Source organism: Halichoerus grypus, chromosome 8 (assembly GCF_964656455.1).
Source record: "Halichoerus grypus chromosome 8, mHalGry1.hap1.1, whole genome shotgun sequence".
Lineage (NCBI taxonomy): Eukaryota > Metazoa > Chordata > Mammalia > Carnivora > Phocidae > Halichoerus > Halichoerus grypus.
In genome coordinates this window covers 108859918-109004096 of record NC_135719.1, presented here as the reverse complement: position 1 = coordinate 109004096, position 144179 = coordinate 108859918, and the positions used below count along the sequence as shown (strand labels likewise).

Genomic DNA, 144179 nt, shown 5'->3' with positions numbered 1-144179 from the left:
CTGCGAGATCATGATCTGAGCTGAAACCAAGAGTCGGACGCTCAACCAACTGAGCCACCCAGGCACCCCCTCTTTTCCCTTTAAAATGCTAAGATTCTGTTGGAAGATCAAATGGAAACATTCCTTCTGTGTCTCTAGCTTTCACTTTCTTGGTTCAAACCTCAGCTCCCATACAAATTTTGCAGGGCTCCAGCTAGTATCATTGACTCCCCAGTATTGAGAAGTGCTAAGTAGGTTGTCTTTTTTTTTTTTTAAGATTTTATTTATTTATTTGAGAGACAGAATGAGATAGAGAGCGTGAGAGGGGGGAGGGTCAGAGGGAGAAGCAGACTCCCTGCTGAGCAGGGAGCCCAATGCAGGACTGGATCCCGGGACTCCAGGATCATGACCTGAGCCGAAGGCAGTTGCTTAACCAACTGAGCCACCCAGGTGCCCCAAGTAGGTTAAATCTTGACAGGCTTTCTGCAGTAAGAGTGACCTTACAGGAAGACCAGTCTACCCAGAGCAACCTCCATATACTTCAGAAGGGTAGCCTCTCCACTGTAACACATCATCCTGGTACCAGTAAGAGATTTCACATCTGCTGTTGTATGGGTCTTAACTCATTGCGGAATGGAATGGAGGGCGTTTTTCTGTGTGGTCCTGATTCACCCATTAAATGCAAAGATTAACATATATTGTGTTCCATTTCTCAGATTTCTTCTTTTTCTTATATCTGTTCTTAGCCATTGCTTTAATTTTGTCAGCTTCCTTTTAACTCTTGACTTCTTTTTTGAAGTCTCCTTAAGCCTTTCTAGGAGTCTCTCTACTTCTCTATGCTGAAGCCTGAAAGAGTTCTTAGCCCTATCCTCCTCCTCCTACATTTAGTAGTAAATATGAGTGAGTTACTATTTATAGGACCAAGTCCTAAATTTGTTTTTGTTTTTTGTTTTAGTAATCGCTATACACAACATGGGGCTTGCACTCATGACCCTGAGATCAAGAGTCCCATGCCCTTCCAATTGAGCCAGCCAGGCGCCCCACAAATCCTAAATTTTTAAGAGTTGGGATAGTTTAGTTTTCTTTACAGCACCTGTCCAGAGACAAATGATGGTGGTCTGGAAAACTACTTAGGTTCTAAAATTGTTCTCCTTAGCAGTTTATAAATGTGTACAAAATGTGCTCATATTGGGAAACTTGGAAATTTAGAAAATTTAGAAAACATGTTTATGTATTTTTATTGATAGACTTTTTTTTAACCAGCAAGATCTTAATACATTAAATGTGATGCCCTAAGTTACCTTAATTTTTAATAGCTTAGCATGACCTGCACTTGAAAAAATGTCATGACCAAAGATGAATTCTGTTCTTGACAGTCACAAGAAATTGCTTAGGGCACTCCAGACTATTTTTATTAAGATGGTCAAAAGGTTTTGGTAGAATAGCTTTAATACGCTGGGACTTGAATGTTATGGGAAAGTAGTTGAATAGTACTATTTTTAACTTTTTTTCCTTTTATATCTGAACAGTTATGAACCTGAACTGTTTCCTGGCCTTATTTACAGAATGGTAAAACCACGAATTGTGTTGCTTATCTTCGTTTCTGGGAAAGTTGTGTTGACAGGTAAGTTCTAAGATTATTTTCTGACTTTCATAGGCTTCAATAGCTATGTGTTGCTTTGCTTTTCCTTTCAAATAGCTTTGTTCACCATTATAAAGTAAGTCTTGATATTGTAGAACACCTGGAAAAAAATGAAAAGTAGGAAGGATTATAACCTCACTCATTGGTCTCAATACCCAAAACAATATAATTTTTTTCATGTTTTTATGTTATTTTGATATGTATATTTATCTTTACATCCTGCATTTTTATTAACCATTATAGCATGTAGCTTCGCTCATTGTCACAAGCTCCTCAAGAACACTTTTAACAGCTGCACGGTGTTCTAACAGGGGTCATCAAACCTTTTCTCTGTAAAGGGCCAAATCCTAAGTATTTTAGGCTTTGTGGCCATAGGGTCTCTGTTGCAACAATGGAACTTCGCCACAGTTGGTGCGAGAGTAGCTATAGACATTACAGAAAGGAAAGTACGCTGAAATGTACATTTAATATAATCCATATAATTTGCATGTGTCATGTAATATTCTTTGATTTTTTTTTTTTTTTGCCCCCAACCATTTAAACGATTGAATTTAAAACCATTTTTAGCTCACAGGCTCTACAAAAACAGGACTAGCCCTCTGCTGACTTCTGTTCTAACACATTATCATATCAAACTTATTTTTCCACTGTCAAGCATTTAAATGTTCCTTCTTTGTTCACTGCTTTATAAGGGCACAGACATTTGGCTATTTTTATGTGTGGAGAATTATTAGTGTGGATGCTCAGAAATGGAACTTTAAGGATATGACTATTCTTAAGGTTCTGAGTACAAATTACCAAGTTGTTTTTTAAAGGGATACACAATATAGTTCTCTCCAATTACATGTTCCTACCAGCAATGTACTTAAGTATCTTTTACAAACCCTCAGTAGCATCCAAAACAAAGATGGCATGAAAGAAAACTTTAACTTTATAAGTGAAAATGATCTCACTGCTTTACCTCACTGGTAATCAGAAATAGAAATTGATGACTTTTTTAAACCTATTCAAGAAATAGCATTTCATCTTTTGTAGATAGTGTGTACATAACTTTATCCTTTCTGTCTACTTACTTTTTATTATTTTCCCCCCTAAGGATTTGTATGAGTTTACCATAATATTAAAAGTAATTACTCTGTTATACTTATGGCTTTTTCCAGTTGGTTTATTTTTACATAAAGAAGGGTTTTTAAAACTCTTGAGGTAAATGGTTGAGACTCTTTTCCACACCATCTTACTGAAGTTTGCTATTTTTGTCTAATTTTGTCTGACTTTTTACACATTTTACTATTCTGTAGCAAGATGAATGCCAAATTTATATCTTAGGAGCCAAACTGATTATGCCCCACTCTCAGATAGCCAGCCAGCCTGCCCACCACGACCTATTACTCTCCTTATTATTAATTTGTGATGACTCCATTTGACCTTTATATTTATATATAAAGTTATCACTCAGCATCCAAAAACATGGAATTTCTGTTCTTAAGTCTTCTTTTAGAACTCCCAGTAAAGTTTCATAGTTTGAAGACACATTAGTTATTTATTACAGTAAAACAAAGTGGGGAAAGCCCGTTTGGAATTCAAGAACCTTTTGAATACAACAAAGCTATACTTTCTCAGATGCTGCCAATGTAGAGTCTAGAATAATTAAGACTGACTTAAAGTTTACTTCTATATGTCCTGAAGGAGAGGGGGGAAATGTCTGCCAAGTAAGTTGAATAGTTATAAATATTGGAGCAAACATATGCCCTAATTAAGGGAACAAACTTTTGAAGACCTTGGAAGGACACGTTCATATATTTGCTATGTATCATTATTAATCAGTCTTATTAAAAGTGCCAATTGACAAGTACAGGCTAAGTTTCTATTATAGATACACAAAAACAAGTCCCTTTAAATATCCTTAATTCAAACCAGCTTTCTCACTTACCCCAATTAAAAGGAAAAAGAAAAACAACTGGCGTGTACACATTTGCTACAAGTTTCAAGTGACAGAAGTAAAGAACTGTCTACACGTAATACCAAAGACCATGCAATACACTTATACACAACAAATAAAATTTGTTATGCATTCAGCATGTAGAACAAACAAAGCTAAATTTCTTCATTCTTGCAAGATGTAGATCATCACTTTTGTGAACGGGGGAATGAGTTGTATTAACTGAAGTCCAAATTTCTGCTTACAGTATGAAGTAAAAGCCAACCAATGTCTTAATACTGAAATATGAGTAATTATCTATTGGGATCTTTCCCTGCTTGTGCTGTATTGTCTTAAAGTACTTCACCTAGAATACATGGTTTAGGTTACTGTTGCTCCAAACGTCAAGACCTATGTTCCTTATTCTCTATCCTTACCTATCTAGACTCTCTTCATCTGCAAAGGGTTTAAAAACTCAAGGACCCAATTTTGGGTGTAAACCTGAGGAAGGGGACCAAGGAGGCCTCCTTTTAGCCTTGCTTCTAGAACTTTAGCTGAGGATGGTCACATGGAGTGTCCAGGGGACTCCTAGAGACACACACGGCAAGACTCTGCAGAGGTGTTTTGGAAGGTCCCACAAGGGTAAATAACTTTTGCCTAGAAAATGTTAGAGTACTGAAATTACAAATGCATTTGCATTTCACTCTAATTAAATAATGGATCCCAGCCCTTCCCTAGGTAGGAACTGTAGAACACCAGCACACCTACGGTAAGTGCAGTTCTAAACCACTGTATCACATGCCATTTTCAGGGCCCCTGAAAATCATTTATCTGTGTAAAATTGTCTTACTCCCCCGAGGTGCCAAGGCTGTGGCCACCATGTCCAAGGCTACATCTGAATGTTCTATTTATAGTTAAGTGAGCTGATGGCAAAGAAGCCCTGCCATCCTACTGTGTCGTGGTCCCTGACAGCAAAAAGCAACGGGACCTGAGCCAAGCCTTACACTGTTTTCCCAAGCCCATGCTGGGAAATGATGGCATGATATTTAGGACCTAGGATTTTTTTTTCTCAAGCCACAGTAAAACTAATATAGCTAGGGTCTGCTGGAATAATATACAACGAACAGCAATGATGTCGGCTTTCGTTTCTAAGATCAGACACCATAAAGTGAACACACGTTGGGCATGTCTGTGCCAGGCACTGTGATAAGAGCTTTCGTGTAGGTTCCAGTTAACTCTGAGGTTGTACTGAACATCTCCGTGTCCTCAGCTGTAAATGGGGACAGTGGAGAAGTTAAGCATCCTTAACGACGTCAGACAGCTGCACATGCAGAACTGGAGCAGCCTGTCTGCAGAGCCTCCACCCCCACAGACTCACCCTGTCCCCCAGCTCTTTAGATGTCTGTGCAGATGCCTGTGTGGTCTTTGGCGGCACCTTCTCGCTTATCCTCCTTGTCAGCTGAAGGACAGAGGTGAGAGGCAGCAGGTGTGGTGGCTGAGAGGCTGGGTTCTGGAAACCAACTATCCAGTTTGAATCCAGGCTTGACCATTTCTCGGCTGTATGATCTTGGGTGGATTTAAGTTATCCACCTTGATTTCCACACATGTAAAAAGCAGGTGGCCGTACAAACTACCTGCTAAACGTGAGGAGGCAGAAGAACAGTACCTGGTGGACGGTAAATGTGGTATAAATGTTAGCTCTTATTCCCTTGGTGGAAGCCCACTCATTTTCCCCCTAGTGTTGAAAGACTGGAGTCTTGCTGTGATGCCTTGCCCTGATGATGGAAATATGATGTCCAAAGAGGCTTTAGTCTAATGTCTAAAATGCTTCACGTTTCTTTCTTTCCCTCCAGCAGAATGGACTTCTTAAGAAGCTGGGTCCTTTTTACATAGGGTCCGTCAGCTAGACATCAGCAGTTCTTGGAAATGTTAGGTCAGAGGGCAGCATAAAAATGGCAAGACTTGGGGCCCCTGGGTGGCTCAGTCGGTTAAGTGTCTGCCTTCGGCTCAGGTCATGATCCCAGGGTCCCGGGATTGAGTCCCACATCGGGCTCCCTGCTCAGCCGGGAGCCTGCTTCTCTCTCTGCCCCTCTCCCCTGCTCGTTCTCTCTCTCTGTCTGAAATAAATGAATAAAATCTTAAAAAAAAAATGGCAAGACTTGTTAGTGAGTAGGCCAGAGAGATAATATCCCTGTCAGTCATGACCGGGAATCCCCCAATAATGGCAAGTGAGTATGTACTGTAAAATGTATACTTTGAAGGGTTTAATGCTGTTTTTTGCAATTTGTAAGATTTTTCTCTTGTGTGCATACACATATGGTATCACTTGGGAAAACAAGATGTGTACTTATGACTTGGCGTAGAAATAGAATTGGAAAATCCACGTATAATTGGAAATTGATGTTTGGGCTGGCTAAGGGGTAGGGATGAGCTTATAAACCTTATTGATAGACGGCAGATATTTCATCAACTTCGGGTGCCTATCAGGTACCCACCCTGTTTTAGGTGCTGAGGATGGAAAAGCAAATCTAATACAGTTGCCCCTCGCCCCCACCAGGAATCAGCCCTGGGGAAGGACACAGATTATGTGAGACTGGCTCTTACAGAACCGGATGGTAAACCAGGTGTGCTTGGACCAGCCATCTCAACATCCCTATCTTGAAGCACATTCTTCTAGGACAGTAAAAATGTGATGGTTTACAAAGGACTTTTTACAAACATTCACTCACATAACTCCTAGGCAGCCCTCTGAGAAGGCTATTGTCCTTATTTTACAGGAAAGGAAATGGAAACTCAGAAGTTAAACAGTTCGACTGTGATTTTTCAAACCTAGTTAATAGTAGAGCTGGTCTTCAAGCCCACACAGAGTGATTTCAAAGCCAGTCCTTTCTTCATTGCATCAGCCACAGAATTTTCACCTCAGTCACCCTGGCTAGGAATGGTGTTTATCCCCCAAAGTGGTGCTCATTGTTACCTAAAGGAAAAGACTGGTCAGGTTTTCTTAAAAGCAAGAGTCCTCTACCTGGAGCCTGGTGCTTCAAATTGGGATGTTTGATTATAGATTAATAGGACTACAGGACCAGTTTAGTTTCCCATAAAGTTGTGATACTTATTTTTGGTGAGGAAATATTTGACTAAAGGGACCAAATCCCCTCATTGTAATACCCAGTTACAAACTCTGGCCATATTTATTTGATGATGTTTAGAAGGGATACTGGATACGTGAGGGCTTCACCCACAGCTGCTATTCACGGTTCAGGGGAACTTCAACTTCTTGGGCCTTGTTTTCCCACGAAGGAAATGAAGGGAATTGGATTAGTTAATTCCCACAAAGTCCTTTTGTGTCTACAGGTCTTTTTCTGTGATATAAAATAATGATCACTCTCAGTGTGTTTCCTCCTGGGCGATGGGTGTTTTCTGTTCTCCAGCAGATGCCAGAATGCTAAACTCTTTGGGGCTTCAAAATCCTGTTAGGTATGATTTTTTAAAGTCTTATGAAAAACCGAAGTACATAGTTACCTGGAATGCTGGGCCTAGACCCTCTGTTTCTCAATTAAATATAAAAGGAACCTTGGTTTTGGTGGGTGGGGATGGAGGTTGAATGGGTGGGTATGTGTTTGTTAAATCTACTCACTGTCTCCTGATAAGAAAGCTGTCACATTCAAATGTACCTAAAAGCAGAAAAGGTCCATCAAATCAGAGGCAGGATTTTTTTGTAATGGTGTTTTACTTACTGCTTCCCCAACTCACTGTTGGGTTTCTACAAAACGATCACTTGAGAAACTAAAATGTTCACGCTGTAACAAAAATCTGGGGCTTACGGGGTTTTTCCTACCCCAAAGGTACAGAGTTTCTGTTACCCATGTCAGTAACTCACCCTCCTCCTCATCCTTTTCCCCACCCCACATCTTTGAGGGTGGAGACTCACACATAGTAAACTCCTTGGCAATGAATAAGTAACTTTTTGCCCTTGCCTCTTAGAGAAATTTAAGCTTATAAGGACTTAACTGATTCTTTAACATTTTTTAAAAACTTGAGGTGAAATTCACATAATATAAACCTAACCATTTTAAAGTGAATAATTCAGTGACCGTACACTCACAATTTCTGCAACCACCACCTATATCTAGTGCCAAAACATTTCGATTACTCCAAAATAAAATCCCGTATCATTAAGCAGTTTCTCTCCATTCCTTCCTCCCCTTAGCCCTTGGCAACCTCCAATCTGCATTCTGTCTCTGTGGAATTACCTATTCTGGATATTTCATATAAATGGAATCATACAATATGTGACCTTTTGTGTCTGGCTTCTTTCACTTAGCATAATGTTTTTGAGGTTTATCCATACTGTAGCAGTAACACAACCTCATTCCTTTTGTTGCTAAGTAATATTCCATTGTATGTGAATATCACAATGTGTTTATCCATTCATCTGTTGATAAACACTTGGGTTATTTCCACTTTTTGGCTACTGTGAATAGTGCTGTGATGAATACGTGTCTGCATTCATGTTGAGTACCTGTTTTCAATTTGGGGGTATATACCCAGGAGTAGAGTTGCTGGGTCATATGGTAATTCTTAACATTTTTGAGGAACTGCCAAACTGTTTTCCACGGTGGCTGAATCATTTTACCTTCCAACCACCAATGTATGAGAGTTCCAATTTCTCCACATCTTTGCCAATACTTTGCTATTTTCCATTTTTAAAATTATTATTGCGCATCCTTGATTCTGAATCCTGATTTCTACCTGATTCTCAAACCTGGTGATTCTCCTTTTGGTGATTTCCTCTCATTAGTCTTTTTTTTTTTTAAGGTTTTATTTATTATTAGAGAGAGAGTATGGGGGGGGGGGGTTGGGCAGAGGGAGAAGGAGAAGCAGACTCCCCACTAAGCAGGACTTCTCCCAGGACCTGGAGATCATGACCTGAGCAGAAGGCAGACGCTTAACTGAGCCACCCAGGTGCCCCCTCCTATTAGTCTTGTAATTAAACCAGATAACCACTTCTCACAAGTTATTTCTCTCTTACTGAGCCTTAGCTTTATGGCTCTCAAGGAAGAGTCTTTATCAACTTAAGCTATTTTCCATTTCTCTTCATGCTAACGGTTTTTATATTCTTTTCCTTAATCTCCTTGCCTCCTGCCAGTGGTATCTGATAATAGTTTCCTGATTAGCTGGGAGCTCCATATAAACATCAGTACTATCAGTCCATAACCCAGTACAGCCCCACTCAGTACAATGTGCCTGCATAGCTTGGAAGGTGGAAGTAATAGTGGTGGTGGGTGGTGGGGAGAGATGAACAACATCTGACTGATCACCTCTCAAGAGTAGGGACCATGTCTAATGCATGTTTGTATCCACTTTAATCCCTAGAGCAGTTCTAATGAAAGATCCCTTGAAACTTAAGTCTCTAAGGAGTGACAGTGGTACAGTTTCCCTCCTCTAATAATCTCTTCTCGTACAATGAAATGTAAAACTTTTGCTGCCGTTTGTCTCACTCTGTGAGTCAATATTAGGGAATCAAGATGTTAACTAGACCTGAGTGGATCAAAGGAAGTCCCTTTTGCTGGTAGCTAAGTGTCCACAGGTGCTGATGAAGGTCATGTTCTGTGGTCATGTTCATGGCATGCTGAGAGAGAACATTCCATAGTTCATACTGTGCCCTGTGAGGCAAAAGATGAACTTTCTGATACACCCACGTAGTGAAGTACTAGAAAACTCTGCTCTAGGGTATGTGTTTGTGGGAATATGGCTGTCACCACCAAATTCTTTTGTATTTACCAAAATATCACTTCTCAAGTAAACCTAAAGAGATGTCTTCCTATTAAAAGTACTTGGAAATGACAATGAAATTTTAGTCTTAAGAAAATTTGGGTATTGTCTTTATATTAAAGATTATATAAACTTGGATTTCTTTATAGGTGCCAAAGAACGTTCTGAGATCTATGAAGCATTTGAAAACATCTATCCTATTCTAAAGGGTTTTAAAAAAGCCTGAGTATGTCACTCAGCATCTCACATTATATTGGTTTGAGTGTGTGCATAAGCCCAGTGCACAAACCACTAGACTGTAGATTTTCTATGCAGACTTTGACTTTATTTGTTAAAAGATGATTCCATATGAGTATCCATGCCTAAGAACTGAAGAAACTTCTTTTTCAAAATGACACATGTTATTTTAAATACTGAAAAAGTAAACACTTCAGAATTTGATTTAGGACCTTGTTAGAATGATGTTTAATCATTAAAATTTAATGCTCTGCTCTTGTGAAAGATGTAGTCTGTTAACATGTGTTCTCTGAAAATACATAGGAATATACAGAAATTTCAGATAACTGCATAGAATAGATCATATCTGCAACAACATCATCTAGCAGGACAGAAATTTTTTTTGCCTTTTAAAATATTGAGTAGATGGTCCTGGCCACTAGGTACAGGCACTGTGAAGGATCCTGTCAGAATACAAATGAAACATGAAAGTCTGAAACCCTAAGACAAATTAAATATCCTTTTGTTTGAAATGATCAGAGGAAATTATTCCTTTTGCTTAAAAATAAACTTTCAGGAACCATTCAGGTTTAGTGTAAGCTCTATTTTGAAAACAGTTTAGGGACTTACTGCTTTTTTTGTGCCTTAATCTATGTCATGGTATTACAATAGACTAGATAAGACTAGGAGGATGGAGCAAAGGGTTCAGATGCGAGACCTAATTAGATTGTGGAATCCTCAGAATCTGATGGAGATGTGCAGGTTATGGGGGGGGGGGGATGGGGCTAACTAACATGACTCATGGCTCTTGTTCCCAAGTGGTTAGGGATTATGTCTTGCACCAAGATGAGGAAACAGATTTGTGAGGAGGGAGAGTTCAGTTTTGGATATGCCACGTTTGTGGTGGCCACCTTACATCACTTTATGCCTCCTAGGTAGTTGTGAATCTTTGGGTGTGGAACTTGGGAGTCACAGATAGAGAATTCAAGGCAGTGATCAGTTGACAGCCTACCAAAAGAATCCTTGAGGGCGCCTGGGTGGCTCAGTTGGTTAAGCGACTGCCTTCGGCTCAGGTCATGATCCTGGAGTCCCTGGATCGAGTCCCGCATCGGGCTCCCTGCTCAGCAGGGAGTCTGCTTCTCCCTCTGACCCTCCCCCCTCTCATGTGCGCGCTCTCTCTCTCTCTCTCTCATTCTGTCTCAAATAAATAAAATCTTAAAAAAAAAAAAAATCCTTGAGAATCACTGGTCTAGGTAAACTGACTTATAGGCACATTTTTCTTTTTTCCTTCTGTAGTTTGGAGGCATTTTCAAACACGAATTACTCTGACTTAATCCTCCCACGCACCCTATTTACCTCCACAGAAAGTGATTTGGAGTAATCGAGTTAGGTTAAATTCTGCCTAGTTCAAATTCTTTCTCAGAGCAAAGTCTAGAGTAGAAGAATGTTGGACATTAATTTAAAATTCAGTTTTCAGAAAGATAACTTTGATTTCCACGTTTAGCACGATTGTTTCCACTTGTTCGCTATTATCAATAAAGTACTATCAGATTCCTGTTAAAGGTATGGTTCACCTTCACGACGTTGGGTAGGTACTGTATCTCCATTTAACAGATAAGAACACAAGCACAGAGAGGTTAGGAATTTGACCCAAAACACAAACCTATAATGGAGGTGGGTGAGCCCAAATACAACCTTTCTCCGCGACCCAGCCCCCTCACCCGACTTTGCTGTACTTTTCAGCAAATTTAAAAGCACCCATAGCGAATTAAACAAATTCCCTTATTTTGTTCCCAATCCGTTTTCCCAGAATCCCTAGGGCATCGTATTACTATTTCTTGCACAAGCTTGAGGCGTTAACTTGTAGCCTTGGCATGATCAAGAGAATGATGACATCTTGGCTGACTCGCCCCTCTAACCTAATTCTCCACGCTTCGGGCTGGCTGCCCCTCTGCAGGCAGGAAAAGCAACAGCGCCGCCCGCCCGCCTGGCCAAGAGCCCGGAGAGGCTGGGCAAGAGGCTCGCCGGACCCCGCCCGCCCTCGCGGCGCCTCCCCAGGCCCCTCCTCCTCGCCCAGGATGCACCTGGTTGAAAACAAAATCCCACGTGACTGCCTCTGCTCTCAGGCCATCATGGCGTCTCCCAGTGGGAAGGGAGCCCGGGCGCCGGAGGCTCCTGGCTGCGGGCCCCGGCCGCTCGCCCGGGACTTAGTGGACTCCGTGGACGACGCGGAGGGGCTGTACGTGGCGGTCGAGCGGTGTCCGCTGTGCAACACCACCCGCCGGCGGCTGACCTGCGCCAAGTGCGTCCAGAACGGCGATTTCGTCTACTTCGACGGCCGCGACCGGGAGAGGTACGGCAGCCGCCGCGGCTGTATTGTTTCTTCCCCGGGTGTCTCCTACCGCTCCGCGAATGGAGGTTAGAGCCTGGGGCCCGGGTTCGGGGCCCGGAGCTCCGCGAGAGGAGGGGAATATGGAGAGGGTAGCAGCTTTGCGCCGGCGCTTTGCTCCCGGGGGTCGGGGGTGGGGACCAGAAAAGGGAGGGTCGCGGTTTCTCCACTAACCCACCCGAGAAGAGTCTGACCCCACGGTGCTCCTGGGTACTAAAGGTAAGAGATAGATGGTGACCCTGGATAAGTCTTCCCCTATTGCTGTCATAGAGTTGGATTCTCAGCACTTGGCTGGACTTCCATTCAAAAGCTTGGTTTAAGCTTTATCTTCGAAAGCACGTTCATTCTCTAGAGGAGAGACCAGGAGAGAATCAGATAACTAACTGGTTAAGGAGGATTCGGGCCATGGTGCCCTGTGTCACAGCTGGACCTTGTTAGGAGACATGTTTATTCTGATGTGTGAACTAGGACTAGCTAGTTGCTCCCTTTCCCCCTCTCTGCCTCCGAAGATTATTTTGGACATTAAGACATTTGGCGATGTGTTTCGGCTTTATTTAAAAATCCAGACTGGGAGGCGTAAGTAAGGCCGTAGTTAAGAGAATTGAATTTCGGAGCATGTTTTGGCCTTGTTTTGAAATCTAAACACAAAGCTACTAGTCTCTGGTTAAGATAATTGAAAAATTAGGGACACCTGGGTGGCTCAGTCGGTTGAGCGTCTGCCTTCGGCTCAGGTAGTGATCCCAGGGTGCTGGGATCGAGCCCCGCATCGGGCTCCTTGCTCAGCGGGGAGCCTGCTTCTCCTTCTGCCTGCGGCTCCCCGTGCTTGTGCACTCACACACACTCTCTCTCTGACAAATAAATAAAATTAAAAAGATAATTGAAAAATTAGTGTGATTAACTGCAGGATCTCAACTTTTGTTTCAGTGATTTAGTGTCATTGACAGTAAGGTAACTTTCTGAGAGTGAAAGTTCAGGTATTCATTTACAACAACCCAATACGTTTTTATCTCCAACTTACTGTTGAGGTAACTGCACAGTAAGTGCCTTGCCTTGGTCACACAGATAAGCAGAGGGACCAGAATTAAAATCCAGACAGCCTGAGTATATCATATATCATGCACTTAACCACAGGATTGTACAATCTCTATATTTGGAAACGTTTTGAATTCCTAGTATTTCTCTGATTATAAATGGAGTTTCTCTTTTGGGTTTTGTGTGATATCTTTTTAGTTCATTGCTGTGTCTCATTGATGCACTTGATGGCTTTAGAAATTGCTGGTGCAATAAGTGATAGCTTTCAAAATTAAACCAGTTGTTTTACTCTAACACTACTAGGCAGGAGATGGCAATGTCTAAGGATGGAGTTTATCAAGGGTGCAGTTCAGGCCCCTCTTCTCTGTCTCTCCTTTTTCCCAGATCCACTCCCATGATTTAAATAATGTTTGTGTGTTAAAGACTGCCTGTCAGACTTGTATCTCCAACCCAGACCTCTCTGAGATCCAGTAAGCAGCTGCCTACTCAACATGTTTCTAAATTTGTAATAAGTATCTCCATTTTAATGTGGCAAACTGAATTCATGGTTTTCCATGATAAATCTTTTCCTCCCATGCTCATCCCAACCAACCCAGTAAACGGTACCCTCATTCTTCTTTGATACAGGTCCAGAAAAACTGCCTGTCCTTCCTTGACTCTTCTCCTAATGCCACCATATCTAATCCCATCAAGAAATCCTATTTGCTCTTTAAAACCCGTCTAGGGGCGCTTGGGCGGCTCAGATGGTTAAGCGTCTGCCTTTGGCTCAGGTCACGATCCCACAGTCCTGGGGTCGAGCCCCACATCGGGCTCCTGGCTTAGCGGGGAGCCTACTTCTCCCTCTCCCTCTGCCTCTCCCCCTGCTCATGCTATCTCTCTGTCTCAAATGAATAAATAAAATCTTTTAAAAAAAAAACAAAACCTATCTAAATCTGACCCTTTCTCTATTTCCTGGTCTGATCCACCAGAGGATTATTGCTTCTTGAGTCTGCTTCCACCCTTGCTCCCTTATAGTGTAATTTCCATCTTGCAGCTGAAGTAACACCACTCCTCCACTCTTCAAATCTTCAGTCTTGCAAGGGTTTCCTGTTTTACCCAAAGTAAAAAAAGCGAAATCCTTAACAAAAGTTCCATATTGTCTCTTCCCCCGTGATCTCTTTTTTCCCTTACCTACTCTGCTATACCACCCTGGCCTCCCTGCCAGTCTTCGAACAGACGAAGAGCACTCCTGCCTCAGGGCCAATGCAGTCGTACTCAGACTGCCAGGAACTCTTTTCTCCCAGAAATCTTCAGGGCGGCTTCCCTTGTTTTCTTCAGGCCTTTGCTCAGATGTTAAAGAAGCTCTCTCTAACCATTTAATTAAAATAGTAACCTCCTTTCCCACTTAACCTGCTTTGTTGTCTTCCATAGCACTTAGCACTATCTTATGGTTTACATATCAATTTGTCTAACTGCCCCCCCCCCACTCCAGTGGTGGAAGCTCTGTGAAGACAAAACTTTATCAGTTTTGTACTCAGCTTTATCTTCATATATTAGAAGCTTAATAAAGATTTATCGAATGATTGAATGACACTATCCCTTTTTCCTAAACTTAGTCTGATCCTAAACCATTTCATGATTATCCATCATGATCTATTTGGTACTAAAGCCAGAAACCTGGGAGTTATTCTAGACTTTCCCTTTTTTCTTATTCCATGTCTCCAAATCATTGGCAAGGCTAATTTGATTTGCTCCAAAATAGATCTTGAATTGGTTTACTTCTAGTCCAGACAACCATCATTTCTCTCCCGACTATTTATTGGTTTCATTTCATTTACCATACAACTCCTCCACACAGCAGCCACAGAAATGTAAATCAGATAATGTCACTGTTTTGTTTAAACTTCTCAGTGGCTTTCCACTGCATTTAGAATAAAATTCAAGCTCCTTACTGTGGCTTTATATAAAGCTTCGTTTGATTTGTCTACTGCTTATCTTCTAACTTTGGCTGTAAGTTTGGATTCATGCTACATTGAATTGAATCCATACTCCACCACTTGCTATGTGATTTTGAACAAGTTTCTTAAGCTGTCCTATGCTTGTTCATGTCCTTTTGAAAATGGGGAGGGGGAATCTAACTTCATAGGTTTGGTAGTGATGACATAAGAGTGTGCACTGAAGTACTTAGCATGATGTCTAGAGTATATTAAGCACTCAGAAAATAAACTCATGCCATGTTCCTTCATACTTCTCCGTAGTCAGGAACCTTCCATCAAATCCTCAAACATATGAAACTTTTCCACCACTGGGCCTTTTCCCTTGCTATTCCTTGTGCCTGAACACTTTTCCTTCCAATTGCCACTTTGTCTTTCAAGTCTCAACTTAAATGTCACTTTCTCAGCGAGGCCTTCCCTGACCTTCACTAAGGTATGTTCCCACTTCATCTCCCCTCCGCCACGCCATCATTTTCTGTAGCAATACTCAGTTCTTTCATGGTACTGAGCATGATATGTAATGTTATTTATTCAAAGAAGATATCTGCATCCAGAATGTAGTTGCATGAAAGCATGAATTCTGGGTTTGTGCGGTCGGATTGCCGATGCTGAGTGTAGCAGCAGCGGGTGGTACAGGGGAGGCGTTTTGTTGAAAGAATGGCAAAGGTAATACCACCTGAAAAACGGAGATTGAAATTTTTTGCTAAATCTGAACATTAAAGTGAATTTTCAGAAGATGGGTGTGTAATCATGGATTTCTTTTTCCGACCAAGTGGAAAAATGAAGAGCAAATACCAGAACCATTCAAAATTTTTAGAGATAAAAAAAGAAACTTTAGGGTTCAGGGATGACAGGACTGCCACGGTGGTCTGCGCAGCCTGCTTCCCTTCATTCTCCATCTTTCCCTTTTCCCAACTGTGCATTCCTTAATAAGTGGAATGTTTTGTTTTGTTTTCCTTTGTTCCCCAGAACAGTGCCCAATATCTAGTAGGATGTAAGAATCTCTTAAGACCCAGGACCACTGTCCTAATGGTCAAATCATTTTTAATGAGCTCTCAGTGGGTACAGCTATCTGCATAAAATATCCTGGCAAGTTACAGAGGAGAAAGGTCTCTTGTTCTCAAGGAATTACACTTAATACTAATAAGCCTTAAATTGTGCTGGTCATAGCTTGATTGTGAGAGATTCTACTGTCTTCAGTATTTATGAAAAATTTTGTATTCTCTGCTTTGCTGCCTTCAGACTCTTTTTCCTTGTACTTTATGAAAAGCCCCTCACTAACTTCAGGAAAACACTTGGAAATAAAATATGGAGACAGCACAGTTTAAAAACCCTTGTTTTATTTTTATTTATTTTTTTTATTATTAACATATAATGTATTACTTCAAGGGTACAGGTCTGTGATTCATCAGTCTTACACAATACACAGCGCTCACCACAACACTTACCTTCCCCAGTGTCCCATCACCCAGCCACCCCATCCCCACCACCCCCCTCCACTCCAGCAACCCTCAGTAAAAACCCTTGTTTAACCTCTGATTTCTTTTTGGTAGATTAGCCAAATTAGCTGTGCCTACATGGATCTTGAATGTGATAACATATATCAAAGTTCTTGTAAATTTATTTTTTCAGGCTTCATTAATAACTAGCTGAATGTAAAGGTTTTAATAGTTGAGCAGTTCAAAGAAAATTAGGTATCAATGAACAATCTACCTCATAACAATTAGTTCCTTTGACTCCTAAGAAGGGAACACGGGTCTTCATATAATTTTGTGGACTAAATGAGTTTGGCAGATAGATTGATTGAAAAATATCTAAACGAATATTTTTTTGTTTTTCTGTGGGAAGATTTATAATCTTGGTATCTTCATCAGCACTGTCCTGTCCTCATTTCCCACCTTGGCTGCAATCCTAAAACAATACCCACTTTTTTCTCTGATTTTCATCTGCCTTTTAACTTGTGTACTTCTTTAAGGGATGAAGAGGAATGATATTAGGCAGTCCTCTCAACACAGTCTTATTTGGATTTTGGTTAACATTTTTAAAATTACAGGGCTTTTTACAGGAACATAATTTTCTGGATTTACATTTATTTAACACCAGAAATAATACTGTTACCCAATAGATAACTGACAAGTTAAACTTATCTTTCCACTCAAGACTGGAAAGAAATTGGTTACCAGTTTATGATAGGTATAGGAATGAGATGGGGAACATAATCTGAGGATAACCAGAGATTATAGCACCCCAGAAAATCTGGCTGCTGGTTTAGGAACCCGTTATTTTAACTTGTGGGTCAGAAAAGAAAGACATTTATAAGCATATGAATATTGCTTTTATAAGTAGGTTTTCAGGAACGATGCAGCATTATCTTCACTGATGAATTTTAAGAATATATGTTACACTTCTACCAGGAAACAAATACAGGTGCTAAATAAATTGAGTGGTGGGATACAGGACAAGCAGAAAATTTTAGATGTTACTGAAGATTTCAAGGGGAAGACACACCCAACATCCAAAAAATTATTCTTATTTTTTAAAAAGATTTATTTATTTTAGAGAGAGATCGTGTGCTCAGAGGGAGAGGGGGTGAGAATCTCAAGCTGACTCACCACTGAGTACAGAGCCAGACCCCAGGCTGGATCTCACCACTGTGAAATCATAACCTGAGCTGAGATCAAGAGTCGGACACTGAACCGACTGAGCCACCCAGGCACCCCCCAAAAATTATTCTTTAGATATTTCTGTTCTCCAGATCTTTTTGGTTGTCAGTCAGTGTAGCCTGTAAGAATCTACTGTCTTGAGAATTCAGTTCCAAACCTACATTTGAATACCCTACTCAGCAGAACAAAAGCTCCACAGGTGGCTAGATTCCCCATCTTAAACGAGTTTCTCAACCTTTCTTCTGTTTGTGTCCTTCAGGAAGAAACTCAACTCCCATCCCATGCAGCTTAATAATTGTATTTATACCACTTTTGCATGTCTGCTAAGAAAATACAGCTTCTGTTTTCAGTCAGTATCTATGGCTACTCTTATCATTATCCTTTTAGAATGTATAAAAGGCTTTCACATTTTTTATCTTATTTGTTCCCTTCCACAAACCCATGAGATATTAACCTATTTTTAACATGAGGAAATTCAGAGTATTTGTAACTTACTCCTGGGCTATGCTAATTCTTAAACTCACTTCCAGATCTGAACTATATTTTTATATATGGAGTTCGATTTAATGCATTAGTAAGATTAAGTACAAAATCACTCATTGCAATGAAGAAAAAGGGAAACTAGGATATATTATGTGCAAAGTTGCCTGCACCTTATGTTCGCATTTATCTTATTTAATCCTTGTAACCAAGTAGGATAAGCCTTATTCCTGTTTTATAAGTGAGGAAACTAAACAGTGCTTTGTTTCTATTTTCTTTTAATGACTTAACCTTCATTCCTGCCAGTAGAGTATATTTTTACCATATTTTCTCATATTCTAAGTATTCTAACATAAGATAAAAGAACCATCTTGATAAGGATCATTTTTTTCCCCTATGTTGCATTTGTCCATAAACATCATACCGTTGTATACCTAAAGAATTTAAGGAAGAAAAATTTAATGACTAGGAATTCTTACCATGTTAGTATCTTAATTGAAGAAATATTTAGTTCTGTAACCATCTCTGCTTATATAAGAGAGAGATCTGTGCTCTCACTTTTGCCTGGGAAACCCCACTGCCTTATTTCTAGAGCCAGAAATTATCATTAATTCTTCTAACAAACCTGTGCTCAAATCAGACATGGGAAATCTCCACCACAGACCTAAAAACTGTTAGTGTTCATTCCCCCTTTTAGATTTAAGGAACCCAAGGACTATAATCTGTTTCAGGATACCTATGAATTTAGGTACTTTTAAGGGATTATGATGGTGTATTTGATCCTCTGAGGAGAAGCATGAGAAATTTTGATTGATTGGGATCTTTTTTTTTCTGACTCCAGATGTACATACCATTATTGTAGAAAACTTCTAAAATACAGAAACACCTAAAGAAGGAGAATTTTACCCATATTCTCACAGCTCTGTTAATAATTTGTTATATTTCCTTCCAGCCTTGTTGCTCTGCATGTGTGTGTGTGTGTGTGCTTATAGATTTTTTCATTGGAATCGTACCATCTGTATATAGTGTATTGCACCTTTTTTTTTAACCCAGCATCTCATAAACACATGTTCATGTCTTCAAAAATATTATAATGTCCTGCATGGCAATATAGTATCATTTGATAAATTGTTCTATTGAACATTGTTTCCAATTTTTGCTATTATGACTGATTTCATGATTGGTGCCTTCAGATATAAATCTTCCTCATCTCTGATCTATTTCTTTGAACTGCAATAACTGGTTCAAAGGGTTTAATATTTTTAAGGCTCTCACCTCCACATTTGAAAGGTTATTATTTTTTTTTTGCCTTTCTAAAAATTCATTAGTGTTTCTAGAACTCTTAAGACTTTTCTGTTGCTATATTCTTAGGCACAGTGTAAACTTACATTCCTAGGATGAGGGCAAGGACTGGGCAGGCAGATGGAAGGATTAGAGTTATTTTAGGAAAGGACATGCTTAGGACATATTAAATTCTCAAGTTGTGGGTGTTATGAGGATGTTAATTATCACCTAGAATTAATAGCAGAATTAATAATATGGATCCCTGATAGAGTACACAGCCTGGTGCTGTCTTTCTGGCGGTATGGAGCAGATTTGTATGAATAGTCTGACCTGTGGGTAGATCTACTCAGTTGCCTGTGATTGTGGCCCTGGAACAGTGTGGAGAGACATGGCTCACAGTCCTAACTGATGCCTCAGCAGCAGCACACCCCTAACCCTGTTATCCTGCCTGCTGTGCTGAAATGCTTTCATGCAGGACAGATGAGCGCTTCGCCTTGTGAAACAGCAGAATTCCCTTTGCCTGTCATGCCTTCCTTCCATTCACAGAGCCGGCTCTAACCCATCCCCAGGTCAGCCCAGACAGGCGTGATGCCCTGAGCTGGGCTGTGTGCAGACGCTGGTACCACCCCAGCACTAAGGGACCAGGGCCCCTATTTTCATCAGTCTCCACTGCAGGGGGACTGTTTAAAAGTTAGTTGAAGGGAGTACTTTTTTTTTTTGAGATTTTATTTATTTGACAGAGAGAGAGAGAGAGAGCACAGGCAGGAGGAATGGCAGGCAGAAGGAGAGGGAGAAGCAGACTCCCAGCTGAACAGGGATCCTGATGTGGGGCTCGATCCCAGGACCCTGGGATCATGACCTGAGCCGAAGGCAGACGCTTAACCGACTGAGCCACCCAGGTGCGCCCAAGGGAGTACTTTTTTAATGGGGAACAAAAAATCATAGTTGCAAAGTATGGGAGAATTTAGGAAACAAAGTCCATTTAAGGAAGTACTTTTTTAGGGAAAAAAAACCCAACTCTAAGTATGTAGGATTTTGGTAAATACAATGCATTTTTAAATTGGGAGAGAAAATACAGTGTTGTAAAAGCCCCAGTGCCTGGTACAGGTTCACTGGCAGATTCCTTTCAGAAAACAATACAAAACTAGAGCCATTTGACGACAAGAATTGCTCAATGTATCTGCATAAAAGTTTGGAAAGTTCTGTAGAGCAGAAACACACGTTAGAAAGCAAAGTGAGAAAAAATAATTTCAAGATGTTGGAAAGAAAAATGGCTAATTTCCCTAATAATTCTTAAAAAAGCTATAGGAAAATGAACAAAAGACATAGGGGAACAACAAAAGAAAAGTAAGTAGCCAACAAGATAGGAAAAGGCGTTCAACATTTCTAATAGTGAAATAAAGAAAAGCAAATGAATGGATTATGATCTTTGGGAGGAAGTGGTGGGAGGCCGATCAGTTTAGCAAAGACTAAAAAGAAGTGTGCAGTTTGGAGAGAGTGAGATAAAACAGGTTCTGTTACTCAACTGTTGGTGGGGTTGTAAATTATATGAAATGATTCTGAGGAAATTTAAAGATAACTGCCAGAATTTTGCATGTGAATACTTGACCCAGCAGTTTATTTTATTTATAGGAATTTCTAGAGAAACCTAAAGGTTTTAAAGATTTGTGCACTAGGCTATTCACTTAAAACATTACTGATAATAGTGAAAATTTGGAAGTGATGCTACTGTTCATCAATAGGAGTTCAGATAAATAAATTATAGGATGTCCATTCACTGAAATTTCTGTGTATTTGTTAAAGAATGAAATTAGTTTGTATGTTCTGATATGGAAAAAGACAAGATATTTTGTGATAAACCCCACTTCTGAAAGATAGTACAAAAAATATTCCTTTCCTCCCTGCTTTTTTTTGTATCCTTAAACCTAGTTTGGGGGCACATGGGTGGCTCAGTTGGTTAAATGTCTGCTTTCCGGCTCAGGTCATGATCTCAGGGTCCTGGGATCAAGCCACGGGTCGGGCTCCCCTTCCTGCTCAGCGGGGAGTCTGCTTCTTCCTTTCTCTCTGCCCTCCGCTTGTGTTCTCTCTCTCTCTCAATGAATACAATCTTTAAAGAAAATCTAGTTTGAATATGATGAGTGCATTAATCTATTTCTTGGAAACCACATTGAGAAAGCACAGAATTGTGGAATGAATTTATCTTTCCATGAGTGGTGGGACAGAGAATGCAGAGAATGGATGAGTGTGCAGATGAGCAGTTGAAATGCTGACCCAGCCACATTCCTTGATCTCATCTGCTGTTTAGCTTTGTTAACACCACCTATTTTTAATTTCCTTCATGAAGAATAACATTACTCATGAAGTGTTTGATACAGTAGGAATTGTTGTCTTTTGTTTATTATTCCTGCTGGCAACTATATATTTACATTTTAAGTTTTTTAATGAAGCCCAAGAGAACCAGCTCAGTATAAAGCTGGACAAGGTTGTTTGTCATCCCAGTTTGTTTTAGTGCAAAGTGGCATTTCTACAACAGATCTGAAGGGAGAACTTTTATAGCCTCTAAAAGCAAGATTTTATCCTCCATTGTCAGTCTTTGTTTGCCTGGTTTGATGAATCTTGTGAGTTTGTCACCTCCTTCAGGTTATCAGAACATGAATCGCCATATTGCCTCAGTGAGGTAGAAGTAAATACCACATTAGTTTCTCATTTTTGATATGTGGAGATGGAAGCATATAACAATATGTCAGAGAGTACACAGCTGCAGAATATATAATTAGATTTATTATTCTGGAAGATGTTTTGTTGTAAGTTGCCTCATAAATTAATGGATGAGTCTATGAGTTTGTCTAAATCCCACACTGGTTTTTGAGTGTTTACTGTTTCATGCAGTTACTACCTTACTGGCCATTGCAGTGCTACTTGGTCTAACTTTCTGCACTGATGTTGTGTATCTACACTGTCCAGTAAGATAGCTACCAGCCGTAAGTGTCGTTAGTGCAACTGAGGAACTGAATTTAAAAAAAAAAATTTTTTTTTTTAAGATTTTATTTATTTATTTGACAGAAAGAGAGCACAAGCAGGGGGAGTGGCAGGCAGAGGGAGAGAGAGAAGCAGGCTCCCTGCTGAGCAGAGAGCTCCTGGGGCTCGATCCCAGGAGTTGGGATCATGACCTGAGCCGAAGGCAGACGCTTAACCGACTGAGCCACCCAGGAACTGAATTTTTAATCTAATTTGAATTTAGTCACACAAGTATATAATATCACTTGATTTGCTTTTTTTGTTTAACATACATTATACATTTTCAGTGACTGCCTATTAAATGATAGGGTCATAATTAGAATATTTTATCCCTCCCATTTTTTTCTCTTTTTAAAATTGAAGTATAATTAACTTACAATGTTAAATTTTTTAAATTATTTTTTAAATTTTATTTTATGTTGGGTGCCTGGGTGGCTCAGTTGGTTGGGCGACTGCCTTCAGCTCAGGTCATGATCCTGGAGTCCCGGGATCGAGTCCCGCATTGGGCTCCCTGCTCGGCGGGGAGTCTGCTTCTCCCTCTGACCCTCCTCCCTCTCATGCTCTCTATCATTCTCTCTCTCTCTCAATAAATAAATAAAAATCTTTAAAAAAAAAAAATTTATTTTATGTTAATCACCATACATTACATCATTAGTTTTTGATGTAGCGTTCCATGACTGTTAAAATAATTTCAGGTGTATTGTACAACACATTGATTTGACACTTCTTTTTTTTTTTTTTTTTTTTTTAGATTTTATTTATTTATTTGACAGACAGAGACATAGCGAGAGAGAGAACACAAGCAGGGAGAGTGGGAGAGGGAGAAGCAGGCTTCCCACAGAGCAGGGAGCCCGACACGGGGCTCGATCCCAGGACGCTGGGATCATGACCTGAGCCGAAGGCAGACGCTTAACGACCGAGCCACCCAGGCACCCCTGATTTGACACTTCTATACGTTACTCAGTGCTCACCACAGTAAGTGTGGTCACCATCTGTCACATACGCCATACAGTGTTACTACAATATTATTGACTATGTTCCCTGTGCTGTACTTTTCATCTCTGTGACTTATTTACTACATAACTGGAAGTTTGTCCCTCTTAATCCCCTTTATCTGTTTTGTTCTCCCCTCTCCCACCTCCCCTCTGGCAACCACCAATTATCTGTATTTAAGTATTTTCTTGTTTGTTTTGTTTTTTAGATTCTACATATAAGTGAAATCATATGGTATTTGTCTTTCTCTGACTGACTTATTTTACTTAGCATAATACCTTCTAGGTCTGTCCATGTTGCCGCACATGGCAAAGTCTCATTCTTTTTTCTTGGTAGTATTCTAGCATGTATATTTACCACGTTTTCTTTATCCATTCATCTGTTGATCCCTTCCATTTTGAAGTAGATATCTTTGGATATGTTTCAAACATGAGGTTTTAGAAATATTTTAGATTGCTATTAGTCTGGACCATTTTAAGGAAGCGATTTCTAGGGTTCTTACTATTCTGTTAGATTGTTTTCATTTAGGCTAGGAATTTGGGAGACAGCCAAAAACCTAATCTTGGACTCCATACTATGTTACTATAGCATATGGCATTATAGTGTTTTTTTAAAATAGCGAGCCACTGTTAGCTCATTTAAAAGTCAGTTGCATGATGTTAGTCATATAATTTTTTTTTTTTACCCAGATACTTATTAAGCAACAAGCCACATTTTAGGTACTCAGCACATGTGACTGGTGGCTATCTTAGTGAATAGCACAGATCTAGAAGATCTGAATGTCACTCTTCATCACCTTCAGCTGGTGACATTTCTAGAACACAGTACCCAAAGCCTGTAGAACACATATTTTTTCAGGTGCACAGGGAACTTTTCACCAGGGCAGACCAGATGCAAGGCCGTAAGATACTCTCAAATTAAAAGATTGAAATCTCATAGAGTATATTCTGTCAGGAAATGGAAAACAACGAGTTACCTAGAAAAACCCGTATATCTGGAAATTAAGCACTATACTTCTAAATAACTTGGAGATCAAGGAAGGAATTTGTGGAAAATTAGGAATTCCAAACTAAATGATGTGAAAATATACCCTATCAGACATTTTGGGGTTTAGCTAACACAATACTTGGGGGGAAATTTATAACTTTATATGGTTTTATTTTTTTATTTATTTATTTTTTAAAGATTTTATTTATTTGACAGAGAGAGACACAGCGAGAGAGGGAACACAAGCAGGGGGAGTGGGAGAAGGAGAAGCAGGCTTCCCACTGAGCAGGGAGCCCAATGTGGGGCTCGATCCGAGGACCCTGGGATCATGACCTGAGCCGAAGGCAGACACTTAACGACTGAGCCACCCAGGCGCCCCTATATGGTTATATTTAAAAGGGAGAGCCTTAAAATGGATGATCTAAGTTTCCATCTTAAACTGTGCAAAGAAAAAAAAAAGGCAGACTAAACCCTAAATAAGGTAACAGGAAGGAAAGGATAAGGGGAGAAGACTGTAGAGAAAATGAACTGCAATGTGATATCCCTTCCTTTTGATAACTTGTACTAAGTAACTTGTTAGCCCATAAGGACTAGCAATAAAATTAGTAAGGAAAAAACATTGTACTTTAAAAATGATAAGTAACCAATTTATAGGTGAGAGCAGGATTGAATTAAGCTAAATTAAAATCATGTTTATGTTAGAAGCCTCAATTTCCTTGAATTCAAATTCACTCTAGTGCTCTGATGTGCCTGTTTTGGAAGATAATTTAATTTGAGCGGGGTGGGGGGGGTGGCTTCTAGACATATTTTATAAACCCATGAAAGAATTTTAAAGCTGAGAATTTGAACTTAGTTTTAAAGTGAGCAAGTGGCGTAAGCAGCTGTGTGCGCACCACCTTGAGAAGATGTGTGTTTACTTTCAGGACCGGGACATCCCCAGATGAGTCTGCAGAAATGATTGGCTCTTAGGAATTTGCATAATCGCACTGAACTGAAAAGAATGAACATTTAAATAAAACATTACATTTTTTTCTTATAGGTTTATAGACAAGAAAGAAAGGTTAAGCCAACTTAAGAGCAAGCAAGAAGAATTTCAAAAAGAGTGAGTTTCCCTTTTGCTTTTCTGCGTGTGGAGGTTCTCTTGTCACTGTGTGGTTTAATTCAGTGCTGTGGTATGTAGGTACATGGATTGCTGACTTGTTGAATTTAGGATACAATCTCAAAGTGTGGAAGAGCAGTGCATGTGGGAGAAGCAAAACAGGAGAGGTTATCAGGTTCCTAGGAAACATTGGGATCAGATCCAGTGCCTTCGCAGCAGGCACTCAGTGACTAGACTGATGAGTCAGACCCCTGGCCCAGATAATTGATGTGCAGCAAATGGGTCCAGAACAGGCAAATAAGTGGTGGTTCCTGTAAGATGTCAAGTCTTCTATTTCTCTTTCTTCTTCTGGATCAGCATTTTGCAAAGTGTGGTCTTGCATGTCATCTACATCAGAATTCATTAGCTGAGATAAAGGTTAAAAATGCAGATTCTCAGAATCCTATCCTCAGATATTCTGACTCTAGGTCTGGGGTGGGGGGCAAGGCCCCGGAATCTGAGTTATTAACAAGCACCCCTGATGAATCTCACCCTCTGGATTTGAGAATTGTCCTGTAGAATCTTCTGTCCCAAACTGTGACCTAGTCACTGTTCTCCAGATGCACTCCAGGTCTATGAAAACATTTATGAGCAGATTAGATCTTCTGAGATGTCCTGCATTACAGAACCCTGCTTAGATTTATTTAAGTCATTTCTCTAACTTAATCACAGAAACTTTTATTTCTTCCGTAGAACACTTCATAGGACAGGTTTTTACAGGTGCCGGCTTGTGCCATTTCTTTGGGAACTGAGCATCACATTTTAGATTATGAATTCTCTTGTAAATGTTATTATTAATAATTATGACTGATAGAAATGATTGATTATGACTGAGGACAAAGGCTCTGGCTGTTACTGGAAATTGTGAATGTTTACAGAAAGCTTCTGGGCAGTATTAAAAGTGCAAAAAGAAGGAAATGGGAAAAAAAATTAGAGAATGGGGAATTTGGAAACATTTTTATTTTTTATTTTTTTAAAGATTTTATTTTTAAATAATCTCCACCCAGTGTGGGGCTCAAACTCACAACCCCAAGATCAAGAGTCACACGCTGCACTGACTGACCTGGCCAGGCACCCTTGGAAAACATTATTGAATGCTTGAGTCTCACTTTAGTATTTCCAGACATTTTTAAGAACTTACTTTAAAAAGATGTTGATTTTACATTTTTGAGTTTCACAAAATATAATTATGATTGTCTTTTCTCTGTGCAGAGTGTTAAAAGCTATGGAAGGAAAATGGATAACAGATCAGTTGGTAAGCTGTAAGAAGTATTTAAATAATATTCTTTATACTTGTGGTTACATGCTTTTCATTTGGTAGTGCTTAAAATATCACTTTGAATTTAAATTTATTTGAATCATTTTTTGGCAGCCCTCTATTTGAATATATTTGTAGGTGGGCCCTCAAATATTTTATCTAGATGCCAGAGTACTGGCAATTAATTATAGAGCCATTATAAAGGATAAATATGAAGTCTGGTATTGACATAGGAATACAAGAACGATGAACTATCCTTTTTGAAAAAAGTTACTCATTGTAAACACACACTGCCTACATGGATTGATGATTAAATGTGAAAAGTAAACTCATAAAAATATTAAAATATAGGAGAGTATTTATAAATGTAACCTACAGATGAGCAGACCTTTATAAGCCATAAAAGGAAAACATTTTCACTGACCATGTAAAAGTTTTAAAACTTCTGTATGTTGAAGACTCTGAGCAAAATGAACATAACTGGGAAAAAATGAGTACAGCATATGAAAATAAGGAGTTTGATAATACTTTTATTCAGTGTTGGTAGGAGTATACATTGATGTATTTGGTTGGAGGACAAGTTAGTGGTTTGTTGGGGTGTGTTTTTTTTTGTTTTTTTAATTGCACATGTGGTATATTCAGTTTTCCTCCTAAGAAAATACAGGAATGCAGAGATTTATGGATAAGAAGATGATTGACTAGAGCCTGGGTAGTGATCCATAAATATCTTAAATGCTCGTCAAACAGGATGAGATAAATAATTGATCCAGTATAGCTGTTCAAAAGAATGATCAGTCCGCATGTGTTGATACGGAATGATATCCAAGAGTTTTTTAATGACAGAGCAAACAAAAAGGCTAGGGTGAAGTATGATTCCATTTGTGTATGTGTTTTAAATATAAGTATACTCTAAAAAATCTGAAAAGATACATATTAAAGTTTAATTGAGATTACCCCTGAAGAATGGGAAGGAGTCAGGCTAATCACTGTATTTTTCTCTTCTGTGATGTTTAATTTTTTTTCACAATAAGCATCATTCATAATTTTTAAATACTTGAAGAATGTATGTGACATAAGTGAAACAAAATACACTGTATGGGAAAAGACCATTAAAGGCTATTTATAAAGAATCCCTTTGCCGTTTTTCTAAATTCCCTGTACTGTTTTCTAGTTTTTCTATAAAAGATTTCAATATTGCTTCTTAAAGACTAATACCCTTTAAAAGTGAAGACGTCTCATGGCCGTTTCATCTTTGAATCAATCCATTGGTCCCCGCGAGTCTGCTTTTAGGTGTCCCTCCGTCAGGGCGGTCAGCACTCTGCCGTCTGCAGCGTCTGCGCAGTCCGCTGTGCGGCTTGTACCGGCAGACCACGTAGGCCAGTGTTAAACACCATCAATACTTGAGTGCTGTTTTAGGCTTTTAATTATCCACAGTTATAGAGGCATTATAGAATAGGTAATCCTACTTTTTAACTGACTGCCAGGTTGCATTTTTACTGATCTTTTATTCATCTTGAGGGAGAAAACCTTCTGTTTTTATTGAAGTTTTTATTATTTTGCAAGTAATAATTGCGTATTGTATTAGTGAGATAATACAGTGATGTTAATGGTCTCAGTAAATAGCATGAAGAGTTTAGAGCAGTGCAATAGTAGGACTTTCTGTGATGACGCAGATGTTCTATGTCTAAACTCACCAATATGGTAGCCATTAGGCACATGTGTTGAACACTTGACATGTGGGTAGTGTTGAGTAGGGACTGAATTTTATGTAATTTCAGATGACTTTTAAATAGCCACATGTGATCATTAGCTGTATATTGGACAGAGCAGGTTAGGAGAATATACTTCACCATTTCTCTCTGTCCTCATTACACATGAAAGAAGTAAGTGAATTTCTTTCTGTCTTAATTTCCTACCAGCTTCTGCACTGAACCAGAATAACATTTTCTTCTTTTTGTAGTCCACCATAGTTAGTCACAAAAGTTATAATAAATATAATTATATTGGTCTTTTCTTCATTGTGTTTTCTAAGTTATGCCTCAAAATAATAGTGATCCTAGGTATATAATCATATTAATCATAAGAGACCAACATTTGTGATATTTATTGCATACTTTTTTTTTTTAAGAGATGGAAAATAATGTCCTGTAAGATGAGGATTGAACAGCTGAAACAAACCATCTGTAAAGGAAATGAAGAAATGAAAATAAGTAAGTAATGTGTCCCCCTTCTTCTAGACCTAATAAAGGGCTAGTGTGGAATTTCATTGGATTAATAAACTAGAGAGACGGGGAAAGAGAGAAGGGGTGGGAAGGCAACAGCAACCTGGAAAGGTTTCCTGCTTACCTTCCTCCTCTTGTAAAATATTTGTATAAGGATTTTAAGTAAATATTTTTCCAAATATATATATTTTATATATACATATACACACAAATATGATGACCTTTGAATAAACTACTTTTCTCAATTAAAAAAGTTAAGGAATTTATATTTCCCATTTGCCTTTGCTAACAAGAAGCTTGGTACTCAGTTATAATTATTAGTTCACTCCAGAAACACAGAATATTGGCTTTTTCTCTCTATTTGTGAGTCTCATACACCTTTTAATCGGTATTAATCTTACATTATATTTGTGTACCTCATCCTTCATCGTAAATGGTTATCAAATTTTAGGAGAGTCCTCTTAGAAATCCTGTATCCTTAGACATATTCCATGTATTTCTGAAGATCATTGTTTAAAATTCAGAGTGAGTCACCATCATACCTTATGAATCCCTTTCTTGTCTGCTCGTTGCTTTCAGAAGCAAGTATTTTATAGTGGTATGTAATAGAGCAAAAGCTTCCTTTGAAAATGTTTGTCCTAATAAAATGCTCCTGTGGAGTTTCACAGGCTTAGTAAGCTGGAGAGGAAAGCAGCATGGGGAAGAGGTGCTCAGAACCACAGACAGCTGGTTACCCACTGAGCTTTGCGTGCATCTCCAGAGGCTCTGGTTCAGCAGCAGCGTAGGGACTTGAGACTTACCCCCCTCTCCACATCCTCCCATGATGTTCACATGGGCGACTTGCTCCCAGGTGTCTGTGAACCTCCTAGAATTGCTGGATTTACTGAGTTTGTGCCTTGCCTGATGAGCAAGTTTAAAACTTTGATCAGCTGAATTTAACAGATTCCTAACTCCCCAAAACAAAACGACCACCACAGAAAAGATTTGGTACTAAAGCAGTGGACCTAGAAAATCCTCAGAGTCACCTGGTAACCCTTGTAGAATCTAGAGAGAGAATCCTGGGACCCACCTTGGACTTAGGAAATTCAAATCTCATGTGTGGGGACTGGGTCAGAGGTTCTTAAACTGTCTGTAGTAAGAGACCATTTTTCCCTCTCTGATTTCTAATGTCATAAGCTGATACCAATACTTTTATAAAGTACAACAAAATACTAGAAAAATGATTGCACACTTGGATGGCATGTCAAAGAAAAATGTTGCTAAACTTACTCTCTATTTCTGTACTTCTCTTGTCTGACTGGTAAAAGTTTACTGATGGGCCTAGATCCACGGGCCACACTTTGAGGAGCACTACTCTGGGTGGTACTGATGACCTACCAAGGGCTGGGAACCACTGCTCTTTAGAACATAAATGCAGTCTAGTTGCCACCCTTTAGACGAGACTCAAAAAATTTTGCAAACAATTTTAAGGGAGTTCATGGATTCCAGAAACCATGCATGGTCTCAAGTCCACAAGTGAAGAGCTTGTTACCCAGTAAATAGTATTTGTTTAAATTTTGTTGTTAAAATATCACATATATTTGGAAAAGGTTATATATTATAAACTGTAGAACCTGATGAATATTTCTCCAGAATCTTTTGATTTTATGTGTCATGATACAGAATAATACAGATATTTGGTATAGATAGGGAAGTTGGATTGCATGAACCTTTAAGGTTGAGTCGATCTGTGCTATAAAGTTACTTACCCAAATAAGCAACAGTAGATGACAGAAATAGCAACAGAGTGTTTTTATGTTTAGGGGGAGATGGCATGGAGAGGACAAATTAAACTCTTGAGTGCTGAGTCTGCACTAGTGCAGATTAGGTGACTGGTGGTGTCCTGCCACCTGTGAAGGGTGGCACCTAGAAGCCTCCTAAGTTACTTCTAGGAGTCTGTCTGAGATTTTGCAACTCATTTTTGCCACTCGAGAGAAGTTGAGTTACAGCCCTAACACCCTAACAGGTTTTGATCCAGTAGATATCAAGTTGGAAACTGTTCTTAAAAAATCTGACCATCATATGACTGGGGCCCATGGCCAGACATTCATTTGAGCACTTGCAAAGAGTTCAGTAGTGATCATGAAAATGAATGAGCTTGCTGGAAGATAAGTGTGATGGAACCAGCAACTTAAACATTAGAACATCCACACTGAGCAAGAATGGTAAAGAGAATGCATAAGTAAGGGGAAACTAAACCGCAAGAAACCTTATGCCTACAGTGAAATAGGTAGGTTCAGTGGTCCTCTGAGCGAGGATGTTTATCAGATGTTTGTTATATTCTAGTCAGGGGAGAACAAGGCTTTGGTTGGACCTGGTGTAAGGAACTCAGCTATAGGTGAGGTACACACATTGCATCAGGCTTCCGAGGAGCAGAAGGTCTGGGGAGCATTTATGGAAGGGGGCCTGGCTGAATGAGAAAAATTTGGACATTTGAAGAGTAGAAGCTAATAGCATTCCTAGAGACATTGATCTGAATAGGATCTGTAGAGGACATCCTGAAGGGAATGATGACTGGTTCAGTATCCATCCATGCATGCATGCACTGAAATAGTTCCACTTTGTGGAAAAGGTTTGGAGTGCCTAGTAACTGAATGAGGCTGGGGTGAAGGGGTGTAGAAGGGAACTGTGGGATATGTGCCAGTGTGGGAGTGGCCTCAAGGCCAAGGAGGTCGGTGTGTGTTGGGCAGTGGAGAACCGCCGGGCGCTGCTTACAGTTGATGAAGACTGGGCTGGTGAAGGCCTGGAGTGGAACTGAGCTGGAAGTGGGGTTTGGGGGGAGAGTTAGTAAGATTGTAACACTGGGAAGGAAGAGAAAGCCCTCTACGGAAGAATAGTAGGTCAGCCCATGGAATTGACCAGCAGGGGACTGACTTAGGCCGTGGACAGGTCAAAAAAAATCATTAAGTAGAGAACCTAGGTATCAAGATGAGGCTTTTGTGGAAAAATAATGAGCTTGATTTTGAACTTTTGTCTGAGCCTCCTAAGTTACTTCTAGGAGTCTGTCTGAGATTTTGCAACTCGTTTTTGCCACTTGAGAGAAGTTGAGTTACAGCCCTAACACCCTAACAGGTTTTGATCCAGAACCTGAAGGAGCTTCATGAAAAGGACACACATCAGACAGGATGAGCATCTGTCTCCATTCTTGGTTGTGTGGCCAGGCTTTGGTCGCCCCTGCAGTGCTTCAAATGCTGGCATATAATAAGGGCTCCCACCCTGCTGGGTGCCACCACACTCCACTGTAACTTTTCAGAGCCCTTGGTCTGTTTCTTTGCTGCATGACCACCTGTCGTGAGATTATCCCTGGGTCTCAGTGGAGCCCAAGGCATATGTAAGAGGTTTCTAAGGAAAATCAGATAGCCAGTAAGTTTTTCAAACTTGGATTAGATATCTTTTCTGCCCATCATGGTTATTCTTCAGTGCTTACCAATAAGTCAGGTATTTCCTGGCTTAAACTTAAACTTGATAGTTGTTGAGTGATTCTTACAAATGATGACTGCAGATGGAGACCCAGAGTCCTTTAGGTGATGGTCCACTTTTATTTATTTATTTACTTAAGCTAAACTCTCAATTTCCACTTAGTGGAACATTAACCTGATTGAGGTTTTGCTTTCGGTTTAAACTTCAGGAAGATGCTTACACTTGTGAGGTAGGTTCTGCAGGCCCCAGGAGCCATTTGTAGAGATAATTGTTGGTGTGATTTATTTCAGATTCTGAAGGCCTTCTCAAAACCAAGGAAAAGAATCAGAAGCTCTATACTCGAGCACAGCGGCATCAGGAGAAAAAGGAGAAGATTCAGAGGCACAATCGCAGACTTGGTGACCTGGTAGAAAAAAAAACCATTGACTTAAGAAGTCATTATGAGCGTCTGGCAGATCTTCGGCGATCTCATATATTAGAGCTCACCTCTGTCATTTTTCCAATCGAGGAAGTAAAGACTAGTGTGAGGTACAGTGAGTCTTTTGACTCTAGGAATAGATCAAGTTTCAAAGATCAGGTATTTTTCAAATATGGAAACGCCTCATTTATCAGGTTCATTCTGGGGTCATTGGCTTTCCTGGTAATGAAACTGAAGTCTTATCTGCTTCAGCAAACAGTACACGCTGCACGAAATAGGGGAGGCAGCCAAGGTGAAGGGCGGTGGCCCTCAGAGAAGTGGGGCCCTCACTTGTTGACTGACCTGTTGACGTAGCCTTTTCCTGGTAACTAGCCCCTGGCAAGCGCTGGAGACTGTGAGTTTATTTTTTTTAAGATTTTATTTATTTATTTGACAGGGATAGAGATAGCGAGGGAGAGAGAGCATAAGCAGGGGGAACGGCAGGCAGAGGGAGAAGCAGGCTCTCTGCTGAGCAAGGAGCCTGATGCGGGGCTCGATCCCAGGACCCCGGGATCACGACCCGAGCCGAAGGCAGACGCTTAACCTGCTGAGCCACCCAGGCGCCCCAGACTGTGAGTTTAGTCTTAGGCTCTAGTGCATGGATACCCTCAGGAGTCATCAGATGGACAAGACAGTGGTTCCCTACCTGGATGTTCATCAGAGTCAATTAGGAACTTTTGAAAAATACAGGTTCCAGAGGACACACCTTTAGCCCTCCAGCCCATCTCGTAATACTTTTTTTTTTTTTTTAACTTCCCCAGATGATAATTGGTGAGGTTTGAAAACTGCTACTGAGAAGTTCATTTGCTTTCTCACTAACCATCATGCTGTTCCAGTTGAGGATTTTCCTGTCCCTTAGTTGTCCTTACTTCCAAGCATCCTTCCCCGGCTAGTCCGTGCACTGTGACTAGTGAGGACTTAAATTACTCTGCTTTGCTCCCTCTACTTCACTGTGTCCTTTTGGCTGTTGCCATAGTTAACTTCCTAAAAGCCTCAAGGTCTGATTATTCTGGCTTGAAAACCTGCTCCCTGACTCTTACCAAGTAATTTTTCATTAGTAATAGTTGGCAAATATAAAAATAAAAAGGCAGATTCAAAATAGAACAGAATAGGAAGTTCAGAAATAGACTCTTGGATCAGTGGGGAGGAGTTGGGGTATCCAAAGACTGGTGTAAAAACAGGCAACCAGGCCTTTGGGGAGGAAAAAGCTAATAAAACGGAAACATTATGCTAAATCAGATTCTTTTTTTTTTTTTAAGTTTATTTTTTTCAGTTATCTCTGCACCCAGCGTAGGGCTTGAACTCCCGACCCCAAGATCAAGAGTTGGGCGTTCTTCTGGCTGAGCTAGCCAGGCAGCCCCAGTGCTAAATTAGATTCTGATGGACCAAGATATCAGTGTTAAAACACATTAAACAACAACACAGTCTTAAGTTGCTGTCCCAGATCTGAGGAGACCAAGGAGACTGACAACTGAATGCGAAGCTGCAGAAGAGAAAACATGGAGAAAAACTTACTCCTCTCTGCCTGTGCTGTTTAAATCTTTTATAGCAGTATATGATATTATATGCTGGTAATTTTTTAAAGCTGATAGTTTTGAAGTTATTCCTGTAATAAGATTTCTTGTTCATTCGCATTCCTCAAACTTGTTCCGTGGAAGAAGGAAGAAGCAGAGGTGCCGCTCAGACCTGGCCGTAGTGCCCTGCCCCACTTCCCCGTGACCGCCAGGGGCACTTACCCCACAGGCACGCGGTGGCAGGAGGACAAAGGATTGAGAACAGAACCTCAACCTAGTGCAGCGCAGAGGCCCTTCCCCAGTCTGCCAGTTCCCCACCTACTTGTCCAACACCATCTCCTAGCGCTTCCCTTGTGCGGCTGACGCCCCAAGTTCGGGGGTCGGATGGTCTCTGTGCCCCGCTTGCGTCCGCCCTGACTTCTCGTTCCTTCCCGCTCTCCCGGCCCGCGGTGCTCAGAGCTCAGAGTGCCGTCTGCGCTGTCGCAAGTATTTCTGTACATACGGTAACACTTCATTTCCCTTTTCACCGTGTGGACATTTGCACTGGCGGCTCAGAAGCTATCATGGGTAAAAACTGGTGCCTTGACAGATGTCTAAGCAGTGACACCAACTATGTTACTAGTCGTATTCTACCACGTACTTGCGTTTTTTGAGAAAAAAAGCAGTTCACAGCAAGGATGCTCTTGATGAAGCAGTAGAAATCATATTTTTATTTAAATTTTATTAAGTCTTGATCCTTGCGTACACATTGTTTTAATATACCACATGATGAAATGGGAAGTGTGCAGAAGGCTCTTTGGCTCCAGACTGAAGGGCTGCGGTGGGCTTAAGAAAAAGCACTTGAGTGGGTTGCAAGTGGAACTAGCTGGTTTTTGCATGGGACACTACTTTTACTTGAAAGAACAACTGCAAGACTTGGGTGTTAAAGAGATTTTCAAAATTCTTGACCAGTGCTGTGTTTTTCTGTGTGTTTCAGCTGGTCAACAAACAATGCCATTCTTCACTAATTTTCTTGTTTTGAAAAGTACAGGTTTTTTGTTTTCATAAAATATGCTATGTTAACATGTAATAGGTTTATTATTTCCAAATGAATGAATAATTTAAAATTTTTCAGATTTCTAATACAAGTAAATATCAGTAGCTCTAACCCACATACACAAAAGCTCTTTGTGGGGTCCTCAAAAAATTATAAGCATGTAAAGGGGTCTTGAGACCAAATACTTGAGGCCCCAGCTCATGGTGCCATCCTCTTCACATTGGTATGGCCTTCTGTGCCACAGCTGGTTTGAGCGTCATGTCTGATAGAATTACTTATCTTTGTATATCCTAGTTAAATTCCTGTCCTCGTGTGTGCATCTTTCAGTGTTCTACATATCAGGCAAGTATCTTGCATGCTCTTTAAAACCCATTCCCTTGAAATCCATATGTATGTTCTGATTTTTAGAGATCCCGCAGATGTGTCCTCAGAGAGCGACAGTGCCATGACCTCCAGCACCGTGAGCAAGCTTGCTGAAGCCCGGAGGACGACTTACCTCTCGGGAAGATGGGTCTGTGACGATCACAATGGGGACACCAGCATTAGCATTACAGGGCCTTGGATTAGCCTTCCCAACAACGGGGACTACTCTGCATACTACAATTGGGTGGAAGAGAAGAAAACCACGCAGGGGCCTGGTGAGAATCAAAATAGTCCTTGAAAACTTAGAAGTTAGGTATGTTTTTTAATTGAGGTAAAATTTACATAATGAGATGAACGGTTGTAAAGTGAACAATCCTGCAGCGTGAATACATTCACAGTGTTGTGTGGTTACCCCCTCTGTTGAGTTCCAGAGCGCTGGCATCACCCCAGACCAGAGCTCCAGGGCGCGAAGCTGTCATGCCCCTGTCGCCTCTCCTCCCAGCTCTGGGCAGCCCCTACAGATGATCTCAACTGATGATGGGTCAACTTAACAATTTTTTTTACTTTATGTTGGTGCAAAAGCGATACACGTTCAGTAGCAATCACGCTTTGAACTTTGAATTTGGATCGTTTCCTGGGCTAGCGCTGTGCCGTGCATATTCTCTCATGGTCCGGGCCCCGGCAGCCGCAACTCCCAGGCAGCTCCGTGGTCGTGAAGGTCCGCAGCCGGTAGATACACTGATAACTGTTCTGTGTTTCACTTTCAGTATAGGATACAATGCACTGCATGAGATACTCAACACTTTATTATAAATAGGCTTTGTGTTAGATGATTATGCCCAACTGTAGGCTCATGTCAGTGTTCCGGGCCTGTGTTAGGCAGGCCAGGCGAAGCTATGGCGTTCAGTAGTTTAGAGCATTAAATGTTATTTTCGACTTAGGATATTTCCAATTTATGAATTTATCGGGACATAACCCCATTGTAAGTCAAGGAAGATCTGTAATTTTGATTTCTGTAACTACAGATGTGTCTATTTTGGATATTTTATAGAAATGGGATCATACAATGGGTGGCCTTTTGTGTCTGGCTTTTTTTACATAGCATAATGTTTTCAGGGTTCATCCATATTGTGGCATGAATTAGCATTTCATTCTTTTTGTGACCGAGTAATACTCCATTGTATGTAAGGTGGATATACCACATTTTATATCCAGTCCATCAGTGAATGGACTGAAAACATTTTTTAGATATTTCACTTTTTGGGGGCCGATATTGCTTTATTTATATGAAAAGACCTCACTAGTTAGTATATTTAGCCGGTTGAGTCCTGTTTTTATAGTTTCTTTGTAAAGAGCTTGTTTTAGCAGCCCGAAATGGAGATAGAAATAGCCCAGTAGAAAAACCCTTGAAAACCTCTAGAGCTTTCTTTGGTGGAGAAAAGATTGTTCACTTAGTCATTTAGCAAGTACACGGTGAGTATGTGCTCTCTGTCATGCACGATGCTAGGTGCTGGCGAAACAAAGGTGGTGTCACCAAGACAGGCGTAGCCTAGGGGAGGCCTCTCTGAGGGGTGACAGTTAAGTTGGGCATTTACTGTTCTAATAAATAACACATTCGCAGGTCCAAGCAGTTCAGACTTTAATTTCATTTATGTTGGGTCTGCCTGGGCTCATTTGCTTAGGTTACATTCCGCTCCACAAAAACCATAAATGATGAAACATTAATGTGTGGCCATGAACCTTTTATTAGTATGTTAATAAGGAGCAAAACATAATCATCAACAATGTAATGATAAAATTATAAATCATAAAATCTAGGTTCATTGCTATTTTTTGTTGAAATTAAAGTTGTTTGTATATGGTTGTTTTTTTACTTCAGACATGGAGCATAGTAACCCTGCTTACACGATCAGTGCTGCATTGTGCTATGCGACTCAGCTGGTCAACATTTTGTCTCATATACTTGACATAAATCTCCCTAAAAAGCTGTGCAACAGGCAAGTAATCGAAGGTGGCAATGTCATCTTTATCGTAGATGTCGTTTTCCTATTGTGTACTTACTCTAATTGAACCAAAACCAGGAATTTAAGTAGTATTAAGCCAGAAAAATGACTGTGAAATATTGAGATTAATTTCAAAAGCCTAATGTGCAAATTTGTTTCATTATCTTATAATTGCACATGAAGTCTTTGAGAAGACCACAGAGAATTCTCCCATTTGGAAAAATAATTGAAGGACAAACTAGGATCTTCAGAGGGCATGCTCACATATAAGAACTGGGTAAATTATAACACTTGAATATTTTTTTTAACTTTTTAAAATAAAAACAGGTGGTTTAAAAATTCAAACAAAAATGTAGGAGTGCTTGGCTGGCTCAGTTGGTGGAGCATGCGACTCTTGATCTCAGGGTTAGAGCTTACTTAAAAATAAAATCTTTTTTTTTTTTCTTCTAAGATTTATTTGAGAGAGCATGTGGGGGTGAGGGGGGAGGCAGGCAGAGGGAGAGGGAGAGTCTTTTCGGACTCTGCACTGAGCAGGGAGCCTGACACAGGGCTTGATTTCACGACCCTGAGATCACGACCCAAGCCGAAACCAAGAGTCGGATCCTTAACTGACTGGGCCACCCAGGCGCCCCAAAATAAAATCTTTAAAAAAAAATGTAAAGGTTTACAGTGTACTCAGTTCTAAGTTCTACTCAGTTCTACTAAGACCTTCCTACCCCTGTCCAGTCATCCTTACATCTCAAGCCAAATAAATATGTATTATCATCGGTCTCCCCTTTTAAACACAAAAGATATACTAGGGTGTTTTACACCTTTTTGAGTATTTAACAAATATTGGAGCCCTTTTCTAGGCAGTGAGAGGCTACAGTGGTGGTGAAAACATAATCGTTGCCCTCTTGGCCCTTCATTCTAACAGAGGGACAGATAATAAATGAGCAGTGTGTCCAATGGTGATGAATCCTGTGGAGGACATGAAAGCAGAGTGAAAGCAAGGGAACGGGAACGTGGAGGCAGGGAAGGGGCTTGCGGTATGTGAGTGGGCGGGTGTATGATCACGTGTGACCCTGAGGGAAGAGGGGAGCAAGCCCTGGGGAGAGTGAGGGCAGCAAAGACGGCGGGGGTACAAATTGGGTGGGCCTCGTCAGGCCATTGTGAGCCTCCAGCTGTCATTCTCCACGGAGTGGACAGTTAACAGAGGCTTCTTTGTATAAGTGTGCCAGGGTCTCACCAGCCCCCTATTTATACTTCACAGAATAATCTTGTACATTGGTCATTTCATCGGTGTGCAAGTATTTGTGTTGGATAAATTTTCCGAAGTGGAGCTGCTTGGCTAGAGGGTCTCTGCGTTTGTAATTTCTTAGCTGCGGTGAAGTTGCTCGTCCTGAGGGCGGTGGTTCATTCTCAGAAAGTCTCTGTTGAGTCTAACTTACAAAGAGGCAAATGACATGGGGTTTGTTTTATACTGAGCTGTGGTGTACTTCCAGATAGACATTTTATCATAGAATTTCCTCAGAAAGATACAATTTTACAAATTGTATGTTTGTTTTCCAGTGAATTTTGTGGGGAAAATCTCAGTAGACAGAAATTTACTCGAGCAGTGAAGAAACTGAATGCAAATATTCTTTACCTATGCTTTTCTCAGGTATGGAAAATATACTGTGAGCTAATTTTTAATGTGTTACCTGGTTGAAAATATTAATCAGTGTTTTGCTTTTTCTAGCATGTAAACTTAGATCAGTTACAACCACTGCATACTCTCAGGAACCTAATGTACCTGGTCAGTCCGAACTCTGAACACCTGGGCAGGTAAGAACAGTGTTTGCTTTTTTCTAAGTGGTGGGGCTGTGAGTACTTCTAATAGAGTTGTCGTGTGCGTCGGCAGAGCGCAGGGGCCTGGTCCTCACCCCCAGAGTCTCCACAAAGGACAAAAATAATGCGGTCCTGTACAGAAGGAAAGAGTGGCTAATCGTATTTGAACCTTTATGGTCCTTACATAATCATTTCTCGGAAAATTAATAGCAAACATTTTTAACACCTAAAATGAAATAGAAGAACCCACATGTTCCCGGAGGGGCCACCTCGTGCTGTCCTTGAAGACCGGAAGCCGTGTCTTGGACTCCACGTGTTTTCCTTCTCAGCACTGTGTAGTGTCTGCCCCTTTTCCTGTGCCTTTCCCTTCATGCCTCCTCCCACTGTGACAGTTCTTCCCAGTCTTTTTGTCTCTCTGGCCACCATCTGTTGGAGATAAAGGGTATTTCAGGTTTATGGGGTGAACTAGTTTAAAATCCATTAGCTTAAAAACAGGAGTCAGTAACAAAAAAGATCAACCAGGGCTGGTCTATGGGATCTTCCTGGTCTCTCAGCCCAAAAAACGTGACACAGAGGAAGCTTTTCTTTAGTACCATTCAGGTAACCCTTCTCTGAGTACGTGTCCTTTTTCCACACTCTTAGCTATCTGTCCATACGCTTCTGAGATATGACTTGGTTTAGTGTATCTGCACTTGTGAAAGAGGACAAAGAAAATAAAACGTGGGAACGTTCTTTTGGGGAGTCCCCTTCCCATCGTTCATTTGCTTTTACGACTGGAACCAAGGCTCAGGGGAGGTCCCTTCCACCGGCGAGGGTGCTTGGCTTCCTCCACATTGCAGGGAACTTGCCGGGTAATCTGCTCTTAGCCACTGGCTTGTGTTTCTCCCCGCCACCGAAAACAGTGACTTTCCTGGGACATAGAACGCTTTGGAAAAAGCTGTGCACTCTCTCCAGGGAACTGCACACACACCTAGAATTTTGTGCCATTTTACAGGGAGTTCATGCTCCTCTCCTCAAGTTCCATTCATTAGTTCATAAACCACATGAACCTGTTGGAAATCCATCCCAGTTTTAGTGGTTGATTTCTGTGGGTTGTTTGTCATCCTCTTGGTACATTATTTATATAGGGCTCAACATTAGGAAATTAATCATTAATAATAACTAATATTTATTGAGCCAATATTTATCGACCCTGAGCCAACTACCAGACATGCCTTAAATCATAGGTGGACTTATTATTCTTATTTTACAGAGGGGGCTGGTAACAGAAGCTTAGCGTGGTCAAGTAATTCGTGCCCCTGATGACAGGGAGTCTGAGTAGTAGGGCCAGGGTCCCAGCACTTCCACTAAGTGGTAGATACTCATGCTTTTAACCAGTACACACCACTTCATTACATGAACAGATCAAAAAAGAAAAAAAACCCGTAAGATCAACCTGATAGATGCCAGAAAAGCAGTGAATAAAATTCCGTTCCTATGAATAAGTGAAGAAAACTAGTTGCAAGTTAAAAATAGTTTATTAATAAAGGATATCTACCATAAGCCTACAGAAAAGACTATATTTAATGACATGTTCCTTCCATGGATGTTTAATAAAAGCATTCCTCTGCAGTGAGGAAAACAAGAGGATGCCCGTGTCACTGCTGCGTTCACATGGCTCCGGAGCCTAGGCGAGGCGGGACAGTTTTACAGAGAAGTAAGGTCTATTTATGTTGGAAAGAAAGAAGCTAGGTTGGCGTTGTTGTGGAGGGTGTGATGGGTGAACTGGCCATCCAAGAGAGCGTGCTTGCTTACGTGCTGACAGCCAGTCAGAAGATGGAATGAGAAAAGGGTCCCCTTTACTGTAGCAACACAAACTATAAATTATCTAGGACTAATCTTTACAAAATATATGCAAACCATATAAAGAAAATATGAAACTTCAAAAAAAAATGATTCCACACCTATTTCTTGAATGTCTGCCAGGTACTGCACGAGGCGTGGACCTGAATGAAAGAAGGCCTGAGGCAGGGAACACCCTCAGGATTTTCTAGGAGAGGAAGGCTGAATATTACAAAAATGCTACTTCTCCCCAAAAGGAAACCTGATCAGAATTTCAACAGATATTTCATGGAACTTTGACAAGCTAATTCTGAAGTTGAACTAGAAGCACAGGCTGCAAGGAAATTTTGGAAAAGAATAGTAAAGGATGGGCTTGGCCCTCTTTAAAACATAGTATAAAAGTAATTAAAACAAGGTGCCGTTAGCATGCAAGTAGGTGGAGCAATTAGACGAAGAGAAGAGAGTCCAGAGACCCTGTGAGAGGCCCTGTCCCTGTGAGAAGCGTAACACAACAAGGGCCAGCATGTTGAACTGGATAATAATAGATCGATAGCGGCAGGCTAGTGGGGTATTCACACAAGAACAAAGCTCGACTCATACTACATTCTGTATATAAAAATAAATTCCAGATGATAGAAAAGACCTTATTTTATTGAAAAAACCCCTATAAAATAGGAGAAAGACAGTGTTTTATAATCATAGGATGGGGAGGGAATTCCCATGCAAGCCACAAAACCCTAAAACCATGAAGGAAAGGAGTTACATATTTTACTGTGTAAAAACTCTAAGTGCCTCTGGTAAAATACCAGATTCCAGAAAGTTACAAGATAAACAACAGATCTGTTTTGCAGCCTGTATATGAGACGACAGATTAAAATTTCAAATCTGTAAAAGAAAAGCAGACCTAATAGAAAAACAGCCAAAGGATTAATCCAGGCAGGTCACACAAAAGAAATGCAAGTAATCAGTATTCAAATGAAAGAAGTCTTCAGCCTCAATCAAGAATAAAGAAGTGCAATTCAAAACAGCTTTCCAGTTTTCACCCATCAGTTTGGCAAAAATGGAAAGGATTGACGATATCCAGTATTGGTGGTGGTTCCAAAAAACAGGCTCTCTTCTGCTAGGGGTGGACTTCTTTGGAGGGTCTGAAGTTTTCTCTGGGCTTGCCCTGGAGTCAGCTCTCCAGTTAGGGTAGGGGTTTGTGTGACAGAAGTACACATACTCAGCCAGGCTCATTGCCCCCGAGCTGGTGGTCTGTGGGCCAGAGGCCAGGAGCTGGAGCTTCAGAAGTCCCCTTCCACACCTGCCTCAGTCAGAGTCGCCTGGGTGGGACGTCCTGTTTCCATGGAGACCAGCTGAAGGAAGGATCCCATCCAGAATCCAACATAAACCTTTTTTCTTTGAAATAAATTCAAACTTGCAAAAATATTCAAAATTGCAAAAATAGAAGTAGTACAGACATATACCCTTTACCCAGACTCACCTTTGTTACCGTTTTACGCTGTTTGCCTTATCATTTGTGTAATCTATCTCCATAAAGACAGACGCATACACATTTTTTTTCCTGAACCCTGTGAGAGTAAGTGATATACATATATCATGGTTCTTGACTCCTAAATACTTCTATATGTATTTCCTAAAAATAGGGGTATTTTCCTGTTTAACTACAGTACAGTTACCAACATTAGCAAATTTCACATTGATACGATAGTTTAATCCACTGCCCATCTGCACGTTTTGTCTGTGGACCAGATTAATGTCCTGTACAGCATTTTCCCCTCCAGTATATGGTCCAACCTAGAGTCTGGTGCTGGATTTAGTTGCTATGTTTCTTTAACCTCTTTTAAATTTGGAATATTTCCATTGCCTACTTTGTCTTTAACGACATTAACATTTTTCCCTTTGTATTAATAGAACTTTCATTCTGAATTTGGTTCTTCCTTGGAGTGAGATTCCAGGAATTCTGTGCATTCGAGGCTGGAACACCGCCTGGGCCAGGAGTGTTTCCTGGACACTCTGGGGGCCACAGTGGCCATCTGTCCCTCATTGGTGATGTTAATTTGATCACCCAGTCACGATGCTTTCCACGTTCTCCACTGTATAATCCTAGCTTTTTCCTTCCTTGCAACTAAGAAGCAGTCTGTGGGGAGCTACTTTGAGACCATGCAGTTACCCTGCTCATCAGAATTTCCCCCTAGATTTAATATCTGTTGATTTTTCTTATCGGACTCAGTCTTTACCCTGATGGTGCCTACGTTAACATCATTATCATCCAGAGTGCGTAGTTTACATTAGAGTTCATTTTTGATGTTGTATATTCTGTCCAGTAATATTTTTGAAATAAGATATTTTGCAAAAGAGAGTTTTAAAAAACCAAAAAGGTCATTTTGTTGCCTTAATTGAGAAGAAGAATTCCCTGCAGCATCTTGAGAAAATTAGTAATTTTTATTCCCTGATGACATTAAGCCTAAAAGATTTAATTCTTTTGCTAATTTGGTGTGATGTGTGTGGCTCAGGGTATGCTGGGTAACAGAAATTGCTCCAGCTGGCCACTTTGGGAATCCTCCACTGGTTTTTCAGTCGCAGTACTTCACTGAGTACCTGTTCCGTGTCACTAGACTCTGCCCTGTGGGACTCCAGCAGAGCACTGGAGTCCCACGTGGCTTCCTGGGGAGCTCTGCTGGAGGAAGTATCACCCCTGTCTCCTGGGAAAACCTTTCGAGAGGGGGTCTGGGGACAATGGCAGTCCACGTAGATAAGGCGACATCAAAGAGGAACCGAAAACAGGCTATGCCTTGAGCTAGCAGGAAGGCTTCATCTGGCGCTAGTTGCGGAGGCCCCCGGACAACAAAGCTCAACAGGACAGAATGAGAGGGCCCTGTGTTTAGGAAAGGCGGGACCCCGCTGAGGTGCTACCTTATGAACAGTTTTCGGAGGCAGCCGCCGCGAGGAGAGAAAGAGGCAGGTCTCTGGCGCGCTGAGGCAGGTGGGGCTGACTGGAGGTAGAGGCTGGCTACAAGGGGTGGTGGTGCAGTGAGGACCTGAGCTGGGGGGGGCGGGGGATGTGTTGAGGCTCGAAAGGGGATTTATTCGGTGATCTCAGGCAGGAGCATGAGGGCGGAGGCCCAGCCGGCTTGTTTGGAGAAGGGCCGCCTGGCTCAGATAGGGCGAGATGAGCCGGAAAGGTTGGCGCTCCGGTGGAGAGCCCTGGCGGGCGGTGAAGCTGGGAGGAAGGAGAGGCATCAAAAACAAATCTTTGGAGTAGACCTGTTTACCAAGGGGAAAAAGGAAAAGAGAAAAGAAATGGATTGTAAGGAGAGCCTTTTAAGGAAACAGGAAAGGGATACTCAGCTAAGATGCCGGTTTCAGTGGTTGTTGGTTAGTTTGGAAAAGCTGCAGCGGGAGGTGGGGGGGTTCATGGGGAGAGTCTCCCAGTTCTTGCTGCCTTCACCCCTTGTGAAAAGTAAGGACTTCTGGGCTAGATGGAGGCCTTGTAAACTTGGGAGCCCCTGGTCAGAGGGGCTCTTTGATATGCAAAGGGAAACCCTATGGTGCATCTTCCAATTTAATGAATATTTGTAAAGCTCTAAAAACAGTGCCTGGGACAGAAGTGTTAGCTGTCACTGTTGCTGGTGCAGCCGGGAAGCAAGGTTGTCTTGGAGGAACAAAGGCTGCTTGACCCTGGAGAAAGTGAGTCGGAAGGTGCAGGCGTGGTCAGGTACATTATGGGAGGCCATCGCTAGGCTTCTGTCATTGTTAAGGCCATAAAGAATTTGGGGCCATAGACTAAAATGGCAGGCTGTACCTATTCGAGGATCTCCGTCATTTGATTTTTGCTAACCCCCATCATTTCCCCTAGTCATTATCGGAGGCATGTGTCCTTATCTTGGGGGCAGCACTGGAGAGGGGCTGCTGGGGGGCCTTGGCTGCCGGGAAGTCCTAGGAGAAGAGCAGGGGGCGGTGGGGTGACTGCCCACCCGGAGCCAGTGCAGCCGGGCTCTCGTGAGGCAGGGGCTGACAGGCACTGGGAAGGGGGCTTGGGTGGGGTTTGCTGACACCGCCCCACAGCGGCGCTCCGGAGCTGTCCCAGAGGGTGAGGCCTGAGGGAGGTTACTAGATTTGGAGACGATGATGTCATCAGGGACCTTTGGGGAATAGTTTTCTCCTAAAATACAGTGCAGAAATACAGATTATTCCAGAGGACTATGTTCTAAATAGTTATAGCTCTTCTGTTATAAATGGGCCCCTAGAAAATTGTGATCATATCTTAAAATGGGTGCCCGAGCCTGCTGCTGACACCAGTCCAAGGAAGTACTGCTAACATGCACGCACCCATACCAGTTGGCTCTTTTGAGTCATAGGAACGTACAAGTTGGGGGCTTCCATAAGGCAGAGAACATCTGTACGTTTTTTTCTCTATTGTTTATTACTTGTTCCACCGACAGCCCAGAGTATACATCCAGTGACTGTTTTTGTCAAAATTGTCCCATCGGAATGCATAGATATTGCAGTTGTTTAAAGAGGAAGTCGTACTTTGGACCAGCAGGGCTAGTCTCGGTGGATGGGTTTTTTTCCATCCAGGATCTTCACAAATCGGGTAGGTGGACTTGAACAGTGTGGTGGTGTGGTTTTAGTCCTTCCTTGGGTGGCAGTTATTTAGGTGAAGCAGGCCGCCATTACAGACCATCAGGGGGTCCGGTGCAGGCTTGGGAAGCAGGTGGACTCTAGCGGGTGGACCCGTGAGGCCCGCGTCACCGTGGTCACAGTGCCGGTTGTGTGTGCGCACAGGTCGGGACCCTTTGAAGTGCGAGCGGACCTGGAGGAGTCCATGGAGTTCGTGGAGCCCGGCGTCGCCGGGGAATCGGCTGAGAGTGGCGACGAGCGCGTCAGTGATGAGGAGACCGACCTGGGCACGGACTGGGAGAACTTGCCGAGCCCGCGGTTCTGTGATATCCCTTCGCAGCCCGTGGAAGGCTCCCAGAGCCAGAGCGGCCAGCTGTCCCCGCCCGGCGCGAGCAGCAGTGCCGGGGGGATGATCTCGTCCGCCGCGGCCTCGGTGACATCCTGGTTTAAGGCGTACACTGGACACCGCTAGTGCGCGCGGACCGAAACGCGCCAGGTTTGTGTCCAAGTGGCTCTTCCACTGTGCTCCGGTACACTTCGTGTGTTCAGTTAGGATAGTGCCTGGGACAAAAAGAGGTTAAACTGTTGGGGTTTTTTTTAAAGCAGGGAGACAAGCATTTCTGTGTATCAGATGGCTGATGGGGGTGACCCACATGCTTATAATAGAACAGCCGGGTCAGAGGTCCTTCTGCCCAGACCCGTGTTGGCGGAAGAAAGACGAGTGTGTGTTCCGTTCTGTTGAAGCAGAAAATTTCTTTGGGCTGCCTTCGGCCATGGGCCACAGGACCCGCAGAGGCGGGCTGACACATCGGTCCTTGTGATGCTGAGACTGTTCCTGAACACTTTACATTTTAGAATTTGAATCACAAGGAAGTGATTCTTGATGAGTAGGACTTGAAAGATAAAAACTGTTTCATATGAGTTTGTGCTTATGCCATCATTTTTTGTACAGAGAACCAGCAGGCAATTTGAAATACTTGATTTCTTTAGAATCTGGTCATGATTGGTTTTTAGGTCAAGGATGTTGGTTTTGTTTGGAAGGGAGGGGCTTTTTGTGGGGGGGGCGGGGAAGGGGTAGTTTAAAAATTATTTCCCTCATGCTGCTGCTGTCGTAGCTTGTCAGACATTCCGATTTTTCTTTCTCCCACACACCAAAGAAATGAAGGTCTCTTTTATTTTTGGACCCACATCCATGAACAGAGGAAATCCCAGCTGCGGGGATTGCCTGGAGATTTAAAAACTATTTTCTTATATTCTGAAAGGAATTAGTTCATTCTCACCTAGATTATTGAACTCCTACCATCTACACTATGTGCATTTTGAAATTGAACTTATTTTTTGAGTGGAAAGTCATTAAGGTAGTTCCCTTGTGTAAGTTAAATGCCTGCCTGCGCACAGGTTAAAAGCCACTTAACTAAATGGCCTCTGGTCATTCTTCCGGTGTCCCAGTTTTTTTCTAAGGGATTCAGTAGGTGGCAGGTTTTCCCAGGGAAAACCATCCTGCTTGTTTTCTTAGAGGTCTTTGTTGCTCTAGGGACACTCCCTTCACTTAGAAACGCAGAGCAAATCAGAGCTGATACTACTCTTCTCTGACAGAATTTTCCCTCACCAAGAGATCATTTTCAGCTAATGTGTTGTCTTGTCATTCTCTTAGTGACAATCTTATAAGAAAACTGTAGAGAGGCATTATGTACAAATATGTAAGTAGTTTTTTATTTTTAATAATTACAAAAAAGTCCTATGTAACAACTACAAAAAGAAATCCTATGAAAAATTCCTAACAGGCATTATTACCATATCTTGTTAAGTGTGATTAGCATGACAGTACCTCAGATAAATCAGAGACTTACCCTACCCTAGCTTCTTTTCTTCTTGTAATTATTATAGTTGATACTTTGCCTCCAAATCCGAGGTGCTATATAGCTTTTGCTATTGGTATATTTAATGTTTGGTAGAGTTGTAGAAGAAGGGTGTTTATTCCTATCCAGGAGTTCCAAGTTCCCTGACTCTCTGAATTTTCCACTTAGGGGAGGAAACAGGCTTTTCTCCATGTGGGTTCTCAGTAGCTGGTGTCAGGTATTTAGCTTCATGATTGCTGAGCGAGCATCGTACCATCCAGGTCTGAAGTTCATAGGGAACGGGTACTTGAACAAATACCAAATGAACTAATATAAGGGTTGTCTGGGCACTTCAAACCCTCAAAAAAAAAAAAAAGTTTCAAGCTAAGAGGGAAGACAGATTTGGCGCTTAGGGATAGAGATTGACTTCAGCTAAAAGATGCAGAGGTGTCCTGGTTTCTCTCAAGTAGGCCGCTTAAGAAACCATGAATTTGAGATTAAGCTAAAGAATAGAATCCAGAGATCACAACTCCTATCTAGAGAGTAAGTCAACAAAACTTAAAGGATACGGGAAATAGGGATTGATAGGGTATATTTTGTTTTTTATATCAACTAGAGGCACTTTATTTAGGGTTAAATGATCAAACCCTTTAGTGGTTTTGAACACCAACATACTGGCTTACACTGCTGAGATATTTTGGTTTTCATTATTTTGCACTGGATCCACTCTGTAAATATTAAATATACATTTCAACCACTGTTTTTTTCTACTCTCTTTGCTGCTCATTAAAATCTTTCATGTAGGTGCCAGAACCATATGTAAACAGCTTTTTAAAAAACTGAAGCTGGTATTTTTTTTTTTTTAAACAAAAGCCATAGAACTTGGTCATGTTTTCCATATAAAATGATTTGTTGAAACAAGGTAATACTAATAAAAACCTACAGGCACCAAATAGGCTGCTTAAAATGGTCTGTTAAAGACTTTTTGTAATGGAATATAACTAAGAATTTTTGCACATCTGTAAGTTAAGGGGAAAAACAGTATGTCAACACTGGATGTATGGACAGGATTCACTTAAGGATTCATGTATCGATAATTTGGGAAACATTTGGGGGCATGCTGTTTTTAGAAGAACTACATCTGAGAATCTCCTTGTGGTGTCATGTTGCAGGAATTTCCCTTTACTCGGCGACTTCCAAACCAGTTGGAGTCATAACAAATGTTTTCTAAACTTTTATTGTATTATTGCAATAAATCTTTTAACAGTACTTTGCTAATATGTGTGTCTTTTTCAAACTCTGATTACTTGTTTCTGTTGATACACTGAGGGTAGCAAAAATGAGATTTAACTCTGGAATAATTTATACAAACTAGGGTAATTTTTTTAAGAATTTTTTTGCTAGGTAAGGAAAAAGGTCTGGTAATCCTAAAAATTATAGCTTATGGTGGTATTAACAATAACGGTCCATCTCTGGTAAGCAAGCTGGGAAGAACTAGTTGCTTACCAGTTACATACTTTCTCTCTAAAGCTGCATTTTTCTTTTGTAGCCATCATATGATGCACGTGCCCTACAGTGACTTGGGTGTCTCACAGCACCTCCGTGGGGAGGTTGCCCATTTGGAACCTGCCCAGACTTTTCAGGACAAGAGAGAAAGCGAAGTATGGGAGGTTAGAGGGGATCTATTAAATTGAGATGAAAACCCAAGTAGTTTGGAAAATCACTCCCCCTTCTTCCCTCCACCCCCTTTCAGGTTAGATCATAGAGAGGGGTTACCTGCAGGTAGACGGGGATACCAGGAGTGATTACGGCGGAACTGCTGCCTGCAGAAAGCCACCCAGCAGCAGGAGGAACCCAGGCAAGGAAACGGAAGGGTTCCCAAATAAATAGGGCATGTGCTTCAGGGCTAGTGCCCTTCTACCTCCTTAGGTAACACTTAAAAACCATGCTCCTGTCGAGTGCCTACCCCAGAGTTACATCATGCCTGATGCAGGAATCAGGGTGAAGCCGACGGGAAGCACTAAGGATAGCTCTGTCCTTAATGGATGGGTGGTCATTAAAAGTCCCATCAACAAAATGGAGTGGGCTTTGGGCAAGTCCTCTAAACTTCAGCTGTGAAATGGTCAATGAGAGAAAGCCACCACCAGCCCACTCCAAGGATCTGGTGAGAAAATACCCTGAAAAAAAAGAAATAAATAATAGAGTAAATAATCCTAAAATTTGTATGGACCACAAAAGACCCCGAAGAGCCAAAGCAGTCTTTTTTTTTTTTTTTTTTTAAAGATTTATTTATTTATTTGAGAGAGCAAGAATGAGAGAGAGAGAGCACATGAGAGGGGGGAGGGTCAGAGGGAGAAGCAGGCTCCTCGCCGAGCAGGGAGCCCGATGCGGGACTCGATCCCGGGACTCCAGGATCATGACCGGAGCCGAAGGCAGTCGCTCAAGCGAGCCACCCAGGCGCCCAAGCCAAAGCAGTCTTGGGAAAGAACAACAAAGCTGAAGGTATCACAAACCCCAGATTTCAAGATACACTGCAGTGCTGTAGTACTCAAAACGTGATGGCGCTGGCACACACACAGATCAATGGACCCACATGTATATGCTCAATTAATCTACGTTATAAAGGAGGCAAGAATATACGATGTGGAAAAGACAGTTTCTAAATGGGAAAACTGGACAGCTACTGAAACTGGACCACTTTCTTATACCATACACACACAGAAAAACTCAAAATGGAGTTAAGACCTAAATGCAAGACTTGAAACCATAAAACTCAAAGAACACATACACAGTATGGGATTTGGGGACGACACCAAAATAAAAAGCTTTTGCATAGCAAAGGAAACCATTAACATAAAGGCAACCTATTGAATTGGAGAAGATATTTGCAAATGATATATCCAATAAGGGGTTAATATGCAAAATATATATATATTTTATACAACTCACACACACAAAAAAATCAATCCAAGTCCTAACCTGAATAGACTTTTTTTCTAAAGAAGGCAGAGGGGCTCCTGGCTGGCTCAGTCAGTGGAGCATGCAACTCTTTATCTCAGGGTTGTGAGTTTCCCACATTACGTGTAGAGATTACTTAAAATCTTAAGACAGATGACCAACAGACACATGAAAAAATTCTCAACGTGACTCATCTCAGGAAAATGCAAATCAAAAGCACAATGAGGTATTACCTTACACCTGTCAGAATGGCTAGTATCAAAAAGACAAGAAATAACAAATGTTGGTAAGGATGTGGAGAAAAAGGAACCCTTGTGCACTCACTGTTGGTGGGAATGTGAACTGGTGCAACCACTGTGGAAAATAGTATGGAGGTTTCTCAGAAAGTAAAAGAGTTACCATATGATCCAGTAATTCCACTACTGGGTATTTACCCAAAGAAAATGAAAACACTGGGGCGCCTGGGTGGCTCAGTCATTGAGCGTCTGCCTTTGGCTCAGGTCATGGTCCCAGGGTCCTGGGATTGAGCCCCGCATCGGGCTCCCTGCTCAGTGGGAAGCCTGCTTCTCCCTCTCCCACTCCCCCTGCTTGTGTTCCTTCTCTGTGTCTCTCTGTCAAATAAATAATTAAAAAAAAAAAAGAAAATGAAAACACTGATTTCAAAAAGATATATGTACCCCTATGTTTATGGCAGTGTTACTTACAAAGCCAACATATGGAAGCAATTCAAATGTCCATCAATAGATGAATAGAGAAGATATGGTGTATATACACAACGGAATATTACTCAGCCATAAAAAAAGAACAAGATCTTGCCTTTTGTGACGTGGATGGACCTAGAGGGTATTACGTTAAGTGAAATAATTCACACAGAGAAACATCATGATTTCATCTCAGAAAAATGCACACACTCATCAATAAGAGACACGGTGGTCGACAGGGGTAGAGGGGATGGAGGAGACAGGTGAAGGTGATTAAGAGGTACAAACTTGCAGTTACAAAGTCAGTCACAGGGGCGCCTGGCTGACTGAGTCAGTAGAGCATACAACTCACTCGGGGCATGAGTTCAAGCCCCACATTGGGCGTAGAGCTTACTAAAAAATAGTCACAGAAATGCAAAGTACAGCATAGGGAGGAATACTGCAACAACACTGTATGTGACAGATGGTAACTATACTTACCTGTGGTGAGCACTGAGTAATAATGTACAGAATTGCTGAATCACTATGTTGCACACCTGAAACTAATAGAACATTGTCAACTACACTCCAATAATCAATATTTTTTAAAAGATGGGATTATAAATGAGTCTGTGTATTAAAAAATGCAGGATTTGGGGCACTACTGAATCAGAATAAGCACTGTCCAGTGGAAATAATGGAATTTGCATATGTGACTAAATTTTGTTAGTCTCATTAAAAAGGTAATAGGTAAAAATTTTTATATTTTATTCAAAATACCCAAAAATATTATTTCAACATGTCATCAGTGTGAAAAAAAGTAAGAAGGGGGGGCCAAAGAAGAGGGGGCCAAAGAAGGGTCATACTTGTATCCTTGCCCTGAGCCACAAAAATACTGGGGAAGGCTTGCCCCTATACCTACACCCTTATAATAAATCCTCCTTGAATTCGCTCATTTGGGGTGTGCCCCCAGTTTCCTATTGAGACCCTGTGCAGTGAAGAACCAGAGCACAGACCAGAACAAATTGAGGGGCCTTAAGCCAAGACCACTGGCCATGGAAAAGAAACAGGTAACGGGAGAGGTCCCAGCTGCGTACTGGGGCAGCCTCATCACCATCTCTTGTTAGGAGTCCATCGGGGCTGAAATGAAAGTGGCAGGCGACATGCCCTGCAGGAGAATCCTGCTCAGCGGCCTACAGAAAGGGGACTTGATGAGGAAGAGCAGACTGAAGGCCAACAGCTAAGTCCCGGAATGGGGAAGGCTGCTGGGTCAGGCCTGGCAACACCCGAACTCCCACTGGACTGCAAACAGTTGTGCAAATGGGACATCTAACTAACCTCATACCAGACGGGGACTGACACAAATACAATCTCGCTCTCTACATTTTACTGATCGGCAACTCAGTTTGAATTTGGTTTTTGAAGAACTGCATCATTCTCTTCATACTGCTTAACTGACACCTGAAAATGCCAGTTTGGAAATCAACTGTCACGGGGGCGGGGAGGGGGGAAGGAAGTAAAGAGCACGGGTGATAGGCCGTGATTAACTGGGACAGGGAGTGTGCCCATTCCGCGAGCCTGTTTCTGCTGTGCACAGAAGAGCACCTCCTCTTTCACGCCTTCAACCTTTCTCACCACTACGTGTGGCACAGATCGTTCTCTACTGGGTGATGGACACAGAGGATTTCCAAGAGTAATTTCAGCTGTATGCCATTTCTCCCCTAAATGCCAACTTTAGAACCGAATTCCTACTGTGTTTCATTGTTCCAAAGAGAATTTGAGACAAAGGGTCCCCAACTAATTTATCCTGAGGCCTTTTCTCTGCTAACTGAAGAGTGGATGGGAGGGCCTGTCTGGGGGTGGGGGAAGTTCATTTTGCTTTTTAAAGGAACATCACCTCTCACAAGACTTGTTGCAGCTTAAGAGACTATCACCCCTCTGTTCCTGACTCCCCAGCTACCAACGTTAGTGGCTCCGCTCCTCTAAGATAACACCAAGGTCAAATGAGCCGCCTAGAATAGGGGTGCTGCCTGCCTGGTTTTGCTTAGGCAAAAATACACTGGAAGTCACCCAAGGGAGCATGACCGCGATGTTTGCTCTTCCCATGAGGTTGTGCAAACACTAGCTATGGCCACAAACTTAGGAACAGCATGAACGTCAATAGAAGGGATTGCACATTTCCCACCAGAATTACTTTTACCAACTCACAAAGATTGCAACACTAGCTTGTTTGAACCCAGAGGAAAAACGGGGATAGCAACGATCAGCTTCCCCAAATGCTAGGCGAGGTACACGGTAGAGAAGGCGTTTCAATGCAACATGGTCCCTGACAGGAAGAGCTATGTAAGCTCAGCTCCTATTAGTGAGGTCTGCAGTATACACAGCAGGAAGTTTGGGGCAGACTGGCTTCATCCCGGTTTTGAGGCAGGCTGTCTCTTTTTGTGGGACAAAGGAGAGGATGAATAGCCAGTCTGCTGAGTGAAGAATGAAGGCAGTGAAAGCTGTGGAAGATGCCTGGGAATACCCATGTAAGAAAAAATCTCCAAGGCCAGTCCACACAGGTAGGCAGGGACACCCTGACAAGTCCAAGTTAGAAGGGATATTTGGGCAGAGCCCGGAAAGGGAGCCCCTAGATCATGCATAACCGTCAGCCCACAGCCTTCTGCAGCCACAAGGCCCAAAGCAGCCTGTGGTCAGAAGAGCCCCCAGCAACAGAGCCCAGATCATACCAAATGCACAACTGACAGTTACCCAGCAAACTCAGAGGGCTGCTTTGGGAACATCTCTAACCAAGAATGGCCCCATGGAACCAGCTATAATCCTCCTAGATCCCTTTAATCCTCCCCACTTCAGGTTTCTCATACTTGGGATGGAAAATTACAGCACAGCTCAGGGCCACCAGAACGTGCCAGCACCCCTCACAGTAAGATGGTCACTAGCAGCATGTACTGTGTGTGAGGCACCGCGGGGATGGCATGACCAAGCTGCTCTCTCTGAAGCTAGAGTAGTGGGGGAGCACGATCGATCCATAAAATGGGAGAGCGGCAGGAGATGTAGATGGCAGCCAAATGAGGAGGGTGGGACAGGCCAGGGTGGTCCCCAAGGAGGTACCCCGAGCACAGAGCTAGCAGTATGCTCAGGCAGGGTACGCCATCAGTCTTGAATGGTCCTTTCACATGGCCATTTTAATGCCAGAGTCATTTTGATAAAGCCTGAAAACAAATTTTTTCTCTTTGCCCCTTTCCCATTTCCAATTCACCCCTGCCTTGGCTATCTGGTGTCCTCCGCTGAACAGGGGACAAAGCCAGACTGCCCCGGAGATGGGGGTAGAGGGCTCTCTGACTCCCAGATTTCTCTGATTTTTTTCTAACGGTGGGAGAGGAAAACTAGGCCGGGCACATCAAAGCCTCTGAACAGAAGCCGAAGGTGGAAGTCGTCTTTATTTGGGTCCCCATGGCCGGGAGGAGGCTAGGGTCCTGGTGTCCACACTGCTAGGCCCTCTCTGAGGAGCCCACAGTCCTACAGCAGCACAGCAAAGCAGGGACCGCAGGGACCGCCGCAGTGCTGCCAGAATTCGGCAGCTTGGCACTAGGGGGCTCTGACGCACAGCACCTTTCCCCTCAGCGGAAAGCTACACCCGTCTCAATCAGGAGCAGGGCAGAGGGCCCTCTGAGGCCACCTGCTAAAATCCTCCATCATTCACACAGCACTGGACAGGGCCCCGCCACAATGTTCAAAAGGGGTCGTCAGTGACTTCCAAGGCCCCCGAGGATCACATGCCAAGACGGGGTTGGGGCATTCTTACCTTGTCCTCTGCTCTCAGCCCGAGTCATGGCTTTGTGTCCCATGCAAAACCCAGATCCGGAATGGCTGACTTGGGAAAACCAACCAAAACGATTGTTTATCCTGTGCGTCCACCTGGGCAAACATAGAACCAACAGCTAGTGACGACGACAGCTAGGTTTCCCGGGCACTTACCACACGCCCATCTGTACTCTAAATCCTGTGTGCGCAGATCGGCTTGAATCCTAAATCCTGAGCCACTGACAAAGCTATCAGGAAGGCGTGCGGAGACTGCCAGTCTAGCAAACCGCAGGGGAGAAGGGCGAGCACTGGAAACCTCAGCCCAGGGCGCTCGAACTGAAAAGCATTTCCAACATACCTCCGCTGCGGCGAGCCATGAGGAAGGGCACAGATACCATGAAGGAAAGGTAAGCTCTTCTCAGCCTCTCCTCGTCCCATGTCACAGGCTCTGGCCTAGTGCGGTCAGAGGTATCCTATCATTGCCCGACAGGAACAGACTTGTTCGGCATTGAGAGACACTTTCCAGTTTTAGTACCCTGCCTTTTCAGGGAGGAAGAAGCAGCTTGCCTCCAGCTAAGGGGCAGGAGAGCCCAAGGCAGATTCCAGGGTGGAAGCCGCTCCCTGGCCACCAGCACCTCGCCACAGGTGACCCTGGCTCCACCTGGCTCCTGTCCTGTCCCACTCTGCCTGGCTGACCTAGCCGAAGCCTACGCAACCTCTACCTCTACGCTCCTTCAGGGCCATCCCGGCCTGCACTCATCACCTCCCTGCAACATTCATCACGCTCCTCCACAGCGTGAAGCGGACGGGCTTTGGTGGGTACCTGATTTCAAACCGACCTAGCTGCTAGGGCCTTCACAGCAGTTTTTGGGGGCCCAACACCTTCCAGCCCCACCCAGCACTACAGGACCACAGACCTGAGTATTTCCTCACCGACTTAACGATCACTAGACAAGCTGTGACACAGGCCTCCAACAGGGGATGTAGCAGTTATGGGAAGACAACAAATTCAAAATAAGCATAAAGTGTTGCAAAAATGTAAGCTCATAATGTTAACTGAAGATGGCCTCTTTTCCGTGGCAGAAAAACAATTTTCTCTCTCCCATCCCCTAACAACTCAAAAAATTTTTTAAATTCTTATGATTCAATTCACAACATAATCCTCCATTATTAACCTCAAAAAAGGAAGAAAAAGCGTCAGCAACGCAGGTCCCATTTAAGATGCATGTTTTTATTGAAGTTAAAAAAAAATTTGTAACCAGACAGAAAGAGTAGACAAGAATGTTATAATCTGACTATATAATATCTTCTCATTCTTGGAGGATCACTAAAATATAACAAAGGATTGTTCTCTATGCTAATTATAAGGTTGTCCAGTTAAACCATTATTTGGTATCTTCAACAGGTTAACCTCTTAACTATTTAGAGTTTCTTCTCAGAAACATTCATATATTATACAGGAAACATTCATAGTTTATTTGGGAAACATTCATATTTTATACAGGATGTACAAATTTAAGACGAGACGATTTAAAAAAAACACAAAAAACCACACAATTGTAGCCGCAACACTATCCTAGCTGCATTGTGGGGATTATGTTCAGTCTGTTGTCCACTATATACAACTGGATTTAATAGTGTTATTTACAGAGGGGCCAAAAGCACTCATCTAAGGTAAAGGCGCTCGGGTTTAATGTGCACTTTCACAGCCCTATGAAAACACAACCATTATATACACTGTAAACACCACAGGGCATGAAATCCATCGCCAACCACAAACTTCAATCGCACAGATCAAGCATACAAGGGCTAAGGTAAGGTGCCTGACTTTTCCTTTGTAAGCATACTTTTCATCCAAAGAGTGCTGCTCTTCTTTCCATAGGACACTATTCACTTATTTCAAATACGGTGCCAGTGCTTAAAACATTTCTGGAACCCCTTTTTGGGGATTGCCTGCATAGTCTGCGATGAACTCTTCTGAATGTCCTGGATGGTGGCAAGTCTTTGTCCTTTGAGGATGGATTTGATTTGGGAGAACAGGCATATTCACAGCCAAGTGAATCAAACTGTGGGATACCACCCTGGACCAAATGGGAGGCGCCACTCTAAAGCAACGAGACCAATTTCCTTGTATAGCTCATAAAGCAAGAGTTTAAAAAAAAAAAAAAAAAATGCCTGAGCAATGGCAGTCCTGATGGAATAAGTACAGATTCTCCTAGAGTGCGGGCTCGGAGAGGCAACCTTCACTTGAATGGTAGATCTAGGTGGTGGTTTGCAATTTTAAAAATCAGTCCTTTTGTCGCCTCTCACATAGACTTTAGTATTCCTCTTCAGTTTCGGTCCCCTTTGCTTTCTTATGGATTGCCCGATTAAAGGTGTGGCAAGCAGGGACCCAGTGATTGTCATGAAGCCCCAGCTTACAGCCGGGGAAGCCCTTCTGAGACCGGTGGCAGCACATCCAGTATCCTGGCCCGTAGGGCAATGCCTGGCAATAGGGCTTGGGGTGCCACCGGCACAGGGACACATCCCCTTTCACGTATTTCTTCTTGCACTGCTTGCAAGGGTCCTCTCTGTATCGTGGATCTCGCACCCAGCGGGAATCTGCCGGCCTGATGTTGTAGTATTCAATGATAAACTTGAAATAGCAGCAGGTACATTTGAGAGCCACTAAGCTCTTGGTGGGAAGTAACCTGAAGATTTTCACCATGAGGTGGTGGGGCAGAAACGCCATGTACTGCTGAGGCTCCAAAAGCTGCTGGATTTTAAACCTGGTCTCCAGAAAGTCATGAGACACTTGCTTCTTCCAACCGGCTGTCTCCAGCACCGGTAATGTACTTTCCACCGGAGATGCTGGCAGGACAAAGGCATCAGCGGGAACCCTTTCTTCCTCCGATGCATTGTCACCCTCCGCAGCATCGTGAAGCTGGCTGGCCTCAGAAGTCCCCCTTGTGCTTTCACTCAACTGGGAACAGTCTGACTGGTGCTGACCAGGTGGCAAAAAAAACAACATCCCCGGAAGTGGGTCTTCGCAGGGCTCTGAACTAGAAGGCTGGCCTTGCTCTACCTTGGACACAGTGATACTAATGCACAAAGATCCCCTTCTTCTCTGATCAGGACTCTGGCTAGTAAGCGGCACGAGCTCTCTACTCATACAATCAACAGCATCGGTGGGCAATTCAATGGCTTGAGAGCAGGTGTGAGGAGGAAAAGGCGACCCGGCAAGTTCCTCTGTCATTTCCACATCATATCTATCACCATTTTTCATAGCAGTGTGCTGATCTGGCTCAAATTTGGCACTGTCCGTGAGGAAATTCACACTTGCTGGCAATGGTGGACAGCCCCGAGGAGCACTGTCCCAGGCCTCATTTCCCTTAGGAGAACAACGGTCAGCTCTTGAGGGGCCACAGTCCACAGATACAGACCCCACAGGATTCACCTGAGTGTCTGGTGCCTCCAAGGCGCCTTTGTTTGTTTTGCCTTCATTAGCCTGAGTGCCATTTGCAAGCAACACCCGGCCCACATTCCGACGGAAGCTGTTATTCCTCGAGAGGCTCCCAGGCTCACGCTGGCTCTGCCGCTTCAGGCACTCAGACTCCAGCCTGGCTACCATGTCAAGGACACGGACTGGCTCACTCTGTGGTTCCCCAACCTCAGGATTTCCTCTTTCCGTGGATTCTTCACAAGCTCCGGGAGCAGAAAAGGGCTCGGAGGCTGGGAGCACACCTCGGGACTGCCCAGGAACCCTCACCACAGCAGGTGAGTTAGTGCAGTTTTTCGTGCAAGTAGCTAGCAGGGCACTGGCTCTCTGCTCAAGGAAGGCGACCATCTGTATGACCGACAGAGGCCTCCCGGCATAGATGCCGTCGCCACTGTCACTCACATAATGCACAGAACAGTGCTCGATGCCACACGCAAAGGGCTCAGGCTGGTAGCACCTGCTGTTGACTTCCCTCATCCTTTCTAACTGTATTTTGGCTTTTTTAAGATCCCCTGATTTTTTCCTTCTTTTAGTAGCTCTCCCATCAATATCCCAGGAGCTTTTTATTTTCATAGATCCTATCCTATTGCTACACTGGTGGGCTGCAAAGAATGCAATTTTCTCCTTGGTATTTCCCGGTTTCACAACAGCCCAGATATCAAGCGGCCCTTGCCCTTCTTCACCCTGGTGGATTGTTGCAGATGGTGCATTCTTCTTGGTTTTAACATTCAAGCTGCTCTCTATGGGACTCTTCCCACTCATGCTGCACAGAACATTTGGAGAAAGAATCCCAAAAGGCTTTCGAGATGATGCTTTACCAAGAGAGGGTGAAGGAAAGACACTTGGTTTCACGTAGCTAGCTTTGCATTTCTCATCATCTATAGCTTCTTGGTGGCTCATAGGAGTTCTCAGAGTTTCCTTGCTGATTTCCAGAGGTCGCACTTTCTTCTGGAGTTTCCAATATGGCTTTAGGTGCATAACAGAGGCTCTACAGGAAAGAAATACATATTTGATTAAAATAGTACTTTTGTTTTTAGAAAAGTTAACATATAATCTTCTGACCGTTCTAGCAAGTAATAGAAACATTTTGTCAGTTCATTAAATCTTTACCATACCAACTCTCATTTCAGCTAGTTTTTAATGTACAGATCAAGAATCACAAGAGCAAAACAACCACTTTCCGTGGTGTATAGGCCAGAAAATAAATTGGTAAATTTGAAGCTGAATAGACAGTGAATTTCAGAAACTGACATCAGTTAACATTCTACACATAAAATTAGTCCTTTAAATGTTAAAAAAAAAAATAACTTACTGAAAACCTCCAAATACAAGGTGAACTGGCCAGAATCCCTAGTAGACTGACTATTTCTAAGTCATCATGGCTAGCGTTTTATTGGCTGCAGTCTATCAAAACGTCGTACTGCTTTCTGTGCTATTCTCTTACTGTTGAATATTTTAGATGTTTATACTTTTTCACCTGTTTGCTTATGTACTGTGCCCATCTACTAGTCTTGATTTTTTTTTAAGATTTTATATATTTATTTGAGAGAGCAAGAGATCACGCGCACATGCGTAAGCAGGGGGAAGGGCGGGGGGGGGGAGAATTTCAAGCAGACTCACGCTGAGTGGGGAGCCCGACACAGTATTTGATCTCATGACCCTGAGATCATGACCTGAGCTGAAATCCAGAGTCGGACGTTTAACCAGCTGAGCCACCCAGCTAGGCGCCTCTAGTCTTGATTTTCTAAATCATCTATTTGTTTAAGCTCTTAACTATCAAATTTCCTCCAAATACCTTAAATCAAATACAGAACTATTCCATAATCCTTATTAAGTCTAAAAACCATTTGGCACTAGTTCAGAAAAACAATGCCCTGTTTTGTTCCCTGACCAAGCCTGGAGGAGATGGGAGCCGTCTTAGAAATTAGAAAGATGATTACATGCGATTACACACATTTACATGTGTGTTTTAGTCCTTGCTGTATCATTAATTAGCTAGATTTGGTGAGTTTAACTTGGACAAGTCACTTCCTCTCTGGGTCTGACTTGAAATGTTGACTGAGGAGCTGGAATACTAAATTATCTGATGATCTCATCAATTTTTACAGTAAAATAGCCATTGTTAGTAGAACACTGTGCACTGAGAAAAGTGTTTTGTAGGGATGCCTGGTCTCCTACAAAATAAACCTACAGACAAAAATAAACATCTGCAATCAGAGGTTGGTGGCAAGAGCCCCCACAAGTCTAGCAAGTAATAGAAACATTTCCCTACTCTCACTCATGGGGACACCAGTCTAGGACATACATATTCGGCAACTCAGCATATTCCTTTATCATTCACCTTATAGCATTTAGTGATTGCCTGCAACGTGTCAGGCTCTACGATAATTGTTTCAAATATTAATTTTAATTGTCAAGGATGAAAGTGATCATCCAGGACAAATTTGTTCACCTTTCAACTCTTACTTCCTTGAGTCTGGGCTTAGCTAAAAGAAGAAACAGGAATATGAATATTTTCTAGCTAGGTGATGAGAAATCTTGCATTTAAGACAAAGTATCTTTTTGGAACACTATATCTGAAACTAATGATGTAATGTATGGGGATTAACATAACAATAAAAAAATTAAAAAAAAAGACAAAGTATCTTTTCAAAGTTATCCTTGAAATAGATCAGATTGGTTTGTTGATGATCTTTGGTAATTTCTATCCTAAATCTGTGATGTTCCCCCCTTTCCTGCACTATATCATTTTTAATAGTTTTCTATCATTTATATAGTCTTACAAAAAGACCCACCGAGACTTCTTCAAGAATAAGATGAATATATATGAATAAAATAGATGAATGAATAAAAAGAGACACATCTAGCGCTCTCTGTGTCAACGATTTTCTGGTTTTTCATATTCCCTTCAACCATTCTCGAAGTGAAATCAAAGAAATGGGGGTTGTTGAAAAATTCAATAAGTTCTCACATAATGATCTCATTACAGAGTGTCTATGAATAAATTTAAACTTCAGCAATGTGTGTGCCATTCTGCATTGCACAATATGTTCTCTTCGCCTTCTTCCCCCACACATTATTTTAGGTGCTATTATTGATAGGCAGGGGCATTAAGAAGAAACTAATGTAATTATGGAAGGCTTTTGTTTGCATTTATTAACCTGTGAAGTCAGCTCAACTGACACATTGATAGTGGACAGGGTTTTAGCAGGATTAAAATAAGAGATGATCCTAGGGAACAGAAGTGAGGGAAGGTACAACTGGGAAGGAGAAAAGCCAGTGAGGTCATTTGATGCAAACAGGGTGACTGCTGGAGGGTAGGGGACGAGTCTGTGGGACCCCTGAAGGAAGCACAACGATTAGGCATGGGCTCTTGTCCCCTACTTAATTAAAGGTTGGCCAGGATATCAACCTCCCTCCTTCCTTTGCTGGGCTTGAAGGTCCTGAGGCAGAAAACAGAAAAGTGTTGGCAAGACTTAGAGTGAAGTGAGAAACTGGAAATCTGAGTTTGGGTTGAAATCAGTGGTAGACCACGAGGATATGATGCAGGGCACCAGGGGCATCTGCCACAAAATCTGTAAGATAGCAACTTTACATCTCTAACAGATTACACCAGATGGTGGGGCTTTGCCCACCCCCACCACACCCCCATAAACACAGACAGGCACTGTGGAAAGCTCCAGCCAGGTTTCCATGGTTGCCAATCTCTTCATCACAATTGTACTTTAAAGTGCACCATAATAAAGTCCTGCTTTCTTGCAATTAAATAAAATGAAGGGCTCTAGCACCTACCTACACATGAATGTTCCTTAGACAATCAGAAATATCCTTGTAAAAAATTAAGATCCCTGGGCCCAGTGAATCAGAATTTCTGGGATTGGATCCAGAATTTCTGCTGTTTTTAACCTTTAGATTTAACTTGGACGGGATTTAAGGTCATGTGTTAGATCTGCTGTAAGAATGCCAGTGGGGTTCTGGATTTGGGCTGAGGGGTGAGGTGGAGCTGCCCAACAGAAAGCCCTGCAGGTGGTCCAGACCCAAGCATCTATTCTAACAGCTGGTTAAAGACCCATTTTCTTACTTGTTTTTTTCTCTTTAAAGCACAAAAAAAGTCAATGGCCCCTTTATGGCCAAATTTCCTCTTTAACTCCAACTCCTCAGTTTGACACTGCTTTTTCCCAGCTATCTTCTCTTCTTCCCCAGCCTTAAACGTCCATGTTCCTCAGTTTCTTCTTTTTCTAGACCATTATTACTCAGGCTACATAGGTAAGTGCTGTCTTATAGTTCTAACAACCATATACTGATGACTCTCCAGTGGTGTGTTCTCCCAAACTTCATATCCTATTGCCTGCCTCGCAGACATAGCTGGATGTCAGAATCTCAAGAATCAACACAACTAGTTAATGAAAGCATCAAGCAGACCTAGCCAATCAAGCCAGAAAGTTGGGTCACTTAAAGATTCCTCCTCCCTGACCCATATCCAATCACTAGGTCACTAAAATGCTCCCTCTTCTTCATTTCTGGCTCCAATGCCCTAGTTTAAGCAGCCATCTTATCTCTGCTACATGATCGTTACCCTTAAGAAAGCCTAACCTCTTTATCAATGGCATGCGAAGTGGAGCCCACCCAGACACCTACCAGCTTCCTTCCTGCTTTGCCCTACTCTACTTCACACTTCGGGAGCTTATGCACAGAACCACTACCTGTAGGACCCAGTAGTAGATGAAAGCCAATCATAGCACTTAAGATGCAAATTTTAAAGCAACCAGAACCATAAAACTAACACAACAGCTTCAACACTGTTTTCATACTAACCACCACCCATTTCCTACTATCTATTTATTGTCAGAAATTTACTGAACACTCTGGGCTGGATATTACTGGTGCAATCATGAGTAAGACGTAGTCGCTGCCCTTAAGGAGACAGAAAAGTCAATAAGCAATTACAATAGAATGCGATGTGTGTTTATAAAGAGAATATGGGTGCTGGGAGAGCCCATGCAAGGAGGTGGGGGAGGACAACACACGGAAGGAAGGGGTGTAGGAAGGGACGAGAGGGAACCACCAGCACCAAGCTTAGTCTTGAGGGTATAGACATAAGTCAGAGAATCCCTGATTTTCTAAACTAAGCCCTAAAGGAAGATACACAAAGTCCTAAGAGGTTCAAAAGTAAATGATGCTTTTAGGAAACTGAGGTAAGTGAGAAACAGTCTGGCTAAGGTGCTGTGAGCAGAGAGACAATAAGTAAATGTATTAATAAGCAACAACAGACAGGAACTTTAGCTGATTTTAAGTGGAGGTTGAGGGAGAGGTGTCAAGGATGGGTCCTCAGCTTATGGCTTCAGCAACTGGATTAAGAGTGGTGAGATAGTGAAAAAGGTGGCTAAATACCTCTTTTAGTGGCTAAATACTTTTAGTGAGATAGTGAAAAAGGTGGCTAAATAGATTTGGAGCAGGGGAAGAGAGGTAAGTTTGGTTTTAAAAAGTGTTGCCTGACAGGTATCTAGTAGGCAGACTGACACAGGTCTGGCCAAGAAAAATTGAAGGAGATCCCTGGTGACCCCACTATAAGAACTACAGTGGGTGAGCAGGGCAGAGCCAGAAGTAATGGTGAAGGAGTGACTGGAAGGTGATAAAGTGAACCTTAGCAACCCATTCACAAAGCATGGCTGTGAAGGAGAAAGTCTTCATATGTACCTGTCACCTTAATCCTTTCCAGGAATAAGGTGAGATATAACAATGAATCAATTAAAACTTGAACAACTTTCCTCCACTGAAGGCCAAAATTGTTTTCAAATAATTCCACTATGCCTTTTAGACTCTTTAACTTCTGTTTTCAGCTTTAAAAAGCTGGGAAGAACTCTCACCTTTAAACAAAGTATACAATCCCAAAATGGAGCCATGGAAGAGAATTTAACTTTGCTTAGGAAAAAAAAGTGCTCGGATAAATCCCAAAGTTGAAAGAATCATACTAATTTTGGTCTATGGGGGGGATAAACCTGATCAATGACAATGGCAACACGGGGTCAGAATAGGAGAAAGGATGAGATTTCTCCTAGTGCTAATAATAGGCTTAGTGCTAACAGGAAGCCTAAAAATCAAAAGCAGATGCCTGTTTTCTAACTTGTCACTCTTAGTCGATAGCCTTGCCTATCAAAACAGGTTAGAAGATAAATTATTTCCTTTTTCTTTCTGCTTCATTAAAGGTACAGGAATGCACTCCAAAAAAGAGTCAACTTTTATTAGAATAGTAAGGGGGATGCCTGGGTGGCTCAGTCCATTAAGCGTTTGGTTCAGGTCATGATCTCAGGGTTGTGAGATTGAGCCCCATGTCACGCTCCATGCTCAGCAGAGTCTGCTTGAGATTCTCTCCCTTTCCTTCTCCCTCCCCCTCTGCCCCTCTCTCCATGCACCCACATTCTCTCTCTCCCTCTCAAATAAATAAAATCTTAAAAAAAAGAATAGTAAGAGCCACTCTTCCTTTACAAAAGGCCAGAGGAGGGGCGCCTGGCTGACTCAGTCGGTAGAGCATACAACTCTTGATCTCAGGGTCGCGAGTTCAAGCCCCACATTACGCGTGGAGCCTATTTAAAAAGGCCAGAAGAATTAAAACAGACTAGTCCTTGAAGACCATTCCCATGATACCTTTAGAGGGGATAAAAGTATACAGTAAATAAATTCACTGTTTCTTTAAAAATGTAAAAGCTTTGAGAGGGGCACCTGGGTGGCTCAGACAGTTAAGCATCTGCCTTTGGCTCAGGTCATGATCTCCAGGTCCTAGGATAGAGCCCTAGGATCGAGCCCAGGATCCAGCCCCACATCTGGCTCCCTGCTCAGCAGGGAGTCTGCTTCTCCTCTCCCTCTGCTTCTCCCCCTGCTCTTGCTCTCTCTCTCAAATGAATAGTCTTAAAAAAAAAAAAAAAGCTTCAGAGAACATCTTAAAACCAATTTCTTTTTATGATTAGCAACTCCAGCAGAATACTGCATGTATACATAATGAAATCTTTGTTTTTGCAAATGAAGCAATAAAGCTATTATAATGACTTTTGAAGCCCCACAGCTAGATAGTGGTAGAATTAGGTTAAGAGTCTCCTGGATCTATTTTCCTTGCTACAAAACAAACAAAAAATATAAAAAACCTAGGTCCAATTATGACACAAATAAAATTAAATAATCCTGACAGCATCTATTCAAAGAGCTTTTCATCTTTCAAATTGGGTCAGTTTTTCTTCAGTGACACATAAAACCTCTACACAGAACTGTGATGAATTAAAGCAGACATACCATATCACATAAGATGCCATATAATCTAAAAGCATGTAGAAACTACTTCCATGGCTGTTAAAGTAGAAAAAGTGCCAAGACCAGGAGGATGGGAATACAGGTGGAGACAAAAGAAAGGACTTCCCTTCATAAGCCTCTAAACACTGACAGAATGCATCCAACTCCCACTGAGTGCCTTAACAACAACAAAAAAACCTGAACTAAGCCGGAAAAGACAGTGATTCTCAAACTGAGCTCCAAGCTCCAAAATAGGGGGGTGGGGGGGGGTGGGGGGGTGGCTAACATTCTGGAGGGAGGGAGTTCACTCCTTTTTTTTCAAAGAACATTCTCTAAAGCCATTTCGTGGGACCTTTGACCTTTGCCTCCGGAGGGCTGGATGGTTAATAGTGCACAATTTAATGGAAAAATTCTTTACTGTCTGTTAAAAGATACTGAGTAATACAGAGATTAGCCTTTGGAAGCACATGCATAGTTTTCCAGAACTCACTGCTCACAGCTTTCATCATTCTTAGAATTCACAATAATTCCCCCCACCCTTGGAAGCCAGTTGAATTTCTGATGGAGTTTCCTTACAATAGGGTGGCTGGGGGTGCCTGGGTGGCTCAGTTGGTTAAGCGACTGCCTTCGGCTCAGGTCATGATCCCGGAGTCCTGGGATCGAGTCCCACATCGAGCTTCCAGCTCAGTGGGAAGTCTGCTTCTCCCTCTGACCCTCTCCCCTCTCATGCTGTTTATCTCTCTCTCTCTCTCAAATAAATAAATAAAATCTTTATGATAGGGTGGCTCGGCAGGGGGTAGCCAGACCCTCCCCATGCTGTCTGGGGCTCCGGGGTAGGAGCAGAAACAAAGTTTAAGGCTGAGGTTGCCACTATGTCCTGCATGCAACAACCTGAAAATCATGTTAATCAAGAAAACAAAAATCCCTCTAGGGGCGCCTGGGTGGCTCAGTCGTTAAGCGTCTGCCTTCGGCTCAGGTCATGATTCCAGGTCCTGGGATCGAGCCCCGCATTGGGCTCCCTGCTCCGCGGGAGGCCTGCTTCTCCCTCTCCCACTCCCCTGCTTGTGTTCCCTCTCTCGCTGTGTCTCTCTCTCTGTCAAATAAATAAATAAAATCTTTAAAAAAAAAAAAAAACAAAACAAAAATCCCTCTAAACTCTGATACTGCACTCAAAAAAAAAAAAAAAAAAATCAAATGAACAAAAAATAAAATGCCTAAGCCACAGCTCTAAGGATGATGGACCTTTGTCCATTCCACAATGTTGTTGCGGTCATCAGGAGTCCTCGATCAACCCTGGACTCAGTCATCACCTGGGGTCACGAGGGAACAGGACCTCTTGCCAGGTCTCCCCACCCCTGCTTGATGTGGGCTCCAGTGATGTCCCTGGGGAGGGGCTGAAGCACTCAGTGAGAAGGAGTGGGAAATACAGAACATACATGCTTCATGGTTGTCTAATACAGGATGTGTATCATGATTAAAGACCAAACAAAGCTAACTTCCCAAGGGGGCGCCTGGGTGGCTCAGTCAGTTAAGTGGCTGCCTTCAGCTCAGGTCATGATCTCAGGGTCCTGGGATGGAGTATTAACAAGTTGGGAAGGGTAGCCACCACTTTGCTCTTCTATTGTGATCACAATAGAAGCAACACCTAACAGTTTTACAATATTGCAAAATACCGAATTAGTGATCAGTTTACACGGATCCTCCTCTCCCCCTTTTCTTGGAGTAGGGAGAAAGAGGGAGAGGAAGCTAGAGAAAAGAACACTTGCTCAGGCTATTCGGATTTATTAAGCAACTGTTGCGGATAGAGACAAACTGGAAGTATTATGTTTTTGTTAAACTTACCATGTTTACATTAATCCAGTCAACAGTTTACAAAGTTATTTCCTATTGTTCCTCTGACATAATGCCAAACACCTAATTCTGGAATATCACAATTCATTGTTACCTGAACCGATGAGAAATCTACAATTTGGTAGCTCCCACTAGAATGAACATCAAAATCCAATGAAACCCAATAAAAAGTTTAGTCCCCCCAAAATCAGTGATATATACTGAAAAGTACATTGAGCATTACCAAGAAAATTTCACCTCCACAGATTTTCAGATATTTAGCTTTCCTGTTAAAACCCTTATTTTTCCTATTCTAATATTTCTTAAAGAAAACAAAGGAAAAGAAAATCTCTACCCTCCCACATAGCAAAATTTTATTCCTTGAGTGACCTGATGCTTTTATTTTACTTTGAAACCAGTCATTCTTCCATATATACATTTTATATAAATTTTAACACATTTTTAAGGTAATACTTTCTTTGAAAGTAATGTAGTACTTTCAAAGAACTGATCAGAGCTTTAACATGCTTTGACCAAATATAACTTGGACATAAAGATGTCATTTCTCCTAGGAAATAAATGTTAAAGATTCTAAGGCCAGCCACAAACACAGTTCAAAAATCCATTAGGTGCCAAATAACATTTGATATGAAAAATCAAAGAGGACAGCACAAAATCTGGGGGTATATGCAACACCACGCCACAAGTCGGCCAACAGACATAGACCCCGTGTTGGGCCTTGATCTTGAGCAAAGTACCGTAACAGCCAGCTGGGCACAGCCTAGCCCATTATGGGTAATGAATTAAAAAATGGCTTATCCCAGGCGCCTGGGTGGCTCAGTCGTCGTTAAGCGTCTGCCTTCGGCTCTGGTCATGATCCCAGGGTCCTGGGATCGAGTCCCACATCGGGCTCCCTGCTTGCGGGAAGCCTGCTTCTCCCTCTCCCCCTGCCTGTATTCCTGCTCTCGCTATCTCTCTGTCAAATAAATAAATAAAATCTTTAAAAAAAAATGGCTTATCCCTCAGGATAGAAAAAAAGGGGCAAAAAAGTAAAAATTCAGGGTAACAAGTATTAATTCATCAAGCAAAACTGTTTGCGGTAACAATGCAGACAAAAGATCTGGCAAGTGAAGACTTCTGTCATCAGTCATGGATCGGGAGTGGAGGGGCGGGGGAATTACTTCAGAAACAGGACCCAGGGCATTTACCAAAGAAATAAAGCCCAAGCCACAGTCCTGGGCCCAGCTGTTTAGTAATTACTCTTCTTTCTAGCACATTCCCCTAGGATCTGTTGAACCAACAATGAAGTAGCAGTCTATGCACTGGCTGTTCAAAGTACACTTTGTTAAGAATTACCACTTGCAAAGAAATGAGGCTTATGGTCAAAAGAAAACTGAAAAAGTTGCTGTTCTAGGGCCTGTTTTTTGACCTTACCAAAGCCAAGTTAAATCCTGGTGTTAAAAATGAGTATTCCCAAGGAGTAAATGTGAGAAATCTACACTATACTACACACACACACCCCCCACAAACACACATGCACAAATCATCAGGCACCAAGGAGCCCAAACGGTCTTATTATTGGACAAAAATCACATACTGGGGTTTATATACTTGTCTTAAATCTCATATAAAACTATTCCTTGAGTACACTAGAGGGTCTGTCTTCATCTTTATATCCTCATGGCCATCCAATTCTGCAGAATTTGACTAAGCCTAGAATTGCTAAAGCCAAAGAGGAAAGATGATGGATTACAAACAAGGTACATAGAACTCTCAATTACAGGGTACACTTTGGGCCTTCAGGACCAGCTTTACATAAATCCAGAATCTGACAAGTCGAGGGTTAAAAGAGCTCTTATAAGTCCTATCCTCTGAAATTCCTGGAAGTATGTATTTACTTAACATGCCTGTAATCATATTATACATAAAATGTTGTACTTTTCATCACAAGTATTTTCCATGTTATTACATGGTCTTGAAACCCATCAATTGTAAATGTGTAAGTGCCAGAATTTAATAAACTATTCCGTCCAACCCTGGAGGTTATAATGTAAACTTCATGGATGCACTCTTACGCATAGAAGATTCCCAGAAGTGGAATTCCTAAGTCAGAGTGTGAGTATTTTTATGACTGGGTATACCTTGCCCAACCACTCTCCAAAGGGTAGAGCTAATTTACACTGCCACTACCAAGAAAATCATGCCAATTTTATGGGCAAAAGTTTTGTTGTTTAAAGTGAAAGGAAGAAAGCAATGTAGACCTAGAGATAAAAGATACAAATAAGTGAGATGAGAATAATGTTTTCACTTCTAGAATAATAATAGCTCTAACAGCTCTAAAATGTTTACTATGTGCCACTGTTCAAAGCTCACAATCCCCCTAAAAACCTAAGAAGTGCATACTCTTATTATCTCTAATTGTAGATGAAAAAACTAAAGCAGAGGGAGGTTAAGAAACTTGCCGCAGCAAGCACATCAAGGAGTCTGGATGTTCACAGTCAGGAGTCAAAGGCTATGCTCTTACCCACCACATTATGAAACGAGGAGGGAGAGCAAATGAGGAACACATGGATGGGGTACTCCATCAGCAAGCTTATTCTCAATGTCATAAATGGAGACTGAGAAGTCTAACTGTGAGAGGAAAAAGAATTTGGGTTATGGGTTCGGTTTTGGATGTCTGAATCTGATAACCTACTTAAAATCTATTCGTTTATTAAAATATTTAACTTCCCTTTAAGTGTTAGACTATACCTTGGGGTTTCAGCATGAAAAAAACTGACAGAATTCTTGACCTCCTGGCAAACTTGAGAAACATACATGGATCCTTTTCATTAATTTGCCAATTTAAAAATTTGCAGAATAAAGGCAGGCATCACTATGAGCACTCAAATTTTATTTTTGGCAAAGAGAAACTTCAAAAAGTGAATGCAAATATGATAGTCTGGAACAGAGGCCTGAGTCCAGATGATATTATCAGAGAATAAGGCTGGGTTGGAATGACTGTATAGAAAACACACAGGAGAATACACACAGACTCTACTCTGGTACTGATTTATAATAGACTTATTTATAAAAATTAGTTCCAAGGGCACCTGGGTGGCTCAGTCGTTAAGCGTCTGCCTTTGGCTCAGGTTGTGATCCTGGGATCAAGCCCCGCCATCAGGCTCCCTGCTCAGCGGGAGGCCTGCTTCTCCCTCTCCCACTCCCCCTGCTTGTATTCCCTCTCTTGCTGTGTCTCTGTCAAATAAATAAATAAAATCTTAAGAAAAAAAAATTAGTTCCAAAGAATGAAAAATGGTAGAGAATAGAAGAGATGACATTAAAATATAACCATAGGCAAATGGGAAACTATACAATGATCAAGAATAAGGCCCAATATGAATAGGAATATTAATATCTATTATATTTGTATTTCATAGATCCTACCATCTCTTTCCAGTACTAGATTATGTGAAGCTATACACAACACTTCATCATTGTCCTAAAAATGCATTGGGGCAAAGAGGAAAAAGTGACCTTGCTATACTTTTTATTGACACTCAACTACTACCTCATCATGAGTGTGTCAGTTTGCTTGAGGTGTGATACAAAATACCACAGGCTGCATGGCTTAAACAACAGAAAAGTTACTTTTCATAGTTCTGGAGGCTAAAAGTCCAAGATCAAAGTGACAGTGGGTTTTGGGTTTTTTTTCCCCAAGGCCTTTCTCCTTGGCTTTTAGATGGCTGGCTGCCTTTTCACTGTGTCCTCAGTCTTTCCTCTGGGTACACGCGCCTTTCATGTCTTTGCCTTGTGTTCAAAATTCCTCTTTCTTCTAAAGACACCAGTTAGATTAGATTAGGGCCCAACCTGTCTACCTTCTTTTAACTTAATCACTTAAAAAAAAAAAGTAGGCTCCACACGCAGCTCTACATGCACCTGAACTCACAACCCCGAGATCAAGACCTGAGCTGAGATCAAGAATCAGACATTTAACCGACTGAGCCACCTAGGTGCCCCCTTAAATGACCTCTTTAAAAACCCTCTCTCCTGGAGCACCTGGGCGGCTCAGTCAGTTAAGCTTCTGCCTTCATTCAGCTCAGGACATGATCCCAGGGTCCTGGGATCAAACCCTGCATTGCATCAGGGTTCCCTGCTTGGTGGGGAGCCTGCTTCTCCTTCTGCCCCTTCCCCTGCTCATGCTTTTTTTCTCTCTCTCTCAAATAAGATTAAAAAAAAACAAAAACATAAATAAATAAATAATAAAAGCCCTCTCCCCAAATTCAGTCACATTCCTAGGTACTGGGGATTAGCACTTCAACATGTGAAAAGGTGCAGAGCACCTTGCAATTCAGCCTGTAACAATGGGGTAAATATAAGAAACTCAGGAGTTAAGGCTTGATGTTTTAAGATCACATAAAAGAAAAATAACAAACTATACTGATCAGATCTCCATACAATCCAAGTTTTTTAAGAGAACACTTCAAATCATTCAAGAACTCACTGCTCCAAAAATTAACACCCGGACAATCATCTTTCTGCAATATATGTCTGGAAGGGAAAAAATGTTACCACTCCTATTAATCTCATTTGTACAAAATACAGTGGTTATTACTCTTTTTTGCAGGCACTATAAGCCCTTTAAAATTCTGATGAAAGCAAATGGATCCTCCCAGAGGAAAGGGCACATATCCACAAAGTCTGACATGATTGCTGTTTCAGGAGATTCACAAACCACCTCCCTAAAGCTCAGCAGGGTCCACGGACTCAAAGTTAAAGAGCACTGACCTAAAAGACGATTTATTATTTAAGTTAAAAACTAAGTCTGGGGCACGTAGGTGGCTCAGCTGGTTAAGCATCTGCCTTTGGCTCAGGTCCTGATCTTAGGGTCCTGGCATTGAGCCCCCTGTCGGGCTCTCTGCTCAGTGGGGAGTCTGCTTCTCCCTCTCCCTCTGCCTGCCGCTCCCCCTGCTTGTGCTCTCTCTCTCACCTTCTTTTTTCTCTCTCTCAAATAAACTAAGTCTATCCAAAAATGGACCAAAATACTTGAAACTGAGATTATCTTGAAAAATACAGGATAGACAGTAACCATGTTTATATTTAACTACTTACCAAAGGGCTGAAAATAACTAATGATCAATCAAATAATACCAGAATAAATTTTAATCCTATTAGCCAACACTACAGGTAGGCAGAAGGGAGAAGAAAGAAACATTACTTCAGAAAATTTAATTTAAAAAACCTACTGCAACTCAGCACAAAATCTTAAAATAAAAAAGAAAATAACAATAGGTAGCAATCACTAGCAAGTTTCTTGTTTATTGAAAGAAGATCCATTATTTTCTACATCCCAAACTCAAAGTCAAAGATATCATGTTGTGAAATTTCAAAACCTGGCTTGTCTTCTACTCTCTCTGGGCAAAGGTACTCTCTGACTTCCCTCAGACAGCAGCTTTGGATATGTTCAGACAATTGAGCAAAAGAGAAACTTACATAGAATTAACTATTCCACCTGGGGAAATAATTTTATTTAATTATTTTACTAAGATGTAAACTCCCAAGGACAGGGACCCCTGTCTGCCTGATTTACCACTGTTGCCTCTGGAGCCTCAAAAATTGTTTGTTGAATTTGAATGGATGCTGTATTCTAGAGGAGACGGCCTGAATCTGGAAAATGGGGTGAGAATTTAACATCCATCTCTATTGTACAAGCACCTCAACGGGATCACTATAGCTTTGTGTTGGATTCAACATGGTATTAGTGGCAAGATGGAGCCCCAGAAAACAAAACTGCTATCCATTAAAGAGATTTATTGTACCATTATTTTCTAAAGAGATACCCAAAAAATAACTTGCTGAAGCTCCAGCTGGCAAACTGCTGAAAAACTTAAATTTTATTTCCTGGTCTATTACTTAATTTCCCTTCTATGTCCATTTACTTGATCAAAAGCCCAAGCTCATCTGTAAAGTGAGCTCACAAAATCCCCCAAGGAAAAGTTAAAATCAAGTTTATTCCACTGTAGATGTATCTGAAGAATAAATTCAACAACTTCTTAGCTCTGGGTAGTAAGAGGTAAGTCAGTTCACCTCAAGAGCACTGAGCTTGAGCAAGATCTGAAGAGAATAAAGAAGAAAGGCAGTAAAATGTATGAGGGGAAGAAGTTAATTATCCGGTCACTTTCTGATTTATTGAAGAAAACCTCTTCTATTAACCTTGCCAGATATTCTTATGAGCTTCATTGACCTGGCAAAACCACTAGGCCTTCGACTACTTTCTAGTCCAGGAGCTTTAGATGCTTGCTTTAAATGAAATACCAATGAAGTGACTGGTTTTTTTCTAAACAAATTCTTCCCAGAAACAAAAATATTGTCATATTATAAATATTAATAGAGCACTATTTGAAAGGTCCTCAAAGACACCAAGTGGGCCCTAGACCCTTTGATAACATTCAAATGTAAAATGTAACCGTTATGAAATGAGAAAACTGATCTACAATTATATAAAAGAAAACTGCACAATTCAAAAACCAAGATCTTTAATGAGTAATACCAAAGTTAACTGTACTAACCAGACATATTTTAGACTTTATTGCTCCTGATTCCAAATCAAGCCTAAAAATGATTTTTAGAAAATTAAGCACTTAAGCTCATTGAAAAGAAAAACTTACACAAGCAGGTAAGACTTTAAAACAGCAATTTATAGTATTAGACAGTAGGGAAGTACACTCTAACTAGAATGCATATTTATCCCTCATAATTATCTCTAGCTGGGAAAAACTACCAGTGAGCAGTGTAAGACAACGTCCTAACTAGATGAAACACATGGGTCTGAAGTCATTCTGCGGTAGTCAGACACCCAATATAGTATATTGCATATCTCAACACCAAATCATGTACTATATTTTAATCACTGCTACAAAGTCAGGAAAAATACTAAATCAAAATAAATACACTTAAAGCCATTAATGCCTTAAATTAAAATTTTATTTCCTCATAGGTTTTGATTCAAAATAAATGGAAGGAATGACAGAAACATATGTTACCATTTTCCAACTTTTACTGAATTAATGGATCTAGGCATTGATCATCAGTAGCTGTTAACATCACAAACCTGGAACACAGCACATGCTCCTGATGGAGGAAAAGAAGACATTAAAAAAAAAAAAAAATTCTAATCTGGTCCCTTAGAGTCAGCTACCAATTTATAGGAAACACAGGAGACACAAATATGTTAAAAATCTGAGGGATACAAAACAGTAAAACAGAACAAAATAAGGCTGGTTTATTCAGGCAAATTCCGAGTTAGAAAGACTGAAAGATGGAGGGGGTGGGGAACTCTATGCATTAAAAGAAGTTAACAAGGGGCACCTGGCTAACTGAGTCAGTAGAACATGCAACTCTTGATCTCGGGGTCATGAGTTCAAGCCCTGTGTTGGGTGTGAAGCCTACAAAAACAAAAACAAAAAAACCACAAAACAAAACAAAACAAACCTGCTAAAGAAACTTAAGAAACCAACTAAATACTTGGATGCTGAGCCAAATAGACATATTATAAAAATTAATATGTATGTGTGTATGTATGTATTTTTAAGTCTTCATCTCTTAGATATACATCTTAAAATCTTTTTAGATAAAGTGATAGGATAGTTGAGATTTCCTTCAAAACAATATGGGAGAGAAGAAATGGCTGTGAGTATAGACCAAACAAGACTGGTCATGAGATGATAATTGTAGAAGCTGGGTATAGCTAAGTGCAGGTTTATGACTCTACTATTTCTGTATTTTTGTACATAACTGAGTTTTCCCATAATTACTGGTTTTTAAAAAGGATAAATAATTGGAAGCATTTGGAAAAATATGGATGAATGAGCCCAGAAATGTTCATTATGCACAAACAGGGTGAAGCTGCATAGAGTCCGATTTGGAGGAAACTGTGGAGTTCCTTCAGTGGTTCCTGGGTGAAACAGCTCCACAGGACTCATTTTAAGTCCCTCTCCACTAAGCCCCATGTTATCTGATGTATCACTCCTTCCTGGTTCAGACACGGGCCAATATAAATTCTACTCCACACCAGTTACTGAAAACTGAACAGGAAATAAATCAGAAAGCAACAAAAAAGATAAAAAGAAAAGCAGACAAAGAGTCAAATTAAAAAGAACTGAAAGACAACAATGATCAAGACCAATCAATCCCCCCTAAAAAAGACCAATCAATCCATTTCTTTTTTTTTTTAAAGATTTTATTTATTTATTTGACAGAGAGAGACACAGCGAGAGAGGGAACACAAGCAGGGGGAGTGGGAGAGGGAGAAGCAGGCTTCCCGCGGAGCAGGGAGCCTATGAGGAGCTCAAATCCCAGGACCATGGGATCATGACCTGAGCTGAAGGCAGACACTTAAGGACTGAGCCACCCAGGCGCCCCATCCATTTCTTATTTAAACAGACACAGCTTTCAATTCCCTCATTCTCATTCTGTAACCTAAACGAGCAGTCTAATACCCAAATCAGCCTTATGTAGAAATGCACTTAGCTTCCATAACTTTAAAGATAAATATAATTTAAACATTTCGATAAATGCATAGGAAATTGTAGATATCTCATTATAAATTCTTTTATAACAATACACCCCATTACATTCACCCATGGGGAAGGGGAAAATGATAGTATTAAAATATTAATATTATTAATAATGTAGCCACTGATATTTACTAAGCATGTATATGCATTAATTTCATCTTCAGGACAACTCTATGAGATACATACAATTATGATTATTATTATTATCTATTCCCATTTCACAAATGTGGAAACTGATCAATTAAAGTATAATGAATATTTTTAAATAATCAGTTATACAAGCAATTCATCTTAGAGTATTAGGGGATGAATCATTTTTTAAAATGTGCTTTATAGGGGCGCCTGGGTGGCTCAGATGGTTAAGTGTCTGCCTTCCGCTCAGGTCATGATCTCCAGGTCCTGGGATCAAGCCCCATGTTAGGCCCCCAACTCATCCAGGAGTCTGCTTCTCCCTCTCCCTCTGCCTCTCCCCGTTTGTGCTCTCTCTCTCTCAAATGAATAAAATCTTTAAAAAATAAAAGTAAAAAAATAAAATGTGCCTTATAACATTTTAAAGCTGTGTGATATAAAAATTAACAGTAAGAAGAATCAAATGATTTGCCCAAAGTCACCAAATTAGTTGTACAGAGCTTCCTAATTACGAGTATAGTATATTTATGACGGTATTTCCTAAATCCTCAAATCCCAGTGGTTCTCCATTCTTTAAAAGGAAAATTAAGTCACAGACCAAAGTCATTTTGAGTTCATTTTAATAGAAATGTTTCTTTTGCCCAGGAAATGATCAAAGACTCAAAGATTAACTGAACATACACAAATCCAAGCTGAACAAAAAGCCAAAAGGAAAGCATTGCATACCATCAACTCCTTTAGGGCAGGGTCCCTGTGTGGTATTTTATACATTCCCCCCATGGGATCAAGCACAGAACAATTTACATGAAAAGTAAGCCCTGGGAACTGTTCTACAACAGCATCCTGATAGCCCACATCTCCATCAATCTGGCCTCCAAATAAAGGGGGAAATAATGCCTAGGAAACTCCTTTGACTCAAAACACCTACCCTTCACTGTCATGCAATCTACTAATGGATCCACTAAACTTGCTGGGTGGGACACCCAGTTTGACAAGGCAATCCCTGCCCTGCTCCAGAGACAATTTCATAAACTCGGTCCTCCAAATCCTACTTCCCCCAAGAAAAAACTGTACTACCCCATGACTTAATTTCTCTACAAAGCCTCAAGATCTTCTGTTATCAAAGGTTGATAACTTAGCAGTGGTTCTCCATCTTTTTTGATTCTGGACACTTCAGAATCTGAGAAAAAGTCAAAGTTCTCTGCCCAAGAAAAAAGGCCAGAGCACACAAACAATTCTGCACAGAATTTTGGGAAATCTCAGGGTTTCTAATTAACAGCTCCTGCCTTAGTTCTTCCTTGTATTTTTCCTTCACCTTCACAGTGGCCATTTGTCCTTTTTTCCACCATCTTTTTCATTCTTTACCCACTAGAACTACTGAAACTGCTCACCCCGCTGGGCCCCTCCCTGCCCAGGTCTCATCCACTGCCCCACCCTCACCCATCAATGTTACAGAATGGCTACTATATGCCTCCCTTGGGACACTTACCATTGTCTATCTTGTCTTCCTCTCCCCTACTATATTGTAAACTGAAAGGTATGAGTAATCACACTCCTTTCTGTAGCTCTCACAGAGCATGCAGCACAGTGCCTTGTACTTGGCAAGCGTTCATTAGACTGAATCAATGTCAAACCTAAGGATTTAAAAGAAACCAGCCAATAAGCAACAATCTTTTAAATGGAACATATGAATAATCAATACTTGGGCAGCCCAGGAAGTTGATGCAATTAAGCAACTCCACCCACCATTTCCTGACCTAGTGCACTGCGAGCTCAGAGATGGAAGGTGGATGAGGTGGAAACACAGAGGATACCCTCCAGGTAATGGTCACTTTTCTGCAAAGCAAAAAGTAGTTTGGCTTCAGTAGCAGCTTTTTTCCAGCACCCTAGTTACCTAAAACATTCCTATGCAATGTCAGATTTCAAAGAAAATCCTACTCACCAGCAATGTGTGTAACTTCCACAAAAGGTTTCTAACAATACTGTCAGTTTCACTAGAGTAAAAACAACTTTCATGTTGCTAATAACCTCTAGGACAGAACAATCTAGATAAGCAGGCATTCAGCTATGAGTTAGGCAACCTCCCTCTCATTTTCAAAGCCCCAAACCACATCCTTTAAATACTAAAATACACATACACTAAGTCCCAACAAGAAACACCATAAAGTCTCCCCATGATTCTTTACTATATTAAACACAGCTGTCTAGGGTCATGTTTACAAAGATTTAAAAAAAAAATGCCAAACCAACATCAGTGCTAAAATATTTCTGATGAACAGACTCTTACACACCCAAACTAGAAAGAAAAGGACACCAAGAAATTTAAAAATACTTTCATCTTTAAGGGCACTAAAAACATAAACTATGTCCTATTATCATGTTTTGGTTATTTTGGTGAAACAGCTATACATACATTAATTTTAAAGCCACAATGTGTCATTAACTACTTCAACAGAAAATCCTAACTTCCCTGGTTTTAAATTAATTATAAAGTATGCAGAATTCACACCCAGAACCTTTAGGCACTTCAATTATCAACAAACCAAACCACAAAGAAGAACCTGATACCTAAGATCAGATTTCATTGCTGGGTTAATAGGTGGAAAAACTATACATACCAAACAGCAAAGCCAAATATAGTAAGAATTAGAAATGATACAAAACTTTCCCCCCAAATTTCTAGTAATAAGCCCATTCCTCTCTTTCCTACTGCCAATCTTATAGAAACAGACTATTAGTACAAATAACTAATCGTAATTCACAAACCTGGAATTTGTGACTCAAGGGTCTAACTCTTCCTTGTCAGCCTCAAAGCAGGATTCTATTCCCTAGGCAAGATAGTCTTATAAGCTAACAAACAGTAGCCCACTGGAAAAAGAAAACAAGTATCTTCCCTAAACATACCAGCACCTGAGCTAGAAGGAATGTTTTGTATCTGTTCCTCAGATCATTTGCATCTTGGGTCCTTTGTACCAGCTGCTCCTTCTTTCCTTTCTCCCCGGTCTCTGTATGCCTATCCCACTATGGTCCTCCTATCACCACAAACCTATAACCTTCAATGTTTTTGTATTGCAGTCTGTAACCACTGTGCGGAAAAGAAGATAAAAGCTCAGAAACTGAAACTTGTGCTTCCTTTCGGCTGGAATTGCCATCTTCCAGTAATTCGCCAAAATGACCAACACAAAGGGAAAGAGGAGAGGTACCCGCTATATGTTCTCTAGGCCTTTTAGAAAACATGGGAGTTGTTCCTTTGGCCACACACATGCGAATCTATAAGAAAGGTGATATTGTGGACATCAAGGGAATGGGTACTGTTCAAAAAGGAATGCCCCACAAATGCTACCATGGCAAAACTGGAAGAGTCTACAATGTTACTCAGCATGCTGTTGGCATTGTTGTAAACAAACAAGTTAAGGGCAAGATTCTTGCCAAGAGAATTAATGTACGCGTTGAGCATATTAAACACTCAAAAGAGCCGAGATAGCTTCCTGAAGCATGTGAAGGAAAATGATCAGAAAAAGAAGGATGCCAAAGAGAAAGGTACTTGGGTTCAACTGAAGCGCCAGCCTGCCCCACCCAGAGAAGCGCACTTTGTGAGAACCAATGGAAAGGAGCCCGAACTGCTGGAACCCATTCCCTATGAATTCATGGCATGATAAATGTAAAGAAAATAAAAGACCTAAGACTGTTAAAAAAAAAAAAAAAAACTGAAACTGAAACTTGCTCAAAATCAAGTAGTGATGTAGCCATAACTTCAAAGGTCAACATTTTCTGATATGCTACAAACCCAAAACACTACATTTTAAATTATAAAAGATTCAAATAAAGAGGTACACCAAGTTCTCCCTATGAAAACACTGTAATATGTCTTACTTCAGGAACTGACACTCAGTCCCATCTAATTTTAAACATTTCCCTCCAACTTTTAGAAAGCAAAGTAAAAGACAATCTGAGAAAGAACTTTGTATCCAAAAAGCCTTCTACAGTCATTAGCAGAGAACTAAACATTTTCCAGAGGCAAACCAGAAGCTAACCTGTATTAACTGGAATCTAATGGAGAGGTGACAGTGCTAAACCCAAGTTCATGCATAAACAGACCCTTTAAATCAGTTCATTCAGTGTTTCCTATAGCAATGCCCTCCAGGAGAATAACATTTACTATAATTCTTATTTCTACTCTGAGTGAAATGTATAGCTGAGAAAAATATTAAATACCCAAGGATAATCAAATAGGATGTTCTTCTTCAGTTCCTGAATTCAATTGGAAAATAATTATTTAACACCTACAGATATGCTCCAATGTGCTTGAAACCCTGTTTTAATGAAAGCAAAATGAAAGCCAGTGTGTGAACAAAGGTTTCAACAGCAGCCCAAAGGAGAAAAGTAGAGAAGATGAGTTATCACGGTATCTTTAAAATATGACAAACACAAAAGAATCTGTAGAATGTCAGCATTTATACTGTAATCAATTTAGTTTTTCAAACTTTATTCAAAATAGTGTCAAAATAATATTAAAGTACTATTTATGTTATGTATTTATTTTCTCCTTATAGTTGCATAAGACCTAGAAGCATACAGGGTTTACTAGTAACTACACAATAATGCAACGTAAAAATTTTTAAATTTTATCTATTATATTAAAAGGCTTCAATAAATTTCTTCCTTTGGATGGGATTCACGTTATTCAAATTTTCAAAATACTGTTCCAGACCAGAAATTATTCAGTGCAAAAGAGAATGAGAGCAGCATAGGAAAAACTATTAAAATATTTATGAGTGTATACCACAAAGATTTGATTAAAACTACACAGAAGGTAAAGATCTCTAAACCCACCCTCATTCAAATCTCCAACACCAACACTGCATTCTCAAATTGCAACTACTGGGGCACCTGGCTGGCTCAGTCAGTAGAGCATACAATTCTTTTTTTTTTTTTTTTTAAAGATTTTATTTATTTATTTGTCAGAGAGAGGGACAGTGCACAAGCAGGGGGAGCATCAGGCAGAGGGAGAAGCAGGCTCCCCACTGAGCAAGGAGCCAGATGTGGGACTCCATCCCAGGACCCTGGTAACCGACTGAGCCACCTAGGCAACCCGAGCATGCAATTCTTGATCTCAGGGTCATGAGTTCAAGTCACACATTGGGCACAGAGCCTACTTAATTTATTTATTTTTTTTTTTTATTTTTTTTATTTTTTTTAAAGATTTTATTTATTTGACAGAGAGAGACACAGCGAGAGAGGGAACACAAGCAGGGGGAGTGGCAGAGGGAGAAGCAGGCTTCCCGCTGAGCAGGGAGCCTGATGTGGGGCTCGATCCCAGGACCCTGGGATCATGACCTGAGCCGAAGGCAGCCGCTTAACTGACTGAGCCACCCAGGTGCCCGAGCCTACTTAATTTAAAAAAAAAAAAGAAAGAAAGAAAGAAATTGCAACTATCTTGTGGGGCCTAAAGAGATCAGGCCTTTCTTATCCCCGAGAATTTTCACCAATCCTTAAAGTTGAATTTTCTTCCATTTCACAAGTATAAAATAATTTCCAGTCTCTAATTTGAACATTCAAGCAATCATTTCTCCTTCTATTCAAATCTCAGTTTGGGAGCTAAGATACTAACTAGATCTTTCATTCACTCACTTATTATTTACTGAGCATCTACTATGTACCAAGCACTCTTCCAAAGACCAGGGATAGAGTAGTGAACAAAATACAAAAATACTCATCCTCATTAAATAAACATTCTAGCTGGAAGACAGACTAATAAAGCATATGTACATAAAAGGTCTTCATGGAAAGAAAAGGAAGTACTGAGCATATGTATCATATATAAATAATATATTTAATGCATAAGATTTCAGAAAGCTATTTTACAGTCAACTGTATCATGAAATGAAAAAATTCTTGGTAAGTAGAACTCATTAGAAAGAATATGAGTGCCCATTTACATGACAAATCTAGAAATGGGATAAGAACATCAGGATAATAGAAACAAAATGGCACATTAAGCAAGGTCTTTTTTGGAACTGAATCTGATCCTGGTGTGTGCTCAAACCATTCCTGAAATACTGTAGATCTGAAACAAATTTTAGAAGATTTATGGAGAGACACACGCACAAAAAAAATTCAAAGAGATTTTGAGACAATATAAGGGAAAGGATGAACACCCAGGAATCACATTAAAAATCAAGAGATTATTCTTTAGGTCACTCACTGTTAGCGTAAAAGTACAGTATTTCCTAAGTTTTAAACACTAAAACTAAATTTGATGGAAAGAGAAGACTGATGTCATAGCTATCTGATGCAACTCAGCCCTAAATTTCTTGCATGATTACAGGAAACACACAAATCAAAACTACAGATAAATGCCTCTACAGGTTCTCATTTGGGAAGATGGCAAGGAGAAACATCAGTAGAGGAACAAAAGACAGGCAAATCAAACAGGAAAAGCATTATCTTTGAACTTAACATGAAAATAAAGGCTAGCCATAAGGTAAAGAAAAAGCAGTACTAAAATTAACATTTTTCCTAGCATGGCCCCAGGAAAAAAGGAAATAGGAAGGCTCAAAGAGGCAAATTTTATCAGAAAAATTAAATTACTGTGAAATTTTCTTTTTGGTCTTAAAGATTTAAATCCCAAAATGCCTTTTCTAAAACAAAGTTGCACAAATATTTTAATTCTATCCCACTATCACATTTCTACCCACATCCCACAAATCCAGTAACAGGAAATTCAGTGACTCTCCAAAATAATATTGAATAGAATTCTAGTTAAAATTTTAGAAAGGGAGTGAAAGGCATCAAGAAATATAAAACTTGGTTTTAAAATCATCCAATCTTGTTATTTCATGCTCAAAACAAAAACAAAGAAAGCGTAATGTTTATTTGGTTTCCTGAACCAGAACCCTCCTTACTGTGGGAATTATAAATCAAAGAACCATGAGATGACCACCTAGCCATGTCTTCACACACTGATACAGGACCAGAACACCCACTTTTATCACTGAACTCTTGAGCTGACAAGGCTCCAAAGGCTGGCTTATACTAAAATTAGTGTTGATTTATTAAGTCATAATGGGGATCAAAATTCCAATTTCAGAAATTGAATACCTGAGTCCTCCATTCATATTTGTCTCCTCTTCTGGTACCAGTATTATTAAACCAGAAGATTTGGGTTACATGTGAAAAAAGCAAAGAAAGAAAAAACCTAAGGAATAATTCAACCAAGCTATGATGACTCCTGATGTACAGTTTTTGACCCACAACTAATTATACCCCGTTAAGAACCAAAGAACTTGGGACGCCTGGGTGGCTCAGTCAGTTAGGCGTCTGCCTTCAGCTCAGGTCATGATCCCAGGGTCCTGGGATGGAGTCCTGCATCGGGCTCCCTGCTCGGCAGGGAGTCTGCTTCTCCCTCTGCCTGCCGCTCCCCCTGCTTGTGCTCTCAGTTACGCAGTCTCCCTCTGACAAATAAATACAATCTTAAAAAAAAAAAAAAAAAAAAGAACCAAAGGACTTGCTCAATGCAAGAAAATTCAGCAGCCCCACCCCTTCCTAAAGGCAGAACAAGCATAGCTTAAAATTTTTTTAAGCTCCTCCTTAAAGCCTAATCAACTTCGGTTTATTATATACTTTCCTCAGTGATATAGCCAAATGGATTTTAACTTCCTAGGTATTCATACTCTTCTGAGCTTGAGCTAATTCCCTTAATTGTTCTAAATCTCTCCAGCTGCTCACTTAACTAGACCATGTTCCTTCAATTTTTTTTTTAAGATTTATTTATTTATTTATTTGAGAGAGAGGGGGCAGGAGAGGCAGCGGAGAGGGAGAAAGAGAATCTCAAGCAGACTCCCCGCTGAGCACAGAGCCCAGCGGGGCTGAGATTATGACCTGAGCCAAAACCAAGAGTCGGACACTTAACCAACTGAGCCACCCAGGCACCCCTAGATCACGTTCCTGCTAAAGATGCCTGACTACATCCAGCTCTCCCAAATTTTGAGTCTTCACATCTCAAAGCTGAATAGTATACTCACTTTAAAGAGAAGAACATACTGAAGCATTCATTCTTGCAGCAAATGTTATTCCATGGAATTAATTTTAAACATTTCTAAGGTTAAGAATGGGAAGAGAATATTAGAGAAAAATTCAAAATACGCATCAATTTTAGAAATAAAGTGCTTTTTAAAGACATTTTGCACCAATCTCCATCAGCCCTTCCCTGGGCCTCCAGGCAATGATTCTCTATAGTTTTCACGGCAAATTCTCTTCCCCACCCCTCCAAAAACTTCTAATTAAGTACAATCAGTTCCGCTACGTGGGACTGATTGATATACTGGGGAACAATTTTAATAAAATGTGAATTTTGTGTTTGCTTTTGTTAGAAACACTAAGTGTACATTCAAAACTACACTCAGCGGGTACCTGGGTGGCTCAGTTAGGCATCTGACTTCAGCTCAGGTCATGATCTGAGGTCCTGGGATCAAGTACCACACTGGGCTCCCTGCTCAGCGGGGAGTCTGCTTCTCCCTCTCCCTCTGCCCCTCCCCTCACTCGTGCTTGCTCTTTCTCTCTCTCAAATTAGTAAATAAAATCTTAAAAAAAGAAAAACTGCACTCAGCTTATACAGAAATATAAAAAACACAAGCATACATCTCAAACATCTTTAAAAAAATTGTTTTTTTTAATACATGTCAAGTCTGCACACCACCCATACTGTTTTTCTGAAAATTTTAAAATACTTTGCAGCAACACATGTGAATTCACTGAGACGTCCCAGGGCTCCTCAGACAGACTGGAAACTGGCTAAGTGCTCCATCCAAGTCTAATGGCTCTAAATATAACCTACATGCTGCCCCAAAGTGGCCAGCCCAAACCTTTGTCTAGGACTCCAGGTCTGTATACTAACTATTCAAAATCTCCACCGGGATGTCTAATAAGCATCTCAAACTCAACATGTCCAAAATCAAAACCCTGATTCCCTGTGCACGTTCCACCACCACCCTCCCACAATCTTCCCCTTTTTAGTAAACAGCAACCCTACTTTTCCAACTTCCAAAGCCAAAATCCTTGAGTCATCCTTGACCGCATTTTTCTCTCCCAAACCACATCAGGAATTCCCATTGGCTCTACCTTCAAAATATACTCAGACTCCAACTACGGCTGACCCTTGAACAATGAGGGGGACTGGGGGCACAGACACCTCCCTACCCCTATGCAGTAAAAAATCCAAGTATAACTTCTGATTCCCCCAAAACTTAACAGCCTACTGTTGACCAGAAGCCTTACCAATAACATAGACAGCTGTTTAACACATATTTTGTATATGTATTACATACTGTATTCTTACAATAAAGCTAGAGAAAAGAAAATATCAAGAAAATCATAAGGAAAATACATCTAACAGTACTGTACTATAAAAAATGTGCATATAAGTAGACCCATGCAGTTCAAACCCCTGTTTCTCAAGGGTCAACTTGTACCATCCACCACCTCCGCTACCACTCTGTTCTAAGCCACCATGGTTTCTCACCTGCATTAGTTCTCTCAATTCTACTCTTGCTTTCCATATGGTCTGCTCTCAAACTCAGCAGCCAGTGTAATCCCATAAGGCAAAAGGAAAATTCCATCCTTTTCTTCTGTACCACACCCTTGTTAAAAAGAAAACCACAGGTCCAAAATGGCATCACTTGGGCCAGGTGAAGTCACCAAATGAGGGCTTAATACCTAAGCTAACTGCAGTATCAACCTCCCCCAGAAATGCAGTCTTAACCGGGTCAGGAATTTTCTGATCAGCAGAAATGAGGTACTCTGTCATAAGGGCCCACTCCATCCCCCAAAGGAAGATGGAGTAATCAGCATAATCAGACCTCCTGCCCTTCCCTTTAAGGGAAGGGGATTCTAGCCCAAAACCTTTTCTTTTGCTAATAACCTTCTAGATAGCCCTCTATATTTTACTAGCTACCTGAAAATTTGGTTTTATTTTTTCACATCCTCCAAAAATCATGGTAGATGTTTCAGGTGACAAATCTCAAATCCTGATCTATTCTTTTTTGCTCTCCACCAACCCTCTCCCCAGAACTTAGCTTTAAATACAGCTTTAAACACATTTAAGGAAAATCTCTGAGATTTAGTTCCCAAATAACCTTGTTCCATAGCAAGATCTAACACAAGGCAATTCAAAATCTAACCACATATTTAAACCAAAGATTACCTGTGACCCCTGCCCACACAATTTGGGCCAAATCTAAAACTCATTTTTCATCTTTGCCTCATTTAATTCCCTAGTCCCCCTGACCTTCTCCACCAGTTGCCTTCAACATGTATGGCGTGGGGGTGAGGGGTGAATTAATGAGCCTTAATAGGAAGCTACTTGATTATTCTCAGGCAGAAAGTAAAGCCCATCTAGATTTGTTTTGGAGTCTTTATAATGTGACAGAACCTCAAATGGGGATTCTACCTCCTTTACAAACTATTTCATCTGTGACTTGTGTATGCTGAAGACGTTTAGACACACCTTGAGCAGGCCTGTTGTCTAATCTACAAAAAGGTATTTGGATTGTCTTAGGTCCTCTGAAAAGCAATGGACAAGCATCCTGCCCCACTTCAAAAATGACTTGGCTCCTTGTTACTATGGTGATGAGCACCCTGTGAACAGAGATAATTTGCCACTTGCTTAAAATTCAAAGCATTCTGTAGCTTTGTTTTTTATCAGGAACAAGGTGGGAGGAGCAGCAGAACCAATTATGGAGTATATTTATAAACACTTAAAGGAGTGTGTTTCTTGATTCTGAATAGATTTTAAATTGTTTAGTTTAGGGGCGCCTGGGTGGCTCAGTCGGTTAAGCATCTGCCTTCAGCTCAGGTCATGATCCCAAGGTCCTGGGATCAAGCCCTGCATCCAGCTCCTAGCTCTTCATGTAGCCCACTTCTCCCTCTCCTCCCCGCTTGTACTCTCTCACTATCTCTCCTTCTCTCTCTCTCAAATAAATAAAATCTTTAAAATAAATAAATAAATAGATAGTTTGCAGGACAAAATGACTAAGAGGACTGAAAAAAATAAACATGTTGGACTATATCCTAACATGTACAGCTCTACACCATTGCTGAACTTGTCGCTACAGATTTTCCAGAACGAAGGTTCTTAGATTGGTTTTCAGATTGGTCACACATACACAAAACACATTAGTTTTCTCACCTGCATTAGTCTCCTACTAGTCTCCTGCCAATGTGTTTTGCTTATGTGTGACCAACCATCAGCCTGGAAGGAAAGAAAAATCCACTCAAGTAACCAGGTATCAACCAAGTAGTGCAAGCCCAATGCTCCTCAAACATTAACAGTTTGAAGGAAAGATACCATATCGCAATAAATTCTTACAAGGAAATAATGTTCAGCACCTATTCCTGATTTTCAAAAAAATTCTTACCAAACTAGGGATACAGGAAAACTTGACCTTAATAAAAGGAAACTAACAGGGACGCCTGCTTCTCCCTCTGCCTCACGCTCCCCCTGCTCTCTCCTGACAAATAAACAAAATCTTAAAAAGAAAAAAAAAAAAAAAGGAAACTAACAAACTTATAGAAAATAGCATGCCCAATAGCAAAATATTAAAAACATTCCCATCCTATAGCCAGGAATAAAACAAAGATGCCAGCCATCACATTACCAAAAGACAAGCACTAAAATATTCAAAGGGAAGAGACAAAAATCTCTTATTATTTGCAAACTACAGGTTATGGGGCTTTCCTGTTAAAAATCAAATTAAAAATTACTGGTCTAACAGTTCAAAAACTTACCAAAGATCAAAATATAAAATCAAACAAAAAAACACTAAACAAAGAATTATCACATGACCCAGCAACTCTATTCCTAGTGATATATCTCCAAAGAACTGAAAACAAGATACTCAAATAGTTGCACACAAAATTTTATAGCAGCACTATTTAAAATAGGTGAAAAAGTGAAAGGTGAAAACCAGATGTCCATCAGTGGATGAATGGATAAACAAACTGTGGTATATACATACAATGAATTAATGAAGTAATGGTACAAGTACTTGTGGAGAGCAAGATGGGGACACCTGGGTAGCTCAGTCAGTTAAGCATCCAATTCTTGATTTTGGCTCAGGTCATTTCAGGGTCGTGAGATCGAGCCCCGTGTTGGGCTCTGCATTCAGCGGCGAGTCTGCTTGAGATTCTCTCTCCCCCTCTGCCTCTCCCCCAAGAGAAAGCAAGATGGAGTCACTTCTGTCAAGCAGGGGCCTGTGCCAAGCAACGACACAAGCAGTTAAGGGTACTGCAGCTATGAGATACCACCAAAACCAGTACCAATTAACAACACCCTAGAACTGATAACGAGCAGAAACAGAGGAGATGTGCAGGGCCCAAGACTGATTAAAGCCCTTTAAAAAGAGAATTTTTGCAGCAAACTGTCAGACTCTTCAGGCATTGACCCTTCTACGTCTGATCATTTAAAAAAGGCAGTTGCCACCAAAGGCTCTGCCTGATCTCCGAACAGAACTGAGATCATTCACTCCTTGAACATGGTAAGCAGTAAGTGCCCAGAGCTGACCCAGACAGGACAGAGGCCTTATCTCAACTGCATACTCACAGACTGACTGCTCAGACTGACTTCTCATTTGGTTTGTTAACTTCCTAGCCCTGTGTTATCTTGTTTGTTGTGTGACTTGTGTTCTGTTTTATGTGCCCTGTGAGAAGCCAAGTTAATCATGTGATAAAATGTCACTGAGTTTGGAATCCTGAACCTGCTTTATAATTATGTTAACCTTGCTTTATGAATGAATAAAGCTGACATTGTGGAAAGACACAACTTGTGAGTGTGCCTTCATAGCATGTTCATGACAGTACTACAACATGGATGAACTCTGAAAACATTATATTAAGTGAAAAGAATCCAGACACAAAAGGTCCCGTATTTTACGATCCATCTGTAGGAAATGTCCAGAATAGGCAAACCTATAGAGACAGAAAGTAGATTAATTGTTGCCTAGGGCCTGTTGGAGAGTGGGAGTGTGTGGGGCGGGGTGGGGAGTGATGGGTATGAAGTTTCTTTCGGGAGGTGATGAAAATGAGGTGATGGTTGCACAACTTTGTCACTATACTAAACACCAGTGAACTGTATACTCTTAAAAGGTGAATCTAATGGCATGTAATTTATATCTAAATTTAAAAAGAGAACAGTCAATAAGATTTCTAGTGGGAAAAATAAAACTTCCAAAATATACATAAAAACCAGAGTAATCAAAACAGTATGGCAAGAGAGCAGAAATAGATAAATAGTTCAAGAAAACAACATCCTAAATGATTATAGCAGGATGTCTGAATAAACTGAGAAAACTGGGTATTTGAGTGAAAGCTAGATGCCTACTTCATCATAAAAACTTAAAAGTGCCAGACTGAGTAAAATGTAAAATCCAAGGGCGCCTGGATGGTTCAGTCAGTTAAGTGTCCAACTCTTGATCTCAGCTCAGGTCTCCATCTCAGGGTTGTGAGTTCAAGCCCGGTGTGGAGCCTACTTTAAAAAAAAAAGAAAAAAAAGTAAAATCCAATTCTGTCAAATATGAATGATTTTAAAATCTTAGTGGGACATAACTCCTCCTTCCTTAAACAAAATACACAAAATACTGACATATCTGACTATATACAAGTTGTAAATATCTATTTGGGGAAAAGACACCATAAAGTTACAAGATAAGCAAAAGATTGGGAAAACAGTATTTGCAATATATACAAAGGATTAATTTCCATGATATTAAAAACTTCACCCAATTCAATGGAAAGGGAGCAGGAGAAAGGGGACAGTATTTTAGTATAATACTACTGATGTAAAACAAAACTGAAAAGACTATGTGTAGTTTGCAAATACACAGAAAAATACATTAATGTCAAGCAAACTGGTCAGTTGGGAGGAGAGTTAGGGACATTTTTTTTTTTAATGTATTTTCAATGTTTGGATTTCTGACCACAGTATATATATTAATTTTAAAATACCAAAAACAAATTAAGAAGGAAAAAAAGTCTGAGAGGCAAACTTTCAGTAGCTGAGGGACACTAAAGGATTTTTAAGGGGAAGTAGCATGGTTGGTTCAGTATTTCTGAGAGATCCCTGGAGTAGCTTTATAGAGAATGGATAGGAGAGGCACCAGTTTAGAATCGGTATTGATTCATTTCATTCAACAATGGACCTAAGCATTGGGACCAGTTAGAAATGTCACAAGTTGGGGCACCTGGGTGGCTCAGTGGTTAAGCATCTGCCTTTGGCTAGGGTCATGATCCCAGGGTCCTGCGAACAAGCCCCGCATTGGGCTCCCTGCTCGGTCGGAAGCCTGCTTCTCCCTCTCCCGCTCCCCCTGCTTATGTTCCCTCTCTCGCTGTGTCTCTCTCTGTCAAATAAATAAAATCTTAAAAAAAAATAACTGTCACAAGTTGTCTCTCCAAAAGGTCATATATACCTACTTTGGGCAATGGTACAAAGGAAATAAAGGAAAACACCTATTCTTTTTTTTTAGTGGGGGGAGAAATGAGGAATGTATGTAAAACCTTTGCCATTTTAAGACATCTGTGGAAAATATCCTTCTGATATTCCTTGTATTGCAAGAGGACCAGGTATTCCTGGTAAGTATAACCCATATTTTGACAACTCACTGAAGAAAAAAAGCAAAAACCCAGTATCAGCCTTGCTCTTACAAGTAAAACTGTCTTATTTTCAAGATTCTTTGACTTTGGAAAGTCCAAGTCCTAAAAATCTCTAGAAGAAGAAATTTCAAAGCCATCGTTAGTCATTTTCTGTCCTTTTAAAAATTCTTTGGTTTTGTCAAAAGATGAATAAAAAGAGGACACAATATTAACAGCCCAAAAGAAAAACATTTTAGTGAATCATTAAAGATATTTTTAATTATGATTTAATCTGCATTGGTTTCTTTTTAGACGTGTTCCCATTTTATCACAGCCATCTGCTATTTCAACAGCAAGCCAGTTTTAACAAGTTTTAATAAAGACCATGACGGTATATAAAAAATTTTTAAACTTTCTCACCTTAAAACTCACTTAAATGTCCCCTAAGTGAAAGGAGGCAGAAAAAAGAAACTGCTGATAAACTTGGTGGAAAGTTCACCCTACTATTTGGCTTAGGACATTTCAAAATCTGAGGGGTGTGGCAGCAGCGCCTGGTTATACCAGCACCGTACGGCTCCCTGCTTTACCATCTAGTGCAGAGCAAAGGAGCTCTTCGGAGGCTGCTGGTCAGCAGGCAATCACGGTCATCTTGACAAAGCCAACTGCCTGAGTGAGCTTTTCTTAAACCTACCACAGTGCTACCATAATTCTCCCCAAACCATGCAGACAAGGTCCCTCATTTATAGATTTCCTATTTCACATGCATGATGTGGGCAACACCAAGGCAAATGCAAGTCTGTTTCTGAGGAAAAGAGTATGGTAAGCATGATAGTCATAGGACCTAGATATCTCAAGACAGTCCCAATTTCACAGTATTCTATTGTTTTCACTTGTGATTTGTTAAATATGTGATTCCAGATGATTTAATAATGAGACTCGTGAAAGTTTTTTTAAGTGAATAAAGTTCAAAACGGAAAAAAACCTTTTCAGGCTCTCCACAGAATTTTGGTCCTGAGCACATATCATTATGGAAAAAAACCTAGGCGAATCCTCCCAACCAATCCTGAGAAAGAGAAGCATTTCTTCCCAGGCAGGAGATCACCAGAAATTACAAATAATTTTTAAAAATCCAACCAAACAAAAAGAAAAAGCCGTTAGCACATACAAAGAGTCTGACCTGGATGTACAAACCAAAAACAAAAACCTTCTAATTAAAACACAAAAGATGGTGAGAAAAGGAGAGACTAGAAAAAGGAACAATAAACAGTGGTTGCCAGAAGCCCTTTTTGCAGAAATGTTTATTTTTTTTAAGATTTTATTTATTTGAGAGAGTGAGCAAGAGAGAGAGCGAGTGAGCACAAGCGGGGTGGAGGGGCAGGGAGAGAGAGAAGCAGACTCCCCACTGAGCAGGGAGCCCAATGCAGGACTGGATCCCAGGACCCTGGGATCATGACCTGAGCCAAAGGCAGACGCTTAACCGACTGAGCTACCCAGGTGCCCCAGAAATGTTTAATTTAATTTAGCAACTGGATATTGCTGTACACTTGTATCCTGTTAGATATTTATTCTTTTTAGCCATAGCTAAAACCTTTTGGGTATCTTAAATGCCAGAGTGGGAGTGGCCCACATCCTCTTTCTGAGAGATCACAGGCAATTGTTTTTATTTGAGCTGCTACCCTGGTATCCTATGACCTTCCTACTCTGACCTTCTCCAGAGGTAACCATCAACAGACAAGGGAGGATCTTAATGGACTATGAAGTGGCTTGGTATGAAATTAAAGAAAAGGAGAGTCCAACCAACCCAATCACATCAAATCTAATGAGGGGAAAGGGCACTGATTTTGAGCAGAAGAGGTTATAAGTAGAGACAAAGTCTTAAGATTAGAAGACTCACTAGATGATGGAGCAATGAATGCCTGCTTCAGAGTGGATGAGGTAACCAGGTCACCAGATCCAGCCACTGAAGTACAACTGGAATTGCCATAGACCTAAGACAATTAAGTACTATTATCCCAATTCTCCTCAAACCAAACTATGTGACCTGAAATTGTGTTATGTGTTTCCTTACGTCCCCACACATCCATATAAAAACCTAACAGCAGGTCATCTGATTAAATACCTACTTATAGTTACTTCTTTCTTTATGAAAAGGAAAAATATTCTAAAATCAGTAGAATAATAATTCTACTGCATTTATAGGACTTGCAAACCAGCAGGGCAGGTTGGCTAAGCCTATTCAAGACCCGCTTAAATTGCTAAGGTTATTTACCTATTTATGTCAAGAATTATATCCCAGACTTCTGGGTAATACCAGATGGTGGACTAAACACAGCTATTTGTTAATCCTTCCCCAAACACCAAGTTTTTTTGCTTGTTTTTTTTTTTTTTTTTAAACATTTTATTTATTTATTTATTTGACAGAGAGAGACACAGTGAGAGAGGGAACACAAGCAGGGGGAATGGGAGAGGGAGAGGCAGGCTTCCTGCGGAGCAGGGAGCCCGATGCGGGGCTCGATCCCAGGACCCTGGGATCATGACCTGAGCCGAAGGCAGACGCTTAACGACTGAGCCACCCAGGCGCCCCTTTTGCTTGTTTTTTTTTAAGACAAACCCAAAGGGACAAAGAGAACTAGAGATTACAGCCACAAATTTTGGAAAGCTGAAATATAAATGGCCAAAAGGTAAAAGACTCAAAGACCCAAGAAAACTGAATCCTAAGGTAAGCCATCAGGGAACACTTCCCCAAAAGGATAAGCAGAGATAAAATGGGAAAGGTTAACAGAAAATCTTTCTGAAATGAAATTCCCAGATCCAGTCTTTTAGACAGGCAGACAAATGCCCTTCCCTCACTCTTACAAAAGGCTGAAGATAATCTAGAAAGGGTTAAAACAAAGGGTTATAGGGACTAAGAAATCACCAGATAAGATGAAGGCAGTTTAAGTTAACATATGTACTAGATCCCCATCCATGGTGTGTTGGTAAATATAAATGTTTAACGACTACCTGGGGGACGTGGGGGCGGGGGGAAGGAACAAGGGTAGTTATTTGTAGTATTTTCTAAATTTTTATGGTATAAATACTCTTACATGGCTGCTTCAAGCTAAAAAATGATATTGCTGTACGCAGAGTTCAGAAGAGATGTATGGTAACCTATTATTAAATAGTATTTCCACCACATAAATTAGATGTAAATAATATCAAGAGCTTCCATAATAACAAAATGTAATAAAATAATTAGGGGGTGGTAAATTTTTAGTATTGATTTGATTTTTAATGTAATATTTCATTATAAGTTTAATCTTTAGTAATTGTTATATTTAGCAAATGGCTCACAAAGTTCTTAAAAATTTAAGAATTGTCTCTGATGTGCCAGTACCAGTCACCAACCCCAGCCCCCTCTATCAATACCCTTTCCCAAAAGGTTGACAGTCGGGCCTTCACTTTCAGGCAGGGGAGATTAGAAGAGACTTCTCAGGAGAATATTACCGATTAGTCTAGGAAAAATATAAAGATAATGAAAAATTATCAAACAAAATTCGTTCAGGGGATGCCTGGGTAGCTCAGTCAGTTAAGCGTAATGATCCTTGGGTCCTGGGATTGAGTCCACGTTGGGCTCCCTGCTCAGCGGGGAGCCTGCTTCTCCCTCTGCCTGACATGACACTCCCCCTGCTTGCATGTTCTCTCTCTCTCTGACAAATAAATAAAATCTAAAAAAAAAACAAACAAAAACTTAAAAAATTCATTCAGCCAGATCTTCCTAGCATAAAAAAGATGAAACCGAAAAAGCAAGTTGGAAGGGAGGGCAGGGTCAGCTTCACAGGCATGTGAACAAGGCAGTCACAGAGTGCCCGGCACTTAGAAGAGCTCTGTGTTAGGTTTAATGCTCTGCTGCTGTTGTCTTGAAATTCTTCAATAAATGACCCACTGCCACTCTGTTCTTGGCCCTGCAAATTACGGAGCTAGTCCTTACAGAGATTATGCAGACAGAAGAAAACTCTGGGGAAAAAGATACCATGAATATTTTCAGAAACATAAAAGAATATATCGCAAACATGAAGAACAGTAAGCTTAAAAAAAAAAAAGAAAGAAAGAAAAACTAAGTGGAAGTGAGCAAAAGCATGCCTTCTTGGTAATTAAAAAATGCAATAGCCAAAATGAAAAACTCGTTAGAGTAGCATAAGAAGACTGGAAGATCAATCCAGGAAGTCCAATATCTGAGTAACAAGAGTTCAAGAGAAAACTAAAAGGGGAAAAAAAGGAAAAAGGAGGGGAGAAAGTTGGGGTGCCTGGCTGGCTCAGCTGGAAGAGCATGCGATTTTTGATCTCGGGGTGATATATTTGGGCCCTACACTGTGTGTAGAGATTAATTAAATGAACTAAAAAAAGGGGGGGGGGAGTCATCAACAAAATAGTTCCCAGATTGAAAGGGTTCATCAAGTACTCAGTACAATGGACGGAACCAAACTCACACTAAGATACCTTATTGTGCAATTTCCAACACTGAGAAACAAAGAAAAGAACCAATCACATAAATTATCAGGAACCTAATGTATCAGAATATATTCTGCGAAAATAAAAGCATAAACCAATAAACAAGAAAACAGGAGATCTAGAAAACAAGAAATCCAATACAAAGAGGCAAGAAGTAACCCCAAGAGGCTGGTGAAGGGAAGTCCCAGGATAAGAGCAGTGCATAAAAATAGTGGCAACCAGTCCAGATGGAAGCACATCTTTAAGAATATGGGAAACTAAGAAAATACCTGAACTGTCAGAACTTCCTGAAAAAAAATATGGATAAGATACAATCTGACTACATTAGTGAGTAGTTTCAAGTTGAAAGTAAATAATAACAAAGAAAAATAAAAATTTCAGGGAAACCCAAGGTTGTATAGAAAAGTACAAGTATTCAGAGATTACTCCATGGCTTAACTGTAAATAGCATGTTCAGTCTTTTTTTTTTTTTTTAAGATTTTATTTATTTGAGAGAGTGCATGTGCACGTGTGCATGAGCCAGGGGTTTGGGGGAGGGGGGCGAGGCAGAGGGAGAGGGAGAAGCAGACTCCCCGCTGAGCAGGGAGCCCAATGAGGGACTCGATCCCAGGACCCTAAGATCATGACCCGAGCCAAAGGCAGACACTTAACGAACTGAGCCACCCAGGTGCCCTGCATGTTCAGTCTTAACTGTGTAAACACTGAAATATCAATCTAAGCAAAGTTATGAACAACTACACTAGGATCGGAGAAGAAAAAGTAAAAAGGGTACCTGGGGAAGTCAAGAAAGAACTAAACCCTGCCGTAATGGGAAATCAAGAAATACTGACTGAAGCTGACCAATCAAGAAATCAGAATACAAACATGCTGTTAATAATGACAGTATTCAGAACTTGCTACCTCAAAATATGGTGCCTTGGCAATACTGACTACTTTAAACTGAAGAAATTTGAGAAACAGCAGGTGCAGGAAAGACTTTCTGATCTTCCCTTCTCTCCTGAAGCAGGTCCTAAGATCTTCATGTAAAGAGATGTCCTTCCTATACCCGGAGGAAAGGAACATCCTTTTCTGTGAAGATGGAGGGATACAGAGAGAAATCCAAAGGAAATGGCTTTGCTAAGTTTCCTACAGTTTAATACCTCAGTTTATACTCTTTATATGACGTTTCACTCTTCCATCAAATATAGTATAAAAATACTCAGGCTTAACCATTTCTTTAGGTCTTCATTTCCTTATGAGGCCTCCCGTGTCACATAAACCTTTTATTAAATAAATTTGTATGCTTTTCTCTTGTTTTTTTGTCAGTTCAATTTACAGGGTCAGTTCAATTTTTGTTTTTTGTGTTTTGTCAGTTCAATTTACAGGCCCCAGCTGGAGAACTTAGAAGGGTAGCAGGAAAAAAATTTTTCCTCCCCTACAAGAACACAGAGATAAATGCAAAAAGAATCAGCTCTAAGAAATTAAAATGTTTGCCTCCAGAGAGGGAGAAGTGGGAGATGAAGTGGAGGAGAACTGCTGCTTTTCAAAACACATCTTACAGAGCTATTTTATCTTCATGCACATTTAAAACTTTGATAAAAAAATACAAAATAAAAACATGAGAAAAACTAGCAGAAAATCTTCAGAATGTTTTAGTTCATGATTCTTCTTTCAGATTACAAGTTTTCTCAACAAGAAAATTTTTCTCCTTCCATTTGTTCAAGATTTTCCAAATTTTCTACAAAAATGTATTACTTGTATAATAAAAAGTTAAGCATCTTATTACTACTGTCTAATGATGTAGGAAAGATGTTAGGGTTTGGAACCAATGGCCAAGAAAGAATTCTTGAGATGTCTTTGATGCAAAAAGGTGGTTTTATTAAAGCATGGGGACAGGACCCATGGGCAGGAAGAGCTGCACTGAGGTCATGAGGAGAGGTTGATTATATACTTTCAAGTTGGGAGGGGGTCACAGATAGCTTAAGTCTCTAAGGAATTCTAGAAGCAAGGTTCCTAGGACGACCTTGAGGGGGCTAGCTATTGTTAGGAAAAGGTCATTTATTGCTGTCTAATAAAACCTTAGTCATGAGACCCTTCAGATGTATATCAGTGGGTCATATGCTTGGGGGATGACTGCCAACATATATCTTGGGCGGTAGAGATAAAGTTTCCAGAGGAATTTTTATATGTTAAAGTAGACTTAACAAGGATCCTGGGGGCTCAGGGTAAGATTAAGATTCCCTTTTGCCCTTAGCAAAGTATTAACATCAAGGCAGTTGAGTTCCTAGAGGAATGTCACTCTGCCTGTTTCAAGAATTCATCAATGGGCTGTAAGTAGTATGGAAATTTAATTTTTCTTTTGCCTTTGTTTCCCATATCACCTAATATTCAAAATCATCTGTAATTCCAACTATCAGGGATATTGCTGTGTCATATGATACCCAATCTGGCCCAACTCAGGAAAAGGTGGTAGCTTACCTTTCAGAAGGTAGTTAGCTCAGCAGTTTATACCAAATGACTCCATATCTCACACTGGGTTTCCCTCTGCAAGCCTACATTCTTTCCAAACAATATAAAGAGACTTTCCATTTAACTCTGTGAAAAATTCAAATAAACATAATTAACTCTAGAATGTGCCTTTAAGGGGGCAACAAATTCAATTTCTTTCATACCTTTACTATTCCTGACACTAAATTAAAAGCTTTCAGTACACAGAAATTGTAATATACCATATGTTATTTGAACACAACTGGAGAGCATTTGTTTTTATTCTCTTTATTTTTTTTTTTTTAGATTTATTTATTTGAGAGAGCGAGAATGAGAGAGAAAGAGTACATGAGACGGGGGAGGGTTAGAGGGAGAAGCAGGCTCCTCGCCAAGCAGGGAGCCCGATGCGGGACTCAATCCAGGGGCTCCAGGATCATGACCTGAGCCGAAGGCAGTCGCCCAACCAACTGAGCCACCCAGGCGCCCTTTTATTCTGTCTTTATATAGCTCTCAGATCAGCTATTAGCTGTCAGCTGTCTATCTAGCTAGAAAAGTTATTTTGGTCAGAGTTTGCAAAACACAGTTCAGATAAATGTCACATCCTCTGTTCACCTTCACAATGGATGATGCTGATGGTCATGGTCATCATAGGATGTTTAAGAAGGAATTTGCTTAGCACAGAGAACTGAGCCAATTTGCAAACACATGTAGGCCAGCCAAGGCAGCTAGCTACACATGTTTTCACTTATTCCCTTAAGAGTGATTTGGTTTGTTTGGATTTGGTATAGAATCATTTCTGGATTTAAGGAAACTAAACAAGGTTTTACAGCTTGTTATGTTGGCAGGCAGGCGGCCATGAAGAAATCCTAATCTAAAAAAGATTCCTCTTGAGCTTAAAATTAAGGTAGGCTAGACATATATGAAGACATGTTCTACATTTCTCATCTTCATCTAATCATGGCAAAGATTATCTTATCTTCATTATTAATTAGTAAACCCTGGCATGCCAATGTGGTCTGTAGGATCATGAAGACTCCCCTCACACACACACGCCCCGAACATCAGTAAAGTATCTGGCATAAAATACCAAATTTTTCTCAAACTGGCAACCAGAACAATCCGCTACCAGAAGAATTTTTTTCCTCAAAGTCAAATTAAGTATTGCCAATGTACACAGAGAATATTCCAGATTAGTGGCTGTTAACCACTTTAATCTTATGATATTCCAAACTTCTTGTTCACACTAGAGTGCTTTAGGTAAATAATACTAATCTCTTCCGGCTTCTAGGTAGCTTGCAGACTTAGGGAAGTTCATCTGGTTTCTTGCCACCTCCATCCACCCCAGATCACTGTCCCCAAAAAAGCAGCTTGAGTTTTTTGTTTTGTTTTTGAAACAGCCTGCTATTTCCATCCTGAGTTTTCCCAAACTATTTCAGGCTCTTGACAATTTTGCCAGTGACTAAGTCTCCTCCGGGGAATAGCTGCTTCATTATCACTATTAAAAACAGTCCCTCCTAATACTGACTGATAAGGATCTGGAAACTCATTGTGACTTCGAGAATGCAAATCCCACCCTACCCAATCAAAAGATAAATGCATTTCAAATGGAATAACAAACTCACCACAGGACAAAACTCCAGCAGGCTTTGTGTTCCAATTAAACTACTGAATTTTGTGCATATTCCTGATTTTTACTAATATGAAGAATTTGTTACCATTTCCTTCCTCATAACTAATTAATACATACATTACTAAGAGCCAAACAAGCAAAATAAACAAGGCAAACAAAATACACACATACTCTCACACACAAAAACTCAACAGCAAATGTCCTAATCCTAATGTTTTTAAGGTAATACAGCCTTCCAAGTCATCTTCTGTCTCAGAAATATTTTGTGCAGTACATGTGTTGTATGGGTAACTTTTGTTCTTGGCAAGCTAGTCCTCCTGGCTTGGAATATCAACAGCAGATAACCTCAAATAAGAGGTCTTTTCCTATATCCCTCAAATGGAACAACTACTTAGAAACTTAATTCTTGCAAAATGAATATCCAAAATAGAGATGATCATAAGTTTATTTCTATCACCGCCATTTTGGTTCTATCTAGCTTCCTTGTGTTACTGAGAAATCACATAATCATAATCCATCATTCTGGAAACCTGAGTGATACAGAGATGACTCCCCCCCTCTATGCATAGTTTCCCCATAAAGCAGAATCCAAAAGTTCTTTCACATCAACCACATCACTCCCGCAGTCACTGAGGAGAACATGCAGTTCAAGGGTACTAAACCTTTTTTGTGCCATAAATTCCCTTGGCAGTATGTGAAAACTGTAAACTTTTTTTTTTAAGATTTTATTTATTTATTTAAGAGAGAGCGAGAGTGAGAGAGCACAAGCAAGGGGAGAGCAGCAGAAGGAGAGAAGCAGGCTCCTCACTGAGCAGGAAGCCTGATGTGGGGCTCAATCCCAGGACCCTGGGATCATGACCTGAGTCGAAGGCAAGATGCTTAACCAACTGAGCCACCCAGCCACCTATAAACTTTTTTAAAGCAAAAACAAACATATACACACTAAGAAAGCCAATTACATTAAAATACAGTTATCAAAATATATAAAAATTCATACAGTATAAAATACATTTCTTACTTTTGTAAAATATAAAGTAACAAGCTCTAATGACAAGTCTATTAACTACCATAATTTCCAAATTATGACCAACATAAATATTTTCAAGATATCTGCAACAACTGCAATATGATAAAAGTATCTGCGATTTCACAAAGTCACAGGGACTGCTTGCTAATTTGCTGTGGTTTAAAGGAAATGGTAAATTTCAGTTAGAGATTAGTAAAAACAAGTATCTAACATTTTTCTCATTCAAGTTCATGGACCCTGAAACTTTTAAAATGTAATCGTTTTGGAGCATTTAAAGAGGCAAGAAGTAACCCCATTTAGAGATCACCTGGTTCAACCTCTTCATTTTTAAAGATAGGGAACTAAGGAGGAATTGATGGTACTATTGCCTAAAGTATCTTGATTCAGAATCACTGGGTTCTATTTATAGTAAATCACTGTTTTCTTCTGAAAACCTGAACTTCACATCTAGCAATACTTAGCACTTACCTCAAGCTTGCATCTCAGTTTCAGCATCTATAAAATGAAGATAATAATCCAAATATGGAAGAACCTTAATGTGAAAATCAAATGTAAAAATCCATGTTAAAGTACTATAGCAGTACCTTTAAAGGTAAGGCTATTACTAATGAATTCCATAAGAAATCAAAGAAGACAAGTTATTCTTGTTTCCTAGTATACCTTAAGCATCACTGAATTCTGATTTATTTAATACATTAAATATTTTATGCTACTAAGTGGATCTCCCAAAGGATAAAACTGATCCTAAAAATAAGCCACTTCAAATAGAAAATGATATGCTTAGAACAAAAAATTTTGGCTTTGGAGTCGCACTACTAGAAGCTATATGCCTGTAATTCTAGGTAAAATACTTATTTTCTCTGATCCTCCATTTCTGAATCAGCAAAATAGGAATAAATGCTAACAACCATATGTGATTGCCATGAACGTCATTAAGTATCAGTCTTCTTCTCTTAAAGGGGCCAATGAGGAATAGAAGATTCTGTAAAGCAGTAAGCAAGCTTTTCTGACTTCTGAATTATGGGTATTTGTTTTCTCCTCTTTCATCACTTCATACAGTTATTTAACATAGGATAAAGTATAGCAGCAATAATATCTTTCCTTAATGGTCAGTACAGAATCTCTAAGCAATCTAAAACAGAGCTATTCAAATAGCCAGCAATTTGTTCCATAGAAAATCGTTGTTTAAAAATAAATTACACAGTACAGATAGTATTATTACTGTGCATTGAAAAAGGAAAAGGATTAAAACTAAAGACCATTCCCAAATTTCTAAACAGACTACAGTAAACAAATGTTTGGAGGATAAGAGTCACCCAAAATAATTTAGACATGTAAGTATTTAAACATGCAAGTGAAAAAATAAATGCCAAGAGAGGCAAGGCCACTCAACTTCTTTCCACACATTTTGTTTTCCTTGCCTCCACAAAAAGAAATCAAAGTGGTCGACTGCAGACATGTCAAAGTTATAGTGACAAATATGCAAACATTTTAGTTGACTAGGAACAATATACAGAAAATACAGTAGGTAGTCCAAGGGCACACAAAAGGCTCATAGTACACAGGAGATTTGTTAAACACTCGGGGTGGAAAAAAGAACCATTATCTGCCATGCCCTCCTGTTCCACCCTTTTATTTGTAGTCATAACTGCAAGCTGTTTTAAAGACAATGGCAATGTTATTAAGGGTACCTTCATGCTGTGCCAAAGCACATATACATAGCAATTCAGAACAATCAGTCTTACTTTCATAAGAGCAAAAGTTGCAGCCAAATGAAATGGGTGGATACCATATTAAACAACCTTGGAATTAGCTAATAGGATATAGGAAAAAATGATCCTAATGCAGATGCTAAATTCTCTTCCTCCTTTACACAATAAAAAATTTTATTATCTGAAAAGTACTAATGGAGGAAGGTTCCATTTAGTAAGACCTAAATATGGACTGGGTTTCTTTAAGAAGATTTTATTTATTTATTTGAGATTTGGGATAGAGGGGAGAGAGCACACAAGCGGGGGTGGGGGGGTGGGCGGTGCCAAGGGAGAGGGAGAAGCAGACTCCCCACTAAGCAAGGAACCCAACATGGGGCTCCATCCCAGGACCCGAGGATCATGACCTAAGCTAAAGGCAGATGCCCAACTGGCTGAGCCACCCAAGTGCCCCTAAATATGGATTGTTTTTAAGCACAAAGATGATTATTTCCGTGCATAATCTATAAACTTAAAATATATGCGCTGGATACTAGATATGACATCATATAATTTTCAAAAGGATATTGTGTAGAAACAACTAAGTAGAAACCTTTAAAATATAAGCACTGCGGGCGCCTGGGTGGCTCAGTTGGTTAAGCGACTGCCTTCGGCTCAGGTCATGATCCTGGAGTCCCGGGATCGAGTCCCGCATCGGGCTCCCTGCTCGGCAGGGGGTCTGCTTCTCCCTCTGCCCCTCCCCCCTCTCATGTGCTCTCTCTCTCTCTCTCATTCTCTCTGTCTCAAATAAATAAATAAAATCTTTAAAAAAAAAAAAAAAATTTTAAAAAAAATATAAGCACTGCAACTGTACAGAAAACCATGTGTTTCACAAACTTTTAAGAGAAGTGGAGGGGCGCCTGGGTGGCTCAAGTCGTTAAGCATCTGTCTTCGGCTCAGGTCATGATCCCAGGGTCCTGGGATCGAGCCCCGCATCGGGCTCCCTGCTCAGCGGGAAGCCTGCTTCTCCCTCTCCCACTCCCCCTGCTTGTGTTCCCTCTCTCTCTGTCTCTCTGTCAAATAAATAAATAAAATCTTAAAAAAAAAAAAAAAGTGGAAATTCACTGCAGGCAATAAGTAGCAAAATAAAGCTTAGTTTGTAGGCGTATTCTACTATTCTTATACAGGCTTAAAATGTGCACTTTATCTGTCATTGTGGTTTGTCAATATTTTATTCAATCTATATTACATTAATGCTTTATTAACTGACTTCAAGGCAAAAATCAGAAAAGGTATGAAAAAGACATTTAAGGGATGCCTGGGTGGCTCAGTTGTTGAAACGTCTACCTTTAGCTCAGGTCATGATCCCAGGGTCCTGGGATGGAGTACTGCATGAGGTTCCTTGCTCAGCGGGGAGCCTGCTTCTCCCTCTGCCTGCCGCTCCCCCTGCTTGTGTGTGCTCTCTTTACCCCTCTCTCTGACAAATAAATAAAACCTTAAAAAAAAAGTTAAAAAAAAAAAAGACATTTAAAATGATATGACTTTATAATCACATCAACATGGCCTTATACCTTTTACTAAGGTGGAGGAAAAACAGGGGATAAAATTCAGGTCTTGCAGGAAATTCCACTATTGAGCTGATTCAATGAAAATAGCTTGTTTTTAAAAGTTCTATTTTTGAAACTTTTTTCCCAGATGCAATTCTAATGCATTAATTAGAACTTATATTTTAGGTCAATTAATTGCTAATGTCAAAGAAATCTATTGCTCAAACTAAAATGAAAGGGGAGCTGAGAAGGGAGTGTCTTCTCAGACCAGCTATTCTTAAAAGAATCCCAAGGGTTTAAGCTCTTCTTGGGCACGTCCTCAGTAGATACAGCATCTACTGCCTTAGTGTGCTAGGAACCATTCGTGATCATTTTTGCCACAAAGAACAAAAAGTAGATAAATCCCATATTTTTAACAAATCTTAAAAATGTATTTTGAAAAACTAGTCTCAACAGAGCTCCAAACCTAGAAAGTTGATTACAATAAAAATGGGTTGGCCATCTAAATTATTTGCAATTTACAGTGACTGTAAACAAAATGGTTTATCATTATTTAAGACTGAGGCCACATTTTTTTTTTTATATTTTTTAAGTTTTTATTTTAATTCCAGTTAACATAATAGTGTTATATTAGTTTCAGGTGTACCATATAGTAATTCAACAGTTCCATACATCACCCTGTGCTCATGACAACAAGTGCACTCCTTAATTTCTGAGGCCATACTTTTAAACATACCTGGCAAATTAGGTGAGAGTGAGGCAAGAAAGCACTCAAAAAAACAAAAGAGAGGTATATCTCATGTCTCAAAATGACATTCCCAAAAAAACTGCCCAAATCAAATTTTTGTAAATTGGCTTCTATTTTCCTCTTCATCTCTAAAAAAAGTACTGTTGTAATACCCCCCTTTTCGGGGGATGGGATATGGTCATACATAATAAAGAAAACCATGGGGGCGCCTGGTGGCTCAGTCATTAAGCGTCTGCCTTCGGTTCAGGTCATGATCCCAGGGTCCTGGGATGGAGCCCCACATCTGGCTCCTTGCTCGGCGGGAAGCCCGCTTCTCCCTCTCCCGCTCCCCCTGCTTGTGTTCCTGCTCGTGCTCTCTCTCCCTCTGTCAAATAAATAAATAAAATCTTCAAAAAATAAAAAAATAAAAACATGTACAGTGCTGTAAACCTTTTCTAAATTATATCATAAATTATTTTTAAAACAATAAAATATAAATGAGAAAATTCAATCTAAGTATTTGGAACCTACTTAAAGGTCAAAAGAAAAAGAGCTTAACTGAATAGAACATAGAAGACTAATAAATCATTCACTTCAATCAAACCCCCACACCTCACCCACCCTCACTACTTTGAAGTACAGGAACTCTGCTATTCTCTTGACATTTATAGAAGCCGCAGTTTGGCGTATTTTGTTTGTTGCTTTTGTTTTGCAATTAACTGCTATGGATCAAAGACAGAATCATTCAAAAACAAAATTATTCAACTTCAAAATAAAATAAAGTGGTGGGTGAGAATGGTGAGACTGAAATATAGAAAATTCATTGGAAGTTTCCACACTAGCTCCCCCCCACCGCCAAATGATATAGGATTATGTCTAATCAGTACCCAAACTTATACATTCTGAAAGATATTTTCATGGACAAGAATGACAGTGATGGTGCTGATGAGACTGGGGCTGGTGCTTCAAGCATTAAAGATAATCTATTCCCAACATAAAAAATACAGCACTCAATGTGGGCAGATTTTTTTTTAAGTTTTTAATAACAGAATGAGATTACTATTGTAAAAATTAAATTCACAAGCATAAACATAGACTTAAACACAATTTCACTGAGATGTATACTAACTCATATTAAACAATTTCATCACTAGCAGATGTGTCACTGTAACTAATCAATAAATCCAAATATTATTCTTTCCCTTGTGTATCCTTACACTTATCAGATTGCTTGATTTATTTTTCTGATGTAAAATTCTAAGTTTTTTAATATATACAGACACATACACATTCTTTATAAATACCTGTTACTGAGGCCTTCTTAAACCCACATTTTTAAAAAGTGTTAAATGAGGTGGTATTTCCCTCCCATGATTTAGCTTAATCCTAAAAATTTTCCTCCAGGATTCTATCTGAAATCTAGCAAGGTACCTACATTTGTTTATTGCACTACTTTATGGTACTTCTCATATTGAAATTATCGCATCAATCCACTAAAAAACAAAAAACTGACTCCTAGTCAGATACAAAATCACTCATTATCAAAATGCCAATTCTTCTCAAAAGATTAAGTATGCAATTTTACAGTGACAAAGTCTAGGTTATTCAGGGAAGTCACAGTAGTTGAATTTAATGTATGTCAAAGCCCTCATTTCAGATGCCACCTTAACTCCAAATCTAGTATTATACAGGAAGGGGAACATCACTTGGTAGGAAAACCTCACAAAACCCTCTTTACTGTGGAAATAACAAAAAAAAAAGGGTTCTTTCAACAACTTCTGAGGGTGGTATCAGATTCCCAGAAAGTAGAGTAAAATTTTTGCTTATCACAAGGAAACACCGAAGTTTAGAAACATGGGACTTGTTCATTAGTTTATTCTTTAAGAATCAATAATGATGTTTTCAAACAGAGTAAACAAAATTCTCCAAGTCTAAAAGCAAATGCATTAAATACTCAGCTACAAAGCCCAGTTTTGTAATGCAAAACAAGCAAATTCTGAGAACTAGGGAAGGCAATCATAATAAACACATTTATTTAAAGTCTCCTAAACCTAATCTGAAGTATTAATTTAACTCCTGGCAACATTAACAAAATAGTTCAGTTCCCAGCTTTAAAAGAAAAACTAAAAACTAAACAGTGTTTCAAGTTAGGTGTTTTAATGCATTTTGATAATAGCTCCTTAAAACCTGTCTTTCCAAAATCATTAACAATCATCATTGAACACTTAGTATTTCCCAAACCTTAAATGAGACCCAAAGAACAAATAAATAAGACAAACACCACCCCAGCCCTCTTATGGTGCTGACATTCTAACAGAGAACAGAAAAATAGTTACATAACATCTAAGAGCTAAAACTATAAAACTCTTAGAAGAAACTGGGCAATAAATCTTGCATTAGGCAATGGTTTCTTAGATATGACACCCAAAGTACAAGCAACTGAAGAAAAAATAGACAAAATGAAAAACTCTGAATTTTAACTATCAAGGAAGTAAAAAACACAACCTCCCACAAGGGGAGAAAATACTTGCAAATCATGTATCTGATAGGGATTTGCGTCTAAAATATATAATGAATTCTTGTAACTCAGTAATAAAAAAAACCCAATTAAAAAATGAGGAAAGGATATGAATTTCTCCAAAGATATACTAATAACTAATAAACACATGAAAAGATGCCCAACAGGGGCACCTGGCTGGCTCAGTCAGTTAAGTGGCTGCCTTTGGCTCGGGTCATGATCTCCAGGTCCTGAGATGGAGCCCCACATCGGGCTCCCTGTTCAGAGGGGAATCTGCTTCTCCCTCACCCTCTGCTGCTCCCCCTGCTTGTGCTCTCTCGCTTGCTCTCTCTCAAACTAATTAATTAAAAAAAAGAAAAGATGCCCAACATCATTAGCTATCTGGAAAATGCAAATCAGAACCACAATGAGATTACCACTTCAAACCCTCTAGGATGGCTAGAATCTAAAAGAGATAATAAGTATTGGCAAGGATATGAATAAATTGGAATTTTCATACACTGGTGTTAGAAATGTAAACCATGCAGCAACTTTGAAAGACAATTTGGCAGTTCTTCAAAAAGGTTAAACATAGACTAGGTACCACATGATACAGCAATTCCACTCCTAGATACGTATATACTCAAAAGAAATGAAAACATACATCCACATAAAAACTTGTACATGATGTTCACAACAGCATTATTCCTAACAACCAAAAAGTGGAAACAACCTAAATGCCCATCTATTGATGAATGAATAAACAAACTTTATATCCATATAATGGAATATTACTCAGCTATAGAAAGAAATGGTGTACTGGTACGTACTAAAACATGGATGAACCTTGAAAACATTAGCTAAGTGAAAGAAACCAAACACAAAAGACCATATATGATTCTATTTATATTAAATGTCCAAAAAAGCAAAACTAGAGAGAAAGAAAGTAGATTTAGTGGTTGGCAGGGGCTGGAAGGAGTGAAGAGTATGTGAAGTGACTGTTGATGAGTAAGTACAGGGATTCTTTCTGCTAATTTCATAATAGCAAGTGTACTCTTATGACTTGAATCAAATGCTCTAAAATTGATTTTGGTAATAGTTACACAACTCTGAACAGCACTGAACTATACACTGTAAATGGATTGTGTGACATGTGAATTATATTTCAATAAAGCTGTTACCAAAAAATGTTTGAAGTACAGGGGTTTTTTTTGTTTTTTTTTAAGATTTAATTTATTTGAGAGAGAGAATGCGCATGGGGCAGGAGGGAACAGTGGGAAAGAGAGAGAGAGAGAAAATCTCAAGCAGAATCCACGAAGAGCACAGAGCCTGATGCAGGGCTCAATATCATCACCCTGAGATCAGTACCTGAACCAAACCCAAGAGTCAGATGATTAACAAACTGTGCCAACCAGGTGTCCCAAGAAGTACAGGGTATTAAGGAAACTTATAAAAGGATCCCTAATCTGAGGAATCAGAGGAAAATTAAATGAAGACCTGAAAGCATAAGAATTTTAAAGATTTTATTTATTTATTTGATGGGACGCCTGGGGGGCTCAGTCAGTTAAGCGTCAGCCTTCAGCTCAGGTCATGATCCCAGGGTCCTGGGATCGAGTCCTGTATCAGGCTCCTTGCTTAGTGCGGAGCCTGCTTCTCCCTCTGCCTGCTACTCCCCCCCCCCCCCACCGCTTGTTCTCTCTCTCTATTGCTCTCTCTCTCTGACAAATAATTTTTAAAAAGATTTTATTTATTTGAGACAGAGAAAGGGCACGAGCAAGAGCAGTGGGGGGTGGGGTGGGGGCCAGAAGAAGAGGGAGAAGCAGGCTCTTCGCTGAGCAGGCAGCCCGACACAGGGCTCAATCCCAGGACTCTGGGATCACAACCTGAGCTGAAGGCAGACACAACCAAATGAGCCACCCAGGCGCCCCTGCATAAGCATTTTAAAGCATCCAAATACATGGTATGTCTGAATAGCTAAGAGAATTCAAGAATGGCTGGAGTAGAGTGATGAAGTGGAAGAGACAGTAATAACACAGCTTACATTTATTGAACCTTTACCTATGTGCCTGGCACTGCTTACTCCAAAGTCTCAAATATATTTAATCCTAATAACTCTGAGGTATGGATGGTTATTATCCCCATTTTACAGATAAGGAAATGGAGGCACTGTGTAGGAAAGTTAACTTGCCCAAGGTCACAGCAAGTGGTGCTATCATGACTTGAACCAAAACATTCAGGCCCCAGAGTTCTACACACTAACACTTCACAACCCATCTTTTCCTGGAAACTGTCTACGGATTACAACAGACATAACTTTTAATCTTGTAACAGTATATTCAATCCTGTAACAGTAACCAGATACGTTATACTTTTATACACAAGCTTATTTGGTTGAGCACAAGATGAACACTTCAGTTTAGAGACCATGTTTTATAATAGCAACCTTTAAACTCTGGAATCACACTCAGCAAGGCAGGCTGATTGATCACTTATTAGCAGCTCTGAGAATTGATACTTCCTAAAAGACTATCTTACACTTAACTTGGGGGGCACTTACTCATTATCACCATTTCGTTTGTTTGTGTGTGTGTGTCTCCTAATCCAGTATAGTGGAATGTGCTTAGAACTTGTTAGTATTTGTGTAAGAACTCACATGAATCGAGCTTAAGTCTCTAGCATGAACAAGTGCACTGATAACAGTGCCTATTACTGAGCCCGGGAAAAGATGGTTGGGAGAAAAATTCTGAGTTCAGTTTTCAACAAGCTGAGCTGGAGGAACTGTGAGACAGCCAAGTCAAAATGGATCTGTGGACCTGGTCCTCAGAAGAACTAGACCAAGGAGGTAAATTTGGAAGTCTGGGCACAAAGCATGGTAACTTAAGCCATAATAATATAAACTAAATGCCTAGAAAGAAAGCATAGACAGAGAAAAGGTCTTAAAACATTGGTTTTCAAATATGAGCAAGCATCACAATCACATGGAAGGCTTGTTAAAATACAAATGGCTAGGAGCCATCCCCAGAGTTTCCGATTCAGTAGGTCTGGGTAGGGACTAAGGATTTTCATGTCTAACAAGTTCCCAGGTGAGGCGCGCCTGGGTGGCTCAAGTCGTTAAGCGTATGCCTTCGGCTCAGGTCATGGTCCCAGGGTCCTGGGATAGAGCCCCGCATCGGGCTCCCTGCTCGGCAGGGAAGCCTGCTTCTCCCTTTCCCACTCCTCCTGCTTGTGTTCCCTCTCTCGCTGTGTCTCTCTCTGTCAAATAAATAAAATCTTAAAAATAAATAAATAAATAAAATTTAAAAAAATTTTTAAAAAAAGTTCCCAGGTGATGTTGATGCTTCTGGTCTGGGTAGCCACACGTGGAGAACCAATGGCCTACAGCAAAGCCCTACAAAACTCTGATAGTTAAAGCAGAGAATAAGGAACTTACAAAGGTGAACAAGACGAGCCTAGAGCAAGGTAGGAGAAATACTACTACAATTAAATTATTACCAAGGTCACCAGTAACCTCCTTACTGAAGATCCAGTGGAAACCTATGATTTCTAAAACTAAATTCTACTTGCAACAAGTATTTATTGAGCACCCACCATATACCAGGCACCTCTGTTCTCTGTAACCTGACCCTATCTTCTCTCTTGGCCTCTGAAATACCATTCACTCCTTTACGTTCCTGCTTCTTTTTTGAACACCTACGTATCTGTTCTCTTGTTCCTCTCCTTCCACCTACTCAGTCAAGATTCTCAGGATTCTGGGTCTTCTCTTCATCATGCAAGCTTACCTAGGGCAATTTTACCTAACCCTGTAACACCATCTTGTTGCCAATAATTCTCCCATACCTCATCTCTAGAACTGACTGCCTCTGGGCTTAAGATCCTATTTCCAACTCCCAGCCCAATCGGACATTTATACACTAAGCCACTTTCTTTCCATATTTTCTCTCCAAGAAGCATAACCATCCACCCAGAGACCCAAGCCAGCTATCTGTGAATCTTCCTAAAGTAGTTGTTCTCAGCTTTAGCTGCAGGTTAGAACCTCCCGTGGAGTATTTTTTTTTTTAACACCTCACTTGTAGGTCTAATAATATGACAAAAATAATTTTGTGTCCTTAGCACATATGCATGTAAAATGCTTAGCAAAAAATGCTTTGATCACTTAAAAACAGGGAACTATCTTTATAAACACTTCAAATTTCAGCTCATCTGAGGTCTTTTCTGAACAGAATCAACACTTCTTTAAGCTATTTCATTAACAACAAAAATTTTTTTAAAAACTCGTTTATAAGTCTCTCTAATGTAAACTTAAAAAACTTAGGTTCAAAGTCATATTCCCACTTTTGCCAAATATCCTTTGGTATAGATCGTTACAGTTGATTCCTAAAGGGAATAGTATAAGTCGTTAAATAGGTACACCACTGGAATCATGGATCTGTAGTCGCAATTTGGCCCATGGAGAAGACAACACAAACCAGTGAGTGAGGTCTATTGTTCATAGAGCCATTCACAGAGACACTAGTGAGCCAGCCATAAATGGAAAAAAAGAAACACCAATATATTCAAACAAGCTAATAAGACAAGCCCATTATATGATACAATGTTACTTACAAGTGTTTGCAAATGAGACATTCAATTCCACAGTGTTATCAAAGCAAACTTGCACCTCTGCTCTTTAGTGCTATTTTGTATTTTGAGTATTTTCAAAAGAGAATGACGAAGATTTAAAACAGCCACTATCTTCCAAAGTATAATGTTTTGTTTGTATCCCTTGCCCAATGATCTTAGCAAATCTGTCTACTTTTTCTTGAAAAGATGTGCAGCGATGGGCAAATAATGAGTCAGTAAGTTCCTTTAAGGCTGTACAATTCTGCCATTTTCACCTAAGATGGTCAATTTCTTATAACCTGCACATAACAGGACAGCTCGAAAATAGCCTGGAATATGTCAGAAAACCAAGGAATAAAAGCTACCAAAAATTGCAACTGGAATAAAGGACAAAGGTTTTTATTTGGTTGTTCATTTGCTTTAGCTGAACAAATTAGTTTGTCTTATAAATGAATTAAGTTATATATTTTGTGTGTATGCAAATACCACCAGAGTAAATAAACACATTAAAAAACAAAACAAAACAGGGGCGCCTGGGTGGCTCAGTTGGTTAAGCGACTGCCTTCGGCTCAGGTCATGATCCTGGAGTCCCGGGATCGAGTCCCACATCGGGCTCCCCGCTCAGCGGGGAGTCTGCTTCTCCCTCTGACCCTCCCTCCTCTCATGTGCTCTCTCTATCTCATTCTCTCTCTCAAATAAATAAATAAAATCTTTAAAAAAAAATAAAAATAAAAAAAAAAAATTAAAAAAAAAAATAAAAAACAAAACAAAACAAAACAAAACCACTATCCTTTTCCAAAAACTGACTGCCTGGTAAGTGGAGAGGGACTTAAAGCTGTTTGCTGAAATGGAACCAATGGGGAGATAAGCTTTATTTACATTTTTGATACAGTTACGAAGGTATTTGGATTGTGGAAAGTAGAGGAAGTTTGAAAACCACCCCCCCATTTAAAAAAAAAAAAAAAAAACTGTTATGTATGAAGTAACCATATTTCCAAATAGCAGGGAAACACAGATACTGATTGGAGCTATGAAAACGTAATAATGTGGGTGAGGAATAAAGAAAGAAGAAATTTAAAATCTTTTTTCCAGTCTTATTTTTCTAGATTTGGGAAAATCTTTAACTTTTACATTTTATAAATGAACAAAATGTGTATATATAATCTAAAGGTTACCTATTTCCAATATGACATTTGAGTCCTTTTAATAACCCAGTCCCTAAAAGGTCACACAGCCTGAACCTCTCCTGTGGCAGAGAAGGCATTCCACCAATAAAGACTGTTCAACTTCATACACCCTTTGCCAAAGAACGAACAGCATGCTTTTCAAACTTCAAAACCTAAATGCAAAAGGAGGAAGTTTATTTAATACCATCATAGTATTAGGCTCTGGTACATTCAGGGTCACAAGTTCATGAGGGTATATGAAGTACATCTCAAGTGTTTTTTTAGCAGATCACCAAGCCAGGCGACATAACCAAGAACCTTTCTCCAGAATCCACCTGGATTCCTGTAGGGAAAGGAACTGTGAGAGCTGCAATAGCAACCAAGCAAAAACTTGCTAGTTCAATTCACTTATGAATAAATTTACTATTATACATGGATCTCCAAATAAAGTGCGAAAATTTAAGGAACTGAGAATTATTCTGCTTTTGTTGTTCTCCTCTGTTACAACCAAAGAGTGGTATTCTATTGCATCAGAACCACCTAGGCCACTGAGGGTGCCTTCTACTCCAGGCAATGAATGCACAATGCCCTTGACCATTTCCTATACACCATTTTGCACCAATGTGCTCAAGAGACCCCTCACTATAGTTCAAAAAGAAAATACCTCTCATCCACTTGGACGAAGAACAAGGGTCTTCCAGCAGGTCCAGTGAAACAACTTCTTTAGATCAGCACCACAAGATCCATATGAATGAACAGTTTTCAAGGGGAACTAGAATTGTCCCTCTCTTTACTACCCTTGTGCCCAGATAGTCTCTCTTCTCTAAGGGTACATTTCTTCTCAAGCAATAACCTGATCCTAGTAAACACAGCTTCCTGCCCTCCACACTTAACATCCGCCTGAACCTGCTAGTTCACAATACCCTTTGCCCTCTTTCACAAATATGATTATTTTTATTGGGGGCAGGAATGGGAAGCAAGATGAGGGAGAAAGAAATTAAGGGGATTTTTTAAAAAAGTTCCTATGGCTTCAAAAGTTCCAGAAACCTTACAACCTTAGAAATAGATAATGGGATCCAAATTCTTCCCTTCCCAACAGCTCCCCACAAGCTAACACCTATGAAACTGGAGACCCCGATCCTAGTTTAGCTCCCATGGGGGAGGTCAAGGGAGGTCACCAGTTTTCAAATCCTAACTTGTGATATTTAGTAAAAATTAGTAAATTATTGACATCACAGCCTATTTAGATACAGTAATTTACAGACCCCCCCCCCCAATTTTTAAGCAAAATACCACTTCAATTCCTGTAAAGCCTGGATTCTACTGTAAGAGTAGCCATTTTTCCTTCATTACATAACCTTGGGTGAATCACTACTTCTGAGTCTGATATTTCAGAGTTGTGGTGAGGATTAGATCCCTTAGCACAGTACCCAGTCAATACTATAATTATGCAGAAAGGTCCTGTCTACTTTATTCAAAGCAAACCAACATTAGTGCTCACTCTTGTATAATTATTTTTCAACAGCTGGGTCAGTTCTTGTAATGGTGTTAAGACATAGTTGGTATACAACATTTTACTGAAAGAATGAATAGCCTATGCTTAAAAGGGGGAGAGTGTCTGTAAAGAGCGCTAGAAATTAATGGGTATTAAAACAGTTTTATCTATTTATCTAGGTTGTTCTATTGTATCAGAATTAACATAGGCCACTGTGGGTACCTTCTACTCCAGTCAATGAATGCACAGTGTCCTTGACTATTTCTCATACTCCACTCTGCTCCAATATGCTCAACATATTTGTTTGCAGAGATTATTCCAGAACGGGAACATGAAACTATCTTTGCTTAAATTAAAGGAACATTAGGAGCAAACACTGGTGGCAAGATTTATTTGCCTCAGAATCGCTTCACAAACTCTGACAACTTAGCCTCCTTACTACTTCTATTATTCACCAGAGACACAGATCTAGTTCAAATCAGAAGCAAGTCCTTACACTTTGATGTATTTGCCCAAAGACTAGCTAGATTAGATTTAGAAAGAACCTTGCCAAAGAAGGAAAAACAATTTCTTAGCCTTTAATCAATTCTTCTTTAAACCCAGGAAATACCATACAATTTGTTTCCCATAGCTAATAAGTAACTTATAACACTACTTTCTAATTATAAAGCCTATTCTACCCAGAGTATGCAGATCAGCTGCTAGCTATGAGAAAAATTACTACTAAAGGGAGTTTCTTGAGAAGATTCCTCTATCCCTACACTTTCCCCCAAACAAGATATGACAGAATCACTTGATGTGAGCCAGGGCATTTACTATTCTTTTTTTTTTTTTTTTTTCCAACCAGGGCCTGGCAGAACAGCTCCCACAAAGAAGGGTGGCGAGAAGATGGGCCATTCTGCCATCAACAAGGTAGTAACCATAGAATACACCATCAACATTTAGAAGCACATCCATGGAGTGGGTTTCAAGAAGTGTGCCCCTCAGGCACTCAAAGACATCTGGAAATTTGCCATGAATGAGATGAGAACTCCAGATGTGCACACTGACACCAGACTCAACAACACTGTCAGGGCCAAAGTAATAAGGAAGGTTCCACACCATATATGTGTGCAGTTGTCCAGAAAATGTAACAAGGATGAAGATTCACCAAACCAGCTCTATACACTGGTTACCTATGTACCTGTCACCACTTTCAAAAATCTACAGACAGTTAATGTGGGTGAGAACTAACCACGGACTGTCAAAGTTATAAAACTGCAAAAAAAAAAAAAAAAACAATTTCTATACTATTAACTAGCCTAACATCATACAAATTTCTTACACAACCAAGAAGAGGCAAGCAGATGGTCATTATCCCAGGTCCAAATGTCTGATTCTATCTGATACAAAGGAATAAATGCCAAAAGTCATCTCCATTTGCTGTTCCGTTATTCAAACGTAGAGGCTTAGCTGGAATGTTCTTACCCGTAAACAATTTTGAGGCCTCATGAAAGAAAGTATCATTTAAGGAACCAGAAACTGCTCCTTCACTTTTGTTCTCATTAGACTTTCTGCATGTTTCTCTGCAACCAGCTTGTCCTTCCCTGCTGCTGGAACTATATTTACATCTTTTGGCCAGTTGGCTTGCTTGGTCCCTAGCTCCCCATGGCCACATCTGCTGCTCTCTCTTCCTAGTAGTCCAATCACTGTTTTTCTTATACTCCTAGAACTGATCTAATGCCCATCTTCTGAACCGTACAATCTGTCAAACAGCAACCAAAGAAGTTGGGGGGAAAGAGGGAACAGTGAACCATGGGTACATGTGACATGACCTATCTGTTCTAACCAGCTGTTCTATAACCTGTCCTAAGTGGCTCAGAGTGTACACCCTGGTTCACTCTGACAGACCTGCTCTTGACCCAACCTAACCCTTTAGACTAGGTATGGTTTCCCTGGCCACCAGTCTTATACCTAAAACTTTCTACTAAAGACAGAAGAGTCTCACAATTATGACCATGCTTACAGAAAAGGAAACATTCAAAGGTCTCTTCCATACTTCGCACTGTGCTAGATGCTTTCTCTCTCAAGACCCACCAAAGGCCATTGATATACATATTGCCCTCATTTTACATGAGAAAACAGTGTAACTCCAGTATCTGCATATTTAAGAAGATAAGGCTAAAGGTAGGAGATATTGCATAACATCAGTAAACAAAATTCTTTTTAATGTTGCCCTTACAGGGCTGCTTTTCATGTTGTTCATTATGTGAAGTGCCAAGGAATCTGGCTTACAACTTCTAATTAGCTATCAACTCACTTTACAAAAACTGTTTCACCAAAAAAAAAAAAGGCCACACTTTAAATGGTGACTAGCATTATATACTTATATAGTATTTAAATCAAATTCTAAGATTTACAAAATAATAACCTTTGTATCTTCAGATTACAAGAATATTTAGTATGCTCAATGGTGATATAGCAGCTTAACAGAGAGGACCTAAGAACATGTTAAACTAAGCCACATGGATGTAATCATTAAAATCCAGACTCAGAAACTCTAAAGAACGAATAACCTGGTGTCTTTAAATAAATAAATTACAAGGGAGAGGAAAGAAAGAGAGGTAGTGAGTGGGAACCTCTAAATTAAAAAGGACTTAAAAGTCATTACCAACCAGCAAGAAGGTAGTGACCTTATGTGGATCCTGATTAAAACTATGACATTTGAAAAATAAATAAATTAAATAAACTATGACATCTGAGATAACTGGAAATTTGAATACTGGATAGTTGATGATACTAAGGAATTGGGGGAGGTAAATACATATATACCTATATATACATTTTAAGAGTTATCTTTTTTTTTTTAAGATTTTTATTTATTTATTTAATTTTTTTTTTTTTTTTAAAGATTTTATTTATTTATTTATTAGAGAGCGAACACAAGCAAGGGGAGCGGCAGGCAGAGGGAGAGGGAGAAGCAGGGTCCCTGCTGAGCAGGGAGCCTGACACTGGGAGTGATCCCAGTGATCCCAGGATCCCAGGATCCCGGGATCATAACCTGAGCCGAAGGCAGATGCTTAACCAACTGAAACACCCAGGTGCCCCAAGAGTCATTATCTAAAGATACACTAAATAGGGCGCCTGGGTGGCTCAGTCATTAGGCGTCTGCCTTCGGCTCAGGTCATGATCCCGGGGTCCTGGGATCAAGTCCCACATCAGGCCCCCTGCTCAGCGGGAAGCCTGCTTCTCCCTCTCCCACTCCCCCCTGCTTGTGTTCCCTCTCTCCCTGTGTCTCTGTCAAATAAATAAAATCTTAATAAAAAAAAAAAAGATACACTAACTAGACTACAAATGAAATGGTATCTGGGATGTTTGAAAATAACCCAGGAGGAAGAAAGTAGAAGAATAGATGAAAGAAAACTGGGTTTTGAGTTGATGATAATTGTCAAAGCTGGGTCATAGGTACATAGGGATTTATTACATGGATTTCATCTACTTTTATGTGTTTCAAAAAAACTTCTATGTTAAGTTAAAGTCAAGCACTTGCAAAATACAAGTATGTTTATGTAAATAAAAACAAAACAAAACAGGTCACTTAAAAATGATACCAGTAACTTGAATTTAACTGGGTTTTAGATGACATAAAGGAATTTGATGATACTAATATGGAGAATAAAATTCAGAAGCTAAGCATCACAGCAAACTGTTAATTTTGTTAGGCAGAATAATGGCATTGTGGTTACGGGGAAAAATGTCTCTTTAAAAGACACACATTGAGGGGCGCCTGGGTGGCTCAGTCGTTAAGCGTCTGCCTTCGGCTCAGGTCATGATCCCAGGGTCCTGGGATCGAGCCCCGCACTGGGCTCCCTGCTCCGCAGAAAGCCTGCTTCTTCCTCTCACACTCCCCTTGTGTTCCCTCTCTCGCTGTCTCTCTCTCTGTCAAATAAATAAATAAAATCTTTAAAAAATAAATAAATAAAAGACATATTGATATACTCAGAGCTAACATGACATGATGTCTAGAATTTGGTTTAAAATTGTTTTTAGGGGTGCCTGGGTGGCTCAGTCGTTAAGCGTCTGCCTTCGGCTTGGGTCGTGATCCCAGGGCCCTGATCCCAGGGTCTTGGGATCGAGCCCCGCATCTGGCTCTCTGCTCTGCAAGGAGCCTGCTTCTCCCTCTCCCACTCCCCCTGCTTGTGTTCCCTCTCTCGCTGTGTCTCTCTGTCAAATAAATAAATAAAATCTTTAAAAAAAAAATCGCGACAAGAATAAACAACTACAGCCAAATGTTGAAACTAACTGGTAAATATATAGGGGCTCAGTGACTCTACTTATGAGTGTGTTTGCATTTTAAAAAGTACATAATAACAGGAACAATAAGAGATTTCAAAGACTTCCTCCACTATGTGGGAGAAGAAAAAAAACAAATAATTCAAACTAAAACACCCTAGTTCAAATTAGGGTCAAGTTTGGAGCGGGTAGGGAGACAGGAACCACCACACAAGAGTTTTTCTCTTATTTAATTCACCGAATTTCACAAATAGTCAGCAGTGTGGTGAGGAAAATCTCACAGTGTTCCAACATAATGAGGGCATACTCAAAGAAAAAAAATTTTTTTTCAAGAATTATTTCCTCCTGCCAGTCCTGCCCTAGACATCCATTTATAAAGAAACTTTCAATATTTTCTGAAGTCCAAGAAGTAGGATTGTCAGGGTGTTTTGTATGGGAACAAAGCTTCCCTAACATCCTGAGCACATATGATTCTGATTGTACATAGAGGTTTCTGGGCATGAAAATAGTATTTTTTCATTCCTAGTTTTCTGGCTATGCCCCAAGACTACCTTTCCTACCAAGTTATCTTTAGTAAGATCCTTTGGGGGGGGGGGGAACCTTTCGAAGACTTTTATGAAAACATTCGCACATACACATTTCAGCACTTCAAGTAATGATACCAAGTGTTTTTTGAGATTCTAAAGAGAAAAACACATTCTAAAATTACCTAATCCTACCAAAATTTCTGCTGTGGGCAATCACCACCATACCTAAATTATATAATTATTATTGGCAGAGCAAAAAGGAAAATTAACATCTTCTTAGAATTCACTATATGCCAAGTATTTAATATGTATTTTCAACTAAATCCTCATAACAATCTTAGTATTTTTTTTTTTTTTAAAGGTTTATTTCAGGGGTGGGGAGAGGGAGAGAGAGGCAGACTCCCCACGGAGCATGGAGCCCAACGCAGGGCTCGATCTCAAGACCCCGAGATCATGACCTGAGCTGAAACCAAGAGTCAGCCACTCAACCAACTGAGCCACCCAGGTGCTCCAGGTGAGTATTAGTACTGTCTGAATATTACAGATGAGAAAAGTAGGGTACTGAGAGGCTAAGTAACTTGTAACTAAGTGGCAGAACCAGATGTGAACCCAACCAGTCTAGCTCCAACATCTGGGCTGCTCTCTGCTACACTACTACTCTATACCCTAAAACTTTTCACTCTAAAACACAGGAAAGATGACTATTTGAACATTTCCAGACCCTAGATCATTGACTCTCTTCATAATCCTAATAATCTTTGAGATTTTACATTATTAAAAAAATTTTTTTAACTGGCAGATCCTTCTTTAATAAAATTAAACCGTCTGAAGAGAATTAACAGCAGCTATTATAGGCCTTAGCACCACTCGCCAAGAATAATGAGGCCCCCTAACTGCTCACCCTAATGCAAAGCTCACCAGTTGACAGACCTTAGGTAGGTACAGAGATCCCAACCATTTTATATTGTTTCATTCTTCCATTTGTTTGGTTAAATCAGAATCAAACATCTGTATCATGAAAGAGACAAGGAAACACAAAGTTAAAGAAATGTGACAAAGGAAGAAACAGAATTCATAAAACAAAATAGATCTTGTTAAAAGCCTTCTAACTAAGATCCTCAGAAACAGTTAAGATTTTGCATACATAAAGCAAGACAGGATGCTGTGAAAAGGCAAAAAAGAATGAGAAAAGACTCTTGGAAATAAAAAATAAATTTAAAAAGGCAATATAAGGTTTGAAGTTGTAAAGATGAAATTTAAAAAGCAGACAAAAACAGAGGCAAAAAATTATCAAAGGAGACACAGCATCAGTCCAGGAGGTCAGCATGTGATTAATAAGAATTCCATAAAGAACAGGGAATACAGTCAATGGTACTGTAACAGTGCTGTATGGAGACCAATGGTAACTGCACTTGTGAGGAGCACAGCATAACATAGAGAGATGTTGCATCACTATGTTGTACACTTGAAACTAATGTAACATTGTGTGTCAACTATACTTAAATAAAAAAAAATTAAAATTAAAAAAAGGATTCCAGAATGAAAAGAAAAAAAAACTGGAGGAAGTTTCTGAAGAAATATAAATTTTCCACAAAAGATTAATAAGTTATTATATTTATAGAAGTCTTCCAATTAATAGGGCCCACTCAGTGCTCAAATAGAAGCCCAAACCAAGACATATCACTGGAGAATTTGAGACAAGAGATAAAAAAGATACTGCAAACTTTCAGAGAAAAGACAGCTCAACTACAAAGGAACAAGAATCAAACTGGCCTAGAACTTTTCATCAATAATGAAGGACACTAAGAGTCAAGCAATGCCTTTAAAATTCTGACAGAAAATTATGTTCAACCCAGACTTCTATTCCCAGCCACACTAACAATCCAGTTTAAGAATAGAGAAAAATGGGGCACCTGGGTGGCTTAGCCGTTAAGCGTCTGCCTTCAGCTCAGGTCATGATCCCGGGGTCCTGGGATCGAGCCCCACATCAGGCTCCCTGCTCTGCAGGAAGCCTACTTCTCCCTCTCCCACTCCCCCTGCTTGTGTTCCCTCTGTCTCTCTCTCTCTGTCAAATAAAATCTTAAAAAAAAAAAAAAAAAGAATAGAGAAAAAATGTTTTCAGACAAGGAATTGCTCAAAATTTACCTCCCACACATCTTACCTAGCAAAACAAGGCAATAAAACCAAGAAAGAGGAATATATGGGAAACAGGAGCATAATGAAAGCAAGTCACAAGATGTCAGGTGAGCAGAAATTCTAAACAAAGCACACAGAACAGAGCAGGAGGATAGAGGGTATCAAGGAAGGTAAGTATGAAAAAGAGAGATACTAGAAATTTGATACTATCTTTAAAAATGGAAAAATTAAGGCAGCTATAAAAGCAAATAATACCACCCCCCCCCAAAAGAATACAACTGAGAATTCTGATATGGGGAGGACATCCTGTTTTATCTTTGGAGAATTACCTTCTCCCCACCCCTAATACATGTGATTCATACAAGGCTGACCCCATACCCATCTGTAAGAGTATGCATGTTGACCAGGCTCTTAACTATTCTAATCCATTCTCTCTGCTTTGCCATAACTTGTTTGGAAATAAACACAAAGCCTAGAATCTGTACAGGTGGGTAAGGGGTGCGCAGGGTGTGGAGGATCCTGAAAATAAAGCTAAAAGGAGGACATCAGACTGGTTAACAGTAAGAGAAAAACTCTTCAAAGCAAGGTTTGAGCACCTGGATCCAATCCTACTCTATCCTCCGGGGCTCTCAGTTCTGGGAACTAATTTTCTTCTTCACTTAAGTTACTATTGCGCTGGTTTTCTAACACATACAAGGATCAAGGATTCCTGTCTTTTTTTTTTTTTTTTTTTTAGATTTTATTTATTTATTTGAGACAGAGAGAATGAGAGAGAGAGAGAGCACATGAGGGGGGGAGGGTCAGAGGGAGAAGCAGACTCCCTGCCGAGCAGGGAGCCCGATGCGGGACTGGATCCAGGGACTCCAGGATCATGACCTGAGCCGAAGGCAGTCACTTAACCAACTGAGCCACCCAGGCGCCCAAGGATCCCTGTCTTAAATACTCCTCTTTCAAAGCAGGAAGTCAAAAGGTATCACCTACTGTTTGTGTTAATAAAAATAAATACATAGTATTTACCAAGGTGACCAGAGAGCTAAAAATAATGATAGAACTACAGCAGAAAGAAGATGGGAAATGGGGTAGTGGTGTTGGGAAATAATTCGTAATGGGTCTCTATGTCTTTCAGGCAAGACACTGTCTGCTCATTGTTCTGGACTGTATTTTCAAGGATGTTCATATAGCAAACAGCAAGACAGAAAGTGTTTTCTTCAAGAACAAAAAGCAAGCATGCTTACTGTCTCCCTCTGGAACAAAGGGCAGGCATACTTACTGCCTGTAATAAAATATTTGAAATCTCTGAGCTCAGAGTTTTCTTCAGTAACAAAACCCACTATGTGAATAAGTATTATGTGCCCTCTCTGCAGTACCCTGTGGGAACTGAGGGTCAGAACACTGGCACAAACGAATGCTGATACTCTGGCTACTGTTACTGTTATGAGTAATAAACTGTACTTCATCTCTAACTCTGTGTCTTCCACCAGCATCCATGAAACTGTGGCAGGCTAACTTGTTAGCTTCAAGTAGGGTAAAATCTCAGCTCCCTTATAATTCTTTACAGGTGGTAAATGAGAGCCAAATCTTGACTATCACTGCAGAAAGTCAACAGATAATGCTTAAAATTGGCAAATCAAGAAATGGAAAAATTATATTAACATGGGGAATTACGAATCAATCTTAGAAACAACTGAAGTGGTTCCACTGGAGAAGGAACTGAGGTGGGGAGGGGTAAGGAAAGGGGATTACTGTTTCATCATAAACTCTTCTGAACCATTACATTTTTCCCCCACCATGAACAAACATGCATTTGAAAAAGAAGCCTCTGCTGGCTACTTCAAAGGGGCAAAAAGAAGTATTAAGAAAAAGCTTTTGTCAGTATTTTATCCCACTAAAACTCAATGGGAGCATCAAGAAAAGCACCTCATTCAGTAGGATGTTCTCATCACAGTTCTAGAAACTTAAAATGGAAACACTCTCCCCAATGGTCATCTTAGGCCAAAAAAGTCTCAATATATCTCCAAAAGTAGTACCTCATGCCTTGCTTTGGAGCATTTTTTTTTTTTTTTAATAAAATGATTCTCTCTACACAATGTCCTACACAAAGTGTCCTACAACTTTTCCTATGCAAAACACATTACTGGCTTCAGCATATAAATATGTATCCTTAAGCATAATTTCCTGCAACAGTAGATTCTAATTCACCCTCCACAAATCACCATTGTTTTTAAAACAAATTAAAATTAATTGTTCTTGAGCTAACCCAAATTCAAACAACAGAAGATCTGGCTAGGAGCCAGTCCTGGTTTTATTTAAAATATACTTTAAGTTGCATTAGTTAACTTTAACACAATATTACTGTTTCAATCACAGTGGCCTCATTCAATCAACTGAAGTCATGCGAAGCTGGAGCAAATAAAGATAAAGGTCTCTGTGACATCAGGGTTCCACTAAGTTGTTTCTAATTTCTTTTTCACTTCTAGGTGCTCTTCACCAGGAAAACATTTTGGGTAGTGAAGTTCCTCTACAGGTCATACTGCTTGGATTTGAATTCCAGCTTCAACACACTTAATGGCTAAGCAAACCACTTGACCTCTAAAACCTCTTAAGTTTTCCCCAAGAAAAGGGGACAAGAATACATTCATCATAGAGTTTTAATAAAGATTAGAAAATAAAATACACATAACATGTTTAATATAAGGCCTAGTCCAAAGAAAGGAAGGAAGGAAGCTATTACTATCGTCATTCCTCACTTTGTGGAAAGCCACCTCCAGTAGGAAATAAATGTTCCATCTGCACACAATGGAACACACTCAAACCTAGAGACTGTCTTATTAACTAAACCACCACCGAAGGCTATGACAAACAACTTCACCAAAAAAGGTGCTAAAGGTTTGAAGCAGATGATGTATTTCAGCAAAGCCAAAACTCAGTCCCTTTTCCACCAAGAGAATATAGTCCTTAAACCTTGCACAAGTTTTGCCTTGGCATCATAATGGAACACAGTGGTCTCCAAAAGCAAAACTTTTTAAATCATGGAAATAGTACTTTTAAATACAAATTTTTTAAATAAAAATGATTTTATAACTTACTTTCTCACATGTTACCTTCTTCCTACCTTCATTCAACAAATGCTTGCTGAGCATCTATGACGCACCTGAAATACAGTGAATAGTCTAAAGCCCCTAAAGGAACGAACACTGGTGGTGAGAGAGACAGTAATAATCTTAGGTAAATTATATAGTATATGTTTCAAGGAGGTAATTGCTATGGGAAAAAACAGACTAGGACAAGGAAACTTGGAAGTACAGGGAGAGGGGAGCCATTACCATTTTAAACAGAGTGGTCGATATGGGCTTCTTGAGAAGGTGATATATAGAAGATTCAGAGGAGGGGCGGAAGTTAGGCATGAAGATTTATCTAAGAGAATAGTGTTCTAGGCACAGGGAAAAGCCAATACAAATCCTAAGGCAAGAACACGCCTACCTGATTACCACCACCACTACCTAACAAATAAGCAAAAACGTCTGCTATTATTATGTAGTCTCTCAACAATATCTCCCTCTCCGCCCAAAAAATGTGTGCTAGCAAAACCAAAAGAAAGAAATCAATTTATAAATATTCATTCATTCAACAAATGTTTACTGAACAACAACCATGTGCTACACACCACTTTCGTGCTAAGGACACAGGAAAAAACATGAGACACACAATTTTCTGTTCAAATTATGAAGACGTCAGGAAGGGGCCTGAGGATGACTACAAAACTCATTTATTAAGTATAGGAAATATTTTTTTTTTCCAATGTTCTTTGGCTTATTAGGGCTTCATGGCTTAAAGAAAAAAAAAAAATTTACAAACTTGACCTCCAGATAAAATGGGATACTATACTTAAAGTATCTAAAAGTCTCTATCTTTAGAGCACAGATATTAGCCCATTAAATTTCTTTACCTAAATAGATGATAATTTCAAAAGTACTAACAATGACATTATATATGGTGCATGGGTGGCTCAGTCAGTTAAGTGTCTGCGTTCGGCTCAAGTTACGATCTCAGGGTCCTGGGATCAAGCCACACACACCAGGCTCCCTGCTCAGCATGGGAGTCTGCTTCTCCCTCTCCCATTCCCCCTGCTTGTGTTCCCTCTCTTGCTCTGTCTCTGTCAAATAAATAAAATCTTTAAAAAAAAAATCTTTTAAAAAAATGACATTATATAAATAGCTTCTCCCCTCTGCCCTGAAGGACCAATACATTGCTACTGGGAGTCTAATAATTTTTCTACCACTTTCCCAAGATTCACTTCAATTAGAGAAAAAATGCAATCTACCAAGTGAAAGGTTCATTGCTATGTGCTACAATAGCTGAGTAAGAGGTGTCTGCTCTCTAAGACATCATATAGTTTGGGAAAACATATGTATACATCCTTTTTTGAATGTTATTTCCTATTTCAAAAGTAAGTACAGCTCATAATACCACCTGGTTGTTTGGAAAATTACTATGAATTTTTTCCCTCAAGTTCCAACCAAAAGTTTATTTTACAGAGTTAAAAACATTTTAAAAACACTTATTTCTCTGGGGTGCTTGGGTGGCTCAGTCACTTGACTGTCCAACTCTTGGTTTCAGCTCAGGTCACCACCTCAGGGTTGTGGGATAGAGCCCCTCCTCTGGCTCTGTGCTCAGCAGGAAATCTGCTGGAGATTCTCTCCCTCCCCCTCCAAACCTTCCCCCCCAGTCCCCGGCTTGTGGGCGCTGATGTGCCCACTCTCTAACAAATAAATAAAATCTTTAAAAAAAAAACAAAACCCACTTATTATTCTATAAAAAATCAAAATTTAGCAGAATATATTTTACATAATTTATCTGAGCCCACACAGCAACTGGAGAATAAAAGGTTAGAAAGAGAAACACAAGAAATATTATGGAAAAGGAACTAAATTGAATATATTTGTTGATTACTTTCTTTTTCCCCAATTAAGTTAAAGGGTACTTTAAGATTAGCTGGAACATGTTTCTACATGTTAAGGAATGTACATGAGAAAGAGGGCAAAAAAAAAAAATTATCTCATTTTAACCTTGTGCCCTAATCTGCATTTTAAGAGAGCAACTCCTGAAAAACACATTACTCACTTGTCTTCCTGTCAGTTTACGGTGAAGTAGGGGCATACCTCAGAGATATTGTGGGTTCAGTTCAGACCACCACAATAAAGCAAATACAACAAAGCAAGTCAAATGAGTTTTTTGCTTTTCCAATACATATAAAAGTTATGTTTACACTATACTGTAGTATATTAAGTATGCAACAACATTAGGTCTAAAAAAGCAACATAGAGGGACACCTGGGTGGCTCAGTAGGTTAAGCGTCTGCCTTCAGCTCAAGTCATGATCCCAGGGTCCTGGGATCGAGTCCCACATTGAGCTCCTTGCTCAGCAGGGAGTCTGCTTCTCCCTCTGCCTGCCACTCCCCCTGCCTGTGTGTGCTCTCTCTTTCCGACAAATAAAATCTTTAAAAATAAATAAATAAAATAAAAAAGCAACATACATACCTTAATTTCAAAATACTTTATTACTAAAAAATGCTAACTATCATCGGAGCTTTCAGCGAGTCTTAATTTTTTTGGCTGGTAGAGGATCTTAACTTCTGTGTTGATGGCCGCTAACTGATCAGGATAGTGGTTGCTGTGGCAATTTCTTAAAATAAGACAATAATGAAGTTGGCCACACTGACTCTTCCTTTCACAAACAAGTTCTCTGCAGCATGCAATGCTGTTTAATAGCATTTTACCAACAGAACTCCTTTACAAATTGGAGTCAATCCTCTCAAGCCCTACTGCTGCTTTATCAATTAAGTTTATGTAATATTCTAAATCCTTTGTTGTCATTTCAACAATCCTCATCTTCAGAAGGAGTCGACTCTTCAAGAAACCATTCTTTTGCTCATGTATAAGCAACTCTATCTGTTCAAGTTTGATTATGAGATTGCAGCAACTCAGTCCCATCTTCAGGCTCCACTGTTTTTTTTTCAGATTTTATTTATTTATTTGTGAGAGAGAGAGAGAGCACAAGCAGGAGGAGTGGCAGGTAGAACGAGAAGCAGGCTCCCTGCTGAGCGAGGAGCCCAATGTGGAACTAGATCCCAGGATCCTGGGATTATGACCTGAGCCGAAGGCAGACGCTTAACCAACTGAGCCACCCAGGCACCCCTTCGGGCTCCACTTCTAATTTTAGTTCTCTTACTGTTTCCAACACATTCTGCAGTTACTTCCTCCACTGAAGTGTTGAACACCTTAAAGTCATCCATGAGGGTTAAAATCAACTTCTTCCAGGTTCCAGTTAATGTTGATAATTTGACCTCTTCCCAGGAACCACAAATGTTCTTAATGACATCTAGAATAGTGGCTCCTTTCCAGAAGGTTTTCAATTTATGTTGCCCAGGAACACCTATCTATGGCAGCTACAGCCTTACAAAATGGATTTCTTAAATAAAAAGACCTGAGAGTCGAAATGACTCCTTGATCCATGGGCAACAGAATGGATGCTGTGTTAGCAGTCATGAAAACAACATCCCCATCACAGCTCTCGGGTGGCCAATGAGCAGTGATATTTCAGTATCTGAGAAGTGGGTCTCAATATTGGGCTCAAAATATTGGGTAAACCATGTCGTAAACAGATATGCTGTCATTGAGGCTTTGTGGTTCCATTTATAGAGCACAGGAAGAGTAGAGTTAGCATAATTCTTAAGGACCCTGGGATTTTTGGAATAGTAAACAGGCACTGGCTTCAATTTAAAGTCATCATTAGCATTAGCCCCTTAACAAGAGAGTCAACCTGTCCTTTGTTTTTGTTTTTTAAGATTTTTTTTTAAGATTTTATTTATTTATTTGACAGAGGGAGAGACAGCTAGAGAGGGAACACAAGGAGGGGAACTAGGAGAGGGAGAAACAGGCTTCCCTCAGAGCAGGGAGCCCGATGCGGGGCTCGATCCCAGGACCCTGGGATCATGACCTGAGCTGAAGGCAGACGCTTAACGACTGAGCCACCCAGGCGCCCCTCAACCTGTCCTTTGAAGACTTGAAACCAGGCATGGACTTCTCTCTAGCTATGAAAGTCCTAAAAGGCATCTTCTTCCAATATAAGGCTATTTCATTTACATTGAAAATCTGTTGTTGAGTGTAAGCCACCTTCATTAATCATCTTAGCTCTATCTTCTGGGTACTTGCTGCAGTTCTACATCATTTGTTGCTTCACTTTGCACTTTTAGGTTATTGAGATGGCTTCTTAAAGCTCATAAACCAACCTCTGCTAGTTTCAAACTTTTCTTCTGTAGCTTCCTCACCACCTTCAGCCTTCAGAGAATTGAAGAGAGTGAGGGCCTTACTCTGGATTAGGCTTAAGGGAATGTTGTAGCTGGTTTGATCTTCTATCCAGACCACTAAAACTTTCTTCATATCAGCAATAAGGCTGTTTGTTTTCTCTTCATTCATATATTCACTGAAGTAGCACTTTTAATTTCCTTCAAGAACTTTTCCTTTGCATTCATAGCTTGGCTGTGTGGCACAAGAGGCCTAGCTTTCAGCCTGTCTCAGCTTTGGACATGTCTTCTTCACTAAGCTTAATCATTTCTAGCTTTGATTTCAAAGTGAGAGATGTGTAACTGTTCCCTTCACTTGAACACTGAGAGGCCACTGTAGGTTTATTAATTAGCCCAATTTCACTATATTGTGTCTCAGGCAATAGGGAGAGACCCAAGGAGTGGGAGGGACAGAGGAACAGCTGGTCAGTGGAGTAGTCAGAACACACAACATTTATTGAGTTCACCATCTTATATGGGCACAGTTCATGGCACCCCAAAGCAATTACAATCAAAGATCACTCACCGCAAATCACCCAAACAGAATAATGAAAAAGTCTGAAATATTCAAGAATTACCAAAACGTGACACAGACACACAGACTGACCAAATGCTGTTGGAAAAATGGCACCAACAGACTTGCTCAACACAGGGTTACCACAAACATTCACTTTGTAAAAAATGCAAAATCTGCAAAGTACAATAAAGTGAAGCTCAATAAAACAAGGTATGCCTGTATTTATGAATATGGCTAATGAAACACGATTGGAAATGTAGTAAAGTGGCAGCTTCTAAAAATCTTCCTATAAAAAGGCTGGCATGTAACCTTTGCCCCTTCTTGCATCCTGCAGTGTGGAATGGGCTCCAATAGCTGGAGATCCAGCTAGGTCAATGAAGACATGGCCAACAAACAGTGGAGCAGTAATAGTACAGAAAGAGCCAAGGGGTGGGGTAAGGAATGAAAACAGGCTAGAGGGCTGGTTCTCGACTGCAGGGTTTATTATATACAATGGTCAAAACTCATCAAACTGTTTGCTTAATATCTGTGCAATTCATCATGCCTCAAAACGAGAGAAATACAATGAGTGCTATACCAGCCCTAGACCACATATCTGAACTTTGTAAGAGAAGTACTTTGTTGTTTAACCCACTGTTAGTTTAGATTTTCTATCACTAATACACTCTTCATATAATAATATGTAAAGGACAAAAATCAGTGAAAAAGGCAAGATAATGGTACGAAGAATCTACTACCACTTAGGGTTTTTAAAAGGTAGGGAGAATAGAATTGTTGCCCCCAGTGAGGGGAAAAGTGTGCCCAACAGAGAGAAGAGAGGAGAAAACTCATTTTTTGCACCTTTGGTATTTTGAACCATGTGAACACATTACCTACCCAAAAAATAAATGCTCTTTAATCCTATTAAATATTCCATTTAAATTTTTTGAAATTTTAGTATATGCAGATTTTAATGATTTGAAGACTTACATTGACTTTAGTTTCAACATGATCTCACACTGGACTAATTACCCAGAAAACCACTAGACACAAAAATGACAAAAGAATATGCTGGAAGGAGGAAAAAGGCAAGGAGAGTACTGGGCACCTGGGTGGCTCAGTTGGTTACATAACTGCCTTTGGCTCAGGTCATGATCCTGGAGTCCGGGGATCGAGTGCCACATCAGGCTCCCTGCTTAGCAGGGAGTCTGCTTCTCCCTCTGACCCTCCCCCCTCTTGTGCTCGCTCTCTCATTCTCTCTCTCAAATAAATAAAATCTTAAAAAAAGGGGGCGGGGGGCAAGGAGAGTACTGAGAACTCTTCTTTCGAGGAAAGAAGACAAGAAAACATTTTAACCCATTTAACCCAAGCATTGGGGTCATTCTACTGCCGGAAATACATTATTTATCTTTTAATTTCTCATTATCTACTTTCAGTAAGAACAAACAAAGGCAGCTAGGAAAATCAAAAAGGCCAAATAGGCTTTTTCTCTGATTAACTGAAACAATCATACAAAAGGTTCTTTCTTGTTAGGTAAGTATAGATTATGAAGAGTTACAAATAGTAACTGTGAAAGTTTGTGAATCAGATTAGAAACTGAAATAAAATGAAAATTTCTGAGAAATTTACCAAAATGACCTTCCCTGTTTTCTTTTCTTAACACTTTTAAAATTTGCATATGTTAATCCTGTTACCTTTTTCTTGGTATAAACAATGTAACAAATTTTTACCTGATTCTACAGAAAACAAAAATTAGTAATTGTCAGACTAGTCCTTAAGCTATTGACTCAAGAAACCAATTAAGACTTTTAAAGGAATTCCCACTGAATTAGGACTGTGGTTAAGAGGGAATACATTTAAACCAGAGCCATTAAACAAGAGAAAAATTCAACAAGTTTTTGGTAAAAGAAATCCTTAGGAACACTTGGGGGACACACGAACAGACCTTTAATAACATAAAATCATAATATTTAAGTAGTCCAACAAATGAGTTGGCAAGCAAATTTTAATCTTCAAAATTAATTGTATCTTTTAAAGAAGCATGCTGCCCTTGTTTTTATGTCCCTTTAAAGGGGAAATCCACGAGATATTCATAAAGCAACAATTCTTAAAAGCTTTACAACTCCTCATTCTCTACTAAGAGTTTAATTAATATTTAAGCAGGATAGACAAGGTAGATTCACAAAACAAGATAACAACTACAGTAAGAATCTCGTAATTTTTTTGGTAAAATACCCAAGAATATTTTGGGTTACTGAAAAGATCAGTAATGCAAAAGCTAAGCCCCTAGATCAAATAAAGACGGGAGAAAATAATTCATTTTTTCAATTCAGAAATAAAGCAGTTACTAACATGGCTTAAGTTTTCACTTAAATTTCAAGACCACCAATTAAAAAAAAAAAATCAGTAGCTCTAAAATGTTTTATAACTGTAATATTTAAGTGTAAAAATATTTTATACTACAGTCTTACAAATATATGCAACTTGAATGTAAAGTTATGTTTTGAGGAATACTTATAACCTCCTGCTAATTTAAAAAAAAAAAAATGTGAACTTTCCAGAAGTTAATATATTTTAATTAATAAATATCCAAACAAAAACAATTTTACTTAATGATATTTGCCAAAAAGAGAGGAAAACCCAAAGGGTGTTAAACAATAAGACAAAAGAATATATTCTTAAAGACTGCTATTTGCCAGGGAAACCTGGGTTGCTCAGCTGGTTAAGTATCTGCTTTGGGCTCAGGTCCTGATCCCAGGCTCCTTGCTCAGCGGGGAGCCTGCTTCCCCATCTGCCTGCTGCCCCCCCTGCTTGTAGTCTCTGACAAATAAATAAAATCTTAAAAAAAAGGACTGCTATTTGCCAAAGAGTATATAGAAGATTTGTAAAATAGTGCTAAGAGAAAAAGTGACAGAAGTTAACTAATGCGCTTACATGCCTGGCATCTAAAACATACTGCACTTTTTTTTAGTAAATGAATAGTAAACAAATAGGCCTTGAAATTCCACAAGTTAAAAATGTTGGTATATAGCTATTCTACCAAGATAATCATATAACATGTTAAATATAAAATAGGCAAAGAAAATATCAAATGAAAGACAGGATTTGTAAAACATAAAGCTATATATATGATCTTCTTCAGACTTATTTTCAGGATCCATTTTCGTCATCCTTTTTGTAGTATTCCAATGAGCTAAAACATTGTAATGGATGGTAGAGCTCTTCAACTAGAAGACTGCCTGAACTAGAGAAGCCTATCCCCTAGGGCTAAAGTGACCAGGGTGCAGAAAGTACCACGAACCTCCAGAGAATAATCCTGAACTTGAAATAAAATCTCTTGGCCTACTTAGGAAACAAGTTTGCCACTCTTGATTCCTGGACAATAGAGCAAATGTGTCCTTTGAGACTTCCTTACCAAAGTCAAATTTCATCTTCAGAAACTCCAGCTAATCAATAATTCCCTACTGTAGTTCCAAGAGTGATCTTACAGCTTCAAGTAGACTACTTTATAAACAAAATTAAATTCCTTCATTTTCAAGAACCAAATGAATACTTCAATACATAAACTCCTACAACTGAATTTGCTAGAAGGTGTCTAAGTTAACCAGCAGAGTAGAAAACAAAACAGAATTTCAAAAAATTTAAAGCTAAATTTAAATCCCCCCTTAAAGATGAGGGGGAAAAGATGAGGCTGGCTCAGTCAGAGGAACGAATATACGACTCTTGATCTCAGGATTGTGAGTTCGAGCTCTACATTGAGTGTAGATATAAATAAATAAACTTAAAAAGATGAAGGGGAAAAGCTAAGCCTTTAACTATGTAATTACAGTTTGGAGACATAAGATATAAAGCTTAGTATTTAGTAAGGGAGATAAGACTAATAATATTTATGAAACAATAACAATAAACAACGGTATATGATGAAGTGCTAGGGTGTGGCTGAGTACTTAATATACACAGTGGGAGCTCTGGAAATAGACTGTAGAGGGATTGGAGAGTCCAAGGTTTTATGGGAACAGGCTCCTCATAATGGATGATTTTATTTGCAGAAATGGAAAGGGAAGGCACAGCTGAGGAAACTACCTAATTGAACCCCAGGTTTGTTGCAGGCAGTCCCAGAAACAAGTGAGGAAGAAAGATGGGATGAACCACCTTATGAAAAGTCTTGAAAGCTACTTTTAAATGTGATTCGGGAAAGTAAAATCCCAGTGGGATTTTTGTTCAATTAACCCAGCAAGTGTACAAAAAGACTGAAGAGAGTAAATAATGGATTTATGAAAACTACAGAGACAATTACAGAAATCTAAAACCAGAATGATCATTGGTCTAAATCTATACTATCCAATACAGAAGCCACTAGCCACACCTGGTTTTTGAGCATCTGAAATATCACCTGTCTTAACTGAGTTGATCTTTACATGTAATATGAACATCAAATTTCAGGCTTTGCATGAAAAAAAAGAACGTAAACTATCTCAGTAATTTTTTATATTGACTACCTATTCAAATCCTGCTGTTTCGGATATATTATGTTAAATAACATTTTTAAAGTTATTTCCAGATGTTTCTTTTTACCATTTTGAATGTGGTAATCTAGAAAATTTTAAATTACATATGGCTCACATTATATTTCTACTGAACAACTGAACAGCACTGCTCTATGGTTATCTCAACTTTTCTGACCCCCCCACTCCCATGATTTGAAAAATTTTAACATGCACCCACATAAATGTATATACTTCTAAATTTTACATTTATGCATGTACTACCAAACTTCTATGTTTTACATACAATATAAAACAAACACAAAAATAAATACTAAAAGGATGAAAAAAATAACTAGAAGTTCCAATACTTTTCTTTTTGCAACCCAATGGACTATCCCATATGCTCCATACTGGGGCTTAGAATGTTAGCAGAGAGACTGATCAAGGGAAAGACAAATCCAACTGAAAGATTCACTAAAATTTAATGACTGGTTGACTATGGGAGCAAAGGAGAGGGGATGAATTAAGGATGACATCTACTATTTGCTACTCAACATCCAGTAGCCCCTTAATTTCCCTCAGGAAAAAAAAGCTAAGCCATCATGCTGTATAGGTAGCAGTGACCCCAACACCTCAGCTCCAGGGGTAGGCCCAGGCTGACTAAACCAGTTACCAAATCTTATCTGGCCTTAGTGGTTGATTCAGAAATGTCAATTCAACCCAAAGTCAATGAGATACACAAGACATCTGCTGGGACTCCCAGGAAGAGAAACTCTCTTCTAGCTACACTTCTTAAGCTGAAGTGCACAGATCCCCCAAAAGGTTTAGGTATAGAACTCAGGGTGTCTAAGCTCAGATGAGGGGGTGAAAGATATCTTTAACTTCACTAAATTTAACTGAAATTTAGCATGTCCTTTTGTGAGTCCAGTCAACAGACCACAATATTAGTAACACCACTCTGTTACCCGCAGAAATCACAGATAGTTTCCTATCACATTACCATTGGTTGCAGACACAAATAGTGACAATGTTCATCACTACTTGGAAATTATTAGAGCCATACTAAATCTTATTATTTAACAAAGAAGCACATACTCTCTTACAATTTTTAAAAAATATTTTGATAATGGTATTTTAATATAACTGCTCTTTGTTAGACCCATGTACTTTATTTAAAAATAGTTGTGAAGGCCCTCGGCGGGTGTTGACATGATGTGATTTCTGGCCAGTGCTCTAAATGTCAAAGTGAAGAAATTCAATGAAGCCTGGGTAAATCATGGGAGTAACTAGGACTCTCTTAAGGTAGCCAAATGCCTCACCACCTAATAATTAGTGATGCACAGGAACAAGATTCCCACTGTCCCTACCTACTATCCAGCAAAACCACAGCCAAGGGAACATGGAAAGACGACCCTGTTGAGCTTCACTCTAGTCTGGCATGGTGAAGTGACAGGAGAGGTGTAAAATGAGTAGGAGGACACTGGTGCCCCACCCCCTCCACAAGTTGGGATGAGGTTGGCCAGCCTTGAGGGCCACCGGTGAAATACTGTTACTCTTAACTGTTTTTTAAAAATAAAATAAAAATAAAATAAAATAAAATAAACATAACCCATGAAGAGTCCTATAGGCTTCAGACTGCCAAAGGAGTGGAGGAAGGAACAAAGGTCAAGAGCCCTGCCCTACAGCTTCTGCTGAAGCACTCATCCCTCCCCTCTGGATTTGTTGGCATGAGGACCTAGACCTTGAGCTGCTGACAAACATGCTGGGACCACAAAGGGACAAACACATCAGAAGCAGAGCTCATTAAATAAAGGAAAAAAGAGAAAGATGAAATTCTGATCACATAAGTACAATTTATCAAGCTTCACCTTTGGACTTTACAGTATTGTGAGCTAGTAAATTTGAATTGGTTTTGTTATACCCAGAACATAAAATCTAAATGGTACAATTGATTTCAATAGTTCCTATCTCAGGAAACTAGAACAATACCCATGGTCTTTGCACAGAAATAGCAAAATTTTGAAAGACTTGACTTTGTTACACTGAGGGAATCTGGGGAAAATGAGTTTAGTTTTTCACAAACTGAGTGTCACTCAGTACTTCAATCCATTCTCACATAGATTTCCTGTTTTATAGAGACTGAACAACTAAAAACTACATTTTCCAGATGCCCTTGAAACTAAGGTTTCACATTTGACCTAAGTGTGGCTAAGCAGACATACCTGCATAAGATATGTAGGGCAAGAAATAACATGTAATGATAGTTATGCCCAAGGAAGTTAAACTACCTTTTTTTTAGGAAGTTAAACTTCTGTCAGGTATGGTGGCAGCAGCTTTCTGATTCAACAACATGGTCCTCGATGGCAGTAGCTCCCTGAGCAGGCAAATTCTGCAGTGTCATTCTGGGGTTTATTCCTAGAAGCTCTCTCTAGTCTATTCATTCAGCCCAGGGGTACATCTTTCTTTCTCAATAAATCCCATTTGCTACAACTACTTAAAACAAATGCTCTTGCTACAGACTCTTGAACAAGTACAAAGTAAACAGGGACATACAAAAAGCAGCATCCAAGCAGTCAGAAACCTAGTAAGAGTTAACAGCTTATGGATACAGATGTGGCCATGACCTGGAAAGAATTATAATTGAGAAGCCCTAACAGCTAAGGGTCAGATAACAAAGAACACAATAAACAGTCAAGACAAAGCTTTCAATAATTTAAATCTGGAAGAGAAAGAAATGCCAGCATAGCTGAGAAACCAGATAGACAAAGAACCAAGAAAGGAGAGAACTCAAAAAATGAAGTCATCTACACAAATACCAGAGATAACAAACAAGATAAAAATTTAATGGTTTTTTTTTAAAGATTTTTATTTATTCATTTGAGAAAGAGAGAGAGAGAGAGAGCACAAGCAGGGGGAGGACAGGCAGAGAAAGAGGGAGAAGCAGACTCCCCACGGAGCAGGGACCCTGGGATCATGACCTGAGCTGAAGGCAGATGCCTTAACCGACTGAGCCACCCAGGTGCCCCTAATCTGTTTTTTTATGTTACTTTCCTCTTCAAAAATTATCATTGGGTATAAAATAATGTTTATACTCACTCCAAAATTGGGTCCCAACCACACTTGTCTGCTACTATTCCTTTTTTTTTTTTTAATGTAATGTTAAGTCACCATACAGTACTATGGTACATCATTAGTTTTTGATGTAGTGTTCCATGATTCATTGTTTGCATGTAACACCCAGCGCTCCATGCAATACGTGCCCTCCTTAATACCCATCACCAGGCTAACCCATCCCCCCTGCTACTGTTCCTTAATACAATAACTTCTAACTTCAAATCATACAGTCTATTTAAATAAAAAACAAACCAAAACCCAACTCTTCTCTGGATTCTAAAATTAAGGCCCAATTCAAGACCCATACCTAGGAAGCTTTCTCTGGCAGACCCAGTTGCCTTCTCTGAATTCATATAACACTTATCTCTTTTCAGACACCAACCCCTAACTAAAACCCAAAATGAATTGTAAGCTTAAAGAAAACAGAAGTTGTGTTCTTCATTTCTTTACATTCTGAACACCTAGCACAATGCTACTCAAATGTGCTAACAAAATAGGACCTTTGAACAGCTAGTTTCAGAAGAAACTGGTGGAAGTAAGACTGCAGGAGATTATAAAGTTAATCAAATTGACTTGGAAGGTACATGAAGGAGCTTTCTCTAGTGATAGTAATGTTTAATATCTTGACAGGGTTATAGGTTACAAAGATGTATGAACTTGTCCAAGGCTAGGCTATGCTATACATAAGATTTGTACATTTTACTGTATATAAATTTTACCTTAAAAACAAGTAAACAGGGGCGCCTGGGTGGCTTAGTTAAGCGTCTGACTCTTGATTTTAGCTAAGGTCATGATCTCAGAGTCTTGAGATCAGCCCTAAGTGGGGCTTAAGATTCTCACTCTCTTCCTCTGCCTGTACCTCCACCTTCGTGCACTCTCACTCTTAAAAAAACAAAAAACAAAAAACAAGTAAACAAAGAGTTCATGATGGGCACACTGAAGTATTTGGGAGTAAAAATACAACTAAAGAGAAGATGGACTGATGAAGGATAAAGAGAGGGAGTGTAGGATGGATAAATAGCTAAGTACATATGGCAAAATATGAATTATAAATTATAGAATCTACGTTTGTTGGTACTTAGGTATTCAATTGTTCAACAAACAATTCTTGTAACTTTTCTGTGATTAAAATTTTTCATAATAAAATGTCAGGGAAGGGACGCCTGGTGGTTCAGTAGTTAAGTGTCTGCCTTCGGCTCAGGTCTTGATCCCAGGGGTGGTTGGGCTCCCTGCTCAGCGGGGAGCCTGCTTCTCCCTTTCCCCCGCCACTCCCCCTGCTTATGCTCTCTCGCTCGCTCACTCTAATAAATAAATAAGATCTCTAAAAAAATAAAAATAAAGTGGAAATGAAGGCTGTGAGAGGCTCACATATTTTGCAGGTTTGTCAAGAAAAGGAATGAAAATAATTAATAAAGGAACAGGGCGCCTGGGTGGCTCAGTCGGTTAAGCGTCTGCCTTCAGCTCAGGTCATGGTCCCAGGGTCCTGGGATCGAGCCCCGCATCGGGTTCCCTGCTCCGCGGGAAGCCTGCTTCTCCCTCTCCCATTCCCCCTGCTTGTGTTCCCTCTCTCACTGTGTCTCTCTCTGTCAAATAAATAAATAAAATCTTTAAAAAGATAAATTAAAAAAAATAAAGGAACATCCTTACAGAAGAAAGAGAACGTACATACATACCTCAGAGTGGGGTGTCTGGATTCTACCTCTTCACTCTAGCTCTAATTTTAGACGGCCTACACAGACTAGTTTTGGCTTTGAGCGCTTGTTCTTGACTCAAAGAAAGTGCTCACTCACTAAGCTCCATTCATTTTGGAATAATCGAAATCTGTGGAGTCTGGACCCTTTGCCTATATGATAATCTGTTCCCCATTCTTTTCACCTGAGTTTCTAAATACCTCCTTAAACTGACCTTGAGATGAGACCTCTGGCCAATCTGGCATAACATAAATGGCTCACCCTCTTTGTCCAATTCTGGCTCCTCAAACCCATGGCCCTCCATGGCAAGGGAATATTAACACAAAGGTCAAGGATCCTTGCAGCAAGGACAATTCATCTGCATGTCACAGTCCCTGGCTGAGTACCTGGTATAGAGGTATTCAAAAATTGTCTGTTGGATGAATGAAACCCATGCCTTATAATAATATTTAATCACACATATTAATACTTAGGTTCATATTTATACCTACATTATCCTGAGGACAGGAAATGTATGTGCTAGGATTCTGAAGTTGAATATTTAAAAGGAGAAGATCTGGAGGCTCCTCTGTGGAGAGCTAACTAGAAGATGGAGTTGGAAATGATAGGTTGATAAACTCTTTCAGCTAATGTTAAGAAACACCTACATTTTAATCATTAGTACTCTCCTAGATAATATAGTACATTCATCAGCTTCAAAATACCATAAACATCAACTAAAGTTAAATTATACAAAGATAAAGAATGACAAGAATTCAATTTCCAGATAACCTAAATGCATTTGGAATTAATCTGCTCTTTCTTGTTGTTGCTTCCAAAGGACTGTAGATTATGCACTTGCTGAATTTTGCCTTTGTCACACATGACTTAACAAGGAAGGCATTCATTATACCACAGTAGCGTCCCTCAAGTATCTGGTTCTAAACAGCTGCAAATTTTGGAAGGTAACACTAAATGATGTCTCTAACGATTAGTATGTTCTCCCCCAACAAATACTGAAACAAGATTAAGGCTTACTAGAATATCAAAACTCCAAATTAAACTGACTGAGCATAAGTTTAAGTTCAAAAAATAAAGTAGAAATTTTGCATAGGAATTTAAATTCTATGTGTTCACAGAATTGATCCAATAAACATATCCAAATAATTTGGAAAATGCACAAAATACAGCACTTTCATTCTTCATATTTGCTCTACCTGTCCAAAAGATGCTATAGTCACTAATGAATGAATGATTTCATCCTTTCAAATGCAGTAACTGAATAAGTTAACATGACATTTTAAAATAATAATAAACCCGATTTCAAATAAATTCCCATTTATAAGAAGTAAAAGCTACTAGACTCAAAACTTCAAGACCTGGGTAGAAAAACATCCTGCCAAAGGTAGAAACAAGCTGTAAAAATGTTTCAGAAGAGTTATGGCTTGTTAAACAGTTATACAACTGTATACATAAGCTGGCTTTTTTAAATGTCATTGTCCCTCAATCACATCAGAATACACTGAAGACATTATTCTCAACCTATTATCTCATTTTCCATTAGGAAAAAAAATTCGTAACTACTAAACACAATAGAGGGAAAAAAGCATGCAAAGCAGGGGCTATTTGATCATTATTATTATTATTATTATTATTACTATTATATGTCTTTCAACTCACATTTAGTTTAACTTTCATCTCTTCCCACATACACAAGTACACTTAATTTACACAGAGCCACATAGCCTGCCCCAGAAATGTTACTTGGAAAAGACACATGCAAGTGTCCTTCTGAACCTCCTTCAATTTCATCACATAGTATCTTTCCATGATCCTTTCATCTTAAGAGTAGGCTAACACCCTCACTCTCAGAAGTTTCACCTTAACTTTGTAACTATCAGTCTTGAGGATCCAAAGGCTCAAATTTTGTCTTGAGCCTTCGATCAACATTGTTAACATATAATTCCTAATATCTTAAAAGAAAAAAAAAACTTTCAGTATTACACACAATGCTGCCAAATTTCCAGGGTATGGTGAGTGAGGATCAAAATGAGATTTATAAGAAAGCCTTCTTTTGTGAACTTCCAGTCAAATTCAACAGTAATTAATGAGAGTAAATTTTTGCTTTCATTTCCTATGTTAATGTACACAGCATAACTTCTACCAGCATGTTGGTGCAAAATCCAGAAAGACAATCCCTTATCACTTTTAAAGAGCAAATGGAGATGAAGTATTAACAAAAAACTACCATTACAAATCAACGTCAATGAGGAAGGCCTGAGGACTCCTACCCAAGCTTCCTGCTGAAGACCCTAAATTGTAATTATGCTTCAATTTTAAGGCAACTACCTTTCAAACTAGATTCTATTTAAATGATCCTATAAAGAGGAAGAAATTAAACTGATATGCTGAAATACCTGAAAAGGGTCAGTAATGGCAAGTGACTCACTTCTTTTCTGGTGTCGCCTGATCTCATTTGAAAGCTTTGGAAGAAAAACAATATCCACAGACAAGGCACTTTAATGAAATTCTGTTAGTTTCATATTTGAAAGCAATACACACAAAATTTTAGTTACTTGTCCAGACAAGCCATCCTGGGAATGTTATTGTCATAGCCCAGTCTTAGTAGGAAAGCAAGAAAACGGCTTGTTGATGAGTTATAACCATAGGAAACCCTCAATTATCCATGATAGCAAAGGACAAAGACAACCTCGATAAATTAAATCGTTAGGTAATTATTATTTTAAAAGAATACTGGATCAATTCAAACTTCCCTCCCCACCCCTCCACAACAGAAAAAGTTCATTTAAGATCTGCTCTCCCTCTTCCTAGCCACTCTCTAACAAAAACGCAAACAAGCAGATACCGTATATAATTTCAAGACTGTGTAGCAAAAAAGAGTAAGGCAAATTGAATTATCAGCACTCCAACTGGTTCTATTTCTTCAGCAATTCCAATCACAAACCATCAAACTATGAGTTCAGCTTCCTGAAAGGCATTTACATTAAACACTCAACCCCCCAAACCTCCTTAGATTTTTCTAAATCATGTCTTATATTGAGCTGTACTAACAATGCTTGCTTGAAATGATGTTAAAGAACTTGACAACTATTACAACTGTGAAATGCTGATATCGAACCACTTTCGATTCAAATCCGCTGCGATTCCAGGCGTCGATACGAAGACTGAACTTCCTTCTTCTCCCCTCCCGGTCTTCCCCGCCCTTCCGCGCGCCAAGGTCCAAGCCGGGGCCTGCTGTGACATCACAGCCCATCTCTTGGAAACCCTTGACGTCACAGACACGAGGACCCAGAGTACTATGACCTCATCGCTGACTGGGGCCGACCCGCAGTCGACTTGCGCCAGCCCGGAGGCGAGAGAAGCTTCCGAGCCCCCGTCCTGCCCAGTCCCCAAGGAAGGTTAAGGGCAGGCGTCAGCTCACCTGCGCCGGGGCGGAAAGGACAGGGTGGCCGAGCCCAGGCGGGCGCGACCAGGGGAGGCGACCCCCACCCAGAGCTCGACTTCCTCACCTACCGCGGGTCAAGGAGGTTGAAGAGAGCCGGTCCAGTGCCTCCTCACGGCCTATCCGTGATCTCCTGAGCTTCAGCCCGGACCCAGGACCCGGCTGCCGCCTGCCGGCCCGCTCGACCTTCCTTGGCCCGCGGGGGCGCTCAGCGCCCGGCCAGTGCGCTGGCTGAGACCGGCCCGGGAGGAGGCGCGGGCCGCCGGGCCCCCACCACAGACGCGCCGAGCGCGCCGCGAGCCCGGGACCCGCGGGCGGCGCCCCCGCCCCCACCCGCCCCGCGCCCGGGGAGCGCAGGCAGGCGGCGGGAGGGGGCGGGGAGCGGCCACCGTGGCCGCCGCCGCAGGACCCCGACCGCGCTGCCCTCACGCCACGCCCCACTGCGGCCCCAACCCACCTGCGCTCCTGCCCCGGCCGGGGCCTGGCCCGGGGCTGCACACCCCGATGCGGCGGCGGCGGCGGCGGCGGCGGCGGCGGGAGGCCTGGCTCGCTCCCCACCGCTGAGGCGGACCGAGCGCCCAGCGCGGCGCGGCGGAGCCCAACGCTCGCCCCGAAACCCATTTGTTTGGCTAAAACGGCGTGACGTCACGCGCCGGCCCAATCGACGGTTGGCCAGGGGAGGGGCCGCGGTACCGGGGGGAGGGGGGTGCAGCGACTCCTGCCGGGTATTCTGCGGTACTGCGGACGCTGGGCACGGAAAGAGTGAGGGACTTAAAAACCGTGAAGTATTGCGGGCCCCCGAGTGGTGGAGAAGAGCGAAAGCTCCAGGAAAGGAATCAAACCCTCAGGCGAGCCGGAAAGGTAGCAACGCCAATGTTCAGTCAATAGATCAGACCAGTTTATTAGCACTCATGGGTGGATCTGGAGCTGCAAATGGTATTAAATACTATTAAATATCCTCGTAGACTTGGGTTCCAATTTTGGTTCTGCTACCAGCTTAGAAGGCTGGATTTCAGAGTTCTCATTTGTAAAAGGAGAGAGTCCCTTCTGTCATTCGCTTCTATGCAAATCATGGCAGGACGACCGCACATAGATAAACTTTAGAGAGACAATCTCAAAATGTGGTCTGTAGAAGCTTAAGGAACTATAAAGGAATATATAGAATAGGTAATTAATACTCTATTAATTAATTGAGTACTTTCAAATCAGAGTGTCAGTGAGGAAACTTTTTATACCCAGGCTTTAAAATAATTGCTTTCATTGTAAAAATAATTTTAACTGCATTGTAGAACATGAGGACAATAAAGAAAAATTCCTTCACACAAACATGGCCACTCTCAGCATCTGGTGTATTTTCTTTTAGATATTTTGTCCCATGCATATTTATTTTACAATGTTGTTATCATAGAGTGCACACAGTTTTTGGGTCCTGTTTTTTCACATGTTTAAGTATTTTTCATATTTCTCATAAGCTTCATCAGCATTTTAACAGCTGTATAAAACTATATTAAGTGGACATGGAAAATTTACTGAATTCTCTATTCTTAGACAACTTATTCCCTTCTCTCTTTGCCATTACAAAGAAATCACAGGACATTCATGAATGTAGATTTTTTAAGATAAATACCCAGAAATGAAATCATTAGGTAAAAGTATATCCAAACATTTATAGTTACTAATACAAACTGCCAAAATGATTTTGTAAAGGTTGTACCAAGTTATACTTAAATTAGCAGCTTTGATTTGACCCAGCCCTTTAAAAAGTAGTTTTGTAAAAAATAAAAGAAGATAAAATTAAAAATTTAAAACTACTCTGGTAAAATACATTATTTATAAAATCTTAAATATCAAAAAATTTTTTAAATTTTTTAAAAATTAAAAGAATAAGGAAAACAAATATTCCCCATAATCTCACCACCAAGAAATAATCATTTAATTTCTCCATCTAGGCCTTTATATAAATAATTTTAATAAAAATTGGGGAGGGGCTCATACTGTACATATTGACATCAATCAGTATGTCTGATTTAATATCCAATCAATATTAGCTTAATATATCATGATCATTTGAAACTTCTCTGTGTCATATTTCATTCAAAGTTCTAAAACATCAAT

General features: G+C 40.2%; 3 protein-coding genes and 1 pseudogene across 13 annotated transcripts in view; 3 read left to right on the top strand and 1 right to left on the bottom strand.

Moving 5' to 3' along the window:
* The window catches only part of TBPL2 (TATA-box binding protein like 2), a 26433-nt gene extending 16896 nt beyond the window's left edge, over window positions 1-9537 (top strand). The window contains exons 6-7 of the mRNA XM_036113897.2: window positions 1509-1603; window positions 9461-9537. Coding sequence (XP_035969790.1) covers window positions 1509-1603; window positions 9461-9537 — 172 coding nt within the window. The remainder of the gene's footprint in view (window positions 1-1508; window positions 1604-9460) is intronic.
* Window positions 9538-11616: 2079 nt separating this feature from the next.
* On the top strand, window positions 11617-47103 carry ATG14 (autophagy related 14). 2 transcript variants are annotated; one of them, XM_036113895.2, is made up of 10 exons: window positions 11617-11880; window positions 25386-25448; window positions 26697-26739; window positions 28871-28952; window positions 32714-32951; window positions 35839-36068; window positions 37673-37790; window positions 39348-39438; window positions 39517-39602; window positions 46215-47103. In XM_036113895.2, exons 1-10 carry the CDS (start codon window positions 11660-11662, stop codon window positions 46519-46521), a joined length of 1479 nt encoding a protein of 492 aa, XP_035969788.1. In that variant the 5' UTR covers window positions 11617-11659; the 3' UTR covers window positions 46522-47103. The 2 variants fall into 2 exon arrangements, with proteins under 2 accessions (XP_035969788.1, XP_077909864.1); XM_078053738.1 differs by lacking the exon at window positions 46215-47103 and adding an exon at window positions 41571-42066.
* Window positions 47104-56539: 9436 nt separating this feature from the next.
* FBXO34 (F-box protein 34) lies at window positions 56540-142687 on the bottom strand. 10 transcript variants are annotated; one of them, XM_078053734.1, is made up of 5 exons: window positions 142522-142650; window positions 98173-98289; window positions 89978-90124; window positions 88647-88851; window positions 56540-59795 (listed from the first exon to the last, which is right to left on the bottom strand). In XM_078053734.1, exon 5 carries the CDS (start codon window positions 59783-59785, stop codon window positions 57647-57649), a length of 2139 nt encoding a protein of 712 aa, XP_077909860.1. In that variant the 5' UTR covers window positions 59786-59795; window positions 88647-88851; window positions 89978-90124; window positions 98173-98289; window positions 142522-142650; the 3' UTR covers window positions 56540-57646. The 10 variants fall into 10 exon arrangements, with proteins under 10 accessions (XP_077909860.1, XP_077909861.1, XP_077909857.1 ...); XM_078053735.1 differs by lacking the exon at window positions 88647-88851 and adding an exon at window positions 74941-75028; XM_078053731.1 differs by lacking the exon at window positions 88647-88851.
* LOC118549485 (large ribosomal subunit protein eL21 pseudogene) lies at window positions 79228-80611 on the top strand (annotated as a pseudogene).
* Window positions 142688-144179: the final 1492 nt, after the last annotated feature.

What these genes read in the sequence shown, in the direction of transcription:
- FBXO34 (XM_036113891.2), bottom strand. Translation starts at nt 142,685, where the DNA reads ATGGGTTTCGGGGCGAGCGTTGGGCTCCGCCGCGCCGCGCTGGGCGCT. An exon ending in CGGCCGGGGCAGGAGCGCAG is followed by an intron (nt 59,796 to 142,521) that starts GTGGGTTGGGGC and finishes TCTTTCCTGTAG; the next exon opens with AGCCTCTGTTATGCACCTAA.
- ATG14 (XM_036113895.2), top strand. Translation starts at nt 11,660, where the DNA reads ATGGCGTCTCCCAGTGGGAAGGGAGCCCGGGCGCCGGAGGCTCCTGGC. An exon ending in GACGGCCGCGACCGGGAGAG is followed by an intron (nt 11,881 to 25,385) that starts GTACGGCAGCCG and finishes TTTTTCTTATAG; the next exon opens with GTTTATAGACAAGAAAGAAA. An exon ending in GAAAACCACGCAGGGGCCTG is followed by an intron (nt 36,069 to 37,672) that starts GTGAGAATCAAA and finishes TTTTTACTTCAG; the next exon opens with ACATGGAGCATAGTAACCCT.